This window comes from Hemiscyllium ocellatum, chromosome 45 (assembly GCF_020745735.1).
Source record: "Hemiscyllium ocellatum isolate sHemOce1 chromosome 45, sHemOce1.pat.X.cur, whole genome shotgun sequence".
NCBI classification, from domain to species: Eukaryota; Metazoa; Chordata; class Chondrichthyes; order Orectolobiformes; family Hemiscylliidae; genus Hemiscyllium; species Hemiscyllium ocellatum.
In genome coordinates, this window is record NC_083445.1 from 24,993,985 (window position 1) to 25,104,713 (window position 110,729).

The window sequence follows — 110,729 nt, forward strand, 5'->3', positions numbered from 1 at the left end:
CCGTGCCGCCCACTAATGGTGTTACCTCAGTCAGTACTCAGTAACTGCACATATCCTGTTCACAGGTAATGGTGTTCACTCAGTCAGTACTCAGTAACTGCACTTATCCTGTACACAGGTAATGGTGTTACCTCAGTCAGGACTCAGTAACTGCACATATCCTGTTCACAGGTAATGGTCTTCACTCAGTCAGTACTCAGTATCTGCACAGATACTGTACATAGGTAATGGTCTTCACTCAGTCAGTACTCAGTAACTGCACATATCCCGTTCACAGGTAATGGTGTTACCTCAGTCAGTACTCAGTAACTGCACTTTTCCTGTACACAGGTAATGGTAATCACTCAGTCAGTACTCAGTAACTGCACATATCCTGTTCACAGGTAATGGTGTTACCTCTGTTAGTACTCAGTAACTGTACTTATCCTGTACACAGGTAATGGTCTTCTCTCAGTCAGTACGCAGTAATTGTACATATCCTGTACACAGATAATGGTGTTACCTCAATCAGTACTCAGTAACTGCACACATCCTGTACATAGGTAATGGTAATCAGTCAGTCAGTACTCAGTAACTGCACTTATCATGTACACAGGTAATGGTGTTACCTCAGTCAGGACTCAGTAACTGCACATATCCTGTTCACAGGCAATGGTCTTCACTCAGTCAGTACTCAGTAACTGTACATATCCTGTACATAGGTAATGGTGTTACCTCAGTCAGTACTCAGTAACTGCACATATCCTGTTCACAGGTAATGGTCTTCACTCAGTCAGTACTCAGTAACTGTACTTATCATGTACACAGGTAATGGTGTTACCTCAGTCAATACTCAGTAACTGCACATATCCTGTACATAGGTAATGGTGATCACTCAGTCAGTACTCAGTAACTGTACATACCCAGTTCACAGGTAATGGTGTTATCTCTGTCAGTGCTCAGTAACTGCACATATCCTGTACACAGATAATGGTGTTACCTCAGTCAGTACTCAGTAACTGTACTTATCCTGTTCACAGGTAATGGTGATCACTCAGTCAGTACTCAGTAACTGTACATATCCTGTTCACAGGTAATGGTGTTACCTCAGTGAGTTCTCAGTAACTGTACATGTCCAGTTCACAGGTAATGGCGTTACCTCAGTCAGTACTCAGTAACTGCACTTATCCTGTACACAGGTAATGGTCTTCACTCAGTCAGTACTCAGTAACTGTACATATCCTGTTCACAGGTAATGGTGTTACCTCAGTGAGTACTCAGTAACTGTACATATCCAGTTCACAGGTAATGGTGTTACCTCAGTCAGTACTCAGTAACTGCACTTATCATGTACACAGGTAATGGTCTTCACTCAGTCAGTACTCAGTAACTGTACATATCCTGTACATAGGTAATGGTGTTACCTCAGTCAGGACTCAGTAACTGCACATATCCTGTTCACAGGTAATGGTCTTCACCCAGTCAGTACTCAGTATCTGTACATATCCCGTTCACAGGTAATGGTAATCACTCAGTCAGTACTCAGTAACTGCACATATCCTGTTCACAGGTAATGGTGTTACCTCAGTCAGTACTCAGTAACTGCACTTTTCCTGTACACAGGTAATGGTAATCACTCAGTCAGTACTCAGTAACTGTACATATCCTGTTCACAGTTAATGGTGTTACCTCTGTTCGTACTCAGGAACTGCACATATCCTGTTCACAGGTAATGGTGTTACCTCTGTTAGTACTCAGTAACTGTACTTATCCTGTACACAGGTAATGGTCTTCTCTCAGTCAGTACTCAGTAATTGTACATATCCTGTACACAGATAATGGTGTTACCTCAATCAGTACTCAGTAACTGCACACATCCTGTACATAGGTAATGATCTTCCCTCAGTCAGTACTCAGTAACTGTACTTATCATGTACACAGGTAATGGTGTTACCTCAGTCAGTACTCAGTAACTGCACATATCCTGTTCATAGGTAATGGTGATCACTCAGTCAGTACTCAGTAACTGTACATACCCAGTTAACAGGTAATGGTGTTACCTCAGTCAGTGCTCAGTAACTGCACATATCCTGTACACAGATAATGGTGTTACCTCAGTCAGTACTCAGTAACTGTACTTATCCTGTACACAGGTAATGGTGATCACTCAGTCAGTACTCAGTAACTGTACATACCCTGTACATAGGTAATGGTGTTACCTCAGTCAGTACTCAGTAACTGCACTTATCCTGTACACAGGTAATGGTCTTCACTCAGTCAGTACTCAATAACTGTACATATCCTGTACATAGGTAATGGTGTTACCTCAGTCAGTACTCTGTAACTGTACTTATCCTGTACACAGGTAATGGTCTTCACTCAGTCAGTACTCAGTAACTGCACATATCCTGTTCACAGGTAATGGTGTTACCTCTGTTCGTACTCAGGAACTGCACATATCCTGTTCACAGGTAATGGTGTTACCTCTGTTAGTACTCAGTAACTGTACTTATCCTGTACACAGGTAATGGTCTTCTCTCAGTCAGTACTCAGTAACTGCACATATCCTGATCACAGGTAATGGTGTTACCTCAGTGAGTTCTCAGTAACTGTACATGTCCAGTTCACAGGTAATGGCGTTACCTCAGTCAGTACTCAGTAACTGCACTTATCCTGTACACAGGTAATGGTCTTCACTCAGTCAGGACTCAGTAACTGCACATATCCTGTTCACAGGTAATGGTGTTACCTCAGTCAGTACTCAGTAACTGCAATTTTCCTGTACATAGGTAATGGTGATCACTCAGTCAGTACTCAGTAACTGCACAGATACTGTACATCGGTAATAGTCTTCACTCAGTCAGTACTCAGTAACTGCACATATCCTGTACATAGGTAATGGTCTTCAATCAGTCAGTACTCAGTAACTGTACATATCCCGTTCACAGGTAATGGTGTTACCTCAGTCAGTACTCAGTAACTGCACATATCCTGTTCACAGGTAATGGTGTTACCTCAGTCAATATTCAGTAACTGCACTTTTCCTGTACACAGGTAATGGTAATCACTCAGTCAGTACTCAGGAACTGTACATATCCTCTTCACAGGTAATGATGTTACCTCAGTCAGTACTCTGTAACTGTACTTATCCTGTACACAGGTAATGGTCTTCACTCAGTCAGTACTCAGTAACTGCACATATCCTGTACATAGGTAATGGTCTTCACTCAGTCAGTACTCAGTAACTGTACATATCCTGTACAGAGGTAATGGTGATCACTCAGTCAGTACTCAGTAACTGCACATATCCTGTACACAGGTCATGGTCTTCACTCAGTCAGTACTCAGTAAGTGTACATATCCTGTACACAGGTAATGGTGATCATTCTGTCAGTACTCAGTAAATGTACATATCCTGTACATTGGTAATGGTGTTACCTCAGTCAGTACTCAGTAACTGCACATATCCTGTACATAGGTAATGGTGTTACCTCAGTCAGTACTCAGTAACTGTACTTATCCTGTACACAGGTAATGGTGATCACTCAGTCAGTACTCAGTAACTGTACATATCCTGTACATAGGTAATGGTGTTACCTCAGTCAGTACTCAGTAACTGCACATATCCTGTACACAGGTAATGGTGATCACTCAGTCAGTACTCAGTAACTGTACATATCCTGTTCACAGGTAATGGTGTTACCTCAGTGAGTTCTCAGTAACTGTACATGTCCAGTTCACAGGTAATGGCGTTACCTCAGTCAGTACTCAGTAACTGCACTTATCCTGTACACAGGTAATGGTCTTCACTCAGTCAGTACTCAGTAACTGTACATATCCTGTTCACAGGTAATGGTGTTACCTCAGTGAGTACTCAGTAACTGTACATATCCAGTTCACAGGTAATGGTGTTACCTCAGTCAGTACTCAGTAACTGCACTTATCCTGTACACAGGTAATGGTCTTCACTCAGTCAGTACTCAGTAACTGTACATAACCTGTACATAGGTAATGGTGTTACCTCAGTCAGGACTCAGTAACTGCACATATCCTGTTCACAGGTAATGGTCTTCACCCAGTCAGTACTCAGTATCTGTACATATCCCGTTCACAGGTAATGGTAATCACTCAGTCAGTACTCAGTAACTGCACATATCCTGTTCACAGGTAATGGTGTTACCTCAGTCAGTACTCAGTAACTGCACTTTTCCTGTACACAGGTAATGGTAATCACTCAGTCAGTACTCAGGAACTGCACATATCCTGTTCACAGGTAATGGTGTTACCTCTGTTAGTACTCAGTAACTGTACTTATCCTGTACACAGGTAATGGTCTTCTCTCAGTCAGTACTCAGTAATTGTACATATCCTGTACACAGATAATGGTGTTACCTCAATCAGTACTCAGTAACTGCACACATCCTGTACATAGGTAATGGTAATCACTCAGTCAGTACTCAGTAACTGCACTTATCATGTACACAGGTAATGGTGTTACCTCAGTCAGGACTCAGTAACTGCACATATCCTGTTCACAGGCAATGGTCTTCACTCAGTCAGTACTCAGTAACTGCACATATCCTGTTCACAGGTAATAATCTTCCCTCAGTCAGTACTCAGTAACTGTACTTATCATGTACACAGGTAATGGTGTTACCTCAGTCAGTACTCAGTAACTGCACATATCCTGTACATAGGTAATGGTGATCACTCAGTCAGTACTCAGTAACTGTACATACCCAGTTAACAGGTAATGGTGTTACCTCAGTCAGTGCTCAGTAACTGCACATATCCTGTACACAGATAATGGTGTTACCTCAGTCAGTACTCAGTAACTGTACTTATCCTGTACACAGGTAATGGTGATCACTCAGTCAGTACTCAGTAACTGCACATATCCTGTTCACAGGTAATGGTGTTACCTCAGTCAGTACTCAGTAACTGCACTTTTCCTGTACACAGGTAATGGTAATCACTCAGTCAGTACTCAGGAACTGCACATATCCTGTTCACAGGTAATGGTGTTACCTCTGTTAGTACTCAGTAACTGTACTTATCCTGTACACAGGTAATGGTCTTCTCTCAGTCAGTACTCAGTAATTGTACATATCCTGTACACAGATAATGGTGTTACCTCAATCAGTACTCAGTAACTGCACACATCCTGTACATAGGTAATGGTAATCACTCAGTCAGTACTCAGTAACTGCACTTATCATGTACACAGGTAATGGTGTTACCTCAGTCAGGACTCAGTAACTGCACATATCCTGTTCACAGGCAATGGTCTTCACTCAGTCAGTACTCAGTAACTGCACATATCCTGTTCACAGGTAATAATCTTCCCTCAGTCAGTACTCAGTAACTGTACTTATCATGTACACAGGTAATGGTGTTACCTCAGTCAGTACTCAGTAACTGCACATATCCTGTACATAGGTAATGGTGATCACTCAGTCAGTACTCAGTAACTGTACATACCCAGTTAACAGGTAATGGTGTTACCTCAGTCAGTGCTCAGTAACTGCACATATCCTGTACACAGATAATGGTGTTACCTCAGTCAGTACTCAGTAACTGTACTTATCCTGTACACAGGTAATGGTGATCACTCAGTCAGTACTCAGTAACTGTACATACCCTGTACATAGGTAATGGTGTTACCTCAGTCAGTACTCAGTAACTGCACTTATCCTGTACACAGGTAATGGTCTTCACTCAGTCAGTACTCAATAACTGTACATATCCTGTACATAGGTAATGGTGTTACCTCAGTCAGGACTCAGTAACTGCACATATCCTGTTCACAGGTAATGGTGTTACCTCTGTTCGTACTCAGGAACTGCACATATCCTGTTCACAGGTAATGATGTTACCTCAGTCAGTACTCTGTAACTGTACTTATCCTGTACACAGGTAATGGTCTTCACTCAGTCAGTACTCAGTAACTGCACATATCCTGTTCACAGGTAATGGTGTTACCTCTGTTCGTACTCAGGAACTGCACATATCCTGTTCACAGGTAATGGTGTTACCTCTGTTAGTACTCAGTAACTGTACTTATCCTGTACACAGGTAATGGTCTTCTCTCAGTCAGTACTCAGTAACTGTACATATCCTGTACACAGATAATGGTGTTACCTCAATCAGTACTCAGTAACTGCACTTATCCTGTACACAGGTAATGGTCTTCACTCAGTCAGTACTCAGTAACTGTACATATCCTGTACATAGGTAATGGTGTTACCTCAGTCAGGACTCAGTAACTGCACATATCCTTGTCACTGGTAATGGTGTTACCTCAGTCAGTACTTAGTAACTGCACTTTTCCTGTACACAGGTAATGGTAATCACTCAGTCAGTACTCAGTAACTGCACATATCCTGATCACAGGTAATGGTGTTACCTCAGTGAGTTCTCAGTAACTGTACATGTCCAGTTCACAGGTAATGGCGTTACCTCAGTCAGTACTCAGTAACTGCACTTATCCTGTACACAGGTAATGGTCTTCACTCAGTCAGGACTCAGTAACTGCACATATCCTGTTCACAGGTAATGGTGTTACCTCAGTCAGTACTCAGTAACTGCACATATCCTGTTCACAGGTAATGGTGTTACCTCAGTCAGTACTCAGTAACTGCAATTTTCCTGTACATAGGTAATGGTGATCACTCAGTCAGTACTCAGTAACTGCACAGATACTGTACATCGGTAATAGTCTTCACTCAGTCAGTACTCAGTAACTGCACATATCCTGTACATAGGTAATGGTCTTCAATCAGTCAGTACTCAGTAACTGTACATATCCCGTTCACAGGTAATGGTGTTACCTCAGTCAGTACTCAGTAACTGCACATATCCTGTTCACAGGTAATGGTGTTACCTCAGTCAATATTCAGTAACTGCACTTTTCCTGTACACAGGTAATGGTAATCACTCAGTCAGTACTCAGGAACTGTACATATCCTCTTCACAGGTAATGATGTTACCTCAGTCAGTACTCTGTAACTGTACTTATCCTGTACACAGGTAATGGTCTTCACTCAGTCAGTACTCAGTAACTGCACATATCCTGTACATAGGTAATGGTCTTCACTCAGTCAGTACTCAGTAACTGTACATATCCTGTACAGAGGTAATGGTGATCACTCAGTCAGTACTCAGTAACTGCACATATCCTGTACACAGGTCATGGTCTTCACTCAGTCAGTACTCAGTAAGTGTACATATCCTGTACACAGGTAATGGTGTTACCTCAGTCAGTACTCAGTAACTGCACATATCCTGTACCCAGGTAATGGTGATCACTCTGTCAGTACTCAGTAAATGTACATATCCTGTACATAGGTAATGGTGTTACCTCAGTCAGTATTCAGTAACTGCACATATCCTGTTCATAGGTAATGGTGTTACCTCAGTCAGTACTCAGTAACTGCACATATCCTGTACATAGGTAATGGTGTTACCTCAGTCAGTACTCAGTAACTGTACTTATCCTGTACACAGGTAATGGTGATCACTCAGTCAGTACTCAGTAACTGTACATATCCTGTACATAGGTAATGGTGTTACCTCAGTCAGTACTCAGTAACTGCACATATCCTGTACATAGGTAATGGTCTTCACTCAGTCAGTACTCAGTAACTGCTCATACCCTGTACATAGGTAATGGTGTTACCTCAGTCAGTACTCAGTAACTGCACATATCCTGTTCACAGGTAATGGTGATCACTCAGTCAGTACTCAGTGACTGCACGTATCCTGTTCACAGGTAATGGTGTTACCTCAGTCAGTACCCAGTAACTGTACTTATCCTGTACACAGCTATGGGAAGAGTGTCAAGATGTTTGAACAAGACATGATTGCTGTCCATTTTTTAATATTTTTCAGGTTAACCAAAAAATAAACATAATTAAGGCAGAGGGAGAATGTTACGCAATTCTCTTTTTGTCCTTGACCAGATGTAACCATGTTTATGTAAATCATTAACTTCCACAGACAGAGACTGAGTGTATACTCAGCAAGCCCCAAGTAGCTCATGCTTTTATTCCTGATGTGGAGATGCCGGTGTTGGACTGGGGTGTACAAAGTTAAAAATCACACAACACCAGGTTATAGTCCAACAGGTTTAATTGGAAGCACACTAGCTTTCGGAGCGACCCTCTTTCATCAGGTGATTGTGGAGAGCTCGATCATAACACAGAATTTATAGCAAAAATTTGCAGTTGGATGTAACTGAAATTATACATTGAAAAGTTAATTGTCTGTTAAGCCTTTCATCTGTTAGAATACAGTGATAGTTTCACTTCTTTCATGTGTAAATCACAAAACCTTATTTTAAAAGTTGCATTCTCGGGTTAGCTGTTAACAATGGTGATAGCTAGACAATATGTTGAAAGTGTTAGCCCCCCGAGTTCTCTGTCTATGATCAGATGTTTAGATTGTTATCTCACTTTTTAGATTAGAATCAGAGTTTTACATAAATTCATGCAGTTTTTGAGCAAAGTACAATGTAACTCTGCAAGTACAAATTCACCCCACAAAATATATGTGTGCATGTGGGTCTTTGTCTGTGTGTGTGTGTCTGTCTGGGGTGGGGGGGTGTGAGTGTGAGAAAGTGTGTGTGTGTATAGTGAGTGCAGAGTATCTTAAGTCTGTGAGGTGGTGCATGTGTGAGTGTGGGAGTGTGTGTCTATAAGGGTGTGTGTGGGTGTCTGTGTGCGTGTCTGTGTGTATCTGTATCCATGTGTATGTGAGAGTGTGTGTATGTAGGAATATCTGTGTGTGTGTAGTGCAATGGTGATCACCTGTAATGTGACATGAACCCAAGGTCCCGGTTGAAGCCCTCCCTATGGGTACCGAACTTAGCTATCAGCTAAGTTCACTATCAGCATTGGTGATCACCATTGCACTACACACACACACACACACACAATCTCGCATACACACGGACACAGGTCCACACAGATGCGCACACAGACACCCACACACACCTTTACAGACACACACACTCCTACACTCACACATGCACCCCCTCACAGACTTAAGACACTCTGCACTCACTACACACACACACACACACACACACACACACACACACACTTTCTCACTCACAACCCCCACCCCAGACAGACACACACACACAGACAAAGTCCCACATGCACACATATATTTTGTGGGGTGAATTTGTACTTGCAGAGTTACATTGTACTTTGCTCAAAAACTGCATACATTCATGTTAGAACTCTGAGCTCAAAAACTGCATGAATTTATGTAAAACTCTGTTATCTCACTTTTTAGATTGGAATCAATCTAAACATCAGTCATAGACAGAGAACACAAGGGGCTAACACCTTCAACATATTGTCTAGCTATCACCATTGTTAACAGCTAACCCGAGAATGCAACTTTAAAAAAAGGTTTTGTGATTTACACATGAAAGAAGTGAAACTATCACTGCATTCTAACAGATGAAAGGCTTAACAGACAATCAATTTTTCAATGTATAATTTCAGCGACATCACACTGCAAATTTTTGTTATAAATTCTATGCTTTTATTCAGCATCGTATCTTGGGATTTTATTCATGTAGCAGTAAGTACAAAAAAAATCTGTAGGCCACGGCTACTGCAAGTTAAGTCAAACTTCCCCTCCCCTCCCCTTTTCTGTGCCATTTTGAAATTCCCTCTGCGGTTTTCCAGCCCTCGGCTGTGTTCCTGATGGCTCTGACAGCCGCTCCAGTCCCAGCCAGATCCCTTTCTCGGTTCTGAGAATCAGCTCGGGTTTCCTGCGGACTGTGTGTGAAGGGTCCAGAGTTAACCTGTAGCGGTGCAGTGTCAGAGCCACGGCCACCTTCATCTCCGACAGGGCAAAGTTCTGCCCGATACAATTCCTAAACAAACAGGGAAGCCGGGAAGAGGAAGGAACAGTTTAAATTGAGATGAATACGAAGGGCTGATCTTCCTCCCCCCGCCCCCCCCCAGCGACACCTTCCCCGGACTATTCCAAGTTCTTTCACATGTCAAAGACCCACGTTACAAATTCAGGTTTGATTCTGAGGACAGTAGTAAAGATTAAGTGGTGACTTATTCATGTTTGTCACTCCCCAACAGTCAAGTACTTCAAGGTAAAAACAATGACTGCAGATGCTGCAAACCAGATTCTGGATTAGTGGTGCTGGAAGAGCACAGCAGTTCAGGCAGCATCCAGCGAGCAGCGAAATCGACGTTTCGGGCAATAGCCCTGATGAAGGGCTTTAGCCCAAAACGTCGATTTCGCTGCTCCTTGGATGCTGCCTGAACTGCTGTGCTCTTCCAGCACTGCTAATCCAAAGTCAAGTACTTCAGACTATTCCCCTGAGCTAGGGTTAATCAAGAACATGGAAAATAAATGTTACTTAAAAGGAGACGTGGAGTCTAAGCTTTTCCATCTAGATGGGCGGCATTGTGACTCAGTGGTTAGCACTGCTACCTCACAGCACCAGGGTCCCAGGTTCGATTCCACCCTCGAGTGACTGTCTGTGTGGAGTTTGCACATTCCCCTCGTGTCTGTGTGGGTTTCCTTCCACAGTCCACAGGTGAAGGTGTGCAGGTCGGGTGCATTTGTCAGGGGTAAATATAGGGTAGGGGAATGGGTGTGGGTGGGTTACTCTTTGGAGGGTCGGTGTGGACTCATTGGGTCAAAGGGCCTGTTGCCATACTGTAGGTAATCTAACCTAGTAGTCAGGGCAGAAATGCAAGAAAACAATATTAGGATGGCCATTCTGAACTATGGAGATGCAGCAGAAACACTTAATCAAACGAGGCACCTCGACTGTGGGTGACAGTAATAGGATAAAGGTGGGCTGCGTGGATATATTCATTTTACCTCAAAGTTAGAGCTAGATTATTCAGGAATGGGGTCAGAAAGCACTTCCCAAACAGGATCATGGAAATCTGGGACTCTACCCCCAAAGCAAGCTGTGAATCTGAGGGATGTCAGTGAAAATCTTCAGTGTTTGAAGAGATAGATCAGCCAGGATCTAAGCGATGGGACAGTCTCAAATGGTCCAATCATTGACTCTGTGTTGATCCTTCAGTCCCTCAGCTTGTCCAGGGTTAACTTCACCACCTACACCCGACTCAATTCAATCCTGGAGTCAGACAATGCATGTAGAAATGTTGTGTATCAACTTGGGATTGCTAACAAAGTTGTTGGGACTAACACGATGGAGTTACCCACAGCCACATCAACTATGGGTTGTCCCAGAAGCTGCAAGAGCTGATTATGGTTACACCACAATTGAATACACCTTGGATTCATCCTACAGGCATCAATGCAGGCCGAAGTCCCTTTGACAGCACCTTCCCAATCTATGAACCACCTAGAAGGACAAGGGCAGCAGATGAATGGGAACACCAGTTCCTGCAAGTTCCCCTCCCAGTCACTCACCATCCTGACTGAGAAATATATTGCCGTTCCTTCAGTGTCCCTTCCTGACAGCATTGTGGACATGTGTATATTATGGAACACAACATTTCAGTAAGGCAACTCACCCGCACCTTTTCAAGGACAGTTAGGGATGGGTAATAAACCCTACAGCATACAGAATCATGGAATAATGACCATTCGGCCCATTATGCTGGCCCTCTCAAGAAGCAGTTCACCAAATCTCATTTCCCCAGCTCTTCCCAATCCCATTCCCTGTTAAAGGCTTCTATTGACCCTACCTTCCAGATCCTAACCACTCCTTGTCATTGTAACATCCCACAAAAGGCCAAAGAGAAATTATTTGTTTTTTGCAACATTCACACCACCTTGGCAACGCCAGAACACTTTGCAGCCAAAGGGAATCTATTTTTTATTAGACGGATTAATAATTCCACCCTAACCAGATGCTGATGTAATGGTCACGTCACTCAACAACAAATCATGGATTCAAATCCCACCACATCAGCTGGGAATGTTTAATCATTAATCCTAGAGTTCCAAAACTCATCTGGAGTGGCTATGAGAATGGGCCCCATACAAAGCTCTCTGCTTCTCACTGACAGGAAATCTCTTCCTTGCAGCTTGCATGCTCTGTTCTGTGGTAGCTGTTTATCTTCACATCATAAGAGTTTTTGGGCTGATTGTATCTTCTCTCTGATGGGAACGTCTCACTACCACAGCTCTACAGCCCAGGGTGGTCAGGTTTGCCACTTCCCACCCACACAAGTTTGCTCAGATAAGACTTGGAGCTTGCCTGTAGAACCATGTACAGGGTGAAACAGGATGCACCTCAGTCTGCAGTCAGACAGAGGGCTCATGGCCGTGTGGATCACTGAGTTAGTGCTGATGTTCCAGTTCAGTGTCACTACCTTCAGCAGAGGAACACCAAGGCTGGTCACCAATTATTAACGCACACACTTTGATCATGTCAATGCACATAATGGTGCAGCATCCTTCATGTTGCTGCACAACTCCATGTCAGAAACACATGTCTGTCATTAATATTGGCATAAGGAATCATTTCAACAACAACAGGAACATATAAAGACTGTCTGTGTTCAAGCTAATGTAGAATAATCTGTTGGGAAATCACAGAACCAAGTCCCTGCTCCCTCCTGGCACTGACCCACCATGAGGTAGCCTGCTGCCTCACTGCGCCAGGGACGCAGGTTCGATTCCTGCCTCAGGTGACTGTGTGGAGTTTGCACATTCTCCCTGTGTCTGTGTGGGTTTCCTCTGGGTGCTCCGGTTTCCTCCCACAGTCCAAAGATGTGCAAGTCAGGTGGGTTGGCCACGCTAAACTGCACATTGTGTTCAGGGATGTGTAGGTTAGGTGGGATCTACACGGGAAATGCAGGGTTACGGGGAGAAGGGAGGGGAATGGGTCTGGGCGGGATGCTCTTCAAAGGGTCAGTGTAACTTGTTGGACTGAATGGCCTGATTCCACACTGAGGGGATTTGATACTATCCTATTATCAGGAGAACCATCTCAGCAGCTCATGCCAGGTTTTGGGAATGCTGTTGTTTGAGGAACATGGATATGAGTCGATGACACTGACACTACCGATGGAGACCCATCCTGTTAAAGACAACCCCAAACATCACTGAGTTACCTCAGCAACTGTTCCATAAGTTTGTGCCCTCGGAACTGGTCTTGCTCTCTCTCTCTCCTCCCAACCCTCTGTGTGCTAATTCCCAAGATGTTGGGGAGCACGACTGGTGCCCCTGGCATTGACCCCAGACCCTGGTACGGTCCTCTAACTCAGACATTGTCCCCTGACCCTGGCATTGTCCCCTGACCCCTGACCCCTACCTGACATGTAATGACAGAAGTTGAACGAAAGGAGGAAGAATATCTGAATGATGCTATTTTGGAGGGTCCCACTGACCGGGAAGGGGCTGACTGCTCAGCTGTGACTTGGGAGATTGGCCGTGGGGATAGACAGGGTGGGGGTGAGTTCTGAGCTCCACCTCCATGGTCCAGCACACTTCTTGGGTGGGGCTGCTGGTTCTGACATCAACTCCATCTCTAACCCACACAGGACACAGATCGGACTGAGAGTTATACTGGACATAATTGACATGGAACATCTGATCTAGAGGGTTTCCACTAATGAGACCCCTGCCCAGAGAGAGTTTACTCTCGGAATGCTGAATTGGAACAGAGAGTGCCAGTGGGATTGGGAATAGCCTACCTGCAGAAAGGGAACCAACTGGACTTACCTGGGGCCAGCCGAGAAGGGAATGTAGGCGTGGGGCGCTCTCTTGTCGGTGTCTGTGGAATCGAAGCGATATGGATTATAGACCTGTGAAAGACAACAGATGGGAGAGTTAACAGGGTCAGGATCACTGGGAGAAACAACTCCTTCACTCTTCACGACAGGGGATCCAGGGGAAGAGGGTCAAGCTGTGAATGTGGTGTATATGGACTTCAGCAAGACATTTGATAAGGTTCCCCATGGTAGGCTCATTCAGAAAGTCAGGAGGAATGGGATACAGGGAAACTTAGCTGTCTGGATACAGAATTGGCTGGCCAACCAAAGACAGTGAGTGATAGGAGAAGGAAAATATTCTGCTTGGAAGTCTGTGGTGAGTGGTGTTCCACAGGGCTCTGTCCTTGGGCCTCAACTGTTTGTAATTTTTATTAATGACTTGGATGAGGGGATTGAAGGATGGGTCAGCAAGTTTACAGATGGCACAAAGGTTGGAGGTGTCGTTGACAGTATAGAGGGCTGTTGTAGGATGCAGCGGGACATTGACAGGATGCAGAGATGGGCTGAGAGGTGGCAAATGGAGTTCAACCTGGATAAATGTGAGGTGATGCATTTTGGAAGGTCGAATTTGAAAGCTGAGTACAGGATTAAGGATAGGATTCTTGGCAGTGTGGAGGAACAGAGGGATCTTGGTGTGCAGGTACATAGATCCCTTAAAATGGCCACCCAAGTGGACAGGGCTGTTAAGGAAGCATCTGGTGTTTTGGCTTTCATTATCAGGGGGCTTGAGTTTAAGAGCCGTGAGATCTTGTTGCAGCTCTATAAAACTTTGGTTAGACCGCACTTGGAATACTGCGTCCAGTTCTGGTCGCCCAATTATAGGAAAGATGTGGATGCTTTGGAGAGGGTTCAGAGGAGGTTTACCAGGATGCTGCCTGGACTGGAGGGATTATCTTATGAGGAGAGGTTGACTGAGCTCGGACTTTTTTCATTGCAGAAAAGGAGGAGGAGAGGGGACCTGATTGAGGTTTACAAGATAATGAGAGGCATAGATAGAGTCGATAGCCAGAGACTATTTCCCAGGGCAGAAATGGCTAACAGGAGGGGTCATAGTTTTAAGCTGGTTGGAGAAAAGTATAGAGCGGATGTCAGAGGCGGGTTCTTTACACAGAGAGTTCTGGGAGCATGGAATGCGTTGCCAGCAGCAGTTGTGGAAGCAAGGTCATTGGGGACATTTAAGATTCGAAAATGTGTTGCTGGAAAAGCGCAGCAGGTCAGGCAGCATCCAAGGAGCCTGACCTGCTGCGCTTTTCCAGCAACACATTTTCAGCTCTGATCTCCAGCATCTGCAGTCCTCACTTTCTCCTAGAAGATATCTAAGAGACTGCTGGACATGCATATGGTCACAGAAATATGAGGGTGCACACGTGAGGATCAATGGTCAGCACAACATCGTGGGCTGAAGGGCCTGTTCTGTGCTGTACTGTTCCATGTTCTATGTTCTACTTCGGGAAAACTGCCTGAAGCTGTACCTGAGGGAGAGAGGGAGGGTCTGTGCTGGAGCAGAGAGGGAGGGACTGACCTGGAGCAGAGAGGGAGGGACTGTGCAGGGGCAGAGAGGGAGGGACTGTGCAGGGGCAGAGAGGGAGGGACTGTGCTGGGGCGGAGAGGGAGGGTCTGTGCTGGGGCGGAGAGGGAGGGACTGTGCTGGGGCAGAGAGTGAGGGTCTGTGCTGGGGCAGAGAGGGAGGGTCTGTGCAGGGGCAGAGAGGGAGGGACTGTGCTGGGGCGGAGAGGGAGGGTCTGTGCTGGGGCAGAGAGGGAGGGACTGTGCTGGGGCGGAGAGGGAGGGTCTGTGCTGGGGCAGAGAGGGAGGGACTGTGCTGGGGCAGAGAGGGAGGGACTGTGCTGGGGCAGAGAGTGAGGGTCTGTGCTGGGGCGGAGAGGGAGGGTCTGTGCTGGGGCAGAGAGGGAGGGACTGTGCTGGGGCAGAGAGTGAGGGTCAGTGCTGCCTGCTGCAGATTCACTCCCCTCCCCCTGGACGCACTCCCCTCCCCCTGGACGCACTCCCCTCCCCCTGGACACACTCCCATCCCCCCTGGACTCACTCCCATCCCCCCAGTCCGATCCCCTCCTTGCAGACCCTCCTATAAAACGAGCTGTTTGAGTGAACCTTGCACCATCGGAATGTTTCCCTTGTGACTCAACGTCCAAGTGTATTCAGTGACCTCTGTGACCACAGGCCTCCTCACTTGGCCAGTCCCCGGCCTATTCCATTAAGCTGAAGGTACTTGCTAAACCCAAGTTGTTGTTGTACAATGATGGCAAGATGGAACCCACAGCTGCTGCAGGGGGGTATTGGTCTACCCACTGAATCTGTGACCTGTCTGATTACCAGGGGGTAGGCCTGATACCAATGGGCACAGTTTACAGTGAGGAGTGAGGCAGAGTTACTCAGGAGCTATACAAAATACACCTACTCCCTTCGGAGACCCGCGCTGAACTCAACAGGCTCCTCCCACAGACTGGGTGACATCATCAGACTGGGTGGAGCTTAATGCAACATGAACATTAACTCCTTCCGAGCCATTAGTTTATCCCAAAGTCATTCTGCATCCAATCCAATCAAACAGGGCATTCTCTCTGTCCAGGAGGTGAGAGCAGGACTGGAAACCTGTAGGAACTCTGCCCTGTGAGAATGAAGGTGTCAGTACCTCAGGATCTGGCCAGACTGCAGGATTGTGGTGGGTTCCGTAGATGCTGATCAGACAGGTGTTCCCTGGAAAATAAGAAATGTTCCCAGTTACTGCCCAATACACGTTTCTTTTTCTGTATTCGTTCATCAGATGTGGGTGTCACTGGCAAGGCCAGTGTTTATGGCCCATCTCTCATCGCCCAGAGGACAGCTAAGAGTTAGCCACCTGGCTGTAGGTCTGGAGTCACACGTAGGCCAGACCAGGAAAGGATGGCAGTGTCCTTCCCTAAAGGACATTGGGATGTTGTGTTGTAGTTGTCCAGGACATTGGTGAGGCCGCACTTGGAGCATTGTGTTCAGTTTTGTTACAGGAAGGATGTTATTAAACTGGAAAGAGTGCAGAAGAAATTTACAAGGATGTTGCCTGGACCCAATAGTCTGAGTTTTAGGGAGAGGTTGGACATGCTAGGACTTTTTCTTTTGCGTTTAGGAGACTGAGGGAGGATGTTATAGAAGTGTATAAAATCATGAGAGGCATGAATAGGGTGGATGCACTCAGTCTTTTCCCCAAGGTTGGGGAATCGAGGACTAGGGGGCATCAGTTTAAGGTTAGAGGGGAAAGAATAAAAGGGAACCTGAGGGACAACGTTTTTACACAGAGGGTGGTACGGGTATGGAATGAGCTGCCAGTGGAAGTGGTTGAGGTGGGTACATTAACAACATTAAAAAGGCATTTGAACAAATACATGGGTAGGAAAGGATTAGAAGGATATGGACCAAGTGCAGGAAAATGGGGTTAGATTGGATGGATAGTTTGGTTGGTGTGGACCAGCTAGGGCCGAAGGGCCTGTCTCCCTGCTGTAGGACTCTCTGAGGAACAATTTGGCAACAAAGATTCCCAGGTGAAAGATGTGAGCGATTGAAGATTTCTGGAAAAATCAGATGAAATCAAGGAAGAGTCCAAAGTACCAGAAAGTGACTTGTCTCCGTGCTGCGAGATGATATTACTTTGTACATTAGAATAAATATCTGTGGCAGCAGCAACTTAAGGTGCTCAGACTTGCTGATTTAAGGAATAGAATCTGCATCATTGTTGGTGTTTTATATGGAAAACCTGCTTGAGCTTTCCTCTTGGCATTGGTGGTCATGGTGGCATGAAGGGTTACACAGCAGAGCAGGAGGTAGCATATTGAGGAATCTTGTTTCTTCAGATGAGATTAGATTACTTACAGTGTGGAAACAGGCCCTTCGGCCCAACAAGCCCACACCGACCCGCCGAAGCGCAACCCGCCCAGACCCATTCCCCTACATTTTAACCCTTCACCTAACACTACGGGCAATTTAGCATGGCCAATTCATCTAACCTGTACATTTTTGGATTGTGGGAGGAAACCGGAGCAAACCCACGCAGATACGGGGAGAATGTGTAAACTCCACACAGAGTTGCCTGGAGTGGGAATTGAACCCAGGTCTCTGGCGCTGTGAGGCAGCAGTGCTAACTACTGTGCCACCATGCTGCCCACTATTGTGGGATATAAGGGAGTCATAATTAACGGACACAATGTGGGGGAATGTGGCCAAGGGGCTGGGGGAGCTCCAACATAGAAATGAGGTATTAGAAGCTGATAGTACCTCAGAGATACATCGACCATCTCACGGCTCAGTGTGTGGACAGAGTGAAGGCATTTTGTTGACCAAGCCCTGTGATGCTGGAATTATGATGCTGACTGTCAGGTTTGCCAAGATTAATTGTTGCAGGTTTACTATTTCCCAGCTGAGTACGATATTAAAGATAGAAAATATTTTTGTTCTCATACAAGTAATCATTCATATCTTTACTGAAATGTGATCTATGTTAACAGTGCGGTCTGTGAAAACAATTAAACTCAGAGCGGCAGAAGTAATTTAATCACTGAAATTTAACTCCAAGCAGAAAGTAATAAGGTTTTAGATTTTTTTTACAAAAAGCTCTAAAACAGTAAAATGAAGTTTGTCCATGTAATGTTTTGCTGAGTTGAGTTTGGGGGATCTCCAAGTGATGAGTGGCAGGATTTTGCATTTCTGGAGCAGGAGGTTCCCATTCCCAAGTGAATGGGAGTGATGTCGTGGCCAGGGCAGGATGGGGGTTTTGGAAAGGATCAGTGGGAAGGATTTGTGAAAGCAGAAGGAGGAATCTGAGGAGTCACAAACACTTGGTTATGGCTGGGATATGGGTTTCAGTTTGTGACAATGTCTGTGTGGTTAATGAGGAGACAAGCATTTTGGAATGAGCTGCTGGAGGAGGTGGTGGAGGCTGGTACAATCACAACATTTAAAAGGCAGCTGGATGGGGATATGAATCGGAAGAGGTTTAGATCAGAGTAGTGCTGGGAAAACACAGCAGGTCAGGCAAAATCCGAGGTGGCAGGAAATTCGATGTTTTGGGCAAAAGCCTAGGAATACAATGTCTCAACTGAGGGCCACCCCCTCTCAGAACTGCAAAGGACCCCTTCTATACTATATCCTATGAATAGGAAGGGTTTAGAGTGATAGGGGCCAAGTTTAATGAGTTGGACTGAAGGGTCTGTTTCCACACTGTACACCTCCAAGTCTTAATTCCAGATCTTCACTGAATTCAAATTCCACCATCTACCAGGGTGAGATTTAAACCCAGGTCCCCAGAACATTATCTGGCTCACTGGATTAACAGTCCAGCGATAACAGCACTAGGCCACCACTGCCCCTGTGACTGGAAGTCTGGAGATAAACACTAATGTAGATTAACTGCAGTGGGGAGAGGTTTCGGGGAGGTGGTGTGGTATAGGAGTTGGGACGTCATGTTGAGGTTGTACAGGACGTTGGTGAGGCCTCTTGTGGAGTACTCCGTACAGTTCCAGTCAGACTTACTGGAGGAAGGATAGTACTGGAGGGAGGATAGAAGCGATTTACCAGGATGTTGCTGGGAATGGAAGAGTGGAGCTATAAGGAGAGGCTGGATAAGCTGGGACCTATCTCAGTGAGGCGTAGGAGGTTGAGGGGTGACCTTATAAAGGGGTATAGATAAGGTCTTTTCCCTCGGGTGGGGGATTTCAGGACGAGGTGGCATATTTTTAAGGTAAGATGTGAGATTTAAAGTAGACATGAAGAACAAATTACTTACACAGAGCGGTTTGTGCGTGGAATGAACTTCCTGAGGATAGGGGTCCAGTTAGAACATTTAAAAGACACTTAAGTAAGTACAGATAGTTCGACTATAATCCAATGGCTGTGTTCTTGTGTAACCCTGTATTCTAGAAAAACCCTGCTTTAGAAACAGCACTTACAGTGTTGAAAGTTTGAGCTTTCAATTCAATTAATGAAATGCGTGTTACAGTTGAGCAAACTGTAGATGAATATGAAAGGAGGGATATGGGCCAGGGGCAGGCAGGTGGGAATAGTTCAGTTTGGGATTATGTTCGGTGTGGACTGGTGGACCAGTCTGTGCTGTAGGGACTCTATGACTCTATACCTATCAGGAAGGTTAATTTAATGCTAACATTTATTATGTGAGGAACTGAATGTTAAAGTCAGAGTGTTGTGCTTCAGTTAAACAGCACTGGTCTGAGACTGTGCCTTGAATACGGTGTGCAGTTCTGGTCTCCTTAGTTAAGGAAGGGTGTAAATGTATTGGAAGCGTTTGAGAGCAGATTACAGTACTTGGATTCAAACCTGGAATGATGGGGTCAACATGCAAAGAAAGATTAGACCTAATGAAATTGTTTCTGCTGAAGTTTGGAAGAGTGAGGGCTAACTTGACAAAGTGTTTGAGATCCCGAATGATCAGATGGATGGGGAGAGAGTGTTGTGGGTCTGTCTGGAATGAGGAGACAATGGGGGGGGGGTCTTTATTAGGACAGAGGTGAGGGGAAACTCTGAGAGAGCTCTCTTGCTCTCGAACTCTGCCTCAGTCTGGCTCAGTGAATATTTTGAAGGTGGACAGACTCTAATTACTCAGGGAATTGAGGGGAATTGGGGTGGGATTGGGGCGGTTAGTGGGAAAGTGGAATTCAAAACTCAGCAGGAGTGGTCCTGAAGCTGACCCTGATGACAGGGCAGGGAGAGCAGGTGGAATGATCAGCTTCCTTCATCAGTGTTTGTATAAGACACAGTACAGCAGGCCCAGGAGGGGGAGAGAGGGGCATTCAGTCGTTCACTCTGTGTGCACAATGCCCCCTGAATGGTTAGCACTGCTGCCTCACAGCGCCAGGGACCTGGGTTCAATTCCAGCCTCGGGCGACTGTCTGTGTGGAGTTTGCACATTCTCCCCGTGTCTGCGTGGGTTTCCTCCGGCTGCTCCGGTTTCCTCCCACAGTCCAAAGATGTGTAGGTGAGGGTGGATTGGCCGCGCTAAATTGCCCTTAGTGTTAGGTGCATTATTTAGGGGTAAGTGTCGGGGAATGGGTCTGGGTGGGTTGCTCTTTGGAGGGTCGGTGTGGACTTGTTGGGCCGAAGTGCCTGTTTCCACACTATCACTAATCTAATCTAATTCAGGCCTCAGTTTCAACATAACATTGAATGCCTCCTCAGGCCACAGTCTCTCAGCTGAGGAGGGGGTTTTGAAAGATGCTGTCAGACAGATGTATCACCTCCATTTTCCCCTCACCCTCACCCCGAGGCTGTGTCTGTGTGACCTCCCCCCCACACCCACCCCTCTCCGCCGCAGCACAGTCTTGGGCCTGACCTTTTGGGATGACCCTGCCGTCTGGTAGCTGAATATCCTCGGTGCAGCACCGTGCCACGGTGGTCACTGGCGGGTGGAGCCGCAGGCTCTCCTTGATACACATGGTGGTAAAGGGCATCTGGGAGAGATCATCCCTGTGGGAGGGGGCACAGGAAAATGCTCAGGAACAGACAGACAGACAGACAGACAGCCTGCTTCCCCGCCTTCCCTCGATACAATCTGATGGTGGCCTCAGGCCTACTCTCCCTCCTGACTTCCCCCACGGCCTCGAATCCGTCTCCCTCCAGCTTACAAATATTCAATGTCAGCTCCCACACCCCCCACCACCAACCCCTCCATTCTCTAGGGAAGGGTTCCACTCCCACTCACAACCCTCAGGAAAAAAAACCCTCTCTTCATCTCTGTCTGAAACAGGAGAGCCCCTGATGTTAAACTGTGTCCGCTATCAAAATTAACCTTCTACTTTGTTCATTCACAGGATGTGGGTGTCACTGGAGGTTGGGGGTGGGGGGTCAGCATTTATTGCCCCATCCCTATTTGCTCAGAGGGCAGTTAAGAGTCAGCCACTTTGCTGTGGGTCTGGAGTCACATGTAGGCCAGACCGGGTAAGGATGGCAGATTTCCTTCACTATAGGATTCGTGAACCAGCTGGGTTTTGAACAACGATGGCTCCTGGTCACCACTAAGCCAGCTTCCTCAGGACTTTCTCACCACCTAGTTTTGAGTCCATGACCCCAGAACATTGGCCTGGGATTTGGGATGTTTGGCACTGTGACAGTCCCACCTTGCTGGAGCAACGTTTGTGCGGGGCAGAGTAACACAGTGAAGGTTCCGAGCCCTGCATCACTCCTCCTCAAAGACGCTGCCAGGCCTGCTGAGTTTCTCCAGCAATCTCAGTCTTGCAGTTCAATACTGAGGAAGTCTACATCCCCCTGGGAACAGAGTGAGGGATAGAATATAGAACAGTGCAAACACAGGAATAGGCCCTTCGGCCCACCATGTCTCTGCTGACTATGATGCTATTCAAAATTAAATCCGTGGTCTGTATCTCTCTATTCCCTGCCTGTTTCTGTCTAAATGCCTCTTACACTTTGCTGTCGTATCTGCTTCTATTACCTCCCCCGATAGTATGTTCCTGGTTCCTACCGTTGTCTGCATAAAAAACATCCCTCGCACATCTCCCTTTAACTTTCCCTTCTTACCCCAAATCTATGTCCCTTTGTGTTTGACAGTTCCACCCTGAGAAAGAGGCCCTGACTGTCCACTCTACTTAAGCTTTTTATAATCTTAGAAACGTCTATCAGATCACCCCTCAGTCTTCAACACTCCAGCAAAATCTATCCGAGTCTGTGCAATCTCTCTTACAGCTAATACACTCCAACCTCTTCTGCCCCCTCTCCAAAGCCTCTACATCCTTCCTGTACTGCACACAATGCTCCAAATGTGGCCTCATCAAATTCTTATACAATTGTGACATGACTTGCCAACTTTTCTACTCAGTTCACCAACTGATGAAGGAAAGCGTGCTGTCTGCCCTCTCCATTTCTGTTGCCACTTTCAGGGAGCTGTGGACTTGCGCCCCAAGATCCCTCTTGTACAGCAATCCTCCTCAGGGTTCCGACATTGACCGTACACTTCCCTCTGGTGTTGGACCTCCCAAGATGCAACAGCTCCCACTTGTCCGGACTAAGTTCCAGATCAGTAAAGCCGGAGTCACTGATCGGGAGTCAGGAGCCTCCCATTCAAATCTTCTCTGTGAAAGTTGTGAGTCTGTGCAACTCTCCTCCCCAGCCAGTGGAAGGGTGGGGTGGGGTGGGGTGTGAATACTCTCAAAACCGTGGTATCTACACTTATGACAAACAGAGGATCAGCACCGAGGGGGGAGGGGGTGTCAGAGCAGCCGTGACGTTTTGGACTGGCAGAGCTGGTGAACGGAGCTGGGTTCAAACACCAACTGGATAGTCCCAATGAAATAATTCATATCTCGCGTCTCCCGCATTCTCCCAGGACCTTCCAGCTGTTTCCGGGCTGGAAATTCAAGCCGAGTTCCTCCCCTGGTGTAACACAGTATTCCACGGGATTTTGATTTCATTGAAATACACAGCATTCTGAAGAGGACTGGACAGAGTCGGCATGGTGAGGTTACAGCCCCATCCACCACCTCACCCCCTCCCTCAGCCGTTGGGGAGCCCAGTCTCTGGGTAAAGGGAGGGGCTGAGACAAGAGGAAATGAGTTCACTCAGCGGGATGGGAAACCTCCGGGCATCCCAATTTGAAATGGGCTCTCGGGAAATCAAGGGATTTGGGGAGCAGGTGGGAAACCCATGATCAGCTTTGATGGTGCCATTCAGATTCAATGGGCTGAATGGCCTCCCTAGCCCCTGTGTTTCAGTCTGCAACATAAGATCAAAGGAGGCAGTCACTCACCACTCCAGCTCTTTATCATCTCTTGACTTCAACAGCTCCTGGATTTCCTCCCGACACTTGTTCTGATATTCTGGGTGTCGAGCGAGATTATACAACACCCAGGAGATCCCACTGGCTGTAGTGTCATGTCCTGCCGAGACAGTGGGAGAAGGAATTCAGGAACGGACAAACACCTCATGACGCGGGTCTGGGATAAAACGAAAACTCCGAGCACTTTCAGCACCAACCCTGAGGGGTGTGAGAAACACCGTCTGGAAAAACGAGAGAGAGGGGTGTTCGGGTCGTGCTGCTCAGTCAGAGAACACTGGTCAAGCAGACAGGAGTGCCGCACTGTCAGGGGAGCTGTCTTTCAAATGAAGGGGGACAGATTTTAGTTGCCCAGGGAATTGAGAAGAATTGGGGTGAGATTGGGAACCTACCATCTCTCTCTCTGGTGACTTACAGCTTACAGACAACTGGATAATAGTGGCTAGACAGTGTTCCCTGTTTCCAGCGTGACCCCTCACTTCCCTCTCCCCTCATCCATCCCCTCGCACCACCGTACCCTTTTATATTTCATCTCTCCAGCCTCCCCCTGCATACACACCTCGCCCCCACTTTCCCTGGCTCCCAGTTACTGGTTCACAACCTGTTGACAGTTCGCCCCACCTCCCACCAGGGGCTTGAAACGCCAACACCGACAGACTTGCCGTGGGTTTCCAGAAGGTTCCACTTTCACAACACAGAAACCAGCGATGTTGCCCGGTCATTATCACTTATGAGGGATGTGGGGTCTCGATGCGTGTAAATTAGCCACAGCAGCTTCAGAAGTTTGCCACTGACTGGGAGGTTACAAACTGCAATATATAAATGCACGGCTCTACCGAGGGATGACACCAGATGTCCAACAAATGGTGGTTACAGTAAGATTGTGGTTACTAGGCCCATGATTCTGGGACCAAGTGCTCAAATCCCAACACAGCGGCTTTTAAATTTAAATCCAGTTAATTTAAAAAGAAACTAACTCAGTTAAAGGGAGCAGGAAATACATTAAATGTACTTCAGGGAAGGAAATCTGCCATCACGACTGGGTCTGGCCTACATGTGACTCCAAAAGCTGACCAACTCTCACCAACCTTCAGGAAAGGCCTCTTTCGGAGGCAGGTTAAAGGTGGATAAGAAATCACGGCCTCTTCACTGACGGTCACACAACATGGGTATGTCTGAAAACAGCACAGTACCAACACCCCGAGCTCAAACTAAAACCCAAGAGGAGCTATGACCACACACTTACCCTCAAACATGAAGGTATCAGCCTCTGACTGGATCTCCTCATCTGATAGGCTGTTGCCATCCTCATCCTGCAGACAGAAAGTAAAGGTTCATTCCCCATTGGCCAGCGCCGGTAATCCGTGCAGGATTACTGCCCCACCATCAACTCCCACTCCCTCCTTCACCTCACCCGTCCGAGACAGGGGGAACACCGCAACAATGACTGGCTGAGGTGGGGGGGTCACAGTTTAAGGATAGGACGCGGTCCATTTAGGACTGAGCTGAAGACAAATGTCTCCACCCAGAGAGTGGGGGCCTGTGGAATCATCTCCCAGAGGAAACTATTGAGGCCAACACATTGAGTGTTTTCAACAAGGGTTTTTGTTAATAGTTCTGGGGCTAAAGGGATCCAATAGGGTATTGGGAGACAGCGGGAACAGGGCACTGACTTGGATGATCAGCTGTGATCATACTGAGTGGCAGGGCAGCTTCGAAGGGCCGAATGGCCTACTCCTGCTCCTATTTTCTTTGTTTCGGAGATCCACCTAACAACTAGCTCTCCAGGTGAGGGAGGGGCTGGTGATGTCACTGTACCCCCAGCTAATGTCTCAGGGGCATGGGTTCAATTGCAATTAGGTAAGATCAGGACGTGAGGGTTTCCGTGACAGTGAGAAACAGTCAGTCAAAGCCCTCACACCCGTGGGGAAGGGAATTCATTCACGGGACTAGCCAGGCCAGCATTTATTGCCCAGACGGCAGTGAAGAGTCAACCATATTGCTGTGGGTCTGGAGTCACTTGTAGGCCAGACCAGGGAAGGATGACAGATTTCCTCCACTAAAGATGGGTTTTTAATGACAATAGATTCACAGTTATCATTGGACTGTTTTTTTATTAAATTCAAATTCTACTATAGCAGGATTTAATCCCGGGACATTACTTAGGTCTCTCTGGATTAACGTTCGAGTGATAATCCCACTAGGCCATTGCCTCCCTATTTGCTGTCTTTATTCAGAATGACTGATGTGTGGGTTCAGACCTAGAGCAACAGGGTTGGCTCTGAAGTGCCTGTAAATACCCTCCAAATGCCCCCTCGATTGGCCATGTTAGTCCCTCAGTTCATAGACAATTGGGGCCTGGCCTCAGGTAGGCCTCAGCTGCAGCCCACGGGGAGGATGAGGAAGTGACAAATGAGGGTCACGCGATGAGGAGGGTGCCAGCCGCGAGCTGAACAGAGATCACATCATGTGGGTGAGGGGCTGCTGCCTCAGGGAGCGCAGTGGGGGAGGGGCAGGGGGTGAAAACACTGACCTTTGACAGCAGCAGGACGTCCAGGAAGTCGGTCACTTTGCCTTGTTTGGACTGGAGCCAGGCATCTGCCCCTTGCTCCCTCAGGATCTCCCGACGTCGCTGCACAACATTCAGTGAATAGGAGTGCACCAGATCACAGGCCCTGGCGAATCTCTTGCCATTAGCCGAGTGTTTGTAAAGGAAGTCACTGTGATGTGGTAAGTAACGTTCCCTCTTCACCACCAGCGTGCTCAGCTCATAGATGGCAGCAATATAGTCACTTGACTTTCTAGGGGAGCAATGGAGAGGGGAGAGGACTGTCAGGGCGGATCAGTCTGTTTGCCATCTCCCTCCCCACTTCTCTCAGGACACTGAACCAGTCTCAGTGCCCTTTATCGACCTGGATTCAGGATTGAGGCTAAACCATGCCCTGGTCATTAACGGACAGTAAGAAGATTAGCCACCATGGCTCAGTGGTCAGCACGCACCCCTCCTGAAGATCCTGGATCTCCACAGCAGGCAACACGAAACCGTGCTCCAGTGCAGTCCCATGGGAGTGCGGCACTGCCATGGGCGCCGGGTCTGGGATGAGACATTAACCAAGGCTCAGTCAGGCAGGGCACACCTAGCAAGGGGCTATGGGTAAGGGAGTCACTGAGAGAGGGGAGGGTTGGGGAGGGGGAGAGGGGTGGGGGTAAGAGTCATCGAGGGGGGAGTGGGGAGGGGGGAGAGGGGTGGGGATAAGAGTCACTGAGGGGGGAGTGGGGAGGGGGAGAGGAGTGGGGGTAAGAGTCTCTGAGGGGGGAATGGGGAGGGGGAGGGAGTGGGGGTAAGAGTCACTGAGGGGGGAGGGGGGAGGGGGAGAGGGGTGGGTGTATGAGTCACTGAGGGGGGAGTGGGGAGGGGGAGAGGGGTGGGGGTAAGAGTCACCGAGGGGGGAGTGGGGAGGGGAGGGGGTGGAGGTAAGAGTCACCGAGAGAGGGGAGGGTTGGGGGAGGAAGTGTGGGGTGGAGGGGTAAGGGAGTCACCGAAGAGGTGGGGGGGGTTAAGAGAGTCACTGGGGGGGGAGGAGTAGAGGGGCTAAGAGAGTCACCGATGTGGGGGGTTGAGGGGGTAACAGAGTCAGCGAGAGGGCTGTGGGGAGGGGGTATGAGGAGTGGGGTGTAAGGGAGTCACCAAGGAGGAGGGGAGGGGGTAAGGGAGTCAGTGGGGGAGGGGGGTAGTGTGCAGGGAGGGAGGTGCAGACTTCCATAATGGCCGCTGGGTATCGGGGGAGGGGGCGATGTTGTGTTTTGGTGGAGCCGATGAGACAGTGCGGTTTCTCCAAAGTGAATCCAGCTCGGTCCACAGTTACTGCAGCCCAGGCAGCTGTCTGCTAGGCCTGGTCACAACACACTCATCACTGTCGGAACTCAGAACAATCTCCATGGCAACCATCCAAAATCCTGTCAGCCGTGACCTTAGTGGATAGTACGCAGGGCTGAATGGCCTGTTTCTGCACCCATTTCAGACGCCTCGATACCCCCACCAGGGGCAATAGCTCCATTACAACGTGGAGTTTAGCAACATGAGGAGGCCATTCAGCCCCTCTCCCATACAGTAAGTGTATGGCTGACCTGACAGAGTCCTGCCCTTACCCATAAAGAAGCCAGTGGGTGGTGTGTGGCCTGGAGTTACTCACAGCTGGCAGTTACTGTCGTAGCTGAAGGTACATTTCAGGAGACTGTCCAAGGTCATCAGACTAATGTGTTCAAACATCTCCAGTGACGTCGCTCCCTCCGATACCAGACGCTCCCATTTCTCCTGCAGCGAGACAGAGAAACATCTGCCATTGCCCAACGTGTCCGTACGGAGGGGGGGGTTCGAACACAACACAGCAGCCCCACAGGCAACACCAACAAACCATGGCCCCACAACAACACCGACCATTTACAGGGGGGTCAGTCCCGAGACCGGGAGGGGGTGGGGAGCTCGAGCTGGGGCCTACTGGCCACTGGGTCATCAAGGAGCTGCATATGGATGAGAGCTCCAGGGAGATACACTCATGGGGGCGGGGGGAGTTACACACACACACACACACACACACACACACACACACACACACACACAGAGGCTATGGGTAAACAGGTCAGCACAGGGTCAGGTACGTACTGGCGCACCCTGTGGGAGAGAGTGGGGAGGGCAGGGAGAGTGACACTGAGGCAACGGGGCGGGGGGTCAGTCGGCTGCAGCAGGCAGCACCGTCCCATCCCCATGGTAATTCCAAAACCCTTCCCAGTATAACACACCTCATCCCACAGGCAGCACAAACACACCCCCTCACCCCACACCATCTCCTCACCCCACACCATCTCCTCACCCCCTCACCCCACACCATCTCCTCACCCCACCCCACAGTGCCAACTCACACTCAGGGACACGATCACCCACAGTGCCAACTCACACTCAGGGACACGATCATCCACAGTGTCAGCTCACACTCAGAGACACTCACCCACGGTGCCAGCTCACGCTCAGGGACACAATCACCCACAGTGACAGCTCACACTCAGGGACACGATCACCCACAGTGTCAGCTCACACTCAGGGACACAATCACCCACAGTGCCAGCTCACATTCAGGGACACAATCACCCACAGTGCCAGCTCACATTCAGGGACACAATCACCCACAGTGCCAACTCACGCTCAGGGACACGATCACCCACAGTGCCATCTCACACTCAGGAACACGATCATCCACAGTGTCAGCTCACACTCAGAGACACTCACCCACAGTGCCATCTCACGCTCAGAGACACGATCACCCACAGTGCCAGCTCACACTCGGGGACATGAACACCCACAGTGTCAGCTCACACTCGGGGACACGAACACTCACAGTGCCAACTCATGCTCAGGGACACGATCACCCACAGTGACAGCTCACACTCAGGGACACGAACACCCACAGTGACAGCTCACACTCTCTCTCTCTCTCTCTCCCCCTCTCTCCCCCACTCTCTCCCTCCCTCTCTCTCTCTCTCTCTCCTCCTCTCTCTCTCCCCCTCCCTCCCCCTCTCTCTCTCTCCCACTCTCTCTCCTCCACTATCTCCCTCCCTACCTCTCTCTCTCTCCTCCTTTCCCTCCTTCTCTCTCTCTCTCCCTCCCTCACTCCCTCTTCCTCCCCCTCCTTCCCACTCTCTCCCCCCCTTCCCCCCCTCTCTCCCCACTTCCCTCTCCCTCTCTCCCTCTCTTCCCCCCTCCCTGACAGTGCCAGCTCTCTCCTCCCCTCTCTCTTTCTGACAGTGCCAGCTCCCCCCCGACAATGCCAGCTCCCCCCCTCTGACAGTGCCAGCTCCCCCCCGACAATGCCAGCTCCCCCCCCGACAGTGCCAGCTCCCCCCCTCTCTCTCTGACAGTGCCAGCTCCCCCCCGACAATGCCAGCTCCCCCCCGACAGTGCCAGCTCCCCCCCCGACAGTGCCAGCTCCCCCCTCTCTCTCTGACAGTGCCAGCTCCCCCCCGACAGTGCCAGCTCCCCCCTCTCTCTCTGACAGTACCAGCTCCCCCCCCGACAGTGCCAGCTCCCCCCCTCTCTCTGACAGTGCCAGCTCCCCCCCCTGACAGTGCCAGCTCCCCCCCTCTGACAGTGCCAGCTCCCCCCCGACAATGCCAGCTCCCCCCCCGACAGTGCCAGCTCCCCCCCTCTCTCTCTGACAGTGCCAGCTCCCCCCCGACAATGCCAGCTCCCCCCCCGACAGTGCCAGCTCCCCCCCCGACAGTGCCAGCTCCCCCCTCTCTCTCTGACAGTGCCAGCTCCCCCCCGACAGTGCCAGCTCCCCCCTCTCTCTCTGACAGTACCAGCTCCCCCCCCGACAGTGCCAGCTCCCCCCCTCTCTCTGACAGTGCCAGCTCCCCCCCCGACAGTGCCAGCTCCCTCTCCTTGACAGTACCAGCTCTCCCCCCCCCTCTCTGACAGTGCCAGCTCCCCCTCTCCCTGACAGTGCCAGCTCCCCCCCCTGACAGTGCCAGCTCCTCCCCTCTCTGACAGTGCCAGCTCCCTCTCTCTGACAGTGCCAGCTCCCTCTCCCTGACAGTGCCAGCTCCCTCTCCCTGACAGTACCAGCTCCTCCCCCCTCTCTGACAGTACCAGCTCCTCCCCCCTCTCTGAGTACCAGCCCCCACCCTCTCTCTGACAGTACCAGCTCCCCCCCCCCCTCTCTCTCCCTGACAGTACCAGCTCCCCCCCCCCTCTCCCTGACAGTGCCAGCTCCTCCCCTCTCTGACAGTGCCAGCTCCCCCTCTCTGACAGTACCAGCTCCCCCCCCTCCCTGACAGTACCAGCTCCTCCCCCCTCTCTGACAGTACCAGCTCCTCCCCCCTCTCTGAGTACCAGCCCCCACCCTCTCTCTGACAGTACCAGCTCCCCCCCCTCTCTCCCTGACAGTACCAGCTCCCCCCCCCCTCTGACAGTACCAGCTCCCCCCCCTCCCTCTCTCTCTCCCTGACAGTACCAGCTCCCCCCCTCTCTCTGACAGTACCAGCTCCCCCCCCCTCTCTCTCTCCCTGACAGTACCAGCTCCCCCCCTCTCTCTGACAGTACCAGCTCCCCCCCCTCTCTCTCTCCCTGACAGTACCAGCTCCCCCCCTCTCTCCCTGACAGTACCAGCTCCCCCCCATCCATCTCTCTCTCCCTGACAGTACCAGCTCCCCCTCTCCCTGACAGTGCCAGCTCCCCCCTCCCTCTCTCTCTCCCTGACAGTACCAGCTCCCCCCCCCTCTCTGACAGTACCAGCTCCCCCCCTCTCTCCCTGACAGTACCAGCTCCCCCCCCCCTCTCTCTCTCCCTGACAGTACCAGCTCCCCCCCCCTCTCTCCCTGACAGTACTAGCTCCCCCCCCTCCCTCTCTCTCTCCCTGACAGTACCAGCTCTCCCCCTCTCCCTGACAGTGCCAGCTCCCCCCCTCCCTCTCTCTCTCCCTGACAGTACCAGCTCCCCCCCCCTCTCTGACAGTACCAGCTCCCCCCCTCTCTCCCTGACAGTACCAGCTCCCCCCCCCCCCTCTCTCTCCCTGACAGTACCAGCTCTCCCTCAGTGTGTTACTCACGTGGAGGATGTTGGTTGATTGGTTGAAGATTTTGACGTAGGGTTTTAAGATGTCGAAGTGAAAGGCGGGTGTTAACAAGCGCCTGTGCCTTGCCCATCGCTCCCCTTTACTGATCAGCAGGCCGTCACCTGATAGGGCCAAGACAAAAGTTCACAGGTCAGCTTGGACAGGGCATACCTGCTGTACAATGCCACACCTTGTGGTTGTGGGGAGGGAGGGAGGGGTTTGACTTCGGGGAGACTGTGGGGCATCTGTTGGATGTTGGAGTCTGTGAGGGATCTATGGGGGAGGCCTACAGAGAGAGCTGGAGAAACTCAGCACGTCTGGCAGCAACTGTGGAGAGAGAAACACAGTCAATATTTTGGGTCCAGTGACCCTTCCTCAGAACTGGACCTCTCACTGGGAGGTCAGTACGGGGAAGCCGAAGTGGGAGCGGGGAGAAGACTTTAACAGAAGGAATTTTAACCCAGAAAGTTAATTCTCCCCCCCTCGGCTCCTGCATACAGCTCCCCCGTAGAAATTATCGGGCAGCGAGGGACAGAGAATGAGACGGGAATGTTGGAGGACAACACAAGATGGTCGCTACTTACCCAACCAAGGCCTGAGGAAACCGTAGAAGAGTTTGTCCTTCGGGGCAATGGAAGCTGAAACACAGAGTGAAGACAAGATTTGATGAACCCAGACTCTACAATCACACACCCAGCATGCCGTGCACTATCCTGACTTGGAAATACCTCACCATTCCTTCAGCTCACCGGGGCCAGAATCCTAACAGCACCCTCAACCAGCAATAAGGGAAAAGCAATAAATACTGGCCAGAATGGCATTCCGCAAATGAATAACATTTAATAAGTAGAAAGAGTAAATGCTTATTATGCAGGGGCGGGTGTCGTCTGAGTTTGCATGGAGCTAAACTATAAACAGTTCAAATTCGTAAATGATACCAAACTTTCCCAGGCAGTCTTTCCTCTCACTGAAGCCAATGGAATCATAGAATCCTGACAGTGTGGAAACAGGCCATTTGGCCCATCAAGTCCATACCAACCCTCCAGATTAACCTACCCATTCCCCATTCTATTACTCTATATTTACGCCTGACTAACACCTCTAATGTACACATCCCTGACACTATGGGCAATTTAGCATGGCCAATCCATCCGAACCTGCACATCCTGATAATATCGCCAGATTATTAATCCAGAGACTCTGGGGTCCTGCGTTCAAATCCCACTGATTCAGATTGAATTCAATAAAGGCTAAAGGTCTTATTGGTTCAAAAAAAAAATCCATTTTGATTCATCAAGGCCCTTTAGGGAAGGAAATCTGCCATCCTCACCTGGTCGGGCCTACATGTGACTCCAGACCCACAGTAATGTGGCTGACTCTTAACTGCCCTCTGGACATGATGTGGAGGAGCTGGTGTTGGACTGGGGTGCACAAAGTTAAAAATCACACAACCCCAGGTTATAGTCCAACAGGTTTATTTGGAAGCACTAGCTTTCAGAGCAACGCTCCTTCATCAGGTGGTTGTGGAGGACACAATTGTAAGACACAAAATTTGTAGCAAAAGTTTACAGTGTGATGCAACTGAAATTGTACATTGAAAAATATCTTGATTGAACAAACAATCAAATGGGTCTGGATGGGTTACTCTTCGGAGGGTCAGTATGGACTGGTGGGCACGAAGGGCCTGTTTCCACATTGTCCGGAATCTAAGCTGAACAAATCTTTTCAAAATGGCAAGCTGGTCATTTTACAACGATTTTGTTAATTGCTAACATATTTAATGTTCCACAATGCCAAAGGTGACTCAGTACCAAAATACTGCTTTCCTACAAATCAGTGCAGTCTCGCAGAGCCAGGGGGAGTTGATGAGATTGGGAGGTTCGAGGGCCAGGCCCTTTCCCTCCTGAACAAGCCATCTTCATCGTACCACAGCACTGGCTCACATTGCCAGCTCAGTCCATCAAATCAACCAAAAATCTCACTGCACAAAATGTGTACCCTAAAGACATCAACGCTACAACCATCAGACAAATGTTTACTGAACACAAGCGGGGGTTGCCAGTGGGGGAAATTAATGATCATCGGATTCACAATAACCAGCCACAACCATCACTGAGAGGGAGACGATACCACCCATCATAGCCTGTACCCTACAGACACTATCAACCCCTGCATCCCTCATTGTGTAAACCAATAGGCTATCCCACCCCTCACTGTGTGTACCCTATAGACTATCCCACCCCTCACAGTGTGTACGCTATAGACTATCCCACCCCTCAGTGTGTACGCTATAGACTATCCCACCCCTCACTGTGTGTACCCTATAGACTATCCCACCCCTCACAGTGTGTACACTGTAGACTATCCCACCCCTCACAGTGTGTACGCTATAGACTATCCCACCCCTCAGTGTGTACGCTATAGACTATACCGCCCCCTCACAGTGTGTACGCTATAGACTATCCCACCCCTCACAGTGTGTACGCTATAGACTATACCGCCCCCTCACAGTGTGTACGCTATAGACTATCCCATCCCTCACAGTGTGTACACAATAGAGATAAACCCATCCCCTCACAGTGTGTACACAATAGAGATAAACCCATCCCCTCACAGTGTGTACACAATAGAGATAAACCCATCCCCTCACAGTGTGACAGAAGAAAAGTTCTCCTCATATCTATGTAAAGATGAAACTGCTAACTCTGACATTTTACCCTCTGGATGTGGAGACTCCCAGTGGGGGTACAATTCTCTCCACAACTCCCCTGTCAAATTCCCTAGAAATGTTCAATTTTTCAATAAACTTCAGTCTCATTCTTCTACACTCCAGGCCCAATCTACTCAATCACGTCTTATAAGAATATCCCTCCATACTCTGAATAAATCTAGCCAGGGGTGCTTCCAAATAAACCTGTTGGACTATAACCCGGTGTTGTGTGATTTTTAACTTTGAGTAAAAAATGAGGTCTGCAGATGCTGGAGATCACAGCTGCAAATGTGTTGCTGGTCAAAGCACAGCAGGCCAGGCAGCATCTCAGGAATAGAGAATTCGACGTTTCGAGCATAAACGTCAAATTCTCTATTCCTGAGATGCTGCCTGGCCTGCTGTGCTTTGACCAGCAACACATTTGCAGCTGATTTTTAACTTTGTCCACGCCAGTCCAACACCGGCATCTCCACATCATGGATAAGTCTAGTGAACTTTCACTGGACTGCCTCCAGTGCCAGTATATCTGTCCTTAGACAAGGGGCAAAGCTATTCACAGTATTCCAGCTGTGGTCCGACTAGTGCCTTGTATTGCTTCAGAAAAAGCCCTCCTTGCTCTCTCTGGCACCCCCAAACCTATACTCATTTGACCATGGAGTGCGGGAGGAGGTTTATCAAGCCATTGTGGTTGGACTGTTTCCAATGTAGAGCCTTCCCTCTTCAGATTCTGAATCTGAGGACTCAAAAGCTGCTTCAGATGTCACGGAACCAAACAGCAAACCCCTCTCACTTCAGATTTGTTAAACATTAAACCACTGATTAATAAAGAACAGTCGATCATTGATCACTGAACACCTTTCCAAAGTCAAACATTTTATGAGCTTGACTGAAAGTCCACATCTGATTTGATATCTTCCAATGTGGTATTTAGAACACAACTTTCTCCAAACACAGCTGGGCTGTCTGTTTGGAGTTTGACCCATTGATTTGTCAATGCATTGGCACCAATATTCACTAATCTTACTGTGACGGGGGGGAGGAAGCAGGTGACTCCAACAGCTCTGGTGATGGAAACTGTAAGTGAACATTGTCAGGAGACGGGATTACAATCCAGAGGTTCAGGTTAATGCTGTGGGGGGACAGGTGTTCAAATCACACTATGGCAGCTGATGGAATTGAAATCCAGTAACTTCACAAATATGGAATTAGATAGCTAGTTTCTTTAATGTTGGCCATGGAATTGTCATCGATTGTCCTGGGATAACCAAAGAGTTCAATAATGCCGTTTAGAGAGAGGGAAATCTGCCGTGCTGTCTCAGTCTGCCCTACATATGATTTCAGAGCCACAGTAATCAGGTCGATTCTCAAATGGCCAAGAAAACCACTCAAACCCACAACAAAGGTGAGGTGGAATGGACCGCCCTCCCAATGGACCGTCCTCCCAATGGACCGTCCTGCCAGTGGACCGCCCTCCCAATGGTCCGTCCTCCCAATGGACCGTCCTCCCAATGGACCGTCCTCCCAATGGACCGCCCTGCCAGTGGACCGCCCTGCCAGTGGACCGCCCTGCCAGTGGACCGTCCTCCCAATGGACCGTCCTCCCAATGGACCGCCCTCCCAATGGACCGCCCTCCCAATGGACCGACCTCCCAATGGACCGACCTCCCAATGGACCGACCTCCCAATGGACCGTCCTCCCAATGGACCGCCCTGCCAATGGACCGCCCTGCCAATGGACTGTCCTCCCAGTGGACCGCCCTCCTAATGGACCGCCCTCCTAATGGACCGCCCTCCTAACGGACCGCCCTCCTAATGGACAGCAGCAGTTCAAGAAGGCAGCTCCCCATCACTTTCTCAAGGGCACCTAGAACCATAGAATCCTCACCATGTGGAAACAGGCCCTTCAGCCCAACAAGTCCACACCGATCCTCCAAAGAGTAACCCACCCATTACACTACATTTACCCCGATGGGCAATAAACACTGGACCCAGGCAGCGCTATCCACAGTCTGAGAAAAGATAACAAATAGACCATCGGGCAGATTGCTTTTCCTCTTAGGCTGAGAGAGGGCTGGGAGATGGAAGGAATGGAGACAAAGCAGGATAAAACGACAGCCTCTCTGACAAAGTGATTGAGACACTGAGGCTTAACACTGACTCCAACATTCCCCGAAAGACTTCCACATCTCATCCTGGCCTACTCCTAGTTTCCTTCAAAAACCAGAATCCCTGTGCATCCAAAATAACAAAGAAAGCAACTTTCTTCATTTTGTAAACACTCAGTGAACGTAAAGGGTCAGCAAGGTCTGACAGAGTTTTGATGGAACGTCACTGGCTCATGGTTGACAGGCTGGTGCTCAGGAGCAGAGTCAGATTAGGCCATTCAGCCCCCTGCCCCTGTACTAGCCTTTTGAAAGAGCTCTCCAATCACCTTCATACTGATCAAGTGCTTCCCCAATTCCCTTTCCATGGTGAGATCTACTAGATCCCAAACATAAGTAACCCGAGTTCACCAAACTGAGGACATTATTCGAACTGATACCAATTTTCTGATCTCAGTGTTGGAGGGTGGGAGCTCCTCTACCTGATGCCAAAAGGACACATTTGATGTAGGCTGGATGGAAAAGTCTCACTATTGGGTAGATAGGTCCAAACCATGTAAGGCAGCAGTATACATAGCGTTTGACGATGTCATTAACCAGGTTAAGGCCTTCCTCTGAACTGCGGATCTAATGAAATAAAGATCAGGTGGGAGGCAAGAAGTTAACAAGAGAGTAATAGGCAAAAAATGCAATCAAACCCTCGATCCCCAACAAACCATCATCAAATCCCAATCAGTTCGAGCCCAAAGACAACCAATTTGTGCAGAAAATTATTAAGACCACCCCCTTTATCAATCAATCTTCGCAATTCAAAAGACAATTGGATAGTGAGATCTGCTTCAGCACATTCAGAAAAGGGGCTTGGTGAATTAGGAGAAGATTGAGATTAAATAACTAGCCAAGCTACGGAAGTCACAATGAACCTTCTTCCAGGTCCCCTCTAGGACCACCAGACCAGGCATCGATTCCAGAGTAGGTCTCCTCTGGGTGCTCTGGTTTCCTCCCACAGTCCAAGGTTGTGCATGTGTCTGGTGGGCCATGGTACATTACCCATAGTGTTCAGGGATGTGTAGGTTAGGTGGGCCACGGTACATTACCCATAGTGTTCAGGGATGTGTAGGTTAGGTGGGCCATGGTACATTACCCATAGTGTTCAGGGATGTGTAGGTTAGGTGGGCCACGGTACATTACCCATAGTGTTCAGGGATGTGTAGGTTAGGTGGGCCATGATACATTACCCATAGTGTTCAGGGATGTGTAGGTTAGGTGGGCCACGGTACATTACCCATAGTGTTCAGGGATGTGTAGGTTAGGTGGGCCATGGTACATTACCCATAGTGTTCAGGGATGTGTAGGTTAGGTGGGCCACGGTACATTACCCATAGTGTTCAGGGATGTGTAGGTTAGGTGGGCCACGGTACATTACCCATAGTGTTCAGGGATGTGTAGGTTAGGTGGGCCACGGTACATTACCCATAGTGTTCAGGGATGTGTAGGTTAGGTGGGCCATGATACATTACCCATAGTGTTCAGGGATGTGTAGGTGAGATGGATTAGCCATGGGAAATGCACGTTTCCTGGGAAAGGGGAGGAGAATGGGTCTGGGAGGGATGTTCTTCAGAGGGTCGGTGTGGACCTGTTGACCCAAATGGCCTGTTTCCACATTGTATGGATGCCATGGAAAGATCAGCAGCTGAAACAGTTTGCCAATGACACACGGTACATTACCCATAGTGTTCAGGGATGTGTAGGTTAGGTGGGCCACGGTGCAGCAGAAATGGACCCTGGTTAGGAAACAGGTCTTTGTGAAGTCCGGAAACATTGATCAAAAGTTCAGGCTGAAGCTGGTCATATAATTCTGAAATGGTGTCATTTTGTCCCCAGCTCATGCAGTGGTCCTTCTGTTAGGAATTATTTTCATCCAAGCAAATGATTTGGTTGATAGAGCCGCAGTATTAAATATAGTCCAGGGCTGGGGAGGGAGTGTCATCTACAGGAACATACAGAGATGGGGCGGGAGAGAGAGAGAGAAAACAAGATAGACAGATAGAGAGATAGGGAACAAGAAAGAGAGATAGAGAGAGAGAGAACAAGACCGACAGATAGAGAGAGCAAGAGATGCAGATAGAGAAGGAGAGAATAAGGGTGACAAACAGAAAACAGAAGAGATGGATGAAGAGAGAGCAAATAACAGAGAGAAAGAGCCAACTGAAGTAAAATGGAAGGAGACAGAGACACACACACACACACACACACACACACACAAAAGCAGGGAGACTGTCTGCAAATGGCGGGGGGGGGGCAGGGTGAATTAATTATGTGAATTATGATTAGTTAAAGGTAGTTGATGGGTATTAATTCAGGGTTTAGGTGAACCCCTAGTTTCAGGACTCCTTAGTGGTAGTGTCCCCATCTCGGAGCCAGAAGGAGCATTTTCAAGTCCCATCTCTGAACTGGTAAATTCATAAAATCCGCGTATACATATTAAATACATACAGAGTGAAATGGTGATTATTCACTTAGACGTGTATGCTAGTAATGGGATTAGTTTGTGATTGATACAGGGCTATGGGGAGAGAGTGGGGCAGTGGGATTAGTTTGGGATTTAATACTGGGCTAAGGGGAGAGAGTGTGGTAGTGGGATTAGTTTGGGGATTGATACAGGGCTGTGGGGAGAGAGTGGGGCAGTGGGATTAGTTTGGGGATTGATACAGGGCTATGGGGAGAGAGTGGGGCAGTGGGATTAGTTTGACGATTGATACAGGCCTATGGGGATAGTGTGGGGCAGTGGGATTAGTTTGGGGATTGATGCAGGGTTATGGGGAGAGTGTGGGATAGTGGGTTTAATTTGGGATGGATACAGGGTTGTGGGGATAGCGTGGGGCAGTGGGATTCGTTTGGAATTGATACAGGGCTATGGGGGGAGAGTGGGGTAGTGGGATTAGTTTGGGGATTGACACAGGGCTATGGGGAGAGAGTGGGGCAGTGGGATTAGTTTGGGGATTGATGCAGGGCTATGGAGAGAGATTGAGGCAGTGGGATTAGTTTGGGGATTGATACAGAGCTATGGAGACAGAATGGGACAGTGGGATTACTTTGGGAATGATACTGGGCTATGGGGAGAGAGTGAGGCAGTGGGATTAGTTTGGGGATTGATACAGGGCTATGGGGAGAGAGTGGGGCAGTGGGATTAGTTTGGGGATTGATACAGAGCTATGAGGAGAGAGTGGGGCAGTGGGATTAGTTTGGGGATTGATACAGAGCTATGGGGAGAGAGGGGGGACAGTGGGATTAGTTTTGGATTGATACAGAGCTATGGGGAGAGAGGGGGGTAGTGGGATTGGTTTGGGATTGAAATAGGGCTGTGGGGAGAGAGTGGGGCAGTGGGATTAGTTTGACGATTGATACAGGGCTATGGGGATAGTGTGGGGCGGTGGGATTAGTTTGGGGATTGATGCAGGGTTATGGGGAGGAGCGGGGCAGTGGGATTAGTTTGGGGATTGATGCAGGGTTATGGGGAGAGTGTGGGATAGTGGGTTTAATTTGGGATGGATACAGGGTTGTGGGGATAGCGTGGGGCAGTGGGATTCGTTTGGAATTGATACAGGGCTATGGGGGGAGAGTGGGGTAGTGGGATTAGTTTGGGGATTGATACAGGGCTATGGAGAGAGATTGAGGCAGTGGGATTAGTTTGGGGATTGATACAGAGCTATGGGGAGAGAGTGGGGCAGAGGGATTAGTTTGGGGATTGATGCAGGGCTATGGAGAGAGATTGAGGCAGTGGGATTAGTTTGGGGATTGATACAGAGCTATGGAGACAGAATGGGACAGTGGGATTACTTTGGGAATGATACTGGGCTATGGGGAGAGAGTGAGGCAGTGGGATTAGTTTGGGGATTGATACAGAGCTATGAGGAGAGAGTGGGGCAGTGGGATTAGTTTGGGGATTGATACAGAGCTATGAGGAGAGAGCGGGGACAGTGGGATTAGTTTTGGATTGATACAGAGCTATGAGGAAAGAGCGGGGACAGTGGGATTAGTTTTGGATTGATACAGAGCTGTGGGGAGAGAGGGGGGTAGTGGGATTGGTTTGGGATTGAAATAGGGCTGTGGGGAGAGAGTGGGACAGTGGGATTAGTTTGAGGATTGATACAGGGCTATGGGGAGAGAGCGGGGCAGTGGGATGAGTTTGGGGATTGATATTGGGCTGAGGGGAGAGAGTGGGGTAGTGGGATTAGTTTGGGGATTGATACAGGGCTATGGGGAGAGAGTGGGGCAGTGGGATTAGTTTGGGGATTGATGCAGGGCTATGGGGAGAGATTGAGGCAGTGGGAATAGCTTGGGGATTGATACAGAGCTATGGAGAGAGAATGGGGCAGTGGGATTACTTTGGGAATGATACTGGGCTATGGGGAGAGAGTGAGGCAGTGGGATTAGTTTGGGCTGCAAATGTGTTGCTGGTCAAAGCACAGCAGGTTAGGCAGCATCTCAGGAATAGAGAATTCGACGTTTCGAGCATAAGCCCTTCATCAGGAACAAGAGAGAGAGAGCCAAGCCGGCTGAGATGGGATTGATACAGGGCTATGAGGAGAGAGCGGGGACAGTGGGATTAGTTTTGCATTGATACAGAGCTATGGAGAGAGAGGGGGCAGTGGGATTGGTTTGGGATTAAAATAGGGCTATGGGGATAGTGTGGGGCAGTGGGATTAGTTTGGGGATTGGTATTGGGCTATGGGGAGAGAGTGGGGCAGTGGGATTAGTTTGGGGATTGATACAGAGCTATGAGGAGAGAGTGGGGCAGTGGGATTAGTTTGGGGATTGATACAGAGCTATGAGGAGAGAGTGGGGCAGTGGGATTAGTTTGGTATTGATACAGAGCTATGGGGAACGAGTGTGGCAGTGGGATTAGATTGGGTTTGATACAGGGCTATGGGGAGAGAGTGGGGCAGTGGGATTAGTTTGGGGATTGATACAGGGCTATGGGGAGAGAGCAGGGCAGTGGGATTAGTTTGGGGATTGATATTGGGCTATGGGGAGAAAGTGGGGCAGTGGGATTAGTTTGAGGCTTGATACAGTGCTCTGGGGAGAGAGTGGGACAGTGGGATTAGTTTGAGGATTTATACAGGGATGTGGGGAGAGAGCGGGGCAGTGGGATTCGTCTGGGGATTGATACTGGGCTATGGGAGAGAGCGGGGACAGTGGGATTAGTTTGGGGATTGATACAGGGCTATGGGGAGAGTGTGGGATAGTGGGTTTAATTTGGGATGGATACAAGGCTGTGGGGATAGCGTGGGGCAGTGGGATTCATTTGGAATTGATACAGGGCTATGGGGGGAGAGTGGGGCAGTGGGATTAGTTTGGGGATTGATACAGGGCTATGGGGAGAGTGTGGGCCAGTGGGGTTAGTTTGGTATTGATACAGAGCTATGGGGAGTGAGTGTGGCAGTGGGATTAGATTGGGGTTTGATACAGAGCTATGGGGAGAGAGTGGGGCAGTGGGATTAGTTTGGGGATTGATACAGAGCTATGGGGGGAGAGTGTGGCAGTGGGATTTGTTTGGGGATTGATGCAGGGCTATGGCGAGAGAGCGGGGCAGTGGGATTAGTTTCGGGATTGATACAGGGCTGTGGGTAGAGAGCGGCAGTGGGATTAGTTTGGGGATTGATACAGGGCTATTGGGAGAGTGTGGGGCAGTGGGATTAGTTTGGGATTGATACAGAGCTATGGGGAGAGAGTGGGGCAGTGGGATTAGTTTGGGGATTGATACAGGGCTATGGGGAGAGAGTGGTGCAGTGGAATTAGTTTGGGGATTGATACAGGGCTGTGGGGAGAGAGTGGGGCAGTGGGATTAGTTTGGGGATTGATACAGAGCTATGGGGAGAGAGTGGGGCAGTGGGATTAGTTTGGGGATTGATACAGGGCTATGGGGAGAGAGCAGGTATAGTGGGGTTAGTTTGATATTGATACGGAGCTATGGCGACTGGGTGGGGCAGTGGGATTAGTTTCGGGATCGATACAGAGCTATGGGGAGAGAGCGAGGACAGTGGGATTAGTTTGGGATTGAAATAGGGCTGTGGGGAGAGAGGGGCAGTGGCATTAATTTGGGGATTGATACTGGGCTATGGGGAGAGAGTGGGGCAGTGGGATTAGTTTGGGGATTGATACAGAACTATGGGGAGAGAGTGGGGCAGTGGGATTAGTTTGGGGATTGATACAGGGCTGTGGGGAGAGTGGGGCAGTGGGATTAGTTTGGGATTGACACAGGGCTATGGGGAGAGAGTGGGACAGTGGGATTAATTTGGGGATTGATACAGTGCAATGGGGAGAGAGTGGGGCAGTGGGATTAGTTTGGGGATTGATACTGGGCTATGGGGAGAGAGCAGGTATAGTGGGGTTAGTTTGATATTGATACGGAGCTATGGGGACTGGGTGGGGCAGTGGGATTAGTTTCGGGATCGATACAGAGCTATGGGGAGAGAGCGGGGTCAGTGGGATTAGTTTGGGATTGAAATAGGGCTGTGGGGAGAGAGGGGCAGTGGGAGTAGTTTGGGGATTGATACAGGGCTATGGGGAGAGAGCAGGTATAGTGGGGTTAGTTTGATATTGATACGGAGCTATGGGGACTGGGTGGGGCAGTGGGATTAGTTTCGGGATCGATACAGAGCTATGGGGAGAGAGCGGGGTCAGTGGGATTAGTTTGGGATTGAAATAGGGCTGTGGGGAGAGAGGGGCAGTGGGATTAATTTGGGGATTGATACTGGGCTATGGGGAGAGAGTGGGGCAGTGGGATTAGTTTGCGGATTGATACAGGGCTGTGGGGAGACAGGGGCAGTGGGATTAGTTTGGGGATTGATACAGGGCTGTGGGGAGAGAGTGGGGCAGTGGGATTAATTTGGGTATTGATACAGGGCAATGGGGAGAGAGTGGGGCAGTGGGATTAGTTTGGGGATTGATACAGAGCTATGGGGGGAGAGTGGGGGAATGGAATTAGTTTGGGGATTGATACAGGGCTGTGGGGAGAGTGGGGCAGTGGGATTAGTTTGGGGATTGATACAAGGCTATGGGGAGAGAGTCGGGCAATGGGGTTAGTTTGGGGATTGATACAGAGCTTTGGGGAGAGAGTGGGGCAGTGGGATTTGTTTGGGGATTGAAATAGGGCTGTGGGGATAGCACAGGGCTGTGGGATTAATTTGGGGATTGATACTGGGTGATGGGGAGAGAGTGGGGCAGTGGGAGTAGTTTGGGGATTGATACTGGGCTATGGGGAGAGAGTGGGGCAGTGGGATTAATTTGGGATTGATACTGGGCTATGGGGAGAGAGTGGGGCAGTTGGATTAGTTTGGGATTGATACAGGGCTATGGGGAGAGAGTGGGGCAGTGGGATTATTTTGGGATTGATACAGGGCTATGGGGAGAGAGTGGGGCAGTGGGATTAGTTTGGGGATTGATACTGGGCTATGGGGAGAGAGTGGGGCAGTGGGGTTAGTTTGGGGATTGATACAGGGCTATGGGGAGAGAGTGGGGCAGTGGGATTAGTTTGGAGATTGATACAGGGCTATGGGGAGAGAGTGGGGCAGTGGGATTAGTTTGGGGATTGATACTGGGCTATGGGGAGAGAGTGGGGCAGTGGGATTAGTTTGGGGATTGATACTGGGCTATGGGGAGAGAGCGGGGCAGTGGGATTAGTTTGGGGATTGATACAGGGCTATGGGGAGAGAGTGGGGCAGTGGGATTAGTTTGGAGATTGATACAGGGCTATGGGGAGAGAGTGGGGCAGTGGAATTAGTTTGGGGATTGATACAGGGCTATGGGGAGAGAGTGGGGCAGTGGGATTAGTTTGGGGATTGATACAGAACTATGGGGAGAGAGTGGGGCAGTGGGATTAGTTTGGGGATTGATACAGGGCTATGGGGAGAGAGTGGTGCAGTGGAATTAGTTTGGGGATTGATACAGGGCTGTGGGGAGAGAGTGGGGCAGTGGGATTAGTTTGGGGATTGATACAGAGCTATGGGGAGAGAGTGGGGCAGTGGGATTAGTTTGGGGATTGATACTGGGCTATGGGGAGAGTGTGGGGCAGTGGGATTAGCTTGGGGATTGATACAGGGCTGTGGGGAGAGAGGGGGGTAGTGGGAGTAGTTTGGGGATTGATACAGGGCTATGGGGAGAGAGCAGGTATAGTGGGGTTAGTTTGATATTGATACGGAGCTATGGGGAGTGAGTGGGGCAGTGGGATTAGTTTGGGGATCGATACAGAGCTATGGGGAGAGAGCGGGGACAGTGGGATTAGTTTGGGATTGAAATAGGGCTGTGGGGATAGCACATGGCAGTGTGATTAATTTGGGGATTGATACTGGGCTATGGGGAGAGAGTGGGGCAGTGGGATTAGTTTGGGAATGATACTGGGCTGTGGGGAGAGAGGGGCAGTGGGATTAGTTTGGGAATGATACTGGGCTATGGGGAGAGAGTGGGGCAGTGGGATTAGTTAGGGGATTGATACAGGGCTGTGGGGAGAGAGGGGCAGTGGGATTGGTTTGAGGATTGATACAGAGCTATGGGGAGAGAGTGGGACAGTGGGATTAGTTTGGGGATTGATACAGGGCTATGGGGAGAGAGCAGGTATAGTGGGGTTAGTTTGATATTGATACGGAGCTATGGCGACTGGGTGGGGCAGTGGGATTAGTTTCGGGATCGATACAGAGCTATGGGGAGAGAGCGAGGACAGTGGGATTAGTTTGGGATTGAAATAGGGCTGTGGGGAGAGAGGGGCAGTGGCATTAATTTGGGGATTGATACTGGGCTATGGGGAGAGAGTGGGGCAGTGGGATTAGTTTGGGGATTGATACAGAACTATGGGGAGAGAGTGGGGCAGTGGGATTAGTTTGGGGATTGATACAGGGCTGTGGGGAGAGTGGGGCAGTGGGATTAGTTTGGGATTGACACAGGGCTATGGGGAGAGAGTGGGACAGTGGGATTAATTTGGGGATTGATACAGTGCAATGGGGAGAGAGTGGGGCAGTGGGATTAGTTTGGGGATTGATACTGGGCTATGGGGAGAGAGCAGGTATAGTGGGGTTAGTTTGATATTGATACGGAGCTATGGGGACTGGGTGGGGCAGTGGGATTAGTTTCGGGATCGATACAGAGCTATGGGGAGAGAGCGGGGTCAGTGGGATTAGTTTGGGATTGAAATAGGGCTGTGGGGAGAGAGGGGCAGTGGGAGTAGTTTGGGGATTGATACAGGGCTATGGGGAGAGAGCAGGTATAGTGGGGTTAGTTTGATATTGATACGGAGCTATGGGGACTGGGTGGGGCAGTGGGATTAGTTTCGGGATCGATACAGAGCTATGGGGAGAGAGCGGGGTCAGTGGGATTAGTTTGGGATTGAAATAGGGCTGTGGGGAGAGAGGGGCAGTGGGATTAATTTGGGGATTGATACTGGGCTATGGGGAGAGAGTGGGGCAGTGGGATTAGTTTGCGGATTGATACAGGGCTGTGGGGAGACAGGGGCAGTGGGATTAGTTTGGGGATTGATACAGGGCTGTGGGGAGAGAGTGGGGCAGTGGGATTAATTTGGGTATTGATACAGGGCTATGGGGAGAGAGTGGGGCAGTGGGATTAGTTTGGGGATTGATACAGAGCTATGGGGGGAGAGTGGGGGAATGGAATTAGTTTGGGGATTGATACAGGGCTGTGGGGAGAGTGGGGCAGTGGGATTAGTTTGGGGATTGATACAAGGCTATGGGGAGAGAGTCGGGCAATGGGGTTAGTTTGGGGATTGATACAGAGCTTTGGGGAGAGAGTGGGGCAGTGGGATTTGTTTGGGGATTGAAATAGGGCTGTGGGGATAGCACAGGGCTGTGGGATTAATTTGGGGATTGATACTGGGTGATGGGGAGAGAGTGGGGCAGTGGGAGTAGTTTGGGGATTGATACTGGGCTATGGGGAGAGAGTGGGGCAGTGGGATTAATTTGGGATTGATACTGGGCTATGGGGAGAGAGTGGGGCAGTGGGATTAGTTTGGGGATTGATACTGGGCTATGGGGAGAGAGCGGGGCAGTGGGGTTAGTTTGGGGATTGATACAGGGCTATGGGGAGAGAGTGGGGCAGTGGGATTAGTTTGGAGATTGATACAGGGCTATGGGGAGAGAGTGGGGCAGTGGGATTAGTTTGGGGATTGATACTGGGCTATGGGGAGAGAGTGGGGCAGTGGGATTAGTTTGGGGATTGATACTGGGCTATGGGGAGAGAGCGGGGCAGTGGGATTAGTTTGGGGATTGATACAGGGCTATGGGGAGAGAGTGGGGCAGTGGGATTAGTTTGGAGATTGATACAGGGCTATGGGGAGAGAGTGGGGCAGTGGAATTAGTTTGGGGATTGATACAGGGCTATGGGGAGAGAGTGGGGCAGTGGGATTAGTTTGGGGATTGATACAGAACTATGGGGAGAGAGTGGGGCAGTGGGATTAGTTTGGGGATTGATACAGGGCTGTGGGGAGAGTGGGGCAGTGGGATTAGTTTGGGATTGACACAGGGCTATGGGGAGAGAGTGGGACAGTGGGATTAATTTGGGGATTGATACAGGGCAATGGGGAGAGAGTGGGGCAGTGGGATTAGTTTGGGGATTGATACAGGGCTATGGGGAGAGAGTGGGGCAGTGGGATTAGTTTGGGGATTGATACAGGGCTATGGGGAGAGAGTGGGGCAGTGGGATTAGTTTGGGATTGATACAGGGCTATGGGGAGAGAGTGGGGCAGTGGGATTAGTTTGGGATTGATACAGGGCTATGGGGAGAGAGTGGGGCAGTGGGATTATTTTGGGATTGATACAGGGCTATGGGGAGAGAGTGGGGCAGTGGGATTAGTTTGGGGATTGATACTGGGCTATGGGGAGAGAGTGGGGCAGTGGGATTAGTTTGGGGATTGATACTGGGCTATGGGGAGAGAGCGGGGCAGTGGGGTTAGTTTGGGGATTGATACAGGGCTATGGGGAGAGAGTGGGGCAGTGGGATTAGTTTGGAGATTGATACAGGGCTATGGGGAGAGAGTGGGGCAGTGGGATTAGTTTGGGGATTGATACTGGGCTATGGGGAGAGAGTGGGGCAGTGGGATTAGTTTGGGGATTGATACTGGGCTATGGGGAGAGAGCGGGGCAGTGGGATTAGTTTGGGGATTGATACAGGGCTATGGGGAGAGAGTGGGGCAGTGGGATTAGTTTGGAGATTGATACAGGGCTATGGGGAGAGAGTGGGGCAGTGGAATTAGTTTGGGGATTGATACAGGGCTATGGGGAGAGAGTGGGGCAGTGGGATTAGTTTGGAGATTGATACAGGGCTATGGGGAGAGAGTGGGGCAGTGGAATTAGTTTGGGGATTGATACAGGGCTATGGGGAGAGAGTGGGGCAGTGGGATTAGTTTGGGGATTGATACAGGGCTATGGGGAGAGAGTGGGGCAGTGGGATTAGTTTGGGATTGATACAGGGCTATGGGGAGAGAGTGGGGCAGTGGGATTAGTTTGGGATTGATACAGGGCTATGGGGAGAGAGTGGGGCAGTGGGATTAGTTTGGGGATTGATACAGGGCTATGGGGAGAGAGTGGGGCAGTGGGATTAGTTTGGGGATTGATACTGGGCTATGGGGAGAGAGTGGGGCAGTGGGATTAGTTTGGGGATTGATACAGGGCTATGGGCAGAGCGCGGGTCCAGAGGAATTAGGTAAAAACAATGACTGCGGATGCTGGAAACCTGATTCTGGATTAGTGGTGCTCGAAAAGCACAGCAGTTCAGACAGTATCCAAGGAGCAGTAAATTCGACGTTTCGGGCAAAAGCCCTTCATCAGGAATGCAGCCCAGTGGGATTAGTTTGGGAGTGAGAGGGTTATGAAACACCTCAACCATGTGAACACACAGATGAGATCCCGTGTAAACTGTGGGATAGGCAGAGAGGGACAAGTGTCAGTGATTGAGAGAGTGAAGGAAGAGAGGAGTTCGATCGGGACAAAGGGAGAGGCAGTGAAAAAGAGGATAAAAACAAAGCAACACAAGAAAAATGAGTAAAGGAGGACACGTAGAGGGTGAAAAGCAGCAGAGAGACTTGTGAGGAGATGTTTGGATTGATTTGGACCAGTGCTCTAGGGCATGTTAAGGTGACTCCTGATTGTTTACCTCTGGGCACAGTACAAGGTCACTACTCACTGATCCCATCCACTTCAACCCCCAGCAGCTCAGTCTGCCCAACCAGCCAAGACCAATAGACCAGACAAACAATGAACAGAGAGTGAAGAGGTCACACCAATGACACTGCCAATAGTGGCGAGGTGAACACGCCAAAAGCACCAACAGATATACCAGAGAGACCAAGCTATCCAGGCAGTCACCTTTCTTTAAATTGCCAGAAAGATCGTATTTTTGCCCACAAACCTGGCTTTGTGAACAACAGTCTATTCAGGAAAGGATCTGGCTGTGATGAACTCCAAACTTTTATAAAACAAACTTTCAGCTTTTAGAGATGACACACATACCTGGAGTCACTGACCTATACCTGGAATTCAACAGCGTACGTAGAGAGAAAAACACTGACAGTTTTTTTCACTGCATCAGCTTCTCCACAGCTGAGTTCAAACAGACACATTCCTCACAAACTGTGGAGGGACCTGTGTCAAGTTACCTCACCTACCCTCCTAGGGCCTGCCCTGATTCATGCTTAATAGTCAAAGTTGACTTGTGGGCGGCACGGTGACACAGTGGTTAGCACTGCTGCCTCACAGCGCCTGTAGACCCAGGTTCAATTCCCGACTCAGGCGACTGACTGTGTGGCGTTTGCACGTTCTCCCCGTGTCTGCGTGGGTTTCCTCCGGGTGCTCCGGTTTCCTCCCACAGTCACAAAGATGTGCGGGTCAGGTGAATTGCCAAGCTAAATTGCCTGTAGTGTTAGGTAAGGGGTAAATGTAGGGGTATGGGTGGGTTGCGCTTCGGCGGGTCAGTGTGGACTTGTTGGGCCGAAGGGCCTGTTTCCACACTGTAAGTCTAATCTAATCTAATCTGCCCAGAGATAAAGATGGTTCCTCAGTAAAGTCAGACCTGGGGCGTGTGATGGGAGATCCTGGATACACCTCACGATGGCAACCATTTTGTGTGAGGGCAGCCATTTTAGCAAAGTCAGGCAGTTACCAAGGCTCTGGGGCCCAACCTGGCTGAAGCCTGTATGCTCAGTGCCTGTAGAGCTGGCTTGACACTGTCTCACTAACCAACACACCAAGGCAACACTATTGAGTCCTGATAACCCCGTGTCAAGATCCAAGGACAGGCAAAATTGACGGGCATATTCCAGATATTCACCCGAGGATCTGGCTCTTAGTAATGTCGAAAACATTTAGTGGAAGAGTCAGACCTGTGGCCTGCTGCCCACTGTACCACACAGGCCTGTCACTGAAATCCACGTTTATGAGAAACCGCTGCCATCTCCGTGACAACCAGCTGGCCCACCCAATGTACCCTTCACCCCCCCAGGGCCCACATTGAAAAGCGGACCCATGAGAAACAGGTGAATCTTGGATCAGGAACAGCTGACCGTCCCCTTGGTGTGGATTGTAACAACACAGCATCAATGGGATGAATGGCCTCTCGCTGTACTGCCACTTGCCTGTCCCATCCCTCTATCTTGGCCTGTCTGCCTCTCCCTGTTGGACGGGATCCCATTCTGATTGTCTCAGTCAGTACCTCGGGAGGACCGAGGTGTCCACAGCCTCTCCCAGCACCTTACTCAATACTCATCGGCTCGGGCTTTGACTGAATACCTGATGCCAAGAGGACAGGTTTAATGTAATCGGGGTGGAACAGCGAGATCAGTGGCAAAGCTGGTCCCAGCCACGTCTTCATGGTGAGTGGGAAGGTCAAAACCAGCTCTGCGATCTTTCTCATGCCTTCCTCATCAGGATTGACCTGCCCGCAGTGGGGTGTACAAACAGAGAGAGATATTAGCATGCAAAGTCACAGCAAACACAGAACCAAGCAGCAGGTTTCAGGTAGTTAGTCAACTTAACAAAACACTCACTCAACGGGGAGAACGGAAAGCGCCTGTGGTGCAGTGGTAGTGTCCCTACCTCTGAGGCAGGAAGCCCCCGGTTCAAATCCCACCTGCACCACAGGTAGGCCATAGCGCGTCTGAGCAGTTGGAGTTACAAAGAGAAGGCACCCACGAGGACGAATACACACACACAGACACACACACACACAGACACACACACACACACAGACACACACACACACACACACACACACAGAGTCCCTTCCCCACACACACACACACACACACACACTCACAGAGTCCCTTACACACACACACACACACACACACACACACTCACAGAGTCCCTTCCCCACACACACACACACACACACACACACTCACAGAGTCCCTTCCCCACACACACACACACTCACACCAGCAAAGACAGGAGTGTGACAGAGTTACACAATCCCTCTTACTCCTACACCTTCACATTGCAACAAAACCCATGAGGTCCTGATTCCTGGGACTGGCTTGTGAAGAGAGACTGGATCAGTTCGGACTATATTCACCAGAGTTTACAACAGAGGGGGAGGTCTCATAGATACCTAGAAAATTCCAATAAAGGACCAGGAGGGGTAAACGCAGGAAGGCTGTTCCCAACGTCTGGGAAGCTCAGAACCGGGGTCACAGTTTGAGGATGCAGAGTGGGCCGTATCAGAGTGAGAGGAGGAGAAATCTCTTCACCCAGAGACTGGGAGCTGCCATGGAAACTGTTGAGGTCAAAGCATTGGAAGTCTTCAAGAAAGAGTTCGATATTGTTCATGGGGCTGAAGGGATCAAAGGTATAGGTAACGAGGTAATGAATTGGCTGATCATATTGAATGGTGGGGCAGGCTTGAAGGGCCAAATGGCCTATTCGTGCTCTGATTTTCTCTGATTCTACATCGGTTCAACAGGTGCTTCAGCCTCATGGATGCCACCCCGTGCTGTGTCAGAAAGACAGGACTCAGGAACAGGAGCAGGCCATTCAGCCCCTCAAACCTGTGTTCATCCAGTCAGTAAGATCATGGCCACCCTGCCCCTGATCATGGTCATAGCTCTGCTTCCCCGCTGGTCTCCAAGCCCTGCCCCCCAAATCATGGTGGACAGGGGCTAGACTGAGGGGGAAGGCCCCAATGCTCCACCCTCTACCTCCCCAAAAGCCCATGGGTTGTTTTCAGGGTCAGTTATCCGGTAGCTCCTCCACCCTCCACTGGTTCACAGAACAGCCTCAATCATTCCTGTCCCCTTCCCGGTGAGTCGGCGCAGATCCAGGATCTGTCGGTCTCCCACTTCCCTGCGCAGGGGCTCCCCACTCTGCTTTCCAGGGATCCTACCATTCCCAGGTGCCCCATCAGCCAGCTCCTCCTGGGGGGACTTTCAAAACATCTCAGCCTCCTGGTGTTGTCCCGGAAACGCCTCAGCAGGTCGAGGGCACCAACTGCAGCCTTGATGATGGCGGTCAAGGCCAGGGCAATGACGAAGAACCAGAGGTAGGCCCGGATAGAGCCTTGGCCCAGAGCCACCTGCTTCAACAGTGGCAACATCCTGTCAGGGAGAGACAACAGGAAAATCAGCGCTCAGAAACCATTCATTCAGGCAAAACATACCCAGCAGATGTTCGACATTACAGGATAGGGAGAGAGAGAGACCGCAGTCAGGATTCAATCCCCCTAGTGATGGCACAGAGAGGAGCCAAAGGCAAGATGCTGTGCTCCAGTAGTCAATGCTAGACTCCCACCTCTTTACAGTTTATATAATTTACTCAGATGAAAGGATCAAAGGTGTGGGAGATAATTTTTTTTCTTTATACATTTACAGGATTAGGGTCTCGCTGGATAGGCAGCATTTCATTGAATCATAGACTCCCTACAGTGTGGAAACAGGCCATTAGGCCCAACAAGTCCACACTGACCCTCTGAACAGTATCCCACCCAGACCCATTCCCCTACTCTACATTTACCCCTGACTAATGCATCCCTGAATACTATGGACAATATAGCGTGGCCAATTCACCTAAACTGCACATCTTTCAATGTGGGAGGAAACCAGAGCACCCGGAGGAAACCCACGCAGACACTGGGAGAACGTGCAAACTCCACACAGTCAGTCACCCGAGGCTGGAATCGAACCTGGCTCCCTGGCACTGTGAGGTTGCTGTGACTAACCACTGAGCCACCGTGCCATCCCTAATTTAATGTCCATCCATGTCAGCCACATTGCTGTGGGTCTGGAGTCACATGCATGCCAGGTAAGAATAACAGTTTCCTTCCCTAAAGGACATTTGTTAACCAAATGGATTTTTAGACAATCGATAATGGTCATTGGTAGACACTTAATTCTAGAGGTTTATTGAATTCAAATTCCACTGTCTGCCTTGGCGGGATTTGAACCCGGGTCCCCGCAAGGTTATCTGGGTCTCTAGATTAGCAATCCAGCGATAACACCACCAGGCCATGGCACAAAAACTTATCAGGAAAGCAAGACATGAGGAGGACCTGAGGGGCTTACAATGGGATGTGGATGGGTCAAGTGAGTCACCAATGGAGTACAATGTGGGCTAGTGTCCATTCAGGCAGAAAGAATAACAAGGAAGTGAACAGTGAGGGGTTGAAGAGCTCCTGGATGCAGAGGGATCTGGGGGTCCTGGTGCAGGATGTGAGTGCACAGGCGCAGCAAGTGATCAGGAAAGCTAACAGAATGTTGTGTTTGGAATGCAAGAGTAGGGAGTTTATACTTCAGTTCCACAGTGCATTGGTGAGACCACATCCGGAGCACTGTGTAAGTACAGGTCACCATACCTACAGAAGAATATTAACGCGTTGGAAGCAGTTCAGCGAACGTTCACTGGACTAATTCCTGGAACAAGTAGAATGCCTTATCAAGAATGGCTGGACAGGCTTGGCCTGTAATCCTGTGGAGAGTAGAAGAGTCACTGATGACTTTTGAGAAACGTTTAAGACTCTGGGGCATTTTGACTGGGTGGGTGTGGAGCAGATGTTTCCTCTTGTGAGAGACTATGGTGTTTGTGGAGTCAGGGCCCCGCTGGAAGGTTGGACAATGGAGATCTACGGCAGCTATACCATCAATCGCATTGAGAACTGAGCTAGGGAGGACTTTCTTCAGCCGGGGGGTGGTCATTCTGTGGAACTCATTGCCAGAGAGGGCTCTGCAGGTGAAGTCATTGAGTGTCTTTAAGACTGAGATAGCAAAGTTCTTGAGTATTCAGGGGATCAAGTGTTCCAGGGAGAATGGGGTTGAGAAACATACCAGCCATGATTGAATGGCAGAGCAGACTCGATGGGCCAAATGGCCTCATTCTGCTTCTCAATCTTGCGGGCTTACTTTCAAGAAACCTCAACACCTGGCCTAAGGTCATGAGGAGGTCAGAGCAGCCCACACTGAAAGAAAGGGGGAGTTGATAGAGGTGTTCAAGATGGGGAAGGATCTGGACACAGAAGGATAGTACCTTACATAAGCACAGCAGAGGAAGAGGCCATTCAGCCCATTGTGTTGAATAAGCTAGCCACCCATTCTAATCTCTGGGCCCGTGGCCGTGCAGGTTCCAGTGATTCAGGTGGGAATCGAGATCCTTGTAAATAAGTTGAGGGATCTTGCTTTAACCAGCAGAATCTGGGCAGCGAATTCTGGACACCCACCATCCACTGGGTGAGCATAGTTTTCCCCAAGTTCCCCTCTAATCCCTCCACCTTCAATCTGTGTGTTCCAGTAAATCACCTCTCCACCAGATCTCCCCTGTCCATTCTGTCAAAGACCCTCATTATTTTCTACACCTTGATTAAGCCACTCCTTGGCCTCCCCTGATCAAAGGAAAGCAAACCCTGGATTGTCCAACAGTACTCATGTGACTTGGCCAACATACGTTTGCTGGCAGGGATGCCCTGAGGCACAGTACATTGGTGAGACCATGCAGAGGCTATGGCAATGGATGAATAGGCACCGTACAACAATCATTTCGAGCATGAGCCCTTCATCTTTCCTGATGAAGGGCTCATGCTCGAAATGTCGAATTCTCTATTCCTGAGATGCTGCCTGGCCTGCTGTGCTTTGACCAGCAACACATTTTCAGCTGTGATCTCCAGCATCTGCAGACCTCATTTTTAACCGTACAACAATCCCCAGGCAAGGTCGTTCCCTCCCAGTCAGGGAACGCTGCAGTGGTCAGGCCACTCGGCCTCAGACCTTCAGGTGACAGTACTCCAACGTGGACTTCGGGACAGGCAACAACGCAAAGTGGCCAAGCAGAGGCTGATAGCCAAGTTTGGTACCCAAGTTTGGGACCTGGGATTCATGTTACACTACAGGTGACCCCACTGCACCACACACACACACACACACACTCTCTTATATACTTGCACACTCACTGAAATACACACTCTCTCATACACACACACACACACCCCCACCCCCCACACTCACATTCATGCACATACCCTCTCATAGGCTTATACTCCATCACACCCACACCCACACTTTACCAAGCTTTCACACATACAGGCACACTCTCAAGTGCACTCACACTCACATGCATTCTCTCTCTCTCTCTCATGCACGCACACTCACGTATACGTCTAGGGGGTGAATTTGCATTTGCAGAATTATATTTGCAGATACTCTCATAATTTTATAAACCTCTACAAGGTCACCCCTCAGCCTCCGACCCTCCAGGAAAAACAGCCCTAGCCTGTTCAGCCTCTCCCTATAGTTCAGATCCGCCAACCCTGACAACATCGTTGTAAATCTTTTCTGAACCTTTTCAAGTTTCACAACATCTTTCCAATAGGAAGGAGACCAGAATTGCATGCAATATTCCAACAGTGGCCTAACCAATGTCCTGTACAGCCGCAACATGACCTCCCAACTCCTGTACTCAATACTCTGACCAATAAAGGAAAGCATACCAAAAGCCTCCTTCACTATCCTATCTACCTGTGACTCCACTTTCAAGGAGCTATGAACCTGCACTCCAAGGTCCCTTTGTTCAGCAACACTCCCTAGGGCCTTACCATTAAGTGTATAAGTCCTGCTAAGATTTGCTTTCCCAAAATGCAGCCCCTCGCATTTATCTGAATTAAACTCCATCTGCCACTTCTCAGACCATTGGCCCATCTGGTCCAGAGCCTGTTGTAATCTGAGATAACTCTCTTCGCTGTCCACTACACCTCCAATTTTGATGTCATCTGCAAACTTACTAACTTTACCTTTTATGCTCACATCCAAATAATTTATATAATGACAAACAATAGAGGATCCAGCACCAATCCTTGTGGCACTCCACTGGTCACAGGCCTCCAGTCTGAAAAACAACCCTCCACCACCACCTTTGAGCCAGTTCTGTATCCAAATGGTGAATTCTCCCAGTATTCCATGAGATCTAACTTTGCTAATCAGTCTCCCTTGGGGAACCTTGTCGAACGTCTTACTGAAGTCCATATAGATCACATCTACCACTCTGCCCTCATCAATCCTCTTTGTTACTTCTTCAAAAAACTCAATCAAGTTTGTGAGACATGATTTCCCACGCACAAAGCCATGTTGACTATCCCTAATCAGTCCTTGCCTTTCCAAATACATGTACATCCTGTCCCTCAGGATTCCCTCCAACAACTTGCCCACCATTGAGGTCAGGCTCACTGGTCTATAGTTCCCTGGCTTGTCCTCACCACGTGGTGGGGGAGTCCAGAACTGGACGGCATAGGTTTTGGGTGAGAGGGGAAAGATAAAACAGAGACCTAAGGGGCAATTTTTTCACACAGAGGGTCGTACGTATATGGAATGAGCTGCCAGAGGAAGTGGTGGAGGCTGGTACAACTGCGACATTTAAGAGGCATTTGGATGGGTATATGAATATGAAGGGTTTGGAGGGATATGGGCCGGGTGCTGGCAGGTGGGACTAGATTGGGTTGGGATATCTGGTTGGCATGGACGAGTTGGACCGAAGGGCCTGTTTCCATGCTGTACATCTCTATGACTCTATACTATGATAAAACTTCAAAATTATCTTGAGAAGGTGACTTAAAAGAAGTTCTGGAATTTATCTATTAATGAACCGAAACCCGAAACCCATTTTAAAAGGACTGCAACTTGAAGACAGCCCACTGGCCCCTTACCCAGGGCTATTAGGGATAGGTACTATCCCACATCTCACAAAAGCATTTTTCTAAAACAGTCTAATGGAAGTCTGGTGAGAATTGGGAGAGTAAGGGACACACTAAGGGACACAGGGGGATGAAGCAATGGGACTGACAAACAGGATCAAGGAACACACTGTCTGCAGTCGGATATGATTTGGAGATAGTGACTAAGCATCAGCCAGCCAATGGGAAAGAGTCAGCAGCATCATATTGATGATGTCACACATTACCCCATCCTACTGGGTCCAGTTTGAAAGTAGGAAGTACACAGTTCCTCATTTGCAGGAGATGACTGAGCAGTTATTGTAGAGCTACACTCACAGCTGGATATACAGGCTGGGGGAGTGCTTGGTGTCTTCCCTCAAAGCCTTGCACAATATTCCTTTCCAAATTACCATCTAATGTGGAACCTGCCTCCAGCACATACACAGGCAGTACATTCCTCACCATGACTACTTCCTGGGTGAAAGAAAAGGTTTTAATTCAATATCTCCTGTCTCATATGACTTGAAATCCATGCAAATCTGGCCTGTTTGAAAAAGTGATCTTCTTAAATGTGTTTGGCAGACACTGCGGGAGTGCAGGGTTTAACACTCCCATTCCATTTTCAGTCAGGGAATGGGTTAGAACGTGGGATGCCTGTCCCATCACAGCCAGCCCAGGTCCATCTCAGAGTTACTGAACCCGTTTCACAGTAAATCTCACCACTGACCTGCCAGATTATTTCAGGGAGATTCTAAATGCCTTTGGAAAATCACACTTGTCCCGCCGAACATCCCAGCTCCTAACCATTGCCACGTCATCTTGAAATCTCTCCAGTTCCCAATCCTTCTGCCGACAGGCAGGGGGTCGCCCCACTCTCTCCCTCAGGATTTTGAGCAACTTGATCGATCCTCCTCTCCATCATCTCCTTCCCCACGGAATCAGCACCAAAACCTCCATCACTGAAGTGGCTGACCTACAAGAATGTGATTTCGCCACATTGTCTGGGTCAGCATTGTGATAAAGTGGGGTGCCCAGTGATACACACAATACTCTGAACCCAGGCACAAACCAGATGAAAAAAGATCGTTCTGACATCTTTACGTTTGTATTTCTTTCACCCCGAGTCATAGGGTGCAGCACACTGTGTGCTCCTGCTCCACCTCCCTGTTTAGAATTGTATCTAAAGTAATAGAGTCATCATGGTAGGACAGAAGACTATTTAACCAATTGAGAACGGCCCACTCTGTCCCATTCCTCAAATCTATCCTAGAGTCATAGAATCCCTACAGTATGGAAACAGGCCATTTGGCCCAACAAGTCCACACTAACCTTTCACAGAGTAACCCCACCCTAACCCCCGCAGACCTGTTCCCTACCCTATCTTTATATATTTACCCCTGACTAATGCGCCTTACCTAACACTACGGGCAATTTAGCGTGGCCAATTCACCTAACCTGCACACCTTTAGATTCTGGGAGGAAACTGGAGCACCCAGAGGAAACCCACACAGACACAGGGAAAGTGTGCAAACTCCACACAGACAGTCGTCCGAGGCTGGAATTGAACCTGGGTCTTTGGCGCTGTGAGGCAGCAGTGCCAACCACTAACCTACTGCCCTGACAAAATGTATTTCCTTCATGTGCCCCTCCTTGAGAAACCTTTGCTCCTTCCAGCTTTCCCACATGGGCAGTGGGCTTCAAGTGATTCCCACTCCCTGCCCCCAGTCTTTGTACCAGCAGCTAATGGGACCAGCCTCGTTTTTGATAGATTTTATCCAAATCTGCTGTAATCTCATTCACACACAGCTCAGGGTCTTTACACACAGGATGACCAGAACATATTCACTTTCCAACAAAACAAACTCCAGGGACAATCATTCTCAGGTCCTCGATCTCCCCATGACACAGCCAACTCGATCACAGTTCAACTGCTTGATCTGAATTTAAACCAAAACTGGCAATTAACTGCTCCCTGGCGTAATCTCCATGGCAATGCCAATCAGACATCAATAGTCCACCCACTTCTCATACAGTATAAATTGAGTTTCCCATTGTGATTTGGCATTCTTGTGATTCTGTCCTGATGAATGCATGACAAAAAAGGTTCACCAAAATGTCTCTTTTCTTCCAGCGATATATCACCTGTATCTAAACCTTCACCTACAATGGATATTAAACTAACAGCCAGGAGTTACCAGGAGTGTCCATACATTCATTCACACACTACAGTCTGACATTTGCTATTCTGCCGGCCAAGTGCAAGAAAAAGGCGTCAGTGTGGGGGGACATTTTGGTCAGCATGGACCAGTTAGGGCCAAAGGGCCTGTCTCTCTGCTGTAGCACTCCATGACTCTGGGTCACAATAAAACTTCACCTGATGAAGGAACAACGCTCCAAAAGCTTCTGATTTCAAAGAAACCTGTTGGACTGTACCCTTGTGTCGTGTGACTTCTGACCTTGTCTACAAGGAGCAGAAGAGGCCATTCGGCCCACAGGTTCTGCCCTGTGATTCAATAATGAACCTGAACTCAATATTCCTGCCTTTCCCACATGACTGCTGATTCCTTTACTGATTACAAATCTCAACCTTGAAAATACTGAATAACCCAGCTGTGACAGCCCTCTGCGGTAAAGCGTTCCACAGATTCACTCCCCTCTGAGAGAAGGAATTCCTCCTCATTGCTGTCTTAAAGGGGCGACCCCTTACTCTGAGATTATTTCGGTAAAAATGAGGACTGCAGATGTTGGAGATTAGAGACGAGAGCGTGGTGCTGGAAAAGCACAGCAGGTCAGACAGCATCTGAGAAGCAGGAGAGTCGACGATTCGGGCAAAAGCCCTTCATCAGGAATGGGGCTGAGATCCTTGGGGTGGAGAGATAAATGGGAGAGGGGGTGGGGCTGGGGATAAGGTGTGATAGGTGGATGGGTGTGGGGCAAAGGTTAGAGAGGAGGGTGGAGTGGATAGGTGGGAAGGGAATTGGCAGCTAGGACAGGTCATGAGGACAGTGCTAAGCTGGAAGGTTGGACCTGGGGTAAAGTGGGGGGAGGGGAAATGAGGAAACTGGTGAAATCCACATTGATGTCCTGGGGTTGAAGGATCCTGAGGAGGGAGATGAGGCGTTCTTCCTCCAGGCGTCAGGTGGTGAGGGGGAGGCGATGGAGGAGGCCCAGGACCTGCATGTCTTCGGCAGAGTGGGAGGAGGGGGGTAGTTGAAGTGTTCGGCCAAGGGGTGATGGGGCTGGTTGGTGTGGGTGTCCCGGAGACGTTCTCTGAAGCACTCTGTGAGATTATACCCTCTGGTTTTGTACTCTCCAACAAGGGGAAACAAGCCTTCCACATCAAGTGCTCTAAGAATTTTGTATATTTCTATAAGGTCACCTCTCATTCTTTTATATCCTAACAAGTACAAGCCTTCATTCTCTCCCTCCTCTGGACTGCCTCCAATACCAGGATTTTTTTATAGGCGAGAGGCCCGAACTGAATACAGTATTCCAGCTGTGCTCTGACTGGTGCCTGGTATAGTTTTAGCAAAACTTATTTGCGTCTGTGCTCTATTCCCTTTGAACTAAAGACCACCCTTCCATCTGCATCCCCTCTGGATTTGGAATACTACCTTTTTTGGTGATTTTTGGAGTTTGGACATTTTGCTCTATGCACACAACCAGTTACAATAGTAATCGAGATTTAATAAAACCAGCACCCCCCAGCACTAGAATATGGGGAATCTCACTGTCTTCTGAGAAATGTCACCACAACCCCCTGCTTCCTGTCTCTCGCTCACTTTATTCCATGCCTATCAAGAACTGTATCACACAGAGCTTGGTCACAGAATGAGGAACAGCTCCACAGAGACACAGCCCAGCACAGTCCATAGATTCCCTACAGCGTAGAAACAGGCTGTTCACCTCAACAAGTCTACACTGACCCCCGAACCCGGGTCTCTAGTGCTGTGAGGCAGCAGTGCTAACCAGAGGCACTGTGAAACTAACAGCAAGCTGCTCTCAGAGATTGAAGGGACAGTGTTAGAGAGAGCTACAGGGTCAGAGACACTTTCTGGCAGGGACACTGGCTCAGTGCAGTTCCACAAGTAGGTCCAGACAGCAACTGGATCAGGATCTGTACCTGGATCAGGATCTCTATCTGTACCTGGATCAGGGTCTGTACCTGGATCAGGATCTGTACCTGGATCAGGGTCTGTACCTGGATCAGGGTCTGTACCTGGATCAGGTCAGGGTCTGTATCTGGATCAGGATCTGTACCTGGATCAGGTCAGGGTCTGTACCTGGATCAGGATCTGTACCTGGATCAGGGTCTGTACCTGGATCAGATCAGGGTCTGTACCTGGATCAGGGTCTGTACCTGGATCAGGTCAGGGTCTGTATCTGGATCAGGATCTGTACCTGGATCAGGTCAGGGTCTGTACCTGGATCAGGATCTGTACCTGGATCAGGGTCTGTACCTGGATCAGGGTCTGTACCTGGATCAGGTCAGGGTCTGTACCTGGATCAGGGTCTGTACCTGGATCAGGGTCTGTACCTGGATCAGGTCAGGGTCTGTACCTGGATCAGAGTCTGTACCTGGATCAGGGTCTGTACCTGGATCAGGGTCTGTACGGGGGTCAGGGTCTGTACCTGGATCAGGTCAGGGTCTGTACCTGGATCAGGGTCTGTACCTGGGTCAGGGTCTGTACGGGGGTCAGGGTCTGTACCTGGATCAGGTCAGGGTCTGTACCTGGATCAGGGTCTGTACCTGGATCAGGGTCTGTACGGGGGTCAGGGTCTGTACCTGGATCAGGTCAGGGTCTGTACCTGGATCAGGGTCTGTACCTGGATCAGGGTCTGTACGGGGGTCAGGGTCTGTACCTGGATCAGGTCAGGGTCTGTACCTGGATCAGGGTCTGTACCTGGATCAGGGTCTGTACGGGGGTCAGGGTCTGTACCTGGATCAGAGTCTGTACCTGGATCAGGGTCTGTACGGGGGTCAGGGTCTGTACCTGGATCAGGTCAGGGTCTGTACCTGGATCAGGGTCTGTACCTGGATCAGGGTCTGTACGGGGGTCAGGGTCTGTACCTGGATCAGGTCAGGGTCTGTACCTGGATCAGAGTCTGTACCTGGATCAGGTCAGGGTCTGTACCTGGATCAGGGTCTGTACCTGGATCAGGGTCTGTACGGGGGTCAGGGTCTGTACCTGGATCAGGGTCTGTACCTGGATCAGGTCAGGGTCTGTACCTGGATCAGGGTCTGTACCTGGATCAGGGTCTGTACGGGGGTCAGGGTCTGTACGGGGGTCAGGGTCTGTACCTGGATCAGGGTCTGTACCTGGATCAGGTCAGGGTCTGTACCTGGATCAGGGTCTGTACCTGGATCAGGGTCTGTACGGGGGTCAGGGTCTGTACCTGGATCAGGGTCTGTACCTGGATCAGGTCAGGGTCTGTACCTGGATCAGGTCAGGGTCTGTACCTGGATCAGGGTCTGTACCTGGATCAGGTCAGGGTCTGTACCTGGATCAGGGTCTGTACCTGGATCAGGGTCTGTACCTGGATCAGGTCAGGGTCTGTACCTGGATCAGGGTCTGTACCTGGATCAGGTCAGGGTCTGTACCTGGATCAGGGTCTGTACCTGGATCAGGGTCTGTACCTGGATCAGGGTCTGTACCTGGATCAGGTCAGGGTCTGTACCTGGATCAGGGTCTGTACGGGGGTCAGGGTCTCTATCTGATCCTGGATCAGGATCTCTGTCTGTACCTGGATTGGGATCAGGGTGGGATTGGACACAAACAGTACCTGTCCTTTCTCTCTGCAGGTACTCCGGGTTTCTCAGTTATTCCTGTTGTTGTTGTTTGTAATTAATCCTGTTCGGACACACTTCCGGAGCAGGCTGGATTCACAGGCGGATCTACTGGCTCACCCTGAGACCAGCTCCCGGGACTGGATCCCTACCAGCTCCGGCCGGGATCAGCGGCCACACTCCGAGAGGAGATCCCGATCAGTTCCTGGTCGGATTCGGGATCGCGACCACTCGCTGACACATCAGACACTGGCTCCGCCCACGCCCCCAATTGGACATTTATTGGCCGGTGGCCACGCCTCCTTGGTTTTCTGAGGTTCCTATTGGTCAATGACGATGTCGATCAAACATTTGTCCAATAGGATCCGAGTGTGATGTATCAAGAGGAAGACCCACCAGGGACCCACCAGAGATCCATCAGTGACCCAGCAGAGTCACACCAGGGACCCACCAGTGATCCAGCAGGGACCCACCAGAGATCCACCAGAGTCACACCAGGGACCCACCAGAGTCACACCAGTGACCCACCTGAGTCACACCAGGGACCCACCAGAGTCACACCAGTGACCCACCAGAGATCCACCAGTGACCCACCTGAGTCACACCAGGGACCCACCAGAGTCACACCAGGGACCCACCAGAGTCACACCAGTGACCCACCAGAGATCCACCAGTGACCCACCTGAGTCACACCAGGGACCCACCAGAGTCACACCAGGGACCCACCAGTGACCCACCAGTGACCCACCAGAGATCCACCAGAGTCACACCAGGGACCCACCAGGGACCTACTAGAGATCCACCAGTGACCTACTAGAGATCCACCAGTGACCCACCAGAGTCACACCAGGGACGTGCCAGAGATCCACAAGGGACCCGCGAATGATCCACCAGGGACCCGCCAGTGATCCAGCAGGGACCCATCAGAGATCAACAAGAGACCCGCCAGTGATCCACCAGGAACCCACAAGCGACCTGCCAGTAATTCACCAGGGATCCACCAGAGAACCACCAGAAATCCAGCAGGGACCCAATAGGGATCCATCAGAGACCCCATCACACACTCACCCCAACACACACTCACCCCACCAAAGATTCACCAGTGACCCACCAGGGATCCACCAGAGAGCCTCCAAGGATCCACCAGGAACCCAACAGAGATCCACCAGAGATCTACCAAAGATCCACTAGCGATCCCATATGAATCTGCCTGGAATTCCAATGGAAAGATGGTGTAAATCCACAGCGACAGCGCTGCCCTGATTAACAGGCTGCTCCTCCCGGATCACTAGGGATACTCACACACTCACCCCAACACACACTCTCCCCAAACACACACTCATCCAACACACGCTCAACCCCAACACACGCTCAGCCCAACACACACTCACCCCAACACACACTCTCCCCAACACACACTCACCCAACACACACTCACCCCAACACACACTCACCAAACACACACTCACCCCAACACACACTCACCCCAACACACGCTCACCCCAACACACGCTCAGCCCAACACACACTCACCCCAACACACACTCACCCCAACACACACTCTCCCCAAACACACACTCACCCAACACACACTCACCCCAACACACACTCACCCCAACACACACTCACCCAACACACACTCACCCCAACACACGCTCACCCCAACACACGCTCAGCCCAAAACACACTCACCCCAACACACACTCACCCCAACACACTCACCCCCAACACACACTCACCCCAACACACACTCACCCCAACACACACTTGCCATAAGCACACACTCACCTCCAACACACACTCCCCCAACACACATTCACTCCAATACATGCTCACCCCAAACACACACTCACCCACAATACACACTCACCCTTGACACACACACCCCAACACACGCTCGCCCCAAACATACACTCACCCCCAATACACACCCCCCCAACACATGCTCGCCTCATATATACACTCACCCCTTACACACTCTCGCCCCAACACACGCTCACCCCCAATACACACTGACCCCAACACACACTCACCCCCAAAACACACTCACACCCAACACACACTCACCCCAACACACACTCACCCCAACACACACTCACCCCAAAACACACTCACACCCAACATACACTCACCCCAACACACACTCACCCCAACACACACTCACCCCCAACACATTCTCACCCTCAACACGCACTCAACCTCAACACACTCTCACCATCAACACACACTCGCCCCAACATACACTCACCCCAACACATACTCACCCTCAACACGCACTCACAACCAACACACATTTACCCCAGCACACATTCACACATCATCCTCAAACACACACACCACCAACACACACTCATCCTAATACACACTCACCCCCAACGCACACCCCAAACACACACTCACAACCAACACACATTTACCCCAACACACACTCACACATCATCCCCCAGCACACACTCACCTCAAACACACCATCACACCAACACACACTCACTCCAAACACACACTCACCCCTAACACATACCCACCCCAAACACACACTCACCTACCACACACTCTCACCCCCAACACACATACACACACACCGCAAACACACCCTCAGCCCTAACACACACTCACCCTTAACACACACTCACCCCAAACACACACTCACCTCCAACACACACTCACTCCCAAACACACTCACTCCTAGCACATGTCCACCCCAACACATGCTCATCCCAAACATACACTCACCCCAGCACACACTCACCCCAACACACACTCACCCCAACACACACTCGCCCCAACTCACACTCACCCCCAACACATACTCACCCCCAACACACACTCGCCCAAAACACACACTTACCCCCAACACACACTCACCTCCAACACACACTGACCCCCAACACACACTCACCCCAAACACACTCACCACCAACACACACTCACCCCAAACACACTCACCCCAACACACGCTCACCCCCAACACACACTCAACCTCAACACACTCTCACCACCAACACGCACTCACGCCAACACACACTCATCCCCAACACACACCCCAAACACACACTCACAACCAACACACATTTACCCCAGCACACACTCACACATCATCCCCAAACACACACTCAGCCCCAACACACACTTAACACCAACACAGACTCACCACCAACACACACTCATCCCAAACACACTCACCACAACACATGCTCACCCCAACACACACTCAACCTCAACACACACTCATCCCCAACACAGATACACACTCACCTCCAACACACACTCACCTCTAACACCCACTTACCCCTAACACACACTCACCCCAAACACACACTCACCTCCAACACACAGTCACCCCCAACACACACTCACCCCTAACACACGCTCACTCTAATACATGCTCATACCAAACATACACTCACCGCAAACACACACTCAACCTCAACACACACTCACCACCAACAGACACTCACCCCAACACACACTCAACCTCAACACACACTCACCACCAACACACACTCACCCCAAACACACTCACCCCAACACACACTCACCCCCAACACACACACCCCAAACACAATCTCACTCCAACACATTTGCCCCAACACACACTCAAGCCCAAACATGCACTCATCCCCAACACACTCAAACTGCAACACACACTCACCCCCAACACACACTCAGCCCCAACACACACACACCCCAAACATACACTCACCCCAAAAACACATTTACCCCCAACCCACACTCACCCCAACACATGCTCGCCCCAAACATACATTCACCCCAAACACACTCATCCCATACACACACTCACCCCCAACACACACACACCCCAAACACACGCTCACAACCAACACATATTCACCCCAGCACACACTCACACACTTGCCACCAACATACACTCATCCCCAAACACACACTCACCCCCAACACACACTCACCTCCAACACACAGTCACCCCCAACACACACTCACCCCGAACACACGCTTACTCTAACACATGCTCATCCCAAACATACACTCACCGCAAACACACACTCAACCTCAACACACACTCACCATCAACACTCACCCCAACACACACTCAACCTCAACACACACTCACCCCCAACACACACACCCCAAACACACGCTCACAACCAACACATATTCACCCCAGCACACACTCACACACTTAGCACCAACATACACTCATCCCCAAACACACACTCACCCCCAACACACACTCACCCCAAAACACACACAATCACACACTCACCCCAACACACACTCACCCCAAACACACTCACCTCGACATACACTCACTCCCAACACACACTCAACCTCAACACACACTTACCACCAACACACACTCACCCCAAACACACGCACCCCAACTCACACTCACCCCCAATACACACACCCCAAACACACACTCACAACCAACACACATTTACCCCCAGCACACACTCACACACTCATTCCCAACCACACACTCACCCCAAACACACCCTCACCCCAACATACACACAACCTGCAAAACACACTCACCCCCAACACACACTCAGTCCCAACACATGCTCACCCCAAACATACACTCACCACCAACACTCACACCCCAAACACACACTCACAACCAACACAAATTCACCTCCAGCACACACTCACACACTCACCCCCAACACAACACTCATACCAAAACCACACTCACCACAACACACACTCACCCCAAACACACCCACACCCTCAACACACACTCAACCCACAACACACACTCAAACCCCAACACACACTCACCTCCAACACACACACACCCCAACACACATTCACACCCCAACACACACTCACATACCCAACACAGACTCACCTACTCACCCCCTGACACACACTCACTCCAACACACACTCACCTCCAACAGACACAACCCCCAACACACACTTGCCCCAACACATGCTCACTCATTCACCTCCAACACACATTCACGCACTGACCTCCAACACATACTCGCCCCAACCCACACTCACACACACACCTCCAACACACATTCACTCCCAACACACACTCAACCTCTACACACCCTCAACACCAACACACCCTCACCCCCAACACAGAGTCAGACACTCTCACCCCCAACACACACTTATCCTCAACACACACTCACCTCCAACACACACTCATCCCCAACACGGACTCACACACTCACCTCCAACACACACTCGCCCCAACACACTCACCCCAAACACACACTCATTTCTAACACACACTCACCCCAACACACACTCACCCCAACACACGCTCGCCCCAAACATACATTCACCCCAAACACACACTTACCCCCAACACACACTCACCCTGACACACACTCACCCCAGCACAGGCTCGTCCCAAACATACACTCACCTCCAACACACACTCATCCCCAACATGGACTCACACACTCACCCCCTGACACACACTCACTCCAACACATTCACCTCCAACACACACAACCCCCAACACACTTGCCGCAACACGTGCTCACTCATTCACCTCCAACACACACTCACACACACACCTCCGACACACACACACTCCCAACAAACACTCAACCCCTACACACCCTCACCTCCAACACACGCTCACCCCCAACACAAAGTCACACACTCACTCCCCCAACATGCACTTATCTCCAATGCACACTCACCTCCAACACACACTCATCCCCAACACAGACTCACACACTCATCTCCAACACATACCCCAAACACACACTCACCCCCAACACACACACACCCTAACACACACTGGCCGCAAACATGCAATCATCCCAAACACACTCTCATCCCCAACACACACTTACCCCGAACACACACTCACCCCAACACACACTCACCCCAAACACACACTCACCCCAAACACACACTCACCAACATACACTCACCCCAAACACACACTCACCCCAAACACACACTCACCAACATACTCTCACCTCCAACACACAGTCATCCCCAACATGGACTCACATACTCACCTCCAACACACACTCGCCCCAACACACACTCACCCAACATACACTCACAAATTCACCCCAACACACCCCCCAAAACACATTCATTGCAACATACACTCACCCCGGCACACATTCATACACACACACCCAAAACACATTCATCCCCAACACACACCACCCAAACACAGACTCACACATTCACCGCAACACATGCTCACCCCCAGCACACATTCACCCCAAACACACACTTACCCCAACACACATTCACACCCAATACACACTCACTCCAACACACACTAACCCCTAAAACACACTCGTCCCAACACACTCACCCCAACACGTACTCACACACTCACCCCAACACACACTCATCCCTAAAACACTCTCACCCCAAACTTACACTCACCCCTAAAACACACTAATCCCAACACACTATCCCCTAACACACTAATCCTCAACACACACTCACCCCAAACATACACTCACAATAAACACACACTCACCCCAACATACACTCACATATTCAGCTCCAACACACAGTCACCCCAACACACTCAACACCCAACACACACTCACCCCCAACACACACTCAACCCAAACACACACTCACACTCACCCCAACACACACTCAACCCAAACAACACTCACACACTCACCCACAAAACACACTCACCCCAGCACACACACACACACCCAACACACACTCACCCCAACACATACTCACCCCCAACACACACTCACCCCAAACATACATTCACCCCAACACACACTCACCCTCAACACACATTCACCCCTAAAACACACTCACCCCAAATATACACTCACCCCAACACACACTCACCACAACACAAACTCACTCCAACGCATACTCACCCCATACATATACTCACCCCCAAATACACACTCACCCCAACACACACTCAACACTCACCCCCAACACATACTCACCCCCAACACACACTTGCCCCAAATGCACACTCAAACCAAACACAGAGTCACACACTAACTGCAACACACACTCACCCCCAACACAAACTCACCCCAACACACACTCACCCCAAACACACACTCACACACTCACTGCAACACACACTCACCCCAACACACACTGACCACCAACACAGATTCACACACTCACTCCAACGCACACTCACCCCACCACACACTCACCCCAACACACACTCACCCCAAACGCTCACCCCCAACACACACTCACGCCCAAACACACACTCACCCCAACACACACTCACCCCAAACACACATTCACACACTCAGCCCCAACACACACTCAACCCAACACACACTCACCCTCAAAACACATTCACCCCCAAAACACACTCACCCCAAACATACAGTCACCCCCAACACACACTCACCTCAACCACACACTCACCCCCAACGCACACTCATCCCAAACACACACTCACCCCAACACACAGTCACCTGAATACACACTCACCCCAAACACACACTCACCCCAACACACATTCAACACTCACCCGCAACACATAATTACCCCCAACACACTCTCGCCCCAAATGCACACTCAAACCAAACACAGACTCACACACTCACTGCAACACATACTCACCCCAACACATACTCAACCCCAATAGACACTCACCCCAACACACACTCACCCCCAACACAAACTCACCCCAAACACACACTCAACCCCAGCACACACTCATCCCCTTCACATACTCACCCCAAACACTCACTCACACTCTCAACCCCAACACACACTCAACCCAAACATGGACTCATACTCTCACCCCAACACACACTCACACACTCACCCTCAACACACACTCACCCCAACACACACTCACCCCCAATACACACTCACCCCAAACTTACACTCACCCCAACACACACTCAACCGCAACACAGACTAACCCCCAACACACTATCCCCTAACACACTAACCCTCAACATACACTCAGCCCCAAAACAAACTCACCCCAAAACTACACTCACCCAACACGCACTCACCCCAAACACACTCACCCCAACACACACTCACCCCAAACACACTCACCCCAACACACTCTCCCCAACACACACTCACCCCAACACACACTCACCACCAACACAGACTCACACACTCACCCCCAACACATACTCACCCCAAACACAGACTCACACTCCCACCCCAACACACACTCACACTCTCACGTCCAACACACTCACCCCCAACACATACTCAACACCAACACAGACTCACAAACTCGCCCCAACATACATTCACTCCAACACACACTCACTCCAACGCACACTCACCCCAACACACACTCACCCCAACACACACTCATCCCAAACGCTCACCCCAACACACACACACACACACCCAAACACACACTCATCCCAACACACACTCACCACAAACACACACACTCTCACCCCAACACACACTCACCCCCAACACACACACTCACCCCCAACACACACTTACCCCAACACAAACTCACCCCAACACACACTCACTCCAACGCACACTCACTCCAATGCACACTCACCATCAACACACATTCACCCCCAAAACACACTCACCCTAACCACACACTCACCCCCAACACACACTCACCCAAACATACACTCAACCCCAACACACACTCACCCCAAACACACACTAACCCCAATACACACTCATTCCAAACACACACACCACCAACACACACTCACCCCCAACACACATTCACCCCAACACACACTCACCCCAATACACACTCAACACTCACCCGCAACACATACTCACCCCCAACACACATTCGCCCCAAACGCACACTCAAACCAAACACAGACTCACACACTCACTGCAACACATACTCACGCCAACACGCACTCAACACCAACACACACTCACCCCAATACACACCCCCCCAACACAAACTCACCCCAAACACACACTCAACCCTAGCACACACTCACCACCAACACAGACTCACACACTCACCCCAACACACACTCACTCCAACACACACTCACTCCAACGCACACTCACCCCAACACACACTTACCCCAAACGCTCACCCTAACACACACTCACCCCCAACACACACTCACCCCAACACACACTCACCCCCAACACACACTCACCACAAACACAGACTCACAAACTCACTCCAACACACACTCACTCCAACGCACACTCACTCCAACGCACACTCAGCCTCAACACACATTCACCCCAAACACACTCACCCCAAACATACACTCACCCCCAACACACACTCACCCCCAACACACACTCACCCCAAACATAAACTCACCCCCAACACACACTCACCCCAACACACACACTCTCACCCCAACACACACTCACCCCCAACACACACTCACCCCAAAACACACTCACCCCAAACACACACTCACCCCAACACACACTCAACGCTCACCCGCAACACATACTCACCCCCAACACACATTCGCCCCAAACGCACACTCAAACCAAACACAGACTCACACACTCACTGCAACACATACACCAACACACACTCAACCCCAACACACACTCACCCCAACACACACTCCACCCAACATATACTCACCACCAACACAGACTCACACACTCACCCCAACACACACTCACCCCAAACACACACTCACCCCTAGCACACACTCACCCACATCATATACTCACCCCAAACACACACTCACACTCGCAATCCCAACTCACACTCACACACTCATCCCCAACACACTCTCACCCCAACACATACTCACCCCCAAAACACACTCACCCCAAACTTACACTCACCCCAACACACACTCAACCCCAACACACACTAACCCCCAACAGCCAATCCCCTAACACACTAACCCTCAACACACACTTAGCCCCAAAACAAACTCACCCCAAAAATACACTCACCCCCAACACACACCCTCAAACACACACTCACCCCAACACACACTCACCCCAAACACACACTCACTCTCACCCCCAACGCATGCTCACCCCAAACCCAGACTCACACTCACCCCCAACACACACTCAACCCAACACACACTCAGCCCCAAAACACAATGACCTCAAACATACCTTCAACACACACTCACCCCAACACACAGTCACATATTCAGCTCCAACACACAGTCACCCCTAAAACACACTCAACACCCAACACACGCTCACCTCCAACACACACTCACCCCCTAAAACACCCCAACACAGAATCACACACTCAACCCCCTAACACACTCACACACTCACCCCCAACACACACTCACCCCAAACACAGACTCACACTCTCACCCGAACACACACTCACACTCTCACCCACAAAACACACTCACCCCAATACACGCACACCTCCAACACACACACCCCAACACACACTCACCTCAAACACAAACTCACACTCTCAGCCACAACACACACTCACCCCAAACACAGACTCACACTCTAACCCCAAAACACACTCAGACACTCACTGGCAACACGCACTTACCCCAACACACACAGTCCCAAAACACACTGACCCAAAACATACACTCACCCGCAACACACACCTCAACCCCAACACACTGACCCGGGGCAGGGACAGTCCCACGCTGACCCAGGATCGGGACAGTCTCACACTGAACAGGGACAGAGACCATCCCACACGGAACCGGGACAGGGACAGTCCCACAATGACCCGGGACAAGGACAGTCCCACACTAACCCGGGACGGGGACAGTCCGACACTGACCTGGGACAGGGACAGTCCCACAATGACCCAGGACAGGGACAGTCCCACACTAACCCGGGACGGGGACAGTCCGACACTGACCTGGGACAGGGACAGTCCCACACTGACCCAGGACAGGGACAGTCCCACACTGACCTGGGACAAGGACAGTCCCACACTAACCCGGGACAGGGACAGTCCCACACTGACCCAGGACAGGGACAGTCCCACACTGACCTGGGACATTGACGGTCCCACGCCGATCCAGGATCGGGACAGTCCCACACTGACAGGGACAGAGACCTTCCCACACTGACCCGGGACAGGGACAGCCCCACACTGACCCAGGGCAGGGACAGTCACACACTGACCCGGGACAGGGGCAGTCCCACGCATATCCAGGACTGGGACTGTCCCACACTGACCTAGGACAGGGTCTGTCCGACCATGACCCGGGACAATGACAGTCTCACGCTGACGCAGGATAGGGACACAACCACACTGACACGGGACAGGGACAGGCGCACACTGACCTGGGACAGGGACAGACGCACACTGACCTGGGACAGGGACAGACGCACACTGACCCAGGACAGGAACAGACGCACACTGACCTGGGACAGGGACAGACGCACACTGACCCAGGACAGGAACAGACGCACACTGACCTGGGACAGGGACAGACGCACACTGACCCGGGCGGGGACAGTCCCACACTGACCTGGGACAGGGACAGACCCACACTGACCCAGGACAGGAACAGACGCACACTGACCTGGGACAGGGACAGACGCACACTGACCCAGGCAGGGACAGTCCCACACTGACCCGGGACAGGGACAGTCCCACACTGGCCTGGGACAGGGGCAGTCCCACACTGACCCGGGTCAGGGACAGTCCCATACTGACCCGGGACAGGGACAGTCCCATACTGACCCGGGACAGGGACAGTCCCATACTGACCCAGGACAGGGACAGTACCACACTGACCCGGGACAGGGACAGTCACACACTGATCTGGGACAGGGACAGTCCCACACTGACCCAGGACAGGGGCAGTCCCACACTGACCCAGGAGAGGGACAGTCCCACACTGACCCGGGACAGGGACAGTCCCACACTGACCCGGGACAGTGACAATCTCACACTGTCCTGGGACAGGAACAGACCAGACTGATCCGGGGTAGGGACCGTCCCAAACTAACCCGGGACATTGACAGTCCCATGATGAGCCAGGATAGGGACAGACCCTCACTGAACTGGGACAGAGACCATCCCACACTGATCTGGGACAGGGACAGGTGCACACTGACCCAGGACAGGGACAGTCCCACACTGACCCAGAACAAGTACAGTCCCACACTGACCTGGGACAGGTACAGTCCCAATCTGACCCAGGAGAGGGACAGTCCCACACTGACCCAGAACAATTACAGTCCCACACTGACCCGGGACAGGTACAGTCCCACACTGACCCAGAACAAGTACAGTCCCACACTGACCTGGGACAGGTACAGTCCCACACTGACCCAGGACAGGGACAGTCCCACACTAACCCGGGACAGGGACAGTCCCACACGACTCAGGACAGGTACAGTCCCACACTGACCTGGGACAGGGACAGTCCCACACTGACCCAGGACAGGTACAGTCCCACACTGACCCGGGACAGGTACAGTCCCACACTGACCCGGGACAGGGACAGGGGCACATTGACCCAGGACGGGACAGTCCCTCACTGACCCAGGACAGGAACAGACCCACGCTGTCCTGGGATAGGGACAGTCCCACATTGACCCGGGACAGGGACAGGCACACACTGACCCGTGAGAGGGACAGCCTCACACTGACCTGGGACAGGAACAGTCCCACACTGACCCGGAGCAGGGACAGTCCCACACTGACCCAGGACAGGGAGAGTCCCTCACTGACCCAGGACAGGGACAGTCCCACACTGACCCGGGACAGGGACAGACCCACACTGACCCGGAACAGGGACAGTCCCACACTGACCCGGATAGCGACAGCCCACACTGACCTGGGACAGGGACAGTCCCACACTGACCCAGGACAGGGACAGTCCCACACAGACCCAGGAGAGGGACAGACCCACACTGACCCGGAGCAGGGACAGTCCCACACTGACCCGGATAGCGACAGCCCACACTGACCCGGGACAGGGACAGACCCACACTGACCCGGGACAGGGACAGTCCCACACTGGCCCAGGACAGGGAGAGTCCCACACTGACCCGGGGCAGGGACAGTCCCACACCGACCCGGGACAGGGACAGTCCCACACTGACCAAGGACAGGGACAGTCCCACACAGACCCAGGCAGCTACAGTCCCACACTGACCTGGCACAGGTACAGTCCCACACTGACCCAGGCAGGTACAGTCCCACACTGACCCAGGACAGGTACAGTCCCACACTGACCTGGGACATGTACAGTCCCACACTGACCCAGGACAGGGACAGTCCCACACTGACCCGGGACAGGGACAGTCCCACACGACTCAGGACAGGGACAGTCCCACACTGACCTGGGACAGGGATAGTCCCACACTGACCTAGGACAGGTGCCGTCCCACACTGACCCGGGACAGGGGACAGTCCCACACTGACCCAGGACAGGGACAGTCCCACACTGACCCAGGCAGGTACAGTCCCACACTGACCCAGGACAGGGACAGTCCCACACTGACCCAGGCAGGTACAGCCCCACACTGACCCAGGACAGGGACAGTCCCATACTGCCCCGGGACAGGGACAGTCCCACACTGACCTGGGACAGGTACTGTCCCACACTGACCCACGACCGGATCAGTCCCACACTGACCCAGGACAGGGACAGTCCCACACTGACCCGGGATAACGACAGCCCACATTGACCCAGGCAGGTACAGTCCCACACTGACCCAGGACAGGGACAGTCCCATACTGACCCGGGACAGGGACAGTCCCACACGACTCAGGACAGGGACAGTCCCACACTGACCTGGGACAGGGACAGTCCCACACTGACCTAGGCAGGTACAGTCCCACACTGATCCAGGCAGGTACAGTCCCACACTGACCCAGGACAGGTACAGTCCCACACTGACCCGGGACAGGTACAGTCCCACACTGACCCAGGACAGGGACAGTCCCACACTGACCCGGGACAGGGACAGTCCCACAGCACTCAGGACAGGTACAGTCCCACACTGACCCGGAACAGGGACAGTCCCACACTGACCCAGGACAGGTACAGTCCCACGCTGAGCCAGGGTAGGTACAGTCCCACACTGACCCGGGACAGGGACAGGCGCACACTGACCTGGGACAGGGACAGACGCACACTGACCTGGGACAGGGACAGACGCACACTGACCCAGGACAGGAACAGACGCACACTGACCTGGGACAGGGACAGACGCACACTGACCCAGGACAGGAACAGACGCACACTGACCTGGGACAGGGACAGACGCACACTGACCCGGGCGGGGACAGTCCCACACTGACCTGGGACAGGGCCAGACCCACACTGACCCAGGACAGGAACAGACGCACACTGACCTGGGACAGAGACAGACGCACACTGACCCAGGCAGGGACAGTCCCACACTGACCCGGGACAGGGACAGTCCCACACTGGCCTGGGACAGGGGCAGTCCCACACTGACCCGGGTCAGGGACAGTCCCATACTGACCCGGGACAGGGACAGTCCCATACTGACCCAGGACAGGGACAGTACCACACTGACCCGGGACAGGGACAGTCACACACTGACCCGGGACAGGGACAGTCACACACTGATCTGGGACAGGGACAGTCCCACACTGACCCAGGACAGGGACAGTCCCACACTGACCCAGGAGAGGGACAGTCCCACACTGACCCGGGACAGGGACAGTCCCACACTGACCCGGGACAGTGACAATCTCACACTGTCCTGGGACAGGAACAGACCAGACTGATCCGGGGTAGGGACCGTCCCAAACTAACCCGGGACATTGACAGTCCCATGATGAGCCAGGATAGGGACAGACCCTCACTGAATTGGGACAGAGACCATCCCACACTGATCTGGGACAGGGACAGGTGCACACTGACCCAGGACAGGGACAGTCCCACACTGACCCAGAACAAGTACAGTCCCACACTGACCTGGGACAGGTACAGTCCCAATCTGACCCAGGAGAGGGACAGTCCCACACTGACCCAGAACAAGTACAGTCCCACACTGACCCGGGACAGGTACAGTCCCACACTGACCCAGAACAAGTACAGTCCCACACTGACCTGGGACAGGTACAGTCCCACACTGACCCAGGACAGGGACAGTCCCACACTAACCCGGGACAGGGACAGTCCCACACGACTCAGGACAGGTACAGTCCCACACTGACCTGGGACAGGGACAGTCCCACACTGACCCAGGACAGGTACAGTCCCACACTGACCCGGGACAGGTACAGTCCCACACTGACCCGGGACAGGGACAGGCGCACATTGACCCAGGACGGGACAGTCCCTCACTGACCCAGGACAGGAACAGACCCACGCTGTCCTGGGATAGGGACAGTCCCACATTGACCCGGGACAGGGACAGGCACACACTGACCTGTGAGAGGGACAGCCCCACACTGACCTGGGACAGGAACAGTCCCACACTGACCCGGAGCAGGGACAGTCCCACACTGACCCAGGACAGGGAGAGTCCCTCACTGACCCAGGACAGGGACAGTCCCACACTGACCCGGGACAGGGACAGACCCACACTGACCCGGAACAGGGACAGTCCCACACTGACCCGGATAGCGACAGCCCACACTGACCTGGGACAGGGACAGTCCCACACTGACCCAGGACAGGGACAGTCCCACACAGACCCAGGAGAGGGACAGACCCACACTGACCCGGAGCAGGGACAGTCCCACACTGACCCGGATAGCGACAGCCCACACTGACCCGGGACATGGACAGACCCACACTGACCCGGGACAGGGACAGTCCCACACTGGCCCAGGACAGGGAGAGTCCCACACTGACCCGGGCAGGGACAGTCCCACACCGACCCGGGACAGGGACAGTCCCACACTGACCAAGGACAGGGACAGTCCCACACTGACCCAGGCAGCTACAGTCCCACACTGACCTGGCACAGGTACAGTCCCACACTGACCCAGGCAGGTACAGTCCCACACTGACCCAGGACAGGTACAGTCCCACACTGACCTGGGACATGTACAGTCCCACACTGACCCAGGACAGGGACAGTCCCACACTGACCCGGGACAGGGACAGTCCCACACGACTCAGGACAGGGACAGTCCCACACTGACCTGGGACAGGGATAGTCCCACACTGACCTAGGACAGGTGCCGTCCCACACTGACCCGGGACAGGGGACAGTCCCACACTGACCCAGGACAGGGACAGTCCCACACTGACCCAGGCAGGTACAGTCCCACACTGACCCAGGACAGGGACAGTCCCACACTGACCCAGGCAGGTACAGCCCCACACTGACCCAGGACAGGGACAGTCCCATACTGCCCCGGGACAGGGACAGTCCCACACTGACCTGGGACAGGTACTGTCCCACACTGACCCACGACCGGATCAGTCCCACACTGACCCAGGACAGGGACAGTCCCACACTGACCCGGGATAACGACAGCCCACATTGACCCAGGCAGGTACAGTCCCACACTGACCCAGGACAGGGACAGTCCCACACTGACCCGGGACAGGGACAGTCCCACACGACTCAGGACAGGTACAGTCCCACACTGACCCGGAACAGGGACAGTCCCACACTGACCCAGGACAGGTACAGTCCCACGCTGAGCCAGGGTAGGTACAGTCCCACACTGATCCGGGACAGGGACAGGCGCACATTGACCCAGGACACGGACAGTCCCACACTGACCCAGGACAGGAACAGACCCACACTGTCCTGGGATAGGGACAGTCCCACACTGACTCGTGAGAGGGACAGCCCCACACTGACCTGGGACAGGGACAGTCCCACACTGACCTAGGACAGGGACAGTCCCACACTGACCCGGGACAGGGACAGACCCACACTGACCCGGAACAGGGACAGTCCCACACTGACCCGGGACAGGGACAGTTCGCACACTGACCCAGGACAGGGACAGTCCCACACTGACCCAGGACAGGAACAGTCCCACACTGACCCAGGAGAGGGACAGTCCCACACTGACCCGGGACAGGGACAGTTCCCACACTGACCCAGGACAGGGGCAGTCCCACACTGACCCGGGACAGGGGACAGTCCCACACTGACCCGGGACAGGGACAGACCCGCACTGACCCGGAGCAGGTACAGTCCCACACTGACCCAGGACAGGAACAGTCCAACACTGACCCAGGACGGGGACAGTCCCACACTGACCCAGGCAGGTACAGTCCCACACTGACCCAGGACAGGAACAGTCCAACACTGACCCAGGACGGGGACAGTCCCACACTGACCCAGGCAGGTACAGTCCCACACTGACCCAGGACAGGGACACTCACACACTGACCCAGGACAGGGACAGTCCAATACAGACCCAGGACAGGAACAGACGCACACTGACCTGGGACAGGGACAGACGCACACTGACCCAGGCAGGGACAGTCCCACACTGACCCAGGACAGGAACAGTCCAACACTGACCCAGTACGGGGACAGTCCCACACTGACCCAGGCAGGTACAGTCCCACACTGACCCAGGACAGGGACAGTCACACACTGACCCAGGACAGGGACAGTCCAATACAGACCCAGGACAGGAACAGACGCACACTGACCTGGGACAGGGACAGAGGCACACTGACCCGGGCGGGGACAGTCCCACACTGACCTGGGACAGGGACAGACCCACACTGACCCAGGACAGGAACAGACGCACACTGACCTGGGACAGGGACAGACGCACACTGACCCAGGCAGGGACAGTCCCACACTGACCCGGGACAGGGACAGTCCCACACTGGCCTGGGACAGGGGCAGTCCCACACTGACCCGGGTCAGGGACAGTCCCATACTGACCCGGGACAGGGACAGTCCCATACTGACCCGGGACAGGGACAGTCCCATACTGACCCAGGACAGGGACAGTACCACACTGACCCGGGACAGGGACAGTCACACACTGACCCGGGACAGGGACAGTCACACACTGATCTGGGACAGGGACAGTCCCACACTGACCCAGGACAGGGGCAGTCCCACACTGACCCAGGAGAGGGACAGTCCCACACTGACCCGGGACAGGGACAGTCCCACACTGACCCGGGACAGTGACAATCTCACACTGTCCTGGGACAGGAACAGACCAGACTGATCCGGGGTAGGGACCGTCCCAAACTAACCCAGGACATTGACAGTCCCATGATGAGCCAGGATAGGGACAGACCCTCACTGAACTGGGACAGAGACCATCCCACACTGATCTGGGACAGGGACAGGTGCACACTGACCCAGGACAGGGACAGTCCCACACTGACCCAGAACAAGTACAGTCCCACACTGACCTGGGACAGGTACAGTCCCAATCTGACCCAGGAGAGGGACAGTCCCACACTGACCCAGAACAAGTACAGTCCCACACTGACCCGGGACAGGTACAGTCCCACACTGACCCAGAACAAGTACAGTCCCACACTGACCTGGGACAGGTACAGTCCCACACTGACCCAGGACAGGGACAGTCCCACACTAACCCGGGACAGGGACAGTCCCACACGACTCAGGACAGGTACAGTCCCACACTGACCTGGGACAGGGACAGTCCCACACTGACCCAGGACAGGTACAGTCCCACACTGACCCGGGACAGGTACAGTCCCACACTGACCCGGGACAGGGACAGGCGCACATTGACCCAGGACGGGACAGTCCCTCACTGACCCAGGACAGGAACAGACCCACGCTGTCCTGGGATAGGGACAGTCCCACATTGACCCGGGACAGGGACAGGCACACACTGACCCGTGAGAGGGACAGCCCCACACTGACCTGGGACAGGAACAGTCCCACACTGACCCGGAGCAGGGACAGTCCCACACTGACCCAGGACAGGGAGAGTCCCTCACTGACCCAGGACAGGGACAGTCCCACACTGACCCGGGACAGGGACAGACCCACACTGACCCGGAACAGGGACAGTCCCACACTGACCCGGATAGCGACAGCCCACACTGACCTGGGACAGGGACAGTCCCACACTGACCCAGGACAGGGACAGTCCCACACAGACCCAGGAGAGGGACAGACCCACACTGACCCGGAGCAGGGACAGTCCCACACTGACCCGGATAGCGACAGCCCACACTGACCCGGGACATGGACAGACCCACACTGACCCGGGACAGGGACAGTCCCACACTGGCCCAGGACAGGGAGAGTCCCACACTGACCCGGGGCAGGGACAGTCACACACCGACCCGGGACAGGGACAGTCCCACACTGACCAAGGACAGGGACAGTCCCACACTGACCCAGGCAGCTACAGTCCCACACTGACCTGGCACAGGTACAGTCCCACACTGACCCAGGCAGGTACAGTCCCACACTGACCCAGGACAGGTACAGTCCCACACTGACCTGGGACATGTACAGTCCCACACTGACCCAGGACAGGGACAGTCCCACACTGACCCGGGACAGGGACAGTCCCACACGACTCAGGACAGGGACAGTCCCACACTGACCTGGGACAGGGATAGTCCCACACTGACCTAGGACAGGTGCCGTCCCACACTGACCCGGGACAGGGGACAGTCCCACACTGACCCAGGACAGGGACAGTCCCACACTGCACCAGGCAGGTACAGTCCCACACTGACCCAGGACAGGGACAGTCCCACACTGCCCCAGGCAGGTACAGCCCCACACTGACCCAGGACAGGGACAGTCCCATACTGCCCCGGGACAGGGACAGTCCCACACTGACCTGGGACAGGTACTGTCCCACACTGACCCACGACCGGATCAGTCCCACACTGACCCAGGACAGGGACAGTCCCACACTGACCCGGGATAACGACAGCCCACATTGACCCAGGCAGGTACAGTCCCACACTGACCCAGGACAGGGACAGTCCCATACTGCCCTGGGACAGGGACAGTCCCACACTGACCTGGGACAGGTACAGTCCCACACTGACCCAGGACAGGGACAGTCCCACACTGACCCGGGACAGGGACAGTCCCACACGACTCAGGACAGGGACAGTCCCACACTGACCTGGGACAGGGACAGTCCCACACTGACCTAGGCAGGTACAGTCCCACACTGACCCAGGCAGGTACAGTCCCACACTGACCCAGGACAGGTACAGTCCCACACTGACCCGGGACAGGTACAGTCCCACACTGACCCAGGACAGGGACAGTCCCACACTGACCCGGGACAGGGACAGTCCCACACGACTCAGGACAGGTACAGTCCCACACTGACCCGGAACAGGGACAGTCCCACACTGACCCAGGACAGGTACAGTCCCACGCTGAGCCAGGGTAGGTACAGTCCCACACTGATCCGGGACAGGGACAGGCGCACATTGACCCAGGACACGGACAGTCCCACACTGACCCAGGACAGGAACAGACCCACACTGTCCTGGGATAGGGACAGTCCCACACTGACTCGAGAGAGGGACAGCCCCACACTGACCTGGGACAGGGACAGTCCCACACTGACCTGGGACAGGGACAGTCCCACACTGACCCGGGACAGGGACAGACCCACACTGACCCGGAACAGGGACAGTCCCACACTGACCCGGGACAGGGACAGTTCGCACACTGACCAAGGACAGGGACAGTCCCACACTGACCCAGGACAGGAACAGTCCCACACTGACCCAGGAGAGGGACAGTCCCACACTGACCCGGGACAGGGACAGTTCCCACACTGACCCAGGACAGGGGCAGTCCCACACTGACCCGGTACAGGGACAGTCCCACACTGACCCGGGGCAGGGACAGTTCCCACACTGACTCAGGACAGGGACAGTCCCACACTGACCCGGGACAGGGACAGTCCCACACTGACCCGGGGCAGGGACAGTTCCCACACTGACTCAGGACAGGGACAGTCCCACACTGAACGGGGACAGGGGACAGTCCCACACTGACCCGGGACAGGGACAGACCCGCACTGCCCCGGAGCAGGTACAGTCCCACACTGACCCAGGACAGGAACAGTCCAACACTGACCCAGGACGGGGACAGTCCCACACTGACCCAGGCAGGTACAGTCCCACACTGACCCAGGCAGGTACAGTCCCACACTGACCCAGGACAGGGACAGTCCAACACTGACCCAGGACGGGGACAGTCCCACACTGACCCAGGACAGGGACAGTCACACACTGACCCAGGACAGGGACAGTCCAATACAGACCCAGGACAGGGACAGTCCCACACTGACCCAGGACAGGGGACAGTCCCACACTGACCCAGGACAGGGACAGTCCCACACTGACCCGGGGCAGGGACAGTTCCCACACTGACTCAGGACAGGGACAGTCGCACACTGACCCGGGAGAACGACAGCCCACATTGACCCAGGCAGGTACAGTCCCACACTGACCCAGGACAGGGACAGTCCCATACTGCCCCGGGACAGGGACAGTCCCACACTGACCTGGGACAGGTACAGTCCCACACTGACCCAGGACAGGGACAGTCCCACACTGACCCGGGACAGGGACAGTCCCACACGACTCAGGACAGGGACAGTCCCACACTGACCTGGGACAGGGACAGTCCCACACTGACCTAGGACAGGCACAGTCCCACACTGACCCAGGCAGGTACAGTCCCACACTGACCTAGGACAGGTACAGTCCCACACTGACCCAGGACAGGGACAGTCCCACACTGACCCGGGACAGGGACAGACCCACACTGACCCAGGACAGGGACAGTCCCACACTGACCCAGGACAGGAACAGACCCACACTGTCCTGGGATAGGGACAGTCCCACATTGACCCGGGACAGGGACAAGCACACACTGACTCGTGAGAGGGACAGCCCCACACTGACCTGGGACAGGGACAGTCCCACACTGACCTGGGACAGGGACAGTCCCACACTGACCCGGGACAGGGACAGACCCACACTGACCCGGAACAGGGACAGTCCCAAACTTACCCGGGACAGGGACAGTCCCACACTGACCCGGGACAGGGACAGACCCACACTGACCCGGGACAGGGACAGTCCCACACTGACCCAGGACAGGGGCAGTACCACACTGACCCAGGAGAGGGACAGTCCCACACTGACCCGGGACAGGGACAGTTCCCACACTGACCCGGGGCAGGGACAGTCCCACACTGACCCGGGGCAGGGACAGTTCCCACACTGACTCAGGACAGGGACAGTCCCACACTGAACGGGGACAGGGGACAGTCCCACACTGACCCAGGACAGGGACAGTCCCACACTGACCCGGGACAGGGACAGTCCCACACTGACCCGGGACAGGGACAGACCCGCACTGACCCGGAGCAGGTACAGTCCCACACTGACCCAGGACAGGGACAGTCCAACACTGACCCAGGATGGGGACAGTCCCACACTGACCCAGGACAGGGACAGTCACACACTGACCCAGGACAGGGACAGTCCAACACTGACCCAGGACAGGGACAGTCCAATACTGACCCAGGACAGGGACAGTCCCACACTGACCCAGGACAGGGACAGTCCCATAATGCCCCGGGACAGGGACAGTCCCACACTGACCTGGGTAGGGACAGTCCCACACTGACCCAGGACAGGGACAGTCCCACACTGACCCAGGACAGGGACAGTCCCACACTGACCCGGGATAACGACAGCCCACATTGACCCAGGCAGGTACAGTCCCACACTGACCCAGGACAGGGACAGTCCAACACTGACCCAGGACAGGGACAGTCCCACACTGACCTGGGACAGGGACAGTCCAACACTGACCCAGGACAGGGACAGTCCCACACTGACCCAGGACAGGGACAGTCCAACACTGACCCAGGACAGGGTCAGTCCCACACTCGGCACAGGGACAGTCCCAAACTTACCCGGGACAGGGACAGTCCCACACTGACCCGGGACAGGGACAGACCCACACTGACCCGGGACAGGGACAGTCACACACTGACTCAGGACAGGGGCAGTCCCACACTGACCCAGGAGAGGGACAGTCCCACACTGACCCGGGACAGGGACAGTTCCCACACTGACCCGGGGCAGGGACAGTCCCACACTGACCCGGGGCAGGGACAGTTCCCACACTGACTCAGGACAGGGACAGTCCCACACTGAACGGGGACAGGGGACAGTCCCACACTGACCCAGGACAGGGACAGTCCCACACTGACCCGGGACAGGGACAGTCCCACACTGACCCGGGACAGGGACAGACCCGCACTGACCCGGAGCAGGTACAGTCCCACACTGACCCAGGACAGGGACAGTCCAACACTGACCCAGGATGGGGACAGTCCCACACTGACCCAGGACAGGGACAGTCACACACTGACCCAGGACAGGGACAGTCCAACACTGACCCAGGACAGGGACAGTCCAATACTGACCCAGGACAGGGACAGTCCCACACTGACCCAGGACAGGGACAGTCCCATAATGCCCCGAGACAGGGACAGTCCCACACTGACCTGGGTAGGGACAGTCCCACACTGACCCAGGACAGGGACAGTCCCACACTGACCCAGGACAGGGACAGTCCCACACTGACCCGGGATAACGACAGCCCACATTGACCCAGGCAGGTACAGTCCCACACTGACCCAGGACAGGGACAGTCCAACACTGACCCAGGACAGGGACAGTCCCACACTGACCCGGGACAGGGACAGTCCAACACTGACCCAGGACAGGGACAGTCCCACACTGACCCAGGACAGGGACAGTCCAACACTGACCCAGGACATTGTCAGTCCCACACTGACCCAGGACAGGGACAGTCCCACACTGACCCAGGCAGGAACAGTCCCACACTGACCTAGGACAGGCACAGTCCCACACTGACCCAGGCAGGTACAGTCCCACACTGACCTAGGACAGGTACATTCCCACACTGACCCAGGACAGGGACAGTCCCACACTGACCCGGGACAGGGACAGACCCACACTGACCCAGGACAGGGACAGTCCCACACTGACCCAGGACAGGAACAGACCCACACTGTCCTGGGATAGGGACAGTCCCACATTGACCCGGGACAGGGACAAGCACACACTGACTCGTGAGAGGGACAGCCCCACACTGACCTGGGACAGGGACAGTCCCACACTGACCTGGGACAGGGACAGTCCCACACTGACCCGGGACAGGGACAGACCCACACTGACCCGGAACAGGGACAGTCCCAAACTTACCCGGGACAGGGACAGTCCCACACTGACCCGGGACAGGGACAGACCCACACTGACCCGGACAGGGACAGTCCCACACTGACCCAGGACAGGGGCAGTCCCACACTGACCCAGGAGAGGGACAGTCCCACACTGACCCGGGACAGGGACAGTTCCCACACTGACTCAGGACATGGACAGTCCCACACTGAATGGGGACAGGGGACAGTCCCACACTGACCCAGGACAGGGACAGTCCCACACTGACCCGGGACAGGGACAGTCCCACACTGACCCGGGACAGGGACAGACCCGCACTGACCCGGAGCAGGTACAGTCCCACACTGACCCAGGACAGGGACAGTCCAACACTGACCCAGGATGGGGACAGTCCCACACTGACCCAGGACAGGGACAGTCACACACTGACCCAGGACAGGGACAGTCCCACACTGACCCAGGACAGGGACAGTCCAATACTGACCCAGGACAGGGACAGTCCCACACTGACCCAGGACAGGGACAGTCCCATAATGCCCCGGGACAGGGACAGTCCCACACTGACCTGGGTAGGGACAGTCCCACACTGACCCAGGACAGGGACAGTCCCACACTGACCCAGGACAGGGACAGTCCCACACTGACCCGGGATAATGACAGCCCACATTGACCCAGGCAGGTACAGTCCCACACTGACCCAGGACAGGGACAGTCCAACACTGACCCAGGACAGGGACAGTCCCACACTGACCTGGGACAGGGACAGTCCAACACTGACCCAGGACAGGGACAGTCCCACACTGACCCAGGACAGGGACAGTCCAACACTGACCCAGGACAGGGTCAGTCCCACACTCGGCACAGGGACAGTCCCAAACTTACCCGGGGCAGGGACAGTTCCCACACTGACTCAGGACAGGGACAGTCCCACACTGACCTGGGACAGGGACAGTCCAACACTGACCCAGGACAGGGACAGTCCCACACTGACCCAGGACAGGGACAGTCCAACACTGACCCAGGACAGGGTCAGTCCCACACTCGGCACAGGGACAGTCCCAAACTTACCCGGGGCAGGGACAGTTCCCACACTGACCCAGGACAGGGACAGTCCCACACTGACCCGGGACAGGGACAGTCCCACACTGACCCGGGACAGGGACAGACCCACACTGACCCGGAGCAGGTACAGTCCCACACTGACCCAGGACAGGGACAGTCCAACACTGACCCAGGATGGGGACAGTCCCACACTGACCCAGGACAGGGACAGTCACACACTGACCCAGGACAGGGACAGTCCAACACTGACCCAGGACAGGGACAGTCCAATACTGACCCAGGACAGGGACAGTCCCACACTGACCCAGGACAGGGACAGTCCCATAATGCCCCGGGACAGGGACAGTCCCACACTGACCTGGGTAGGGACAGTCCCACACTGACCCAGGACAGGGACAGTCCCACACTGACCCAGGACAGGGACAGTCCCACACTGACCCGGGATAATGACAGCCCACATTGACCCAGGCAGGTACAGTCCCACACTGACCCAGGACAGGGACAGTCCAACACTGACCCAGGACAGGGACAGTCCCACACTGACCTGGGACAGGGACAGTCCAACACTGACCCAGGACAGGGACAGTCCCACACTGACCCAGGACAGGGACAGTCCAACACTGACCCAGGACAGGGACAGACCCACACTGTCCTGGGATAGGGACAGTCCCACATTGACCCGTGAGAGGTACAGCCCCATACTGACCCGGGACAGGGACAGTCCCACACTGACCCGGAGCAGGGACAGTCCCACACTGACCCAGGACAGGGACAGTCCCACACTGACCCGGACAGGGACAGTTCCCACACTGACCCGACACAGGGACAGTCCCACACTGACCCAGGACAGGGACAGACCCACACTGGCCCAGGACAGGGACAGTCCCACACTGACCCGGGGCAGGGACAGTCACACACTAACCAAGGACAGGGACCGTGCCACACTGACCCGGGACAGGGACAGTCCCACACCGACCCGGGACAGAGACAGTCCCACACTGACCAAGGACAGGGACCGTCCCACACTGACCTGGGACAGGGGCAGTCCCACACTGACCCAGGACAGGAGAGTCCCACACTGACCCGGGATAGGGACAGTCCCACACTGACCCAGGACAGGGACAGTCCCACACTGACCCAGGATAGGAAGAGTCACACACTGACCCGGGACAGGGACAGTCCCACACTGACCCAGGACAGGAAGAGTCCCACACTGACCCGGGGCAGGGACAGTCACACAATGACCAAGGACAGGGACCGTGCCACCCTGACCCGGAACAGGGACAGTCCCACACTGACCCGGGACAGGGACAGTCCCACACTGACCCAGGATAGGAAGAGTCACACACTGACCCGGGACACGGACAGTCCCACACTGACCCAGGACAGGAAGAGTCCCACACTGACCCGGGGCAGGGATAGTCACACAATGACCAAGGACAGGGACCGTGCCAACCTGACCCGGAACAGGGACAGTCCCACACTGACCCGGGACAGGGACAGTTCGCACACTGACCCAGGACAGAGGCAGTCCAACACTGACCCAGGAGAGGGACAGTCCCACACTGACCCAGGACAGGAACAGTCCCACACTGACCCAGGAGAGGGACAGTCCCACACTGACCCGGGACAAGGACAGTTCCCACACTGACCCAGGACAGGGACAGTCCCACACTGACCCAGGACTGGGGCAGTCCCACACTGACCCGGGACAGGGACAGTCCCACACTGACCCAGGGCAGGAACAGTTCCCACACTGACTCAGGACAGGGACAGTCCCACACTGACCCGGGGCAGGGACAGTTCCCACACTGACTCAGGACAGGGACAGTCCCACACTGACCCAAGACAGGGACAGTCCCACACTGACCCAGGACAGGGACAGACCCGCACTGACCCGGAGCAGGTACAGTCCCACACTGACCCAGGACAGGAACAGTCCAACACTGACCCAGGACGGGGACAGTCCCACACTGACCCAGGACAGGGACAGTCCCACACTGACCCAGGACAGGGACAGTCCAATACAGACCCAGGACAGGGACAGTCCCACACTGACCCAGGACAGGGGACAGTCCCACACACTGACCCAGGACAGGGACAGTCCCACACTGACCCAGGCAGGGACAGTCCCACACTGACCCAGGACAGGGACAGTCCCACACTGACCTGGGACAGGGATAGTCCCACACTGACCTAGGACAGGTGCCGTCCCACACTGACCCGGGACAGGGGACAGTCCCACACTGACCCAGGACAGGGACAGTCCCACACTGACCCAGGCAGGAACAGTCCCACACTGACCCAGGACAGGGACAGTCCCATACTGCCCCGGGACAGGGACAGTCCCACACTGACCTGGGACAGGTACTGTCCCACACTGACCCAGGACCGGATCAGTCCCACACTGACCCGGGACAGGGACAGTCCCACACTGACCCGGGATAACGACAGCCCACATTGACCCAGGCAGGTACAGTCCCACACTGACCCAGGACAGGGACAGTCCCATACAGCCCTGGGACAGGGACAGTCCCACACTGACCTGGGACAGGTACAGTCCCACACTGACCCAGGACAGGGACAGTCCCACACTGACCCGGGACAGGGACAGTCCCACACGACTCAGGACAGGGACAGTCCCACACTGACCTGGGACAGGGACAGTCCCACACTGACCTAGGCAGGTACAGTCTCACACTGACCCAGGACAGGTACAGTCCCACACTGACCCAGGACAGGGACAGTCCCACACTGAACCGGGACAGGGACAGTCCCACACGACTCAGGACAGGTACAGTCCCACACTGACCCGGAACAGGGACAGTCCAACACTGACCCAGGACAGGTACAGTCCCACGCTGAGCCAGGGTAGGTACAGTCCCACACTGACCCGGGACAGGGACAGGCGCACATTGACCCAGGACACGGACAGTCCCACACTGACCCAGGACAGGAACAGACCCACACTGTCCTGGGATAGGGACAGTCCCACACTGACTCGTGAGAGGGACAGCCCCACACTGACCTGGGACAGGGACAGTCCCACACTGACCTGGGACAGGGACAGTCCCACACTGACCCGGGACAGGGACAGACCCACACTGACCCGGAACAGGGACAGACCCACACTGACCCGGAACAGGGACAGTCCCACACTGACCCAGGACAGGGACAGTTCCCACACTGACCCAGGACAGGGGCAGTCCCACACTGACCCAGGAGAGGGACAGTCCCACACTGACCCAGGACAGGAACAGTCCCACACTGACCCAGGACAGGGACAGTCCCACACTGACCCGGACAGGGACAGTTCCCACACTGACCCAGGACAGGGGCAGTCCCACACTGACCCGGGACAGGGACAGTCCCACACTGACCCGGGGCAGGGACAGTCCCACACTGACTCAGGACAGGGACAGTCCCACACTGACCCGGGACAGGGACAGTCCCACACTGACCCGGGCAGGGACAGTCCCACACTGACTCAGGACAGGGACAGTCCCACACTGAACGGGGACAGGGACAGTCCCACACTGACCCGGACAGGGACAGTCCCACACTGACCCAGGACAGGAGAGTCCCACACTGACCCGGGACAGGGACAGTCCCACACTGACCCAGGACAGGAACAGTCCCACACTGACCCGGGCAGGGACAGTCCCACACTGACCCAGGACAGGGACAGTCCCACACTGACCCGGAACAGGGACAGTCCCACACTGACCCGGGACAGGGACAGTCCCACACTGACCCAGGACAGGGACAGTCCCACACTGACCCAGGACAGGGACAGTCCCACACTGACCCAGGACAGGAACAGTCCCACACTGACCCAGGAGAGGGACAGTCCCACACTGACCCGGGACAGGGACAGTTCCCACACTGACCCAGGACAGGGACAGTCCCACACTGACCCAGGACTGGGACAGTCCCACACTGACCCGGGACAGGGACAGTCCCACACTGACCCAGGGCAGGGACAGTCCCACACTGACTCAGGACAGGGACAGTCCCACACTGACCCGGGACAGGGACAGTCCCACACTGACCCGGGACAGGGACAGTCCCACACTGACCCAGGACAGGGACAGTCCCACACTGAACGGGGACAGGGACAGTCCCACACTGACCCGGGACAGGGACAGACCCACACTGACCCGGAGCAGGTACAGTCCCACACTGACCCAGGACAGGGACAGTCCAACACTGACCCAGGACGGGGACAGTCCCACACTGACCCAGGCAGGTACAGTCCCACACTGACCCAGGCAGGGACAGTCCCACACTGACCCAGGACAGGGACAGTCCCACACTGACCCAGGAGGGGACAGTCCCACACTGACCCAGGACAGGGACAGTCCCACACTGACCCAGGACAGGGACAGTCCCACACAGACCCAGGACAGGGACAGTCCCACACTGACCCAGGACAGGGACAGTCCCACACTGACCCAGGACAGGGACAGTCCCACACTGACCCAGGCAGGGACAGTCCCACACTGACCCAGGACAGGGACAGTCCCACACTGACCCGGGACAGGGACAGTCCCACACTGACCTAGGACAGGGACAGTCCCACACTGACCCGGGACAGGGACAGTCCCACACTGACCCAGGACAGGGACAGTCCCACACTGACCCAGGCAGGAACAGTCCCACACTGACCCAGGACAGGGACAGTCCCACACTGACCCAGGCAGGTACAGTCCCACACTGACCCAGGACAGGGACAGTCCCAAACTGACCCGGGACAGGGACAGTCCCACACTGACCAGGGACAGGGACAGTCCCACACTGACCCAGGACAGGATCAGTCCCACACTGACCCAGGACAGGGACAGTCCCACACTGACCCGGGATAACGACAGCCCACACTGACCCAGGCAGGTACAGTCCCACACTGACCCAGGACAGGGACAGTCCCATACAGACCCAGGACAGGGACAGTCCCACACTGACCTGGGACAGGTACAGTCCCACACTGACCCAGGACAGGGACAGTCCCACACTGACCCGGGACAGGGACAGTCCCACACTGACTCAGGACAGGGACAGTCCCACACTGACCTGGGACAGGGACAGTCCCACACTGACCTAGGCAGGTACAGTCCCACACTGACCCAGGACAGGGACAGTCCCACACTGACCCAGGACAGGGACAGTCCCACACTGACCCAGGACAGGGACAGTCCCACACTGACCCGGGACAGGGACAGTCCCACACTGACTCAGGACAGGGACAGTCCCACACTGACCCGGACAGGGACAGTCCCACACTGACCCAGGACAGGGACAGTCCCACGCTGACCCAGGGTAGGGACAGTCCCACACTGACCCGGGACAGGGACAGTCCCACATTGACCCAGGACACGGACAGTCCCACACTGACCCAGGACAGGAACAGACCCACACTGACCTGGGATAGGGACAGTCCCACACTGACTCGTGAGAGGGACAGCCCCACACTGACCTGGGACAGGGACAGTCCCACACTGACCCGGGACAGGGACAGTCCCACACTGACCCGGGACAGGGACAGACCCACACTGACCCGGAACAGGGACAGTCCCACACTGACCCAGGACAGGGACAGTTCGCACACTGACCCAGGACAGGGGCAGTCCCACACTGACCCAGGACAGGGACAGTCCCACACTGACCCAGGACAGGAACAGTCCCACACTGACCCAGGAGAGGGACAGTCCCACACTGACCCGGGACAGGGACAGTTCCCACACTGACCCAGGACAGGGGCAGTCCCACACTGACCCGAGACAGGGACAGTCCCACACTGACCCGGGGCAGGGACAGTTCCCACACTGACTCAGGACAGGGACAGTCCCACACTGACCCGGGACAGGGACAGTCCCACACTGACCCGGGGCAGGGACAGTTCCCACACTGACTCAGGACAGGGACAGTCCCACACTGAACGGGGACAGGGGACAGTCCCACACTGACCCGGGACAGGGACAGACCCGCACTGACCCGGAGCAGGTACAGTCCCACACTGACCCAGGACAGGAACAGTCCAACACTGACCCAGGACGGGGACAGTCCCACACTGACCCAGGCAGGTACAGTCCCACACTGACCCAGGACAGGGACAGTCCAACACTGACCCAGGACGGGGACAGTCCCACACTGACCCAGGACAGGGACAGTCACACACTGACTCAGGACAGGGACAGTCCAATACTGACCCAGGACAGGGACAGTCCCACACTGACCCAGGCAGGGACAGTCCCACACTGACCCGGACAGGGACAGTCCCACACTGACCCAGGACAGGGACAGTCCCACACTGACCCGGGACAGGGACAGTCCCACACTGACTCAGGACAGGTACAGTCCCACACTGACCCGGACAGGGACAGTCCCACACTGACCCAGGACAGGTACAGTCCCACGCTGAGCCAGGGCAGGTACAGTCCCACACTGACCCGGGACAGGGACAGTCCCACATTGACCCAGGACAGGGACAGTCCTACACTGACCCAGGACAGGAACAGACCCACACTGACCTGGGATAGGGACAGTCCCACACTGACTCGTGAGAGGGACAGCCCCACACTGACCTGGGACAGGGACAGTCCCACACTGACCCGGGACAGGGACAGTCCCACACTGACCCGGAGCAGGTACAGTCCCACACTGACCCAGGACAGGGACAGTCCAACACTGACCCAGGATGGGGACAGTCCCACACTGACCCAGGACAGGGACAGTCCCACACTGACCCAGGACAGGGACAGTCCAACACTGACCCAGGACAGGGACAGTCCAATACTGACCCAGGACAGGGACAGTCCCACACTGACCCAGGACAGGGACAGTCCCACAATGACCCGGGACAGGGACAGTCCCACACTGACCTGGGTAGGGACAGTCCCACACTGACCCAGGACAGGGACAGTCCCACACTGACCCAGGACAGGGACAGTCCCACACTGACCCGGGATAACGACAGCCCACATTGACCCAGGCAGGTACAGTCCCACACTGACCCAGGACAGGGACAGTCCAACACTGACCCAGGACAGGGACAGTCCCACACTGACCTGGGACAGGGACAGTCCAACACTGACCCAGGACAGGGACAGTCCCACACTGACCCAGGACAGGGACAGTCCCACACTGACCCAGGACAGGGTCAGTCCCACACTGACCCGGGGCAGGGACAGTCCCACACTGACCCAGGACAGGGACAGTCCCACACTGACCCAGGACAGGGACAGTCCCACACTGACCTGGGACAGGGACAGTCCCACACTGACCCGGGACAGGGACAGTCCCACACTGACCCGTGAGAGGGACAGCCCCACACTGACCTGGGACAGGGACAGTCCCACACTGACCCGGAGCAGGGACAGTCCCACACTGACCCAGGACAGGGACAGTCCCACACTGACCCGGGACAGGGACAGTCCCACACTGACCCGACACAGGGACAGTCCCACACTGACCCGGGACAGGGACAGACCCACACTGACCCGGGCAGGGACAGTCCCACACTGACCTGGATAGCCACAGCCCACACTGACCCGGGACAGGGACAGTCCCACACTGACCCAGGACAGGGACAGTCCCACACTGACCCAGGACAGGGACAGTCCCACACTGACCCGGGACAGGGACAGTCACACACTAACCAAGGACAGGGACAGTGCCACACTGACCCGGGACAGGGACAGTCCCACACCGACCCAGGACAGAGACAGTCCCACACTGACCCAGGACAGGGACCGTCCCACACTGACCTGGGACAGGGGCAGTCCCACACTGACCCAGGACAGGGACCGTCCCACACTGACCTGGGACAGGGACAGTCCCACACTGACCCAGGACAGGGACAGTCCCACACTGACCCAGGACAGGAAGAGTCACACACTGACCCGGGACAGGGACAGTCCCACACTGACCCAGGACAGGAACAGTCCCACACTGACCCGGGGCAGGGACAGTCCCACACTGACCAAGGACAGGGACAGTCCCACCCTGACCCGGGACAGGGACAGTCCCACACTGACCCGGGACAGGGACAGTCCCACACTGACCCAGGACAGGAACAGTCCCACACTGACCCGGGACAGGGACAGTTCCCACACTGACCCAGGACAGGAACAGTCCCACACTGACCCGGGGCAGGGACAGTCCCACACTGACCCAGGACAGGGACAGTCCCACACTGACCCGGAACAGGGACAGTCCCACACTGACCCGGGACAGGGACAGTCCCACACTGACCCAGGACAGGGACAGTCCAACACTGACCCAGGAGTGGGACAGTCCCACACTGACCCAGGACAGGAACAGTCCCACACTGACCCAGGACAGGGACAGTCCCACACTGACCCGGGACAGGGACAGTTCCCACACTGACCCAGGACAGGGACAGTCCCACACTGACCCAGGACTGGGGCAGTCCCACACTGACCCGGACAGGGACAGTCCCACACTGACCCAGGGCAGGGACAGTTCCACACTGACTCAGGACAGGGACAGTCCCACACTGAACGGGGACAGGGACAGTCCCACACTGACCCGGGACAGGGACAGACCCACACTGACCCGGAGCAGGTACAGTCCCACACTGACCCAGGACAGGAACAGTCCAACACTGACCCAGGACGGGACAGTCCCACACTGACCCAGGCAGGTACAGTCCCACACTGACCCAGGCAGGTACAGTCCCACACTGACCCAGGACAGGGACAGTCCAACACTGACCCAGGACGGGGACAGTCCCACACTGACCCAGGACAGGGACAGTCCCACACTGACCCAGGACAGGGACAGTCCAATACTGACCCAGGACAGGGACAGTCCCACACTGACCCAGGACAGGGACAGTCCCACACTGACCCAGGACAGGGACAGTCCCACACTGACCCAGGCAGGGACAGTCCCACACTGACCCAGGACAGGGACAGTCCCACACTGACCTGGGACAGGGATAGTCCCACACTGACCTAGGACAGGTGCCGTCCCACACTGACCCGGGACAGGGACAGTCCCACACTGACCCAGGACAGGGACAGTCCCACACTGACCCAGGCAGGAACAGTCCCACACTGACCCAGGACAGGGACAGTCCCACACTGACCCAGGCAGGTACAGTCCCACACTGACCCAGGACAGGGACAGTCCCAAACTGACCCGGGACAGGGACAGTCCCACACTGACCTGGGACAGGTACTGTCCCACACTGACCCAGGACAGGATCAGTCCCACACTGACCCAGGACAGGGACAGTCCCACACTGACCCGGGATAACGACAGCCCACACTGACCCAGGCAGGTACAGTCCCACACTGACCCAGGACAGGGACAGTCCCACACTGACCCAGGACAGGGACAGTCCCACACTGACCCGGGACAGGGACAGTTCCCACACTGACCCAGGACAGGGGCAGTCCCACACTGACCCAGGAGAGGGACAGTCCCACACTGACCCAGGACAGGAACAGTCCCACACTGACCCAGGACAGGGACAGTCCCACACTGACCCGGGACAGGGACAGTTCCCACACTGACCCAGGACAGGGACAGTCCCACACTGACCCAGGACAGGGACAGTCCCACACTGACCCGGGACAGGGACAGTCCCACACTGACCCGGGCAGGGACAGTTCCCACACTGACTCAGGACAGGGACAGTCCCACACTGACCCGGGACAGGGACAGTCCCACACTGACCCGGGGCAGGGACAGTCCCACACTGACTCAGGACAGGGACAGTCCCACACTGAACGGGGACAGGGGACAGTCCCACACTGACCCGGGACAGGGACAGACCCGCACTGACCCGGAGCAGGTACAGTCCCACACTGACCCAGGACAGGAACAGTCCAACACTGACCCAGGACGGGGACAGTCCCACACTGACCCAGGCAGGTACAGTCCCACACTGACCCAGGCAGGTACAGTCCCACACTGACCCAGGACAGGGACAGTCCAACACTGACCCAGGACGGGGACAGTCCCACACTGACCCAGGACAGGGACAGTCACACACTGACCCAGGACAGGGACAGTCCAATACAGACCCAGGACAGGGACAGTCCCACATTGACCCAGGACAGGGGACAGTCCCACACTGACCCAGGACAGGGACAGTCCCACACTGACCCAGGCAGGGACAGTCCCACACTGACCCAGGACAGGGACAGTCCCACACTGACCTGGGACAGGGACAGTCCCACACTGACCTAGGACAGGTGCAGTCCCACACTGACCCGGGACAGGGACAGTCCCACACTGACCCAGGACAGGGACAGTCCCACACTGACCCAGGCAGGAACAGTCCCACACTGACCCAGGACAGGGACAGTCCCACACTGACCCGGGACAGGGACAGTCCCACACTGACCTGGGACAGGTACAGTCCCACACTGACCCAGGACCGGATCAGTCCACACTGACCCAGGACAGGGACAGTCCCACACTGACCCGGGAGAACGACAGCCCACATTGACCCAGGCAGGTACAGTCCCACACTGACCCAGGACAGGGACAGTCCCACACTGCCCTGGGACAGGGACAGTCCCACACTGACCTGGGACAGGTACAGTCCCACACTGACCCAGGACAGGGACAGTCCCACACTGACCCGGGACAGGGGCAGTCCCACACGACTCAGGACAGGGACAGTCCCACACTGACCTGGGACAGGGACAGTCCCACACTGACCTAGGCAGGTACAGTCCCACACTGACCCAGGCAGGTACAGTCCCACACTGACCCAGGACAGGTACAGTCCCACACTGACCCGGGACAGGTACAGTCTCACACTGACCCAGGACAGGGACAGTCCCACACTGACACGGGACAGGGACAGTCCCACACGACTCAGGACAGGTACAGTCCCACACTGACCCGGACAGGGACAGTCCCACACTGACCCAGGCAGGTACAGCCCCACACTGACCCAGGACAGGGACAGTCCCACACTGACCCGGGACAGGGACAGTCCCACACTGACCTGGGACAGGTACAGTCCCACACTGACCCAGGACCGGATCAGTCCCACACTGACCCAGGACAGGGACAGTCCCACACTGACCCGGGATAACGACAGCCCACATTGACCCAGGCAGGTACAGTCCCACACTGACCCAGGACAGGGACAGTCCCACACTGACCCAGGACAGGGACAGTTCCCACACTGACCCGGGACAGGGACAGTTCCACACTGACCCAGGACAGGGACAGTCCCACACTGACCCAGGACAGGGACAGTCCCACACTGACCCAGGACAGGAACAGTCCCACACTGACCCGGGACAGGGACAGTCCCACACTGACCCGGGACAGGGACAGTTCCCACACTGACCCAGGACAGGGACAGTCCCACACTGACCCAGGACAGGGGCAGTCCCACACTGACCCGGGACAGGGACAGTCCCACACTGACCCGGGCAGGGACAGTTCCCACACTGACTCAGGACAGGGACAGTCCCACACTGACCCGGGACAGGGACAGTCCCACACTGACCCGGGGCAGGGACAGTTCCCACACTGACTCAGGACAGGGACAGTCCCACACTGAACGGGGACAGGGGACAGTCCCACACTGACCCGGGACAGGGACAGACCCACACTGACCCGGAGCAGGTACAGTCCCACACTGACCCAGGACAGGAACAGTCCAACACTGACCCAGGACGGGGACAGTCCCACACTGACCCAGGCAGGTACAGTCCCACACTGACCCAGGCAGGTACAGTCCCACACTGACCCAGGACAGGGACAGTCCAACACTGACCCAGGACGGGGACAGTCCCACACTGACCCAGGACAGGGACAGTCACACACTGACCCAGGACAGGGACAGTCCAATACTGACCCAGGACAGGGACAGTCCCACATTGACCCAGGACAGGGACAGTCCCACACTGACCCAGGACAGGGACAGTCCCACACTGACCCAGGCAGGGACAGTCCCACACTGACCCAGGACAGGGACAGTCCCACACTGACCTGGGACAGGGACAGTCCCACACTGACCTAGGACAGGTGCAGTCCCACACTGACCCGGGACAGGGACAGTCCCACACTGACCCAGGACAGGGACAGTCCCACACTGACCCAGGCAGGAACAGTCCCACACTGACCCAGGACAGGGACAGTCCCACACTGACCCAGGCAGGTACAGTCCCACACTGACCCAGGCAGGTACAGTCCCACACTGACCCAGGACAGGGACAGTCCAACACTGACCCAGGACGGGGACAGTCCCACACTGACCCAGGACAGGGACAGTCACACACTGACCCAGGACAGGGACAGTCCAATACAGACCCAGGACAGGGACAGTCCCACATTGACCCAGGACAGGGGACAGTCCCACACTGACCCAGGACAGGGACAGTCCCACACTGACCCAGGCAGGGACAGTCCCACACTGACCCAGGACAGGGACAGTCCCACACTGACCTGGGACAGGGACAGTCCCACACTGACCTAGGACAGGTGCCGTCCCACACTGACCCGGGACAGGGGACAGTCCCACACTGACCCAGGACAGGGACAGTCCCACACTGACCCAGGCAGGAACAGTCCCACACTGACCCAGGACAGGGACAGTCCCACACTGACCCAGGCAGGTACAGCCCCACACTGACCCAGGACAGGGACAGTCCCATACTGCCCCGGGACAGGGACAGTCCCACACTGACCTGGGACAGGTACTGTCCCACACTGACCCAGGACCGGATCAGTCCCACACTGACCCAGGACAGGGACAGTCCCACACTGACCCGGGAGAACGACAGCCCACATTGACCCAGGCAGGTACAGTCCCACACTGACCCAGGACAGGGACAGTCCCATACTGCCCTGGGACAGGGACAGTCCCACACTGACCTGGGACAGGTACAGTCCCACACTGACCCAGGACAGGGACAGTCCCACACTGACCCGGGACAGGGACAGTCCCACACGACTCAGGACAGGGACAGTCCCACACTGACCTGGGACAGGGACAGTCCCACACTGACCCAGGCAGGTACAGTCCCACACTGACCCAGGACAGGTACAGTCCCACACTGACCCGGGACAGGTACAGTCCCACACTGACCCAGGACAGGGACAGTCCCACACTGACACGGGACAGGGACAGTCCCACACGACTCAGGACAGGTACAGTCCCACACTGACCCGGAACAGGGACAGTCCAACACTGACCCAGGACAGGTACAGTCCCACGCTGAGCCAGGGTAGGTACAGTCCCACACTGACCCGGGACAGGGACAGGCGCACATTGACCCAGGACACGGACAGTCCCACACTGACCCAGGACAGGAACAGACCCACACTGTCCTGGGATAGGCACAGTCCCACACTGACTCGTGAGAGGGACAGCCCCACACTGACCTGGGACAGGGACAGTCCCACACTGACCTGGGACAGGCACAGTCCCACACTGACCCGGGACAGGGACAGACCCACACTGACCCGGAACAGGGACAGTCCCACACTGACCCAGGACAGGGACAGTCCCACACTGACCCAGGACAGGGGCAGTCCCACACTGACCCAGGAGAGGGACAGTCCCACACTGACCCAGGACAGGAACAGTCCCACACTGACCCAGGAGGGGACAGTCCCACACTGACCCGGGACAGGGACAGTTCCCACACTGACCCAGGACAGGGGCAGTCCCACACTGACCCGGGACAGGGACAGTCCCACACTGACCCGGGGCAGGGACAGTTCCCACACTGACTCAGGACAGGGACAGTCCCACACTGACCCGGGACAGGGACAGTCCCACACTGACCCGGGGCAGGGACAGTTCCCACACTGACTCAGGACAGGGACAGTCCCACACTGAACGGGGACAGGGGACAGTCCCACACTGACCCGGGACAGGGACAGACCCGCACTGACCCGGAGCAGGTACAGTCCCACACTGACCCAGGACAGGAACAGTCCAACACTGACCCAGGACGGGGACAGTCCCACACTGACCCAGGCAGGTACAGTCCCACACTGACCCAGGCAGGTACAGTCCCACACTGACCCAGGACAGGGACAGTCCAACACTGACCCAGGACGGGGACAGTCCCACACTGACCCAGGACAGGGACAGTCACACACTGACCCAGGACAGGGACAGTCCAATACAGACCCAGGACAGGGACAGTCCCACACTGAACGGGGACAGGGGACAGTCCCACACTGACCCAGGACAGGGACAGTCCCACACTGACCCAGGCAGGGACAGTCCCACACTGACCCGGGACAGGTACAGTCCCACACTGACCCAGGACAGGGACAGTCCCACACTGACCCGGGACAGGGACAGTCCCACACGACTCAGGACAGGTACAGTCCCACACTGACCCGGAACAGGGACAGTCCCACACTGACCCAGGACAGGTACAGTCCCACGCTGAGCCAGGGTAGGTACAGTCCCCCACTGACCCGGGACAGGGACAGGCGCACATTGACCCAGGACACGGACAGTCCTACACTGACCCAGGACAGGAACAGACCCACACTGACCTGGGATAGGGACAGTCCCACACTGACTCGTGAGAGGGACAGCCCCACACTGACCTGGGACAGGGACAGTCCCACACTGACCTGGGACAGGGACAGTCCCACACTGACCCGGGACAGGGACAGACCCACACTGACCCGGAACAGGGACAGTCCCACACTGACCCGGGACAGGGACAGTCCCACACTGACCCGGACAGGGACAGTCCCACACTGACCCGGGACAGGGACAGTCCCACACTGACCCAGGACAGGGACAGTCCCACACTGACCCAGGAGAGGGACAGTCCCACACTGACCCAGGACAGGGACAGTCCCACACTGACCCAGGACAGGGACAGTCCCACACTGACCCGGGACAGGGACAGTCCCACACTGACCCGGGACAGGGACAGTCCCACACTGACCCGGGACAGGGACAGTCCCACACTGACCCGGGACAGGGACAGTCCCACACTGACCCGGGACAGGGACAGTCCCACACTGACCCGGACAGGGACAGTCCCACACTGACCCGGACAGGGACAGTCCCACACTGACCCAGGACAGGGACAGTCCCACACTGACCCAGGACAGGGACAGTCCCACACTGACCCAGGACAGGGACAGTCCCACACTGACCCAGGACAGGGACAGTCCCACACTGACCAGGACAGGGACAGTCCCACACTGACCCGGGACAGGGACAGTCCCACACTGACCCAGGACAGGGACAGTCCCACACTGACCCGAGACAGGGACAGTCCCACACTGACCCGGGACAGGGACAGTCCCACACTGACTCAGGACAGGGACAGTCCCACACTGACCCGGGACAGGGACAGTCCCACACTGACCCGGGACAGGGACAGTCCCACACTGACTCAGGACAGGGACAGTCCCACACTGAACGGGGACAGGGACAGTCCCACACTGACCCGGGACAGGGACAGTCCCACACTGACCCGGAGCAGGTACAGTCCCACACTGACCCAGGACAGGGACAGTCCCACACTGACCCAGGACAGGGACAGTCCCACACTGACCCAGGACAGGTACAGTCCCACACTGACCCAGGACAGGGACAGTCCCACACTGACCCAGGACAGGGACAGTCCCACACTGACCCAGGACAGGGACAGTCCCACACTGACCCGGGACAGGGACAGTCCCACACTGACCCGGGATAGGGACAGCCCACACTGACCCAGGACAGGGACAGTCCCACACTGACCCAGGACAGGGACAGTCCCACACTGACCCAGGACAGGGACAGTCCCACACTGACCCGGGACAGGGACAGTCCCACACTGACCCAGGACAGGGACAGTCCCACACTGACCCAGGACAGGGACAGTCCCACACTGACCCAGGACAGGGACAGTCCCACACTGACCCAGGACAGGGACAGTCCCACACTGACCCGGGACAGGGACAGTCCCACACTGACCCAGGACAGGGACAGTCCCACACTGACCCAGGACAGGGACAGTCCCACACTGACCCGGACAGGGACAGTCCCACACTGACCCGGGGCAGGGACAGTCCCACACTGACTCAGGACAGGGACAGTCCCACACTGACCCGGGACAGGGACAGTCCCACACTGACCCGGGGCAGGGACAGTTCCCACACTGACCCAGGACAGGGACAGTCCCACACTGAACGGGGACAGGGACAGTCCCACACTGACCCGGGACAGGGACAGTCCCACACTGACCCGGAGCAGGTACAGTCCCACACTGACCCAGGACAGGAACAGTCCCACACTGACCCAGGACAGGGACAGTCCCACACTGACCCAGGCAGGTACAGTCCCACACTGACCCAGGCAGGGACAGTCCCACACTGACCCAGGACAGGGACAGTCCAACACTGACCCAGGACAGGGACAGTCCCACACTGACCCAGGACAGGGACAGTCACACACTGACCCAGGACAGGGACAGTCCCACACAGACCCAGGACAGGGACAGTCCCACATTGACCCAGGACAGGGGACAGTCCCACACTGACCCAGGACAGGGACAGTCCCACACTGACCCAGGCAGGGACAGTCCCACACTGACCCAGGACAGGGACAGTCCCACACTGACCCGGGACAGGGACAGTCCCACACTGACCCAGGACAGGGACAGTCCCACACTGACCCGGGACAGGGACAGTCCCACACTGACCCAGGACAGGGACAGTCCCACACTGACCCAGGCAGGGACAGTCCCACACTGACCCAGGACAGGGACAGTCCCACACTGCCCCGGGACAGGGACAGTCCCACACTGACCTGGGACAGGGACAGTCCCACACTGACCCAGGACCGGATCAGTCCACACTGACCCAGGACAGGGACAGTCCCACACTGACCCGGGAGAACGACAGCCCACACTGACCCAGGCAGGTACAGTCCCACACTGACCCAGGACAGGGACAGTCCCACACTGCCCTGGGACAGGGACAGTCCCACACTGACCTGGGACAGGTACAGTCCCACACTGACCCAGGACAGGGACAGTCCCACACTGACCCGGGACAGGGACAGTCCCACACGACTCAGGACAGGGACAGTCCCACACTGACCTGGGACAGGGACAGTCCCACACTGACCCAGGCAGGTACAGTCCCACACTGACCCAGGCAGGTACAGTCCCACACTGACCCAGGACAGGGACAGTCCCACACTGACCCGGGACAGGGACAGTCCCACACTGACCCAGGACAGGGACAGTCCCACACTGACACGGGACAGGGACAGTCCCACACTGACTCAGGACAGGGACAGTCCCACACTGACCCGGAACAGGGACAGTCCCACACTGACCCAGGCAGGTACAGTCCCACACTGACCCAGGACAGGGACAGTCCCACACTGACCCGGGACAGGGACAGTCCCACACTGACCTGGGACAGGGACAGTCCCACACTGACCCAGGACAGGATCAGTCCCACACTGACCCAGGACAGGGACAGTCCCACACTGACCCGGGATAACGACAGCCCACACTGACCCAGGCAGGTACAGTCCCACACTGACCCAGGACAGGGACAGTCCCACACTGACCCAGGACAGGGACAGTCCCACACTGACCCGGGACAGGGACAGTCCCACACTGACCCAGGACAGGGACAGTCCCACACTGACCCAGGACAGGGACAGTCCCACACTGACCCAGGACAGGGACAGTCCCACACTGACCCGGACAGGGACAGTCCCACACTGACCCGGGACAGGGACAGTTCCCACACTGACCCAGGACAGGGACAGTCCCACACTGACCCAGGACAGGGGCAGTCCCACACTGACCCGGGACAGGGACAGTCCCACACTGACCCGGGCAGGGACAGTCCCACACTGACTCAGGACAGGGACAGTCCCACACTGACCCGGGACAGGGACAGTCCCACACTGACCCGGGGCAGGGACAGTTCCCACACTGACTCAGGACAGGGACAGTCCCACACTGAACGGGGACAGGGACAGTCCCACACTGACCCGGGACAGGGACAGACCCACACTGACCCGGAGCAGGTACAGTCCCACACTGACCCAGGACAGGAACAGTCCCACACTGACCCAGGACAGGGACAGTCCCACACTGACCCAGGCAGGTACAGTCCCACACTGACCCAGGCAGGTACAGTCCCACACTGACCCAGGACAGGGACAGTCCCACACTGACCCAGGACGGGACAGTCCCACACTGACCCAGGACAGGGACAGTCCCACACTGACCCAGGACAGGGACAGTCCAACACTGACCCAGGACAGGGACAGTCCCACACTGACCCAGGACAGGGACAGTCCCACACTGACCCAGGACAGGGACAGTCCCACACTGACCCAGGCAGGGACAGTCCCACACTGACCCAGGACAGGGACAGTCCCACACTGACCCGGGACAGGGACAGTCCCACACTGACCTAGGACAGGTACAGTCCCACACTGACCCGGGACAGGGACAGTCCCACACTGACCCAGGACAGGGACAGTCCCACACTGACCCAGGACAGGAACAGTCCCACACTGACCCAGGACAGGGACAGTCCCACACTGACCCAGGCAGGTACAGTCCCACACTGACCCAGGCAGGTACAGTCCCACACTGACCCAGGACAGGGACAGTCCCACACTGACCCAGGACGGGACAGTCCCACACTGACCCAGGACAGGGACAGTCCCACACTGACCCAGGACAGGGACAGTCCAATACTGACCCAGGACAGGGACAGTCCCACACTGACCCAGGACAGGGACAGTCCCACACTGACCCAGGACAGGGACAGTCCCACACTGACCCAGGCAGGGACAGTCCCACACTGACCCAGGACAGGGACAGTCCCACACTGACCTGGGACAGGGACAGTCCCACACTGACCTAGGACAGGTGCCGTCCCACACTGACCCGGGACAGGGACAGTCCCACACTGACCCAGGACAGGGACAGTCCCACACTGACCCAGGCAGGAACAGTCCCACACTGACCCAGGACAGGGACAGTCCCACACTGACCCAGGCAGGTACAGTCCCACACTGACCCAGGACAGGGACAGTCCCACACTGACCCGGGACAGGGACAGTCCCACACTGACCTGGGACAGGTACAGTCCCACACTGACCCAGGACAGGATCAGTCCCACACTGACCCAGGACAGGGACAGTCCCACACTGACCCGGGAGAACGACAGCCCACATTGACCCAGGCAGGTACAGTCCCACACTGACCCAGGACAGGGACAGTCCCACACTGCCCTGGGACAGGGACAGTCCCACACTGACCTGGGACAGGTACAGTCCCACACTGACCCAGGACAGGGACAGTCCCACACTGACCCGGGACAGGGACAGTCCCACACGACTCAGGACAGGGACAGTCCCACACTGACCTGGGACAGGGACAGTCCCACACTGACCCAGGCAGGGACAGTCCCACACTGACCCAGGACAGGGACAGTCCCACACTGACCCAGGACAGGGACAGTCCCACACTGACCCGGGACAGGTACAGTCCCACACTGACCCAGGACAGGGACAGTCCCACACTGACACGGGACAGGGACAGTCCCACACGACTCAGGACAGGTACAGTCCCACACTGACCCGGAACAGGGACAGTCCCACACTGACCCAGGACAGGTACAGTCCCACGCTGAGCCAGGGTAGGTACAGTCCCACACTGACCCGGGACAGGGACAGTCCCACATTGACCCAGGACACGGACAGTCCCACACTGACCCAGGACAGGAACAGTCCCACACTGACCTGGGATAGGGACAGTCCCACACTGACTCGTGACAGGGACAGCCCCACACTGACCTGGGACAGGGACAGTCCCACACTGACCCAGGACAGGGACAGTCCCACACTGACCCGGGACAGGGACAGTCCCACACTGACCCGGAACAGGGACAGTCCCACACTGACCCAGGACAGGGACAGTCCCACACTGACCCAGGACAGGGGCAGTCCCACACTGACCCAGGACAGGGACAGTCCCACACTGACCCAGGACAGGAACAGTCCCACACTGACCCAGGAGAGGGACAGTCCCACACTGACCCGGGACAGGGACAGTTCCCACACTGACCCAGGACAGGGGCAGTCCCACACTGACCCGGGACAGGGACAGTCCCACACTGACCCGGGCAGGGACAGTTCCCACACTGACTCAGGACAGGGACAGTCCCACACTGACCCGGGACAGGGACAGTCCCACACTGACCCGGGCAGGGACAGTTCCCACACTGACTCAGGACAGGGACAGTCCCACACTGAACGGGGACAGGGACAGTCCCACACTGACCCGGGACAGGGACAGACCCGCACTGACCCGGAGCAGGTACAGTCCCACACTGACCCAGGACAGGAACAGTCCAACACTGACCCAGGACGGGGACAGTCCCACACTGACCCAGGCAGGTACAGTCCCACACTGACCCAGGCAGGTACAGTCCCACACTGACCCAGGACAGGGACAGTCCAACACTGACCCAGGACGGGGACAGTCCCACACTGACCCAGGACAGGGACAGTCACACACTGACCCAGGACAGGGACAGTCCAACACTGACCCAGGACAGGGACAGTCCCACACTGACCGGGGACAGGGGACAGTCCCACACTGACCCAGGACAGGGACAGTCCCACACTGACCCAGGCAGGGACAGTCCCACACTGACCCGGGACAGGTACAGTCCCACACTGACCCAGGACAGGGACAGTCCCACACTGACCCGGGACAGGGACAGTCCCACACTGACTCAGGACAGGTACAGTCCCACACTGACCCGGAACAGGGACAGTCCCACACTGACCCAGGACAGGTACAGTCCCACACTGACCCAGGACAGGTACAGTCCCACACTGACCCGGGACAGGGACAGTCCCACATTGACCCAGGACACGGACAGTCCTACACTGACCCAGGACAGGAACAGTCCCACACTGACCTGGGACAGGGACAGTCCCACACTGACTCGTGACAGGGACAGCCCCACACTGACCTGGGACAGGGACAGTCCCACACTGACCTGGGACAGGGACAGTCCCACACTGACCCGGGACAGGGACAGTCCCACACTGACCCGGACAGGGACAGTCCCACACTGACCCGGACAGGGACAGTCCCACACTGACCCGGACAGGGACAGTCCCACACTGACCCGGGACAGGGACAGTCCCACACTGACCCAGGACAGGGACAGTCCCACACTGACCCAGGACAGGGACAGTCCCACACTGACCCAGGACAGGGACAGTCCCACACTGACCCAGGACAGGGACAGTCCCACACTGACCTGGGACAGGGACAGTCCCACACTGACCCGTGACAGGGACAGTCCCACACTGACCCGGGACAGGGACAGTCCCACACTGACCCGGGACAGGGACAGTCCCACACTGACCCGGGACAGGGACAGTCCCACACTGACCCGGAACAGGGACAGTCCCACACTGACCCGGAACAGGGACAGTCCCACACTGACCCAGGACAGGGACAGTCCCACACTGACCCAGGACAGGGGCAGTCCCACACTGACCCAGGACAGGGACAGTCCCACACTGACCCAGGACAGGAACAGTCCCACACTGACCCAGGAGAGGGACAGTCCCACACTGACCCGGGACAGGGACAGTTCCCACACTGACCCAGGACAGGGGCAGTCCCACACTGACCCGAGACAGGGACAGTCCCACACTGACCCGGGGCAGGGACAGTCCCACACTGACTCAGGACAGGGACAGTCCCACACTGACCCGGGACAGGGACAGTCCCACACTGACCCGGGCAGGGACAGTTCCCACACTGACCCAGGACAGGGACAGTCCCACACTGACCGGGGACAGGGGACAGTCCCACACTGACCCGGGACTGGGACAGACCCACACTGACCCGGAGCAGGTACAGTCCCACACTGACCCAGGACAGGAACAGTCCCACACTGACCCAGGACGGGGACAGTCCCACACTGACCCAGGCAGGTACAGTCCCACACTGACCCAGGACAGGGACAGTCCAACACTGACCCAGGACGGGGACAGTCCCACACTGACCCAGGACAGGGACAGTCACACACTGACCCAGGACAGGGACAGTCCAACACAGACCCAGGACAGGGACAGTCCCACACTGACCCAGGCAGGGACAGTCCCACACTGACCCGGGACAGGTACAGTCCCACACTGACCCAGGACAGGGACAGTCCCACACTGACCCGGGACAGGGACAGTCCCACACGACTCAGGACAGGGACAGTCCCACACTGACCCGGAACAGGGACAGTCCCACACTGACCCAGGACAGGTACAGTCCCACGCTGAGCCAGGGTAGGTACAGTCCCACACTGACCCGGACAGGGACAGTCCCACACTGACCCAGGACACGGACAGTCCCACACTGACCCAGGACAGGAACAGTCCCACACTGACCTGGGATAGGGACAGTCCCACACTGACTCGTGACAGGGACAGCCCCACACTGACCTGGGACAGGGACAGTCCCACACTGACCCGGGACAGGGACAGTCCCACACTGACCCGGAGCAGGTACAGTCCCACACTGACCCAGGACAGGGACAGTCCAACACTGACCCAGGATGGGGACAGTCCCACACTGACCCAGGACAGGGACAGTCCCACACTGACCCCGGACAGGGACAGTCCCACACTGACCAGGACAGGGACAGTCCCATACTGACCCAGGACAGGGACAGTCCCACACTGACCCAGGACAGGGACAGTCCCACACTGACCCGGGACAGGGACAGTCCCACACTGACCTGGGTAGGGACAGTCCCACACTGACCCAGGACAGGGACAGTCCCACACTGACCCAGGACAGGGACAGTCCCACACTGACCCGGGATAACGACAGCCCACACTGACCCAGGCAGGTACAGTCCCACACTGACCCAGGACAGGGACAGTCCAACACTGACCCAGGACAGGGACAGTCCCACACTGACCTGGGACAGGGACAGTCCAACACTGACCCAGGACAGGGACAGTCCCACACTGACCCAGGACAGGGACAGTCCAACACTGACCCAGGACAGGGACAGTCCCACACTGACCCGGACAGGGACAGTCCCACACTGACCCAGGACAGGGACAGTCCCACACTGACCCAGGACAGGGACAGTCCCACACTGACCCTGGACAGGGACAGTCCCACACTGACCCGGACAGGGACAGTCACACACTGACCCGGGACAGGGACAGTCCCACACTGACCTGGGACAGGGACAGTCCCACACTGACCCGGACAGGGACAGTCCCACACTGACCCAGGACAGGGACAGTCCCACTGACCCGGGACAGGGACAGTCCCACACTGACCCGGACAGGGACAGTCCCACACTGACCCGGACAGGGACAGTCCCACACTGACCCGGAGCAGGGACAGTCCCACACTGACCCTGGACAGGGACAGTCCCACACTGACCCGGGACAGGGACAGTCCCACACTGACCCAGGACAGGGACAGTCCCACACTGACCAGGACAGGGACAGTCCCACACTGACCCGGACAGGGACAGTCCCACACTGACCAAGGACAGGGACAGTCCCACACTGACCCGGACAGGGACAGTCCCACACTGACCCAGGACAGGGACAGTCCCACACTGACCCGGACAGGGACAGTCCCACACTGACCTGGGACAGGGGCAGTCCCACACTGACCCAGGACAGGGACAGTCCCACACTGACCTGGGACAGGGACAGTCCCACACTGACCCAGGACAGGGACAGTCCCACACTGACCCAGGA

General features: G+C 54.4%; 1 protein-coding gene across 2 annotated transcripts; it reads right to left on the reverse strand.

Annotated features, from left to right (window-relative positions):
- Positions 1-9,496: 9,496 nt before the first annotated feature.
- Positions 9,497-62,138, reverse strand: LOC132836060 (ultra-long-chain fatty acid omega-hydroxylase). Of its 2 annotated transcripts, none has more exons than XM_060855303.1 (13): positions 61,896-62,138; positions 51,309-51,519; positions 36,410-36,554; positions 31,700-31,753; positions 31,110-31,237; positions 27,702-27,823; positions 26,042-26,309; positions 24,755-24,821; positions 23,482-23,611; positions 21,055-21,188; positions 16,375-16,439; positions 13,672-13,754; positions 9,497-9,871 (listed from the first exon to the last, which is right to left on the reverse strand). In XM_060855303.1, the coding sequence occupies exons 2-13, from the start codon at positions 51,516-51,518 to the stop codon at positions 9,619-9,621; spliced, it is 1,659 nt and encodes a 552-aa protein (XP_060711286.1). In that variant the 5' UTR covers position 51,519; positions 61,896-62,138; the 3' UTR covers positions 9,497-9,618. The 2 variants fall into 2 exon arrangements, with proteins under 2 accessions (XP_060711286.1, XP_060711287.1); XM_060855304.1 differs by lacking the exon at positions 36,410-36,554 and adding an exon at positions 49,718-49,862.
- Between the last annotated feature and the right edge of the window lie 48,591 nt (positions 62,139-110,729).

Excerpts from the sequence above, each read along its gene's own strand:
- LOC132836060 (XM_060855303.1), bottom strand. The coding sequence starts at position 51,518 with ATGTTGCCACTGTTGAAGCAGGTGGCTCTGGGCCAAGGCTCTATCCGG. Across the intron at positions 36,555-51,308 it reads TGATGGGGCACCTGGGAATG|ATCCGCAGTTCAGAGGAAGG; the intron begins GTAGGATCCCTG and ends TTATTTCATTAG. Across the intron at positions 23,612-24,754 it reads TGATACCTTCATGTTTGAGG|GACATGACACTACAGCCAGT; the intron begins GTAAGTGTGTGG and ends CTGTCTCGGCAG.